This window comes from Melanotaenia boesemani, chromosome 12 (assembly GCF_017639745.1).
Source record: "Melanotaenia boesemani isolate fMelBoe1 chromosome 12, fMelBoe1.pri, whole genome shotgun sequence".
Lineage (NCBI taxonomy): Eukaryota > Metazoa > Chordata > Actinopteri > Atheriniformes > Melanotaeniidae > Melanotaenia > Melanotaenia boesemani.
In genome coordinates, this window is record NC_055693.1 from 29,499,416 (window position 1) to 29,602,976 (window position 103,561).

Here is a 103,561-nt window from a genome sequence, read left to right on the forward strand (position 1 = left end):
ATGGGCTACAGCAGCAGAAAACCACATCAGGTGCCTCCTGTCAGCTAAGAACAGGAAACTGAGGCTACAATTCACACACACTCACCAACACTGGACAATAGAAAATAGAGAAACACTGCTTTGCATTAATGCCTCAGGCTGCTGGTGGTGTAATGATGTGGGGGATATTTTATTAACACCCCTTGAGCCCCTTAATATCCAACATTGGATGGTTTACCCAGCACAGCCTACCTACCTGAGCATTGTTGCAGACCATGTCCATCCCTTTATAACAAAAGTGTAGCATCATCTGATGGCTACTTCCAGCAGGATAATGCACCATGTCACAAAGCTCAAATCTTCTTCAACTGAGTTCACTGGACTCCAACAGCCTCCACAGTCACCAGATCCAACAATCCAACAGAGTAGCTTTGGGATGTGGTGGAACGGGAGATTCTCATCATGGATGCAGCCGACAAACCTGCAGCAACTGTGCTGTCATGTCAATACGAAGCAAAACCTCTAAGGAATGTTTCCAACACCTTCTTGAATCTATCACACCAAGAATTAAGGCAGGTCTGGAAACAAAGGGGAGTTTAATCTGGTACTAGCAAGATGTACCTCCTAAAGTGGCTGGTGAGTGTATAAGCAGCTTATATAAGTAAAAAGTATCAGTTTCACTGGATTGATGTCAGGTTTACAGTACTATTTCTGTTCAGGGTATCCTTATAGGTTGTGTAAGGAGTCCCCATCCCATCCTATTCCTCCCAGTGCAACTTTTAGAACTTTATCCTAATTGTAATTCAGTGGTTTCATCCCAGCTGTTCTTGACACCTCTGGTGCCCAGTGTTTCTTCCTTCTACTCCCTCTTTCAGTAGCAGCATGGCATTCAAAGCTAGATGTGCTGACTGTTGCAACCTCAGCATTAATTAGTCTTTAGTAGCAGCAACTAGCTTTTGTTGTGGTTTGGATGTGAGGAAGACTATTGCTATAAGGTGGGGCATCTGTGTGTGTGTGTTCCCAGTAGTTGCAGAAAACCTAATCTCAGATCAGGGGTGTGAATATATTCATGCTAGAGACAACCGGAGACCAATCCTTTACCTTATCAAAGGAATCCAATAAAACTCAGGTGGGGGTTTGGATGCTTTCCACAGTATGTAGTGATGAAAGAGTTTATCATAGTTTGAAGCCTGGTTTTCTGTAAGGGAATCAATCACTCAGATAAACACATATCTCCACCATGAAGCAAAAGGTTCTGGCATCCATTCCTGGTGAACTCCACATACCGGTTTGATTTATTGTTGCATTACCTTGAATGAAAGATATACAGTGATGGCATCAAAGAGGAAAGATTGGGAGAGGGAGGCCGGGAAGAACACCAGGGCACAGATGAGCTCATTGTTGAAACAAGGATTTCCACGTTTCCATGTGTGTGTGCCCCATGCCATGACACAGGGCTCAAAAACAAGAGCAGGGAGGAGAGGAGGCAAACATAGGGCCATACACTAACATGTGAGTTGAGGGACACATGCACCGTTATCACAGCCTGCAGCATGTCAATATGGAAAAACTTTTAATTGCCCCTTCATTATTTTCTCTCTCTCTCTCTCTCTCACACACACATACACAATAGTGCTGCTACAGATCAACATGGTCTGGAACAATTTGGCACAATACGAACACACACCAGCAAATGCAGTAAACAAAAGTTGCCCTCACATTTATTTAGGAAATGCATCCAGGCATGCTGAAAGTGGAATGGATGGTGGTCACATGGACACACAGCAGGCTGAAACACAAGGAACAACACATACACACCAATCCCACCTCTGAACTGTCAATAGGGCTGGCCTGCATGTTTCCATGACAACCCCGCCCCTCCCTTTGGCTTGCAGGAGATGTGTTTTAAAAGTTCACTGTAGTGATGGGAAGTCCAGCACTTTTCAATGATCCAGCTCTTTTGGCTCCCAAACGGTTCTTTATTTTGTACCACCCAAAGCTTGTATTTGAAACTAATTTAGCAATTATGAATGATTTGTGTGCTGTTTTTTTCCTTTAATAAAAGCCACATTTTAATTGTTTTTTTTCCTTTATTACAGTCCAGTAAACCATGTTTAAACCATTAAATGAACACCTGACCACAAAAAAATTAAAAAATAAATAAATAAATCAAATAAATGACACCTTTGATTATTTAAATTTTTCACTTTTTTCCTGACACACTTGTAATTTAAATCCAGTGTTCTTTTAAAACATCCTACCAAAAACTAAATTTACAGCAATATATCTGCTATCCCATCAGAAAAGAATACTGTACATATTTTAATGCTATAAAAGATAGTAGGTTTGATAGTATAAAGATAATTAATCCACATAGCATGGTCCCAAGAAATGACACCACGGGTGTCCAGCAATAAAACTGTGAATGTATTTATGAAGGTAAGATTCCTCCACAATTTAAATTACCCCAGCAAAGTAGTTTAGCTTATACATTTTTGCAGGTAAGATGCCTTGACAGGGTAAACCATGGAATCTGTCTATTCATTTATTATTTAAAAATAAAAACAAAATATATCTGAAATAATTTAGTCTATAAAATTTCTCTGAAATACCCATGTAAAATTGGTTATTTATCATTGAAATATATAAAAGTTTATCTTTATTTATTCATTTTATGGTAGTTTTTGTGGGTTTACAAAGGGGGTACCTGGCCAGAGGCTAATGTTTTTTGGGGAGGCTTTGAAATAAAAGTTTGGAAAGTCCCGATCTAAACAATCTTGATAGATGTTATATTAATCCCAAATGATTACAAAGAAAAGTCTCACAACATGGAAGTACAGCTAATTTTACGCATAAATTTGAGGGTACCATGGATTTACGGTTGTGTCCTCACACCCACATCGAAATCACAGTGTCATGTTGGGTGCAGAAATAGGTAAAATGTTGTGAGTGGTTGGAAGGAATGGTAGAACACCTGTTCCCCATCTCACACTCCCTTTGCCACCGCATTGTTATCTTCTAAGTGTTTGCCCCTTTACATTGTGGTTTGATCCAAGTCTTTCCTCGCCTGTGATTGGCCGCAAATCAAAATAATGTCCCGTTTCTTTCTGTAGATTCGACTATTCTCCACGAGAGTCGGCTCTTCTTGTTCGCCACAAAGAATCGGCTCGTTCATGAACGACACATCACTAGTTCACAGCGTGTTTGTACGTGTGTGAAAGGAGAGGAGAACAGAGAGGGGGCGTGGAGGCCGAATCAACTCCCACGAAGTTACACACCCTGTCTTCATTTCTCAGCCGGAGGGGGTGACCTCAGCAGCTGAAGGTTTGTCAGGAAGACTGAGACTTCTTTTCAGAAGAAACAAGCAAACAAACCCCATTACAGCAGGATATTTGACCACCTGTTAGCCATGGAAGAAGACGCGACCCACGCCGAGCCCAGCAGCACCTCGGGCAGCACGCACACCATCCCGCAGCAGCAGCCCGAAAACACGGAGCTCCTCATTCCGAGTTTCAGTCCATCTTCCGCCCCTTCCTCCCCGACTCCAACCGGCACACTCTCCCGACTCGGCTTGAAAAGCCCGACCAGCCCGACCGCGGCGGCGGCGCCGGGCAGCCCGGTGGACCGCGGCCAGGTGAGCGCCATCACCGTGGTGGCGCTGCTGGACAAACTGGTCAACATGCTGGAGTCGGTGCAGGACAACCAGCAGCGGATGGAGCAGCGGCAGGCTGACCTGGAGACCGCCGTGCGGGTCGTGCAGGGCGACGTTACACGCCTGTCCAAGACCCACCTGAGCACCTCCAACAGCGTCAACAAGCTGCTGGAGCGCTCGCGCAAAGTCAGCGGGAATCTGAAGGAGGTGAGGGAGCGCTTGGACAAACAGGCTGTCCAGGTGAAGAAGTTGGAGGCGAACCACAACCACCTGCTGAAGAGGAACCACTTCAAAGTGCTCATCTTCCAGGTGAGGAGAGGGAAGGAAATCATTGTTACACGCCATATTCTTTATGGTTAAAGTGACTTTTAAAGGGCCACTCCGACGTTTTATTAAGCTATCAAGTTGAGTTAAATCATCACACTGCCTCAGATTCAGGCAACATATATCTAAACATTTGCTATTAGAAACCGAAGGCAGTCATATAAAGTATAAGTTTATAAAAGTAAGTTTATAAAGTAATGACTCAGACTTTTTATATGTTTAATTCTCCATTTTAAAAGTGAATCAACTCTACTGTGTGTGTCACATTAACATTCACGTTTGCCTGTAATGGAGGGTGTCATTATGACGTGCAGCTGGTTTGACACGTGATATGTTGCAGATGAACTGCTCTTTTATGACATTTTCACTTGAAACTTGTAAAACAGGACTTCAACCAAACAAACAAACCTGTAAAGCAGCAAAAGTGCAGAACATAATCCTTTTAACTTTTAGTTTAGGTCCCTGCGAAGTTCATACACATGCATATGAGTCTCTGCTTGTATGTGTGTGTGGGAAGAAGGGTGTGTCTGGGAATGGAGCTCTCAGGGATAATAGAGGAGGGTTTAGAAGCTGACTTTGCCAGATCTGTTTTCACCCTCCAGTAATATTTCAGACAGACAGATGGATTCCCCCCTTTAACTGCCATATCACACCTGTGAGGTTAAAACTCCACATTGGCACAAATGGAATTTAGAGATGAGCTGTGTCCTAAAACTTCACACGTGCATTGCACACTGTGTAAAAACGAATATTTCATTGCTTGGACATGCATTCGTGATTTGCAGGTGGTTGTCATGCTCCATCAACAGGCGTATTTCCATATGACCATAAAGAAAAAGATAAAGGCCAGTTTGCTGTGTACATGTGGAAGTCTTCTGTCTTTTTTTTTTTCTTTTCTTTTTACATGCTTCTCTGCATGCGTGGACGTGTGTGTCTGTGTGCTCAGGTATTGAAAAGGAGGGGGAGGCCATTGTTGACACAGCCCGAGTCACTGAGAGCTCTTAACCGCTGTTGTTATCTGGTTTCCCAGGTACTGAGGCTCTGTTGTTCACATTAAACAGGTGCCAAGATTTTACCCTGCACAGGTCAGACGAGACTTCACCGATCAGTCTCAATAAATTTCTGCTCAGTTTTGTGTGCACAAGAAGGGAGTGACTCAGTTTGGAGCAAGTGAAAGCGCACAGTCTTGTTTACTTTCAATGCACAGGCTAATTCGGTGTTTGTCCTGCAGGATGAAGTAAGTTTACTATGTCTGTCAGGTTCATGGGCGACATTTTAACGCACATTCCCAAGCATTCGCAGATTGATGCAGTAAGGGTATGACCCCAGGGGCATGTACGGATTGCATGTGCATGCATGCAACTCACCTTTGGAGGTAATTCTGATGCGTTGGGTCAGGTGTATGCAATTACAGAGCTGCTAAATGAGACCTGCTGTGCCTGGGGGAGTGGGGTGAAGAGAGAACAAAGTGCAGCCCTCATTCCTTCCCCTGTGTTGACTCTTTTCTGCGCACATCACTGTTTTTTTTTTGCCCTGTAGCTTTCAATATTGTCTGTTAGTGCTTTGGTTTCCTATTGTTTCTAGCGTCAACATTTTCCTCCACTTTTGTCTCTCTAAATAAGTATAAATGTAGATTCTTGCTTCTGTTTTTGTCCCAAAATCGATACACTTGCCACACTTGCCACACACCCAGCAGCCAGTCTCAACATACCAAGCCCTTTAGCTAAAGGGTTCTCCTCATCTCCCTTCACAACAGAATTGATCCTAAACACTCATCTTCCTGTATGTGGTAGCTGAGGTGGAAACAAAGTGGGCCCCTGGGTGTACGGCCCATGTTGCACGGAGCAGAGGTCCGCAGCAGCACTGGGCTTTTGGCCACGGTCGGTCGGAGAAGACAGCAATGTCTGCCGCTCTGCTGCACCGCTATGCAAAACAAGGACTAATGAGGGCTTAATTACCGCTATTTGGGCCTTGTTTGTTTGTTTTTGTGCACCAGTGCTTTTTCCTGTCTCCACATGGCCGCACAGTGATACACACACACGCAGATTACACACACTATTCCCACCCTGTACAGTGTGGAGAGTGGTTCCTGTCGGGGTTAAAATGTTTGGTTTCAGATTAGTTTTTGTGTGTGGACTATTTGTCACTCTGATTCATTTTAGAGGCTCATTACCTGAGAATTTAAACATCCCCAGAGATCTTCTGTCTTATCTGAATCTGAATCGGCGAAGCGTGTACATAAATTCCACCGTATTGGGAATTTAATTTCCTGCAACAGAAGTCATTTATTTTTGACTAGATGATAATGTTCCTGGTTTATTTCACTGATGAATTTCATCTCAACAAACAAGCAAATTACAAAAATGGCAAATTGAATCCTGAGTAACAGTTTTGCTGCAGTGTAGGTAAAACTGAGAATGGAAAGAAGATTATTGGTGGATTTCTGGAGGGAGTAACAACAGCCTGAAAGTCTCACACCACATCGCTCTCACACACTATCAAAGAACATTCATATCTCTTTCTGTGAGGGAAAGAGAAATATATACTTGACAGCCAAAGTAAACACTGACTGTTTGCTTTTTTTCTGCTGCTGGAAGCTTTGCTGCAGGCCCGAGTCTTCATTCACTCCTGCGTTTAATAACTTAAACTCAGTTCATCTTTTCTGCCTCACCTTGAACCAAGCTGGATGGCGGTGATGTTTGAGTGACTGCTGCAGATCACGTCGTCATTGTGTTTTACTCGTCGTGAAGTTGATACTCGACGAAGGTTGTGACTTAACCTCAGCTTTCAGATGCAGGAAGTAAAGGCTGATCTTTCCACTGTGTTCATGCTCTGACATGAAGGATAAACTGGCCATGCTTTTCCCAGACTTGCACAGGTGGAACAGTTGCTGTGCTCTCGAGTCATATCATAATTATTTTGAAATGCCTGGCCTGCTGTTTGGCCAAGTCCACATCTGTCATTTTTATTTATGTATTTGGGAGGAATTGAAATTATAACTATTAAATGTTAGCTATAATTCATTTCCCCCAAACTGCACTAGACTTCAGGGCTTTTTCTCTCTGTCACTAGAAATGAAGGAAAATAAATAAATGAGGTGCATCAAATTTTCTTTCAATTCCAGCAGAAAATATTTGCTCCAAACCTTTCCCCCATTTCTACTTATCTCAAAATATAAAAGTGTATCAGAGAAGTACTGCTTTTGTATTTCTGAAGATAAAAACTTAACTTTGCGGTAATAAAAACAAGGGAAGGCACCACTCAAGTTTCTCTTCAAAAGCAAAAACAAGCCATTATTATTATTAGTAGTAGTAGTAGTAGTAGTAGTAGTAGTAGTAGTAGTAGTAGTAGTAGTAGTAGTAGTAGTAGTAGTAGTAGTAGTAGGAGGAGGAGGAGGAGGAGAAGTACTACTAATAATAATAACCACATGTTTATTTGAATTAAATGCTCTATTTTCATATTACAGGTACCAGAAGAAGCTAATTAAGGGTTTATTTCAGTGTATAAACCTCCAGACTGTTGTCATGTTGCAGTCTCTGATCAGCCAATCACTGAGCATCATGGATCAAACTAAAAATTGCCCTAAAAATGAAATGAACCAGCTTACAATTCTCTGCATGCTTAGTTCTCACCTTCACTGGATGGTTGTTCCATTTTGGGTCAAAAATCACTATATAGTGATTGGTCCTTAGCACTCTGGTTTCTGAAGTTTTATTTATTTATTTTGGAGGGGGGGCATCTCAAGGGTACAAAACAGAGGTCTAACACTCCACCCACCCTCCACACCTTACCATCCTCTGTAAAGCATGTAGGAGTAACTTGAATGGCAGGTAAAATAAACACATGAAAGGCTTGTTTGCCCCTTCTGGGTTACCATAGTTAGATGGTGGCACTTGGTGGAGCAGTCAGGAGGACACCCCCATTATGTTTTTTAGTATAGATGGCTCATACTAAGTTGTTTGCAAAGACAACTATTTTTTATTTTCATGCAGTTCTTAACTGATGAAGACATATTTATGAATATTATATTAATGTATCTCACTTGACCTTAAATATGACGCTATCAATGTCTGATTACAAGAGAGAAGTTAACCACAGACAGAGCAAGTTTCACTCAACTTCTGTCTTAATAACACACGTTCAGTGGTGAATAGAAATTTGAGAGTAGGTGGAGAACAGGTTGCGTGGAATCAGATCCATCTCCACAGGTTGGAGCAGGCTGCTGGCTGGAGGCTACAGCTGCGATTTCATATCGCAGTATGAGTATCGCTGAAAGCAGCGCTGGTAGTTTCACTTCCTTCGGCTTATGCTTGGCCTCGGTGTTAGAAAGGCTTACCTGCGTTTAGGAATGTAAAATGCTAGTTGACTAGTTAAACTTGCAGCCGCCTTCCCTGTGGATAGGCCTGCAGTTTGGTACAAATCTAGTTTTACAAAAAGAAACTTTATTAAAAGTTTACTATAACATATTTTTATTTAGACATGCTCACACAAGGAGGGATGTCGGATGCAGAGAGAGCGAAACTGGTGAAAACAGAGTGGAATGACTGCAGCATGACAGGCTCGCGTTTTAAATGAACAGTGAAGTTTGTTTATACGGCGTGCAGCATTCTTGATTTATTTTCATCCGTATTTTCCCTTTGGGATTCATTCCTCAGATAATCCTTTGGGTTTCCGCTCAGTATAGCAGAACACAGAGAGGGAAAATAAATATTTTGAGAAAAATGATGAGCAAAGGGTGGAAACAGGATGATGAATATGGTCTGATGGTAACGGCATTAGAGGAAAATTGGATAAAAGATCATAGTAAGATTTGCAAAACGAACTGTAAATGAGTCAGTATCACCTTTTGCTTTTTTTCCTGCCCACATTCAGGTTTGGCAAGTCAACTGTTTCAGTCTCTGAGGCAAGAACACGTTTGTAGCTGCAGATTCATCCGGTAAAAAACCCGCTCAGATTTAGCTATTAAAAAAAAAAAAGTCATGTTAAAGTTGGAGAGCCTGAGTGAGCAGAGAGGTAGGGAACCAGGGCAGATACCTGAACGCTGAAGAATGGGCTTGTGTTGGAAAACCCTCGAACATCCCAGTCAGTGAAGAACATAGATGGTAAAATACACATTTGTTCACAAAACACATTTTAAACCTGTTTGACTGCAGACATACAGAAAAATAACCTTTGAGAAAATGTTATAAATAACTTACAATCTATTATTTTACTTCAACACGTCAGTGAGCAGTTGTGTTTAATCAGTTTATGTCTCCTAAATTAAATCTATTTTTTTTCTGCAACATGTGGGATATTTGTGAACACTGTATTATTATCCACTTTGCATAAATGGGTACATCCATTTCATTTTTTTTTTTATTTGTCCTGTCCAGCATGGTAGCAGAATGATGGTCTGGATGCGGTGTTGTGCCAAACAAATCTGCTTTGCCAGGAGGAGCTTTATGTGTATAAGGCCCCTCTTGATGATCAGATTTTTTTTAAACTAATTCATTTTGAATTATGGAATTTATGTAATTTTGATGGACCTGACTGGAGGGGACAGAAAAAAAGAATAGTGAACAGAAGTAAAAAGGAAAGTAGAAAAAAGAAAGAGGAGAAAACGATACTTTGGAGTGAAGGGTTGTTGCCTAACATCAGACCACCAACTTCTACACCCGTACAGAAACACAACAGAGAATTCCCCACAGCTTTTACAAGTAAACAAAGCTGACAATCATAAGGAGTTCCTAAAAAAAAATAGCCAAAACGACAACCAAAAAATAAATAAAAAACAAACATGTATCACAACAACAACCAAAGTACCAGAAACACACACGAAAAACCTAAACAAAAGTATCTCTTAGTGCATAGACCCACTGGACAACTCAGTGTCAGCATGCAGAGGAATGAGGAGGGATCAGAGATGAGTGTTACCACGCCTCTACGGAGGCTAGAGGTAGACTAGGGCAGCCCAGAGACCCGGCCAATCAGCAGCAATCCCGGAGCACGAACCCAAGCCACCCCATCAGAAGGACCAGTGGGTGGTCTTTTAGCTGTCTTACATCCAGCTGATGGCCCCAGAGAGTGCGCGCAGAGTTCACCTTTAAGTCCTGACATCAGTTTCAATCACATAAATAGTGTCAGTGTAGGAGTTAATGATAATGAACATCCTCAGAAAGAGATGTAAAAAGAGGCAGTGATCTAGACGGAGGTGGTGTGTGTGGTCATAGCAGCTGCTTCTTTTTTGTTTCTTTTGTTGGTTTCACTGCTCAACACTGCCCCCTCGATTTCTGGTGACTGCCCCGTTTGCTATGCCAGGGTACTCACCTGCAAGCTCTCTAGAAATATGAATGTAAAGGATGGAGAAGACAGACGAAAGACTCCGTCTATATGCATATTTGTTGTAAAGCATAAATGAGGCTTAAATATGATCAACTTTACTCTCCATTGTGGCTTTTGAATTGCAGTCTTGAAGGAGCTTCATCAGCTGGATGTAAGACAGCTAAAAGACTAAAAGCAAGAGCTGGAAAGATGTAGATCAGTTGAAAGATAGACTGCGGCAGAAATCATTTCCAAGGAAGGGGCTGCATCCCATTTAACTGAACTTTATAATGAGGAACAACAGCTGAGGAAAAACTGTCATCTACGTTATTAAAAAAAAAGCGATAAGAATCATGGGTCAAAATTCTCTGATGGTGTAAATGGTCCATATCTAAGTAGTAGGAACGGTGCAGTAAAACTGTCTAGCCTCCATTTGCTTGGGATTTGCCGGGAGCACATCATTTAGCATGCCTTTCATTAAGCCTGAGGTATTAATAAGTTAATGAGGCTCATTTTCCTTCTCATTAACCCTCTGACTGATGAGCTTCCTCTCTTGTTTCAAACCAATAACACAACAAGCTGGATGCAGGTATAGAAGGAATAAAGTTATTTTGATAGTTAATTCAACATAATAAGTAATGGACTTTCCCGACCATCCAATGTTTTGGCCAAAGCTATAACAATCTATGGCAGGAAGAAGGAAAACAATTACCATTTAGGTTGTCATAAATGAAACATAAAAATACAACTTGAGCTTGATAGCATGATGGCTTCCTGGTTTTACTGTGGACACTTGTGCCCTTTAACCTCTATATGAGGTGATCATTGTCCCGACTGTAAACAGACTTATCAAAAAATGCTCATGGTATCTAAGCACAGCCTTTATCAAACAATGGCTCAGATATGCACTGAATGGGATTGTATTTTAGCTCTTTGTAAAGGAGCAGATTTGAACTGAGAAAAAAGGGAGCAATACAATAAGAACTCAAGAAACTGGAGCTGTAAAGGCATTGCTGAAAACATTCTTTACCAGCATACAGTACATCATTCATCACAGCGGGAGTTAAACTGTGAAAGTTTAGTGACGCCATCTGGTTGTTGAAGAGGGGTGCAGTGAGTGACAGGCCTCTAACAGGCTCCGTCACCCGTGGGGTTATTATCAAGAATACAATACCACAGGGGAAATTAATTAGTAGAGTTGGAAAGCATATGTCACAGAACATGAAATACATCATCATCATACAAAGTGCACAAGCTGCTGTTCTGTAAATTACGGGTTGCTTTCCTCAGACGTTCCACAACATTATCCCTTATGTCACCAGGATTCGTGGTGGCCTCTCTAGATTACAGCACACTCCAAAATACCAGCACGTCAGCGCGACATCTCATTTGAATCGGTTATTGTGTTGTGTGCTTACACAAGCCCACGAAGCCAGTAAACATGCCATGTTTTCTTTTGCTTTGGTACATATGGGAGGGGTGTGAATGCAAAAGAATGCCCAAACTTGTTGAGCAGAGTTTTATGGGGATTGAGCCAAGATGAATTCTTCAGAAAAGTTGCCGATGAGACATATATGATTATTTATGTTTGTCACAGTTTTGATCATTCAGACAGGGGTAGGCTGTAAATCTCTAGATTCATCCATTCGGTTCTGTGTGCAGTGAATTCATCATGTTTTGTGCTCTGTTACGAAAAAAAAGCTGAATTCCATTTCCTTTCCTTCCTTTCTTCCTTCCTTCCTGTGTCCACAGATGGGTCTCCATGCATACTACATTGTGGGTGGTGTTGCTCAACAAGCCTGACTGGGATAAACTTTAAAAATACCATCTGCATGTAGTGGGGAAGTGGTGCGTGCTGTAATCAAAACACATGCAGATAAATGAAAATTTGGACCATCTCTTGAGCTTCAGGTGGCCATTGTTCCCTAAATGGGTGGAGCAGGAGGTTGTAGCGTAACAGCCAGTGTTTATGGTAGCATTTTCACAAAGCTGGGTTGTATCACAGATAAGCAACTTAAGATAATAGCTTCCCATGCAGTGATCTCGTCAGTTGCAAGTGTGTGTACATGCACTTCTGTGTGTGTGGTGGCGATGTTATACCCTTTTAATGGGGAAGTTCCTGCACCACCCCTCCCTGTAGACGTGTGACTCATTGTACCAACACACCTGTACCAACCTCGCCTTGTGGAATTAAGGAAACATACTGTACATTTAATTTAATCGACTCATGGGTCAGAGAAACACAGCTCATTAAAATATTAACACACACACACATGTATGCACATAATGCATTGTGTAAAATTACAACCTTAAAATGCACAAGGTGAACATTTGTAACTTATTGTCTGTCTTGCATGTTGATTAGAGCATTTATAAGGCATTATATTTTTTATTTATGACTAAAAATGTATCTTTTGAAAATGTAACTGAAGCTGAGATGATGTCAGAGGATATAACATGGATTTTATCATCTTTTATCATTTTTGCAACCATATGCTTTGCATAAGTTTAGTACTTTGATAGAGATTTTCTTACAGCCATGTTAAGCTGAACTGAAGCACACTAATTAGGGATGTCACAATCCAAACTCTAGTCTGAGATTGGGGCCTGCCTCAGCACCGGTGTTGGTTGTTTCATATCAGATGGGGTTGTGGCAGGAGCTTGCCAGTATTTAAATTTTTTAAGTGTAAAACAAAAGCAGGGAGCCACTTGTTACACCTGTAATCTGAGAATTTTGCAAGACAGAGCCTTCATTCAGTGTGCTCAGTTTAATTTTAAATACTTGTTTTCAATACTGCTAGTTCAGCTCAGGGCTCCTGTAAGCCAAACCAGTGTCAAGACCTAGTGGCCCAGGGTGGATCTGTTTGCCTCACCACATCCAACTTCCAGTTAGGACGTGTTATGTACACCAGCAGGATGGGGCATAGCTCTCCGGGGCTAAACATAGTCCAAGTCTATTTATTCAACATGGGAAACCAGAAGACAACATAGTTTGGAAAATGCTCATCTGCACTTTTGTTCACTCTTTATATAAATCTGTCAAGTAAAAAGTTCAAACTTGAGGGAACTTAGTAGTTGCAGGCATGATTTCAACTGGATGAAAAAGTAATAACATGTTAAGACAAAAGGGTTATATACACATATCCTCTTGATCAGAGATGTCGAACTCTGGACCTCGAGGGCTTCCACGAATCTCCTTCTGCTCAAACCTGTTATTTATGATGCATTCATTTGAATCTGGTGTGTTGCATCACTGAAACATTGAAAACTTGCAGGACTCTGGCCTACGAGCACAGGCGTTTCACACCCTTGCTCTAAATGTTCCCAGTGGCGGATTGTCAGCTTGGTGCATAAGGGCTTTGAGGCTTTGGCAAAACTTCAACGTACTTTCTGTGTGTTGGGTCTTTGCAAACTTAAATCTTATTGTGTTAATGTGGTGCCATTTGTGGGCAGTCTCAGAAGTACCAGAGGTTGGGGCTCCTTTTGGTGCTGTTGGTCCTTTAACTTTGCTTTCACAAAAGTCTGCTTTGTTTAGCAGATAACCTATATCTTCTTTTTTATGTTTTTAGTGCTTCATCCTTAGACTGGGCACTAAAAATATCAAAATTAAGATTAAAATTGAATTTTTGTTCTTGGTGGTACTTGATAAAGCAAATGGCTGTCCCTCAGAAAAATCAAATGCTGAATATACACCCATTTATCACAGCTAAACGTTGTTCAAGCTACCAGTTATAAGAAGTAGAAGTTGTAATGAAGTTTACTGCAGGCTCTGGAGTGAGAACAGCAGCATTGGAGTCCTGACAAGGACCTGAATGTGATGATGCAGAAGATACAAGCATATTAAGATACTTATGTAGTAATGTGTGATGTAAATGCCACTGTAAATACATAAGAATATAGCTAAAAATGTACATCAGTGCACACAAACACAAGCATTGATATCAAGTACATCATAGTCAAGATCAACCAATGTAGAAAATATTATCATGGAAAAACCATTGTTCAACCAGGCTGTGCTCTTTGATGTGAAATTGGTTGTTGTTAGTCCCACTCTGATTACTTTCAATCAGCATTCAGTCAGCATTTTGCATAATCTCTAGTGTTCTGTTTTTTTGTTGTTTTTTTTTTTGTTTGTTTTTTTGTTTGCTTGTTTGTTTTTGAGAAACTGCACGTCTGCAGTGTTGGGACCCCGTGATGGTGGCCTCAACTCAGGCTGAGGGTAATTCAAAGCAACACACTGGATAAAACTTAAAAGTATAAGTTTATGCAGGACAGTGAAAAGAAAACTTAATTGTGTGCTGTCGACTTGAAATTAGGAATATCACAATTACTTGATTTCACAAATAATCTCAGTCTTAAACGGCACAATTATTTAATCATTAGGATTCCTCAATATCGTCCCTTTCCATATGAACAAAAAAGCCATTAAATATATCAAACAGGTGGCCATCACAGGCCACAGGATGCTTGGAAACTGTCAGAAACTTAAGATATAAGAAGGATAAAGTGGTTTTATGATGGATTCTGTTTACCACTGTGGAAAGGCACCTACATCCTTAAATCAGCTTTTCTTTGCCAAAATGATGCCACATTTGGAATTTTAATATGACATGAGTTATTACGTTGTTGAGTATGTGTTAGTATGTAAAAAGTAAAAAAAAAAAAAAAAAAGAAATGTTAATTCCACAGATTAATCGCTTTGTATTAATGTGTTCATTTTGACAGCCCAAATTAAAGGAGTATTCATGTGATTTTCAACCCTTTATGGTGTTGGAAACTAATCACGATGATTAATAATTATCATTATTTCATTGACAAAAATCGTAGTAAGAATATCTGTAAATGTTACATCCCTACTTGGAGTAATGTCTGCAAGTTAGCCATGGGTAGAAGTCTTAAATGCATTTCATTGACAGCTATTTGTTTTCTTCCTGCAACAGTTTTATTCATTTCAAATAAACAAAATGAAATGGATGACCATTGGCTGTGGCTGAAAGTGTGGGGTTTTGTCATTTTTTATGGCCCTTCAATTTAAATGCTGCACAACCCAATCTGTAATAAAAGTTTGTCAGCAGTTATGAGGAATTTGATATTTAATAGCTTTTTTTTCTACTTACTGGTGTTTACTTTGCAACTGTTCGCTATTGGAAAATGCTGCTATCAGATTCAGACTTAGCATAAGGTTGCTATAAGTATATTTTTAATTCATAAGCCACTAATTACCCACCGTAATTTAGGTTGAGGAGTCGTCATGCCTATTCATTCAAAATGGATGGGTAGGTGTGTCCAGGTGTTTAAATGGTACTGTATATAAACAAAGATGAGCTCAGAAAAACAAAGGAAACTGCATCGTGTTACGCATGTGGTTACTGAGTAATGTGAGCCCATCGTAGAGCTTTTATTCTGCTGCAGTCCACCGAGCCCCACCCTGATCTCTACTTTAGCTGAGCAAGACTCCAGAGTACTAACTCACATAAGCTCAGGCTTAGTAACATCTTGAAGGACTTGCAATTAGTTGGCAATTCTACCATGCAACTGCTAAATGAGACCTTGAGCTGCATTACATGACGGTACAAAACAACTTTGAAGTATCTGCCCTTTCATACACAGTAAACTCACCAAAAAACTTGTTTTTGTTCTATTGTTTTTTTTTCTTCTTTTTCCTTTTTTGGTGGTCTGCTCCAAATTTAATTTCACTGTCTTTCATCTTTCTCTTTCAAACTCTTTTTTTAACACTGGGCAGTGTCCAACATTGCTGCCCATAAATACACATTGGCACACGAACACTCAAGCACACACTTGCTGTATCGCATTCTCAGCAGTTAATGAGTTCTTGCTTAGAGGCTGCGTTAATTAACAGGGTTCCCAAGAGAAAAGAGCCAGAAAGTGAGGTCCACACATACTCGCACAGTCCTGGGTCAAATGGTATTTAGAAACATTTTGTTTATTGGTTCTTGCATGCCAAAACTGCTAGGGGTTTAAACTGGGGACATGGTCTTTTCACATGGTTTTGGCTATGAAAGCAGCCAAACGCATCTGAACATATGTCCAGTAAAGCCAAATGAAAGATTTAGAAAAAAAGACAAAACAAAGCCATTGAAGTGATATTGTCTTTTTTGAAAAGCAAGTTTAAGATGATTCACACAGAAGAATGATGAATAACCTCTTGCTCTTGTTAGTTTGAGTTATCACCAAGCAACAAACAGTTAAAACACAATATGTGAAACATAACAAGCGAAACTTGGATGTTATTTATCATAAAGTATTAGTAAATAGAAATTTGGTAAACCATTCATACTGTAATTGAGCACAGTTTTCCTTTTGGTCATTTAGTTTTGGTTTGCAGTCTCCTACAACCTTTACTACCCTCTCTGATTTTACCACGTTTGGCCCGGTCAGTAAGCCAATGGCAAGCCCAGACTGGAGCAGAGATATCTAGATTGGATTTTCAAACACCCTCACACCACCGAACAGTCACAGGGGATTAGCTTTTTATAAGGAAATACTTCACTGGGGATCAGGAGAGGCCACATATGCTCTGATTTTACTGATTTAAGTGGCTGTTGAAACTTCATGTTGGTCAGAAGTACTAGACCTTTTCTGAAATTGCAGAAAGTCTGAATTAACAGTCTTAGAGGTAGGCTGTGTTCCATTTGTTCATGATGATGATTCCTTTGATTCATTTTAGGATCCCTTAGACAGAGACTTAATGCCGATAAAGTTACTTTATCATAAGTAATGCTGCCATCACACTGACTGTACAACAAAGTGTTGTCCTACATAATTGACTATGAAACTTTTAGGACAACTTGCAGCACTTGGTGCAGATGGTGGTGGACAGACATGTGGTGTCCTCAATGTAAGTTGCTAACAGAATTAAATAAATTATTGGAGAAATGAGCAAACATGGACCCCTATGTGTCTAAGCGTGAATATACTGAAAACATAAATGGTCACTATAACCAGAGGGATTTTTTTTTTAAACTTTTTTTAATATTGACATTTGCAACACCACACTTGGGCTCTAGGGCTGGGTGGTAGGACTAAAATTCTACATCATGTCATGGTGAGTGTCTTGATCGCAGCACTGAATCCATCGCGCTCTACAGAACTTAGCAGAATCAGGTCTTTGACTGTAAGGATTGTGATGCCGTTGGTTATCTGAAGCCATCTCTTGCTTTTTTGATGGTAGTCAGAAATTTAATCTTGATTTTTCACAGTTGTTTGGTCCACGTTTGACCTAATAAAACCAAAGTATCTCCAGATAACAAATCCAGCATTTTTTCAACTTGTCTGCGACAGCTTCACTTTCTAAACTTTCTCTTTCCATTCGCAGCACTTGGTTTTTCCGAAAACACAGCTGCTCTGCTGTATGTTTAATGCTGCAGCAGTGAAAAAGGTTCCATCTCCATCAGTTTACCACTGAGCCAAGTTTACATCATTGTTTAAGCTATTTCAACCAGTGTTTGCAATGTAAGACAAAATCATATTAAAACATTAAAAACCAGTTTTTGGTATGAAGTGGTATACCTCCCAATGCTCTCAGGCTTTACAGCTAAGCTTACAGCCTTTTTGTGATTTTATCCTGTTTATGAGGGCCGCTCCCACTGCCGTTGCCATTCCTGTGTCAATGGATAATCCTCCCTGTACTGTTCTAAAAAGTTACTGGAATTAATACATCTATGTTTTCTGTCTTGTGCTATTTTGAGTAACAATGTCAATCCAGACAAAGAAGCCTGTGGTCTTTTACTTTGTTATTGCTGCTCCTCCTCTGTGTTTTTATTATTTACAAGACTAGCAAGCAGCACTCTGCTTCCTGTGTTTACCAGCAGGTGCAAACCAGTCAAACACAACTGGTCACCTGATAAATTTTAAGTTTTTTTTTTTTATTATTAATGCCTTTTTTATTTATGCCTTAAAAGCTGCTTGAATTTTAGATGGGGATTGGTTTAGTTTGATTTTCATGTTTAGCTTTCAAACTGTGTTGAGGATACAGCCAGTTTATTACCAACACGGTGACTGGCTTTTTAATCAGAGTCTGCTTGACTAAGTTCAGGTCCGTGCAGTTTATGGGTGTGGCGCAATGATAGAGCAGCAGCAAAATGGGGCATTCAGATACAACAGAAAGGACCCGCTGAGAACACAGCTGAAAGGGGAGATGGCGGTAAAAGCAAATGAGAGATAGCAGAACCTGAGCTTTTCCCCGGGGATGCTACCTTTGCTCACACATAGTGGTTAAAAACTTACAGATCAGGTCTTATTTCTTTAACAAGTGTTTTGGCTATAATACAGCAAAACCTGTTCGGTGTTACTTTCTCAGCCATACTTTACTATGTGTTGCTGTAGACTGTTAGGCTCTGAAAACTTTAGTGTACTTTCTCTTTCTTTGGTAAAAAAAATGTACCTTTTCTTAGGGTGGAGGTTATGGCTTGAAGAATACACTGACAGATTTATTAGCATAAACTTGGAGATACCACACATGCTTGGCGCACACCTGAACTGTGAATCACTGCTGCATGTTTCAGATCAAGGCAAGAGCCATCAGGTGTCTGCAAGGTGGTTTTAGCTTTCTCGACATATGTACAACATTGATCAGGAACAAATACATCAATGGAATCCATTTTTATCCCTTTCAGTGTGTCAAAACTATCTTTGATTGGCTAAAGATGTCATTGTTTGACAGATATAGGACTAATACTACTCTCTCACAAGATCATATATGGATAGATGAGTGATGGGTGATGCGTGATCATGAGGCAAGACTCTTCTGAACCATCTGGTTGGCCCAGTCTGTAAGTATGTTAATAGCACTTCAAGAAGGATGCATTCTTCAGTCCTTCAGCACCTCGTGGCATCTTGTTGCTAGAAGCACTTAAGAGTCTTGAAAGTTGCCATGCATTCTTTGAAATGCAGTCATACTTTGATGCATGCTCATTTTTCTACGTGAGGTGCCAAAAAACAAGTGTGTCACTCCAAAATCCACTGAGGTTGAGTAGAAGCAATGCCGGTGCATAGTTTCAAGTCATACGTTGAGGATAAGCAGCCCCTAGACATTTTTGGCACTTTTACTGCACATTAGAATTGCAGTCTTAACCATTTAGAATATGACTGATCAGAAACTGTGTGGAGGTGTTGCATCTCACTAAAAATCATGCTGTGTTTTATTAAAGTCCTGAAAGCACTGGTGACGCTATGAAGGAGCACGGTTTGTTTTTTAGCACTTCAAATGCTTAGTGGAGTATGTCCACCTCTGGAGCCACAACTTCACCCTCCACTCACTCCTCTGTGTCAAAGGATGGGGGTGTCTCATAAATTCCCAGTGGACGTGAACATTGGTGGTATGGGCATATAGATAAGTGGGCGTTAAGTTAAAGGGAGGAAGAGAGAAGATAGGAAAACGTGCAAAAAGAGAAAGTTAAACATACAGAAATTATGGATATCAAACTCACTGCTCTTCATATCAGCCTGTTTACGGCTGACAGCGTATTTATTTATGGGTGTGGGTTGGAGGCCGAGAGAGAGATAAAAGTCAAATGAACAGAGGTGCTTGACTTTTGCAAAGAAACAAGTGGAATGCCTCAGATGTCTTGAGGAGAAAATCTGGGAGGCATGCAGAGACTGGTTTCTTGAGTCTTCTGCAGGCAGACCTCGCCTAGATGCCAGAGTTTATTAAACACAGTCCTCAACTTACGAGTGCTTATTTGACTGTGTTGAAAAGGATGTGCCTGCACTTGAACATTTCCAAGAGCTATACATTATATGACTCATGGGGTGTAATTGGTTTCAGGATAACTTGACCACCAGAACTCTGGCTCGTGATCACTTAAGAAAGAAAAGGTGAAGGTAATTTTGAATCAGACTAAACCTTAACACACCTCTTTCTATTGTTCTGTTTCCCAATAGGAAGACAATGAGATCCCCTCCAGTGTCATAGTCAAGGACTCCCTCAAGACCCCACAACCAAGCCAGTATGACGCAGAATCCACCCTGCCCAATCCGTCTATTACAGGCTCTGTCGAAGGCATCCGCACCCAAGACGAGGGTCTCCAGACCATAAGCCTGTCCTCAGATGATGATGCCGACCTTGCAGCACATCGAGACGAAGAGGAGATGCTGCAATGTGAGGCTGCTGGGGGCGCTCCCATAAGATATGAGAGAAGAGCCGACAGGTTCAAGCGCAACAGTCTGAAGAAGGTTGACAGCCTCAAGAAGGCCTTTTCACGCCAGAGCATCGAGAAGAAGATGACCCAGATCACCACCAAGATTGTGCCGCCCGAGAAGCGTGAGAAAATCAAGAAGAGCTTCACCCCTAATCACCCCAAGAGCCCAACAGCCAAGACCTCCTCTTTCAAGGTGTCTCCCATGACCTTCAACGTCAAGAAAGTCCGAGACGGGGAGGCCCCCACACAAGAAATGGCCTCGCTCGGGGAAGAAGCTCATGTGGAGATTCCTCCTCTGGGAGGCCTAGATGGTGAGATTCCCCTGGCAGAGGTGCACACCACGGAGAATGTGGTGGAGGATATTCAAGAGACGTTAAGCCCCTCCTCCCCAGAGAGCGTGAATGCAGAGCTGTCTATTAATGGAAAATCACCAGGCATCGAGTTCGAGATGAACGGAGATAGTTTTGCTGGCCTGGCAGTTCCAGAGCAGGATGAAGATGTTGGTGAGGATGAAGAAGAGGAGGAAGAAAATGAGGAGAACCACAAAAGTCCTGTTGAGACAGCAGCAGAAGCCTCGATTCCTACTGCGACGATTGCTGTGGAGCAAGTGTCTTAATATTGTTCCACTTTGAATATCTTTTTTTTTTTTATCTTTTCTTCCTCACATTATTACAAATACTGATCAGCTAACAGGCACAGATAATCCCTCCACTCTAAAAAACTCTTGAGCTCTTTCTACTTGTAGCTTTATAGAAATATATTCTTGACTTTTTAAGCTTGTCTATCTCTGAACCTTATCCTACATTACTGCCTTTGATTGCCACCAGCAGAGTCAGAACCTTGACGTGGCTTGCATTAGCACCTAGACATGACAGCACACCTCCTTAAGAATTTAAACTGCAGGTTGTAGTTGAAGTCCTACTTAAACTTTGTTGTCAGGTTTACAGAAATACACCATAGCTCTCTCTTTAGTTGATGCTTAACCAACCTAAATAGGTGCGCATCTCCCGGGCTCTGGACCAAGTATCTTCCTCCTGCTGTGAATGTCTGCCTCTGGTCCTCTGTTCTACGCTGACAAATAGCCTCTTTTGTTCTTTGAGGGGTTTTGTGAAAAATAGTAAATCTCTGGCAACGATGGGGCAACCCACAGTCTGCTGAAACTACATGTTGCCAGGTTGCTCAAAAGCTGGAATGAGGAGGGTTTTTTATTTTCAAATAGCAGATTGAGGTTGTTTACCAGACTTTTTGGGTCTGTGTGAAGAAAAACAAATCTATGATTTTAACTAACAAATTCACAAAAGGCTTCAGCAGCCTGATGTGAATCTAGAGGTTGGTCCCACATCAAGATCCAGTTTTCTCTTTTTTTATTTTATAGGTTACCCATCTATAACAACATATAATTATAGTTTAATGGCTGTTCTAACACTGACAAGTGAAATTCAATCATCTTGTTTCAAAGTAAAATAGAGTAGAAATTAAAATGTTGAAAACAAAAAAATCAATTTGAACGGGAGACTTTTTTTGTGAATATAAGGGATAAAGTTGCCATTCATTTCCTGATATGAATGACATTATTCTACATGTATCTTAGGCTTGGATTTTAAGATTGTTATTTTTTTCAGCCCTATACCTTTTATGGAAAAGCTACTTTCTATGTTTATGTGGTACAATCTTTTTGCTTGTGAGGCTCACTACTTTCTAAGCATTTACATCTTGAACACTTCGAAATAGCAAAGTAATTTTATAATAACTGCATTGAGTGTGATTACTTATCCAGGACGAGGTTTTATATGTCATAGTTTGTTCTTTTTGCATTACTCTTCGACACTAAAGCCTTTTTTAAAATACTTTTTTTCCAAGTATCTTTAAGTTGCAAATTAGTTAGTGTCATATTTTTTCTAACATTATTGTTATCTTTGAAATTTGCCAGGGTGAAGCCCCTCAGCCTGGATACATGCTCAGACAGGTGAACTTCTAGCCTGCACATGCTGGTTTGAGTAATTGCGCTCCTCAAGGGATTGATTCTCATGTATCTGTAGATAAGAGTGAATGCAAAACATGCCTGAAATTTTTTCCCCTTTGTTTTGTGGAATTCTGTGCATCCATCCGTGCAGTTTTATTAAGACATACAAGAACACAAGAAAGTCTAAAACTGAAAGAACAACAAAGTACAATGGTCACGTTCAACTTCACGCCTCCTTCATGCTTCTGTAAAACAATTTTCTTGTCAATAATTTGGTGAGCGATGCCAGGTGCTAAGTATCCAGACATAGGAGAGATTATAAGTACATAGTATAGTAGTAGTAGATAAAACCCAGAGAGCAGCATTCCTAGTTTTGATGGATGACTCCTGTTGAGCCCATTTTTCTTGCTTTTGGCCTCCTTGTTGAAAGAAGTTGAGAATTTGTGGAGCCACAGGTGCTGTGCCTCCTGTAGGGGCGGCTAGACATGAGCTTGTTGGTGAAGAGGGATGAGAGGGTAATAAAAGGATGATAAAAGTTGCCTTTGGTTCAAACATGCCTGTATTTGACCGTGGAATTGGAAAGTCTTTATGTCAGCCCCTTATGTGTTTCATTCTTATTCTGAATTAAATAGATCATAGAAACTCACTGGATAGACATTTTTTTCTATTTGAACATTTGAAATGTGATTTTTCAAAGTTCGCTGACAGTGTGCTGCAAAAATGTAACTTGGAACTTATTCAGACCAGACAAATACATGAAGTGCCACTTAAGCATCACAGAAACTATCATGTGACCATCGTCCTATCGCCTCTGCCCTGAAATTGATTTTATATGCAAATTCTTTAAGTTTATTTAGCATTATATTATTTCACAACAACATGAGAACTTTTGAAAGGTAGTTGTAATTGTGTGAAACAAATTGGGAAAATTAACAACAATCTAATGCATATATAGCTATGAATCTATAAATCATGTGGAAAATTTAGCTCTGTATACACAAAAAGGGAAATTGCAGTGATGACAAATATAAGCAATGCCACATTTTTTTCCTGTTATTTGTTTACTGCTTTCTAACTTTGTGAAAAATTAGAAAACGCTGTTTACAATGTTTTTAAACACACAAATATCACCTTATTCTTAGATGTCTGCCTTTGTTGTATTACTTTTATTGATTAGAATTAATCAGAAAGTTCCGAGTTAGAAAAACTTTGAATATTTTTATCTTTAAATCTGAATACAGGAACTGAAAAAGATGAGAGAAGTGTCACAGTTCCTGACCTTTTTTTGTGTGTGTGTTACAAAAACTAATATATGGGATTTATAAGATGAAAATATAAATAAACATTCGCTTTCTTTGTTTAATAAAGATTTGTAATAATGTTTTATTCATTTTAAATTCTATATAAAACACCCTGCCGAGAATGGATTCAACATTAGACTTCTGCATATATTAGTTATTTTCTGTTTACTCATTTAAATCTGTTCACCTTGTAATTTCTTTGTCTTCCAATGTTTAAAAAAAAAAGAAAAAAAAGAAAGAATATATGTTCACATGCTTTTGTGTAAACGTTTTCTTTTATTTGTTGTGAACTCACACTGTTAAATCTGGATCACAAGCAGACAGAAAATCAAGCCTGTATTTAACAAAGGTTTTAGCCAGTTAATGTAGTTAACCACCTAAAACCAAAGACGTTTCTCTCAGAACAGAAAAGTCCCTGCCGCTTCTTGAGTGTTGCTTTTTCTAAACATTCAGGCATTTCTTTTTAAACTTTAGTCACTGCATTCATCAATAAAGAGTTTAAAACACTAAAAATGTTTTTGTTTTGGTTCTTTATTCTTTGTAAGGTATGAAGAGATGTCTCACGTTTCACAATTATGATTATAATAGTGAATCTATGTTGTTCATGTGATGTCTTGGTTTCCACAGCAGAGTACATTCACCAGCGACTTTATTAGGTACACCTGCTCAGTAGCTTAACCCAAATGACTAATCAGACAATCACATATCAGCAACACAATACATTTAAGCAAGAACGTGGCATAGTTGTTGATCTGAGTATTTCAGGAACAGCTGATCAGGGATTTCACACACAACCATCTCCAGGGTTTACAGAGAATGATCTGAAGAAGAGAAAATATCCAGTGAGCAGCGGTAGGCTGGACCAACATGTCTTGTTGATGTCAGAGGTCCGAGGAGAATGGACAGACTGATTGAAGAGGATGTAACTCACCAACACTGTCTACCATCTTCTGATGACTACTTCCAGAAGGTAATGCACTATGTTACAAAGCTTAAATCACCCTTTTTTTTATGACAATGACTTTACTGTACTCAAATGGCCTCCACAGTCACCGGATCTATGTAATAGATCTACAAATGTGCAGCAACTACAATGCTAATATGGAGAAATTGGCTGGAAATTCTCACAGTTTGAGGGTCACAATCACCAATATTATCACTAAGAACCACTTTGAATGTTAACATTTCCTGTGTTTAAGTTTATTCCTCAATCTCCAGCATGTCTAGATTTCCTCGTACTTTAGATGGTAGACAGTACGAACACAGTAAGATCTTCTAGATCTAGATCTATGCCATTCTATCATTATGGCTGGTTGGTCACCATCTGTTTGTCTGTCTGGGTTAACCTTAACCCAGACAGACAAACAGGACTCATGGGATCTTAACTATGATGTCAGCCATTCCTTGTGCTGTCTCCCACAGGATAAGGGATTAGAGACTTCAAACCGTTTATTGACATAGATTATGCTATATAATTGCAGTCATTATACTATATTCTATAATGCTAACAACTAGATGCTAACAACAAGTCCCATTGATTTGATAATGCCGCCTTCTTTATTCTCATCAACCTATGTTCTTATAAGTTATACCTTAATTAATACTTAATTTGAGTGTTTCTAAAGGGAATGCACAAAGCTCTTTTTCGTTTTGGGCAAGACAATATGGTTTGGTGGTGTTTGTCTCCCTCCCATGTTTGAAACACAGACTGCACATCATGATATGTTTCGTTTGAGTTTACTTCGGTGGTATACTACCTGTATTTAACAGCACAGCAGCGTTAAGACAAAACGCTTAAAGTAAATGCTACATTCAGACAACAACCTGTCTACTAACTCATACTTATCCTATAAAGGTATCTCCTGTGACGTAATAGGGTGAGCTGTCACGGTGGCCGAGAGGTTAAGGCGTTGGACTCGAAATCCAATGGGGTTTCCCCGCACAGGTTCGAATCCTGTTCGTGACGTCAAACTGTTTTGCTTTCAAATTTCATATATCAACTGAAACTTCTGAAGAAATTGCAATTATTTACGTTTCGTGTAGTTCCGTGAAGCGTGTTACGACTGAGCGTGAAACTCTTACAGCTTAGACAGCTTAGACTACAAATATGGTCAGTGTGCTTGCATTCGTTTAAAGTAACAAACAACAGAAATGACTGAATCTCATAAATGACATAACTTCTCTTAAAGCATTTTATCATCTTTAGATTGATCCTTGACACTGAAGCTTCGCAAATGTCATTTCTTCTCGCGTTTTTTTTTTTTTTTTTTTTTTTTTTTTAAGTATGACATCCTTTTTGGTACAAACCACTGTCTCTCTTCCCTAACTGTAAACTGAATGTAAACATTGTTTACTCTGATCTGTATGCTTTTACGAATACATTAAACTAAAAATAACAAAAACATGATACTTTTTTTTATCCCTTTCGCTTCGTGTTAGAGCACACCAGAGAAAATGTCCCCCCTTCCCCCTTTAAATAATGGAACTGGCCGAGTCACATAAAGCTGACCGGCAGCACACGCTGACGTAGTTTTGGGGATATTGTGGAAACAGAGGAAAACGTGTAGTGAGCTGAATGCTCAGCATTTAAATTTAGTTTGAGGTCTTTCGCTTTCTTTAGATATTAATATCCAAGAAATTGGAAATAAGGTTTTCGAACAATTACAACGTTATAGGGGACTCAGTGGGTTAGAAATAGACACATTAGTCGTATAACAAAGCATTTGGCCAGACTGCGCGCTAACAAAGCTAACAGATCCTTATACTTAGAAGAGCCACACAAAGGAAATGCGGTCGTTTGGAGTGAAAACATAAACGTCAAGAAGAGTTATGTAAATGGTCGAGGAATATTGTTATCTCCAAATTATTAACAAAATGGACAACATTAGTTGTTTAACATTGGTTTTGAAGTGGAGAATGTTTTAAGAGAATCACTCAAGGTTTGATAAGCTATTCTGGATCCGTCAGCCTTACTGGTGCTATTTTGCCGATTTTTATCATTCAAAAGCACTGATAGGACTTAAAAAAAAAATAACAACGACATTAACACGGTTTTCATGTGCACTAGTGTTATGTTAGGAATAAAGCTGCCCTTGTGGCGTCTTTTCGTAGAAGTGTCCAAAGACTCAAATTCGTGTAGTGAACTGCGAGCTAACAGACGTTCAGTGAAGCGGTAACAGGCTAAAGTATTTAGAAAGCAGATTGCGGCCCCTTTCTGCGACTGTTCCTTTTGTCATAAAGGTATTTATATAAATACAGATAAGTAGATGGCCATTGTGCCAGCGTCTTTTTAACTAGACACTTGTGAGCTAAGGAGAGTTTAGTTGGCATTTGGCGAGGAGGCTAATTAGTTAGCAAAACTAAAGCTAACGTCATAGCTATACATTATTAGCGCTACAAGGTAATAGTGACAGGACCGGAAGCTGTCCTGGTAAAATTGATTACAATCTAATTATGGCAGCCCCTACAAACGAGGCCTTGTTTTTGATAAAGGATGTGAAGCCTGGGTCGAAAAACTTGAATATTGTATTCATCGTTCTGGAGATAGGTGAGTAGTTCTGGCAGGCTAAAGCAGCCTCTTCCTTACATCAACTCGTGTTCTTTATCTTAAAGGGACCGGCGGCAGCATTAACGTACTAAGTGAAATTCATTTAAGAGTGGGTCATCTGAACTTTGTGTAGCACTACCTGTGATATTTACATGTATTTATTCCACATCACCCCTGTTAGCCATTTGAACATGGTTAATCTTAACTACACCCTTTTTTGTGTGTTATCAGGACGAGTTACTAAAACGAAAGATGGCCACGAGGTGCGCTCTTGCAAAGTGGCAGACAAGAGCGGGAGCATAGCAATCTCTGTTTGGGATGAACTCGGTAGTCTCATTCAGCCAGGAGACATCATCAAGCTCACCAGAGGGTAAGACGTTCTCCTTGTGCTTGCAACCTAATGTCAAGACCAGTACTTGCTCAGTTGATTTTGATATAACAGCAATGATTGCATCTGTATTTGCACAAGATTTTATCTATTTTTTTTTCTAGCTATGCCTCTATATGGAAAGGCTGCCTGACCCTATACACTGGAAGAGGGGGAGATCTCCAGAAGATTGGAGAGTAAGTGAGCAGTCACAAATGTATTTCTCTGCATGAGCATCATATTCACATATCACTGCACATTGTGAAGTGAAAAAATGTCTGAAGACCCATTGCAGTGTATTCCTATGATTCTCTTTAAATGTGTTGCAATGAAAGAAAAAAAACTATCTGAAAACCTTATGTGAAATTCTTACTGTTAAGATATCTCTTACAATTACTTGTATACTAATCAGGAGCCTCTTGTATGTAATGAAATGTCTTTTTGGGATGTAGTTAAATCTGACTGTTAACCAAAAATATCAAACCAGAATCAGAATACTTTATTACTTGGGTGCATGATGACCACTGAGATAGTGTCTAAAACGATAGAATAAAAACATAAAATCTATACAAAAATAAATATGAAGTCTGTACAAAATAAAATCCATACAGAATATAATCCAGATGTTTAAATGAGAACGTAAAATCTGTTTTGTTGCCCCCAGGTTTTGCATGGTGTACTCGGAAGTGCCCAACTTCAGCGAGCCAAACCCAGAGCTGCAAGCCCAAGCAAACCAACAGAACAAGTCTGTGAGTAGCCATCAACCTATTTGCTGGGCACAGATGTTGTCTCCCACACAGCTGGAAATCACGCCAAGACAAAATTGTAGTAAATTACAAGAATTTGCTTGTTTTTTATAGAGGTTATTTGGTGTTTAACATAAGCAGTGCAGCTGTTATAAAATATTACTCATTCAAGTTTTGCCATTCTGCAGCCATCTTTAAAATGTTGTAGGGTTATTCTAACAAGACCAGGCTATTTTAATACTGTAGGTTTTAAATGGAAAAAAAAAATCAGTTAATGTTAATAACTGCATAACTGCTGGTGGTTCTGTTCAGGATTGTTTAAGCAGTAGATCACTGTTTTACTTTTCTTTATGGTGTGTCTGAAATATTCTCTAAACAGGGTAAACCTGACCAGAACCAGAGAGGAAACTCGCCACCTAACCAGAATTCAGGTACTCCTGCCCCACCAGGTCAGTGTCTTCTTCTAAGTTCAAACATTGCCAGTAATGGTTAATTTTTTTTCCCCTGTGTGGATTTTCTTAACTCTTAAGAGATGGTGATCTAACAGAAAAAATTATTTATTTATATCCCAAACTTTGACATTACAGTAAGAAAAATTTAGAGTTCTTGGTATAATTTTAGATCCGTTGCTAAAAAGTTAAAGGACATATTTTTTTTAAACTGATTTAGTTGTGTAAAGTGCATCTCTGTAACGAACTGTAAGCCTTTGCAGTGGGACAGTGAGTCTGTAACAGCACAGAAGACCCGGAAGCAGCTGGACTGATTTCAACCAGCTGTGCTCAACAAACCTCTTGTGGGGAAAAAAATGTCTCATGAACAATGGAACGCCTCACGTTGTCCAGTTTTTCTGTGAGGACTTATTTGTGTTTCTCAAATCCACAGGTAACGGTGCCATGCCGCCCTTTGCCAACAACCCACCACCCGGCACACCCCGGGACTCAACATTTGGGAACGTCGGGCGACCAAATGGCCGGTCTCCTGGCAATGGTGCCCCTCCGGTTAATGCTGCCGGACCCCCTGCAGCCACAAAGACCTCAGTTACCATTAGCAATGGCAGGGACCCACGACGTGCCAAAAGATGAAACTAGGTTGGTGGGGAGAAAGTGACAACAATAATGGGAGCTCCTCTCGTTTTTCCTGCTCCTGATTTGTACCTTCTGCCCCCTTCTCCACCACAGCCTCTATCGGCTCTCACAGTAATGAAGTTTTATTAAGGACAACCTGAATAACTTTTATACAGGCTAATATAGTTGGGTGTTTTCATTGCTTGCATAGTGCAAGTCGTGCGCTCTGTTAGAGTTCTGTAGTCATGATCTACCACTTCTCCTATCAGAACCTCTACAGTTGAGGCTGGTGGTTGAGTGGTTAGCTTCTCAGTCTACACTCTTGTCCTCTAAATCTCTTTGCAAACTGTCTGTTCTCTGCCAGTGTTATCTCCCCTCCACACCAGCCCAGCTCCCTCCCCTCCTTTCAATCTACACACCCTACTTGAACACTTGATGCACTTTCTATTAAATTATGTTGAAGCTTGGTCGTCATTTATATCAGAAACGTTTTTTTCTTTTTTTTTTTTTTTTTGTTAAATAAGCCTTAAGTGAAAATGCGATCTTGGACTGTGACATGATCAAGTAAAATTCTTCAAAGGGTCTTCCCTGTCTTAACCAAACTGTATCCGAAGTGACTTTGTTAAAGCAGAAGGTGTTAGTTGTGGATTTTTAATGATGGGTATGTAGACTGATCATTCATAGGTTTTTTTTTTTTTTTGTTTTTGTTTTTTCTTTTGTTCTGTTTTTTCTCCCCTTTTGACAAAACATGTTTATCTTGTTTCCATCATCTGTAATTTTTTTTTCCATCAAGGTGGGACCACTTTAAAACGGTTCACCAAATAAATTTTAGAATAATCCTGCCATTTTTGGTTTTCTGCAGTCTGTTTGGGAACGTTGGCCATGTTGACTACACTAGCATATGTAATAATAAAAGAAGATCTTTATGTTCCACTGCCCACAATTTGTAAAATCTGTCAATCCGTCACGTTGACCTGGCTTCCATCTTTAAGCTCCATGTTGTTGGAAGCTGCATTCAGCTTCAGTGTGGCTCACCATCATGTTAGCTTAGCCCCATCTAGTGCCAGGAAGCTTGAACTACCTGCTGTGTTTGCTGTATTTCCCCCTTATGAAGCATGATGTGGTACAGCTGAAGAAGAAGTGGAAGAACTACTATTTCACGGTTTGGCTTCTCACTCAGGATGAAAACTGCTGTTTTTGTCCAGGACTGAAAGTGTTAAGTGAAGCAGGCTGTTGCATACAGCGAAACCACAGGTTTCCTCACATCCTTTGTTGCACCAAGCACCAGAACATCAGAGCCTGTTGCTGTTTATTTTTGTTTTTTGCTAATTTCCCAAATGTCAGAGGGGGAAGTAAATGAAGTTCCTTTTATTCCTTTAGTATTAAGAACTTCAACAGCTTTTATCACGGCAGCTACGTAGATACTTGCAGGTCGTCTCATGTGGCTGGACCCCATAAAACCTAATGCTTTTTAAGATGGAGAAAAAAACGGAACCCTTTAAGTCTTCATGTATTATAGAAATGGTTACAGATGCCTCTTTCAAACCTCCCTGATGTTACAACACACCCAGCACTGATAACTTACAAGTGTGAACCCTCAGTTTAAAATGAATACTGTCCATTTAGGCCCAAAGTTTTAGAAAAAAAAAGCTGCTAGGCAAGTCATCGACAGCATAAATAATGAGCTCTGATATTTCTAATGATGGCTGTAGGGTGGGCTTGAGAGCAGTTCCTTAAGAAGAAGAAGGCACCGTCTGTCACCTGTTGACCATAGACCACATAGTTTTAATTGAAAATCTTAAACTTAGCTTGTCAGATACACATAGAGGTAAGATAAGAAATAATCATTGGCTGTGGCTAAATTTAAATAATCCACCTTGACCGATCTGTTCCTGACTTAACCAACACAACACAATGTAAGCTACAACTCTGCCTTCTAGTTAATAAAACTGTTCAGTACACCATAGATAACTCAAAAGCTGGTGTTTATAGGTGCAGACACTTGATGAAAATGTACATGCCACAAGTTACAGCTTCTCTTATTCAACATAAAAATCACTTCATACAATATTATATTGATAAAGTTAAGTAAGTTTATTTTGAGCACATACAAAACCAAATGTACAGCCATGAAAATTCCAAATACAAAAAAGAAAAATGAAACAAAGATCATGCTCGAAAAGGGCGGGAAGAAGTAAAACTTAGTAAATCCCACCCCTTCTCCAAAGTTAAAATAATATTTTCCACTTCCTGTTAATTTTCCATCTGAGCTTTACAGTCTTACGTCATAGTACACATTTAAATTATTTCATATTGTTCAACCATTGCAAGTGTTTCATTTAGATATTTCATTTTAAACCAACACAAAAATACATATTTCAAAAAGAAGCTTCTTCATTCATATATTGTGTGAAAGTAATATCTTTAAACATTTTTTTAAATTGCTTTAAATCTGGAAATTGCTTGAGCTCCACATTCAACTTATTCCACCATTTTGCTCCACAAAGAGAAATACAAAAACCTCTCCTCCTTGTTTTCACCCTTTTGACCTTATAATTAAATTTCCCTCTCAAAAGATAACCCCCTTCCCTTTCTGTAAACAGTCCTTGAATATTTGCAGGTAGTAATTTGTCTTTAGCCTTAAATAAAATTTGTATAGTAGATTTTATAGTAGATATATACAGTATAGTAGATTAATAATGTCTTTAAATTTTAAAAATTTTGACTGCAAAAATAATGAATTGGTATGGTCCCTGTAACCTACCCCATGGATAATCCTTATGGCTTTCTTTTGGAGAACAAATAGTGGATGTATTATTGTTTTGTAATTATTACCCCAAACTTCTGCACGGTAATTAAAATATGGAAGAACTAATGAGCAATAAAGAGTATGTAGTGATTTATGATCTAGATTCTGTTTTGCTTTATTTAATACTGCTAAACTTCTTGAAACTTTACTGTGGATATGTCTAATGTGTTGTTTCCAACTAATTTGTTCATCTATTATCAACCCTAAAAATGTTATTTTCTTCACTCTTTCAATCTCTACCCCATCCATCATAATTTCATTCTGCAAATTTGTTTGATCATTTCCAAACACCATTATTTTGTTTTTCATCAAATGTAATCATTTATTTCTATCAAACCATAATTTCATTATGTTAATCTCCTTTATTAACAACTGGAGATCACTGCTCGAACAAAAAGCATTGGTATCATCTGCAAATAAGATGAACTTTAACACATTTGTTACCTTACACAAATCATTTATATAAAGAATAAACAATTTGGGGCCCAAGACTGACCCCTGTAGGACACCACAGGAAATGTGGTGTCCTTACTTTGGAGATTTTAATTTTATTAGGAAATATACCACACTGAAATGATAAATTACAGATATATGTGAGTGGTTTTGAGATTCCATTGATAACTTTCTTAACAACAGTAATATCAACATCATCACAATCTACAGAAGTTTTATTCTTACATTTTAGAACTGTTTCAATTACTTCTTTTTCATCCACTGCAGTGAGATACATAGAACTTAGTTTTCTATCAACCAGACAGGGATTACCCTGTCCAATTCTGGCCCAATACTTATAAAGAATTTTTAAAACTACCAGCCACATCATTCGTATTGTAGTTTTCTGTGTCATTTACAATAAAATATTTAGGGTAGCTTATCTGACTAGAAGATTTTTTTTTATCACTGTGTTCAGTTATTGTAATATTGATCATTTTTCTTTCTTTTCTTCAACAGTCTCATATTATATATTAAAACTGACTCTAAAAACATGTTTACGTAGTTCTACTAATGGAAATTAAAGCACAGCAAACTTCCTCACAACACATGAGAAGTGTGGCAGGAAATGTGATGCACTTGTGTGTCAACAAAAACACATGTCATGAGCTGGGAACTTCCTCTCAGCTGCAGTGGTCAAACTGTTGTCCCATCATATGCTGCCAAGTACAAAATAACAGAGATGTTAGAAAAATAGAGAATTAGATTATATGAACTACAGTACTTCTTACATATGCAGCATTTCCTTAAATTGTTTATATATATATATATCCATGTGTTGACATTGTAAACAAGTGGTTTCTCTTTCACTTTTTTGTTTACTGTGTGACACTAAATCTCATGACAGCAATGATTCAGATAATTGCCTGGATTTCTTAACAAGAAAGCACCGTTTAGGATTAATCAAATAATAACCAAATCAAATACTCTCACCGATGGATAAACACACATCAACCAATACTTAGTTAATAAACAAGAAAGAAAAAGAAGTGAGTAACATTTATCATTTTGGCACACGCGCACACTCACACACACACACATATATATATATATATAAATATGCTGCTTTGTTACACACAGAGTAGGCTATAATACACATCTGGACTTATCTGATAACACCTTGGTGTAGTTAAATGTGTCTAATTAGATCTGTTGATATATATATATATATATATATATATATTAAAATTATGATGGCAACACCACCCTCTTAATTTTTAAGCAAATCAAAACCTCAGTGTGTGATGCGACAGGAAAATTAGCTTGATGGGAGGAGTGTGGAGACATAGATTGTTAGTTCCTTGTCTCCTTGTGACATAAGACGTACCATCCGCTAAGAAGACAACACAATGACTGGTGAGTTTCTTTTTTTCTTTTCCTAGAATAAAAACTTGTGTTGACTGATTTATTTAATAAACACAGCAAAAAAAGCTGTGAAATATTTAGAAAGAAACACTACCCGGAATAATTTTTATTCAAATTATTAACTAAATAATTATTAATAATTATTATTGTCTCAAACTAAATTTACTTCTTTTTTTTTGCCCCTCAGATCCAAACTCATCTTCATTCATGCTTGACTTTGGCTCTGTTTACGAAGAACTCAACATTACTTATGGCCTTTATAATGACTCGGATTTCATACCAAATCGGGCCACGCAGCCCTGCAACAGCTTAATCCTACCAAAGGTTGTGATGCTGGCGGTCTGCTCATTCTACATCCTCATCTTCCTGCTGGCAATTCCCGGGAATCTGGTGGTGGGACTAGTGATAAGCTTGAGCAAGAAGTCGCTGCCTCCCTCTGACCTTTACCTTTTCAATCTGGCAGTTGCCGACATCCTGCTGGCTGTTACCCTCCCGTTCTGGGCCACCTCCGTTACACGAGGCTGGGTGTTTGGAGATGCTATATGCAAAATTGTCACTGTCCTCCAAGAGCTGAGCTTCTACTCAAGTATTCTGTTCTTGACTTGCATCAGTGTGGACCGTTACACTGTGATTGTGAGGGCAATGGAGACCCGCAAGGCTAATCGACAGCTGTTCAGCTGGGGAGTCTGCATTGCTGTTTGGGCTGTTGGAGCATTTCTGTCTCTGCCAGGGTTCTTTAGCTCTTCTTTTACTTCTCAAAACTCCAGTCAACTCGTGTGTGCTGAAAAATACAATCCAGACAGCGCTGATGATTGGCGGCTGGCCACCAGAATTCTTCGTCATGCTATGGGTTTTGTCATCCCCTTGGCCATCATGCTGCCATGTTACGGCATAACCATCCGGCGCCTCCTTCACATTCGTGGAGGGTTTCAGAAGCAACGAGCAATGAGAGTGATCATTTTTGTGGTTGTTGCCTTTCTTCTTTGCTGGACACCATATCACATCGCAGTGATGGCAGACACATTTTTCAGGGCAAAGATTGTACACTACGAGTGCCATGGCCGGATGGTAGTAGATCAGGCCATGCTCGCTACCCAGAGTTTGGGCCTGCTTCACAGCTGTGTAAACCCAATCGTGTACGCGTTTGTGGGAGAAAAATTCAGGAGGAGGCTGTTGCAGATAATGACAAAGATTGGCATTCTGGAGAGACCATCAGTTACAAGAAGCAGCAGGTCTTCACTGTCATCAGAAATAACATCTACATTTATGTAAAGTGACATTTGTTCAGTTAAACTGCTGTAGTTACTGCTTGATGTCAAGTGTTGGACTAATAGAGTAAGTCTTAATGCTTCTTAACATGGGTTGACTTCAGCCAATTACTTGTGTTTATTATTTGTAAATACTTTTCCACTTTTTTCCATAGTTTTTATCTTTCTTGACTTTAATCTGTATGCATATAAAAAAAAGGCTTTTTAAAAGTTAAGCTATACATATTTTGTTTATCCCCTTTTTTTTGTCATGAGTAGCTGTTAAAGTCCTCTGTCTTTTGGAAACTGAAAATCACAAATATCAAAATTCAGTGTCAACTGTGAAAATACTTCATAACAAAAACTGCTACAACTCTGCTAATAAAAACCATTAGATGTAGATGAAAATTATGGGTGAAACAGTGACTTACAATTCAGTGTTAGATGGTGCAATATATGGGCTGTGAGCTTTTTTTTTTTGTAGTATAAAATATCAAATGACTGTGTAGGATTCAAATATAATTTTTTTTTTAGTTTTGTATTTTTGTAAAATTTTAAGCCTTGTGTTTATGTTTTCCTGCCTAAACATTTGCATTGACTGTGTAATAGAAATCATGATTAAAATTTAGAAAAATCAATTCTCTTCTCATTTTATGGTCACACAACAACCACTGTCACTTGATAGTCCCGCTGATAAAAAGTCATGCTTTGTTGAGAAAATGGTCACAACCTCGCAGTCACTTTTGCACAAAAACACAAAAAACAGAAGTTGTGACCATAGAAGTAATCTTACAGCACAGGTCAAAAGGCAACTTTTTTCTCCATCTTGATTACAAAATGATCTATGCAGTAGAAGAAACATATTTAGTCTATAACCACTTAATATAAATCTATTTAATAGAATTTCTAAAAGCATTACAATTTTGACTGAATTAATAGAGTTCCTGTGTAACATGGAGATTGAATAATTTGTCATTTAATAATCAATGAATATTCCAAAACATGAAAGTAATTCCTCTTTATTTTTGTGGATGTCCACTGTGTTGTATATATATTTTTTAAATAAAATGTTTTTTTTTTATTGTGCTTCATTTATTTATTTATTTTGTCTCATGGAGGTTTCTGTTTGACAGGACAAATTTCCTTTCCTACTGAATCACAACCTTAATCTAGGTGGCAACCCTCTGACAACATTATGCAACCCGGTTTCCTGGTTTCAGACCAGTTAATAGAAAAATGACTCACATGGGTTTGTTTCTCTCTTTTTTGTGGCTTTTCTAAACAGATCATTTTCAGATTTGCTTAATTACTGAAGGCGAGCAGATCTACAGTAAGATGACTTATGGTCTGTTTGCTCCAATATGGCTTTCAAGACTTTATGTAACTAGTTTAAAAAAAAAAAGGACTTTTCTGGCAAATGGGCTAAGCAAGTACATGTCCAGCATAGACATTACAATTATAAACTGGTTCCTTGTTACAATTAGAGAAATTTTTAAAGGCCATCACAGTTATCATTTACAGTTTGTGACATCACACCAGGTTTCCCTGTAAATCATAAAATATACTGATAATATTTTCTTTCTTGTGATATTTGCACACAAGTAGAAGGCCAACATCCGCCTCTGCGTATGACTTGCAAATTAAATGTCTATCCTGTACCAGCCACCCCCGAAGTGCCAAGTGTTGCACCATGTTCTACTGACCTCAGGTTGGCTAAAAAAATGACGAGGGGGCGGGAGCCTCACAGTGAGTGGGCAGACGGACCATGCAGCTGTCATTGTGCGGCTTGCTAGGCTCTGACTGTCATTTTCCCCTCCAGACTGACTGGGAGAGATAGGGGGAGATCATGAGTGGGGTGCTTTAACTCATGGGACAAGGAAGGGGTGGGGGTCACTGTGTAACTTGCTGGGTAGGACTTGATTCTTGCATTTAACCGGAAGCCAACCTAGAAGAAATCTTAAGGAGACAGAGAGAAAAAAAAGGAAAATCACTGATAACGTGCACAGTTTATCAGTTTTTTTTTTTTTTTGTTTGTTTTTTTTTTCCTTTTGCTTTTGGGAAGAAGTTCCACACTCCTGGGAAAAGGTTACAAAAGAACTAGGAGTCAAAGGACATCAGGAAAATAAGTTGGAGAAGTAAGGCCATCACTTCCAAGAGACAAGTCAACGGAGCTGCTGTTAATGGAACATGATCTGATGGGTCTTGCCCTAAAAATACCGCTGTGCGGGAGAGTGGAAGCTATCTCTAACTGCTTGATTACCAGGTGATCAACAATTTCTTTTTCTTCTTCAGACAAGTAAGGTCAGATAGCAGAAATTTAGGGAGACTGAAAAGCTGCTGATATGCTTTAAAGAATTGTATTTCTCTCTGGTAAAATAAAAAGTTATAATTATAACTGATTTATTTGTAAGGCCTGCTCATAGACTCTAATGCCCTGACCACCATTTGGTTTAACAAACTCAAGAGGGCTCCTTTAGTGTTCCAGTCCTACAGTCCAGGTAGACAGATACAGAATCCTTTGGAGGGCCTACCAAGTCAGTTCAACCATGAGGAAAGCTGATGTGCAAATGACCCTAAAAAAGGGGGCAGATGAAGCAGCAGCACCCCCGAGTCCCATCATCCCTCCAAAACGGTCCAAAGCAAGTCCGGAGCAAGTTATGCCTGGTCATCCCACGCCTGCTCCACCGGTTTTCATTCGCAAAATGAGGAATGCTGCTGTGGGAACAGGCTGTGATATCCGCCTCAAGGTGACTGTGACTGGAGACCCTCAGCCATCCCTGTACTGGTACCACAATGATGATCTCCTCAACATGGAGAACCAAGAGTATGGTGGTCTTTGGATAAGAGACTGCAAACCCAGTGATGCTGGTCTCTACACCTGCATTGCCAATAATCACCTGGGAGAGGCTCGGACTAGCGCTGTACTGGCTGTCTTGGATCTGGGTGAAGGTAATGTCAGAAAACACATTAAAAGTTTACTGATGGAAAGATTTGATCTTTTCTGGAATGAGTTTTATCATTTTTTATTAGGTTATATAGATGTCTGTGACTACTTTCACCATCCATCAATCTATTTATTCTATTCTATTCTAAAACTGTTTTCTGAACCAAAATAACTGCTGGAAGAAGTTTAAGGGGCAAAACCTCCAGTTTCCCCATCAGTCTCTTTGAGGATAAATATTTATCCATCAGTCTATTCAGTCTTTATATGCTGATTAAAATGCCACAACATACAAACAATGATAATCATTACAAACACTTTTGAATGAAATTCTACCCAGTCATCGATAGGCCAATTTCCTTAGAGGCAACAACTATAATGAAAAGCTGGCTTTCATCAAATCTCCCATATCCAAATAAAATAATAATCTTGGTTAATAACTGGGCAAGGACGGGATCTGCTAAATTTGTTGTACCATCTCACCAATTGTCATATTATTTCTTTATGTGATCAAGGTGTCTTTTGTAATTTTATGACAATCATGACTTGTACCTACATTTTTGGAGAAAAAAATTATCACAATAATCAAGTTTTTTATGTGTTTGTCCTAAATTTCCCTATATTTTAAAGGAAAATAGAAAAAAAAAAAAAACATAAAGCGCATTGAATCATCTTTATTATCCCCAAGCAGTTATTCAAGCTCATGCTTATAAACAACTAATATGTGCAAATACAGTTTATCTTCAAACCTCAGTTCAAATACCATCATTTGCTTTATTAAATAAAGTGAAGAAGTATTAAAATTATCAAGTAAGATTTAATATTTTTGAAATGTACCACTCCTGGAAATTAGCCTATAGTGGAAAGGTCTGACTTTCACCATGAACACTAGAAATAAATCATCCTTTAAACATTGCATTTAGCCACAGTGAATCCCTGAGAGCGTGTTTCCTCTGATTCCTCAATGTCTAACCAAGGATGCTCAGAAGGCCAATGTGGCACTTATTCAGATCAACAAAATCTCTTTTTATGCCTCACATCATCTACAGTACAGTACACAACAAGAAACCACAGTGTATTAAATTTCTTCTCCTACGTATATATCCACCACGATCCACCACATTTACACAATAAAATGAATAAGTTCAATGAACTATGCTTATTTATCTAATTTGCATAAGTTTTTTTTTTAAATAAGAATGATCTTTTCTTATAAAATCATGTTAGTTTAGGCCTAAAAAACTCTAATAGATCCTTAACCTTCGCCATCGTACATTATATTACATTAGTAATGCTGCTTCTGGTTTGTAGAGTTTTGCCATTATGTCAACACCTCATTAATGTGTTGCATGTATCACGTCAGAGAAGCCTTCATATGTAGAAATACACAACAATGAAGAAGTGCATTTAAAGGGCTGTTTCACCACAGCCGTGTGATACAATACAGCTGCTTCCACACTACAAAAACACTGGTTTCTTGTGAGCCTCATTACTGAGTAAGGATTATCCTAGTCCTGTACTGGTGGAGGTTTTAATGTTGGGAAGTTTTCTTTTGCTCCAGTTTAATCTTTGATTGGATTGAGTTCCCTGCTGCTTTTCCATGCACACAGTCTCCAGCTGTCCCATCACTCAATGATGCCGCCTGAACCCTTTCTCTCTCCTCGTCTTTGAAAATGTCTCCCTGTCCCGCCCCCCTTGTCCACAAACTCTCCCTAGTTATTTATACAGTGGAATGTGCCTGGCCTTAGATTTTTCTGATGTTAGCAGGCCAGTGTCTCTCCTGTTACACAGCAAGACATCACTGCTAATTTTAGCCAAGCCCTGAATGACTTACCGTCCCTCTCTCTCTCACTGCTTATCAGGAAAAGGGCCAAGTTTGAATCGGTTAAATACACAAATGTATAATTGTCATCGCAATTTGTTGCACAATGCCAAGCATCTTCATCGGAGGCAAAGACTTTCACTCAGTACAGTCTCTTTCTGCTTTTCAATTCTGCATTTAATTGTATAGGCTGAAAAAATAGGTTAATTGGAGCTTTCTCACAGGTAGAAACATTTGGGCCAATAAAAAATGCAAAAATGGAAAGAGTCTAACGTTCCAGAGTTCATTGGCCTTTCCTATCCCTTCGGGCCTACATTGGTATTATTTTATCTATAAATCCATTCTTGGTCTACTTCCCTCTTACCTTTGTGATTATATTTAATTTAAATTGAGCAACCACTGTCTGCGCTCTAATGATTTTCTTTTACTGACAGTCCCCAAAGCTGGCACTGAACTTGGCAAAAAGGCTTTTAAATTCTCTGCCCCTGCAGTCTGGAACAGCTTGCAAACTGACTTAAAACTGCAGGAGCTGATCTCAGAGCTTTTAAAATGTCTTAAAGTGCTGGGAAGCTGACTCCTCCTGCAGCTGATTGTCCAGCTAACTTTGCTTTTTTGTGTTCTATAGCATTTCTTAGTTTTATATTTTATTTGTTTTAAACTGTATGTTTTATGTTGTTGTTTTTTTTATTGGTTGTTTTAATTATTATCGTCTATAATGGAATTTAGACTGCTGCTGTCTTAGCAAAGGCTCCCTTGTAAAAAGAGATTTATAATCTCAATGGGACTTCCCTGGTAAATAAAGGTTAAATTAAATAAAAGTAACACTCTTGGGAGTTAAGTAATAACATTTTCTTTAATTAAATTATGCCAATAAATGACACTGATGCATATTGTTGTTTGACTCAATCAGCTTGTAGCCAATAACAATTATTTTCATGCTAAGTGTACACACAAGTTTGGCTTAGCATCATCTTTTGACTCCATGTGGTAAACCTGTAAATGCAAAATGAACATGAAGATGCTAAAATGGGCAGAAACAGAGGGGAACAGCAGAATGACTAACTGTGATTGGATGTAGAAAGTTGCATGTCTAATCATCCTGTTTGACATGGCCTATATTTGGAGCGTTCTATGTAACCACCAATGGCCCCAGTCCAGTGTGTTTGGATAGGTCCCTCACCACGTTGTCCTCCTCCTGGAGCATGACAGTGAGTGAACAGGTGGAACCAGAGTGGAAATCCCCTACACCGCCATCATGCTTTAATAACAAGACCAACAAAGAGTTCATGATGTTTGAAAGAATTTTTAGATTCTTTAGGATTACCCAGAGTTGCAGTAGATGTTTAATACTTATATTACACCAAGAATTATAGCTCTCTAATAAAAGAGAAAAGGGCAAGTACACCTGCTTAGAAATTTATTCCAGGTTTTAAACTGTTAAGGTCACTCAGAGCCCTGCAGTGCAGAAGGTTCTACTTTTACTCAGTAAAAGTAACTGTCTTGTTAGAGACAGGCAAACTGAAATAAGGCACTGAGGAGCAAGCCTCTGGCTCTTCATTAAAAGAAAAAAAATTCTCTGCATTAGGACTTGATTATTTCAGGCCTACCTTGTAAAGCTGATTGCACACACTGTTTTTACAGGAACTTCCAAATCTGAGATAAAAACTTTTTAAAATGACAGAGCTTGTGGAATTGGATGATAATTTTTAGCAGACTTAGCATCTACTTTCATTTTACGCAGTGACACTGATCAGCTAATGACCAGTTTTAACAAGTTTCCATCAACATGCTCACCATTTTAGCATAAAAAAACTATTCAATTTTCATACAACACCTGGAAAGACAAGTAAATATACAAGTGTGCATTGATTAGGTCTCACAAAAGCCATTTTTACACCTGTTTAAATGTGTGGAAGTGTTAAATTAGTGTTCATTCCTATGTCAAATGATATCGACATTACTTTTACTGTTTTCCGCAATACTAGACCCAAATATAGCTCTGTAGAGGAACATGGTGAAACAAGAACTAATCAAAGTGTCACAAATTGAGGAATGTGTCACATTTCAAAAGTGAAAAAGCTCGGAATTGTTGCCAAAGGAGGTGGAAGATGACATGGCACATGACTCTTCTGAACGAGCCAAGGTTTCTTAATTTGGCTCTGATGTCATTTTTTTTTTGCTTTCAGTTGCTGTTTTCTATCACCTTTACATACTATTTAGTCTCTGTTTCAAACATCATAAAATATTTGGTTAAGCTTTGGTATTAAAAATGAGCTGGTTTAGGTAAAGCATTTAAAATGAGGTGGTTAAAACAGACTGTATGTGCTCCTGATGGTGCTCTGCTTTGTCACAGGATGTTTTCTGTTAAGTTTCTTTACAGGTGAGGCAGCTGGTTTTCTGTGCTGGTTTTGGTTGTACTGTTGTTGCCTTTCTTTTCTATGTTTTGTATCTTTGTCTTTTTTTTCTTCTCTTTGCTCTCTCCATTTGTCTTCTGTTCACTCTCCCCCTCCTTTTGCTGTGAGACTGGGATAGTGCAACATGTGACTCAAGTTTCAGTTTTCAGTAATTCAGAGGACTTGTTTTTCTGACATGGGAAGATTTCAGTTTGTTGTGATACACAAAAACATAATTTCAAGTTGAAGTTAAGGTTCAAGTTCATATATATATATATACATAAAAGCATGCACATGAAATGTTGTTGCCAGGGAGACAATAATGCTCTCTCAGTGATCTGTAATTACAAAATCAACAAACCATTTAAATAAGATCAGTTAGTGTTTTGAAAATATGGCAATTTCTGTTGATATTTGGCTATTTCAGAAGCTCAAAGTGGTATTTATTAATTTATTTAGAAGTGAGATTGTATGAAGTACTCATTTGTATTCAGTGTCTAACCTGCACTAGTGCTCTCAATTAGAAGATTTAAAAGGACTGAGCTAATAGCAACTCATATACACTGTGGCACTTTTGTGTTAAAGAGTATTTGTTAGTTCTTTTTACACTTTTTCTACAGAATAACATCCAGTTGCAACATGATCTGCAGTCTGATTTGTAACACTGTGTGGCAATATGGATTGTGTTATGTGGACTCAGTCTGAGGCAAAAATGATGTAAATGTAAAGGTAAATATCCACAATTTGCATGTTCCTCACACCATGTTAAAATTTGTTAGCTCTGGGTTGTTTTAGATGGTGAAAAATTAGTATCTTATAGGTAGCTTTTATGTTTTCATCTGAGTGCAGCGATGACTACAACAGGAAACCACAACATTATGCATGTGTACTGTTTTCCTCTATGTGCCTTGAATGGTGTTACTTATCCTAAACGGGGCTCTAGTAGCTATCAAACAAAGCCGGTACTGCAGATTTGAAGCTCAGAAGTTTCTCACTTCACACACAGGGTTGTTTTCCATTCAGAGACACTTTAGTAAAAAAGGCAAATATGGCAGCTGCCATGTATGTGGACCCACAGCAAGTGGATAAATGTCTTATTTGAACAGAATAAAAACACAACAGTAATTTTTGTAATTAGATAATAATTGAAATAGACAGTTTTTAATGATACATACATTTTTTCTGACACAGACCTTAGATTGCACCTTAAAATATAACCATTTTCTATGGACTGATTTATACTGAGCTAAGACATGAAATGTCACTGCAAGATTGTTCATTTTAGATATCAGTTCATTCAAAGTGTAACATTTACAGAATATTAGTATTACAGCAAAAAGATCAATCATTAGCCACTGGAATCGTTATGTTAAATAATACAATACATATTAAAATGCTTTTACAACAGTAGCGAACACAGCTTGTCAGTCTAAGCAACCACCAACACATTTGCTGTGAGAGCTAACAGTGTTCTACCAATGCAGAGGAGTGAGGAGGTCCCCTTTGCAGCGATTCTCCCCCTCACTGCCACGTCGGCTCATTACACCAGTTAAAGAATAAGACAGACACATGGGGAGGAAGGGAAAATGAAAAATGTCAACCAAAGCTGTAGAACACTGATCTCAAGAGGGCTGGATTACTCCCACTGGTTTTTCTGCCTATCGGTGTGCACTGCCTGTGGGGTGGATCACAGCGGGGGAAGATGCTTACACAGTCGCTGGCCATTGTGTGGACAGGGGGGCTCCCTCAGAGTGGATGATATGCATTCAACAGACATTTCCACCTGCGGATGGAGGTCTATAGTCCGTGCTTTTCAGAAATGGATTCTCTCAGAGGAACTGCTGAGACTCTGACTTGTTATATAATGGAAAAAAGTGCCTTCTTTCCGTTTTTCTTTGCTTTCATTTGAGGAGATTTTTGCACGTGTGTTGCCAGAGTTACAGCATATAAAAGACTGATTCTTATGCATATAAATTGCTGATGTCTTCAAAGGAAATTTCCTCATGTAAGCATGTAGTAATGGTTCAGAACCCCCTGGCTATCTCAGGGAATACCCTGCTGCTGAACGTAAGCCAAGACAAAAAATACCTGTCGAGGACGTACCAGCAGTGACCATGATAAACAATCTGAGCAAAGGCAGAATCAGGCAAGTGCTGTTTCAATTTTTCTTGGACTCTTCATTTTCATTCTGCAACACTTTTTATATGGAGCATTAAACACTAAAATGCCGACAGAAACACGTGATGTTTTGTCAGCTTACAATGACAGATGCAGTCGCAGTGCTTAAGTAGCTGCCAAAGCTGCTCTCCACACCTTAACTGAAAAAGAGACTTAGTTTGGAATATATAGAAGTTTTGCTGTTTCTTGGGACACTTATGGGCTTCTTAATTGGTATTAAAACCTTTAAAAAAGCATTCACTTGTCTTGCTGTCTTTCCTATTTTGTTGCACTGCAACTTGGAGTTTTGGGATTTTATGTAATGGACACACATTAGTCTTTACTAGTGAAATTAAAAGAAAAAAACTGAAAATTATGGCAAGCATAACCTAAGTGTTGGTCCATATTTCTTCCAAACCCTGTATTATAATGTGATTATTTCAGTTAACTTCAGAAGTAATATGATTAGTTAGGCTAAGTCCACTTGTTCCACTAAGTATCACTTCATATCCCCTTATTTAAATCCAATTATTGTAAATGAAATGGGAGGAAAAAATGCAACCACATGGTTTCACAAAAACCTGTCAAGTAAGTGTTCCAGAGTCCATGTTTATAAGTGAGGTTAGAGGCAAGAAGTAACCCTTGAGTTACAGAGCTCCAAAACAGAGACTGAGATTTTGTCCATTATACCACAAAGTTGGGCTTTATGCAAGGATGGCCATTGCACAAACAGAGAAAGAAAATAAAACCCAAAAGGATGGTAGGAGCTCATCAAAATGCATTAGGAAACCTATCAAACAAATGAAAGAAAAAACTTTGATCAGCTTAGACGAGTAAATGCCAAAAGTAAAGCATGGAGGTGGAATCATCATGCTGTGAAGTATTATATATGGAAAGAATAAATAATGAAAATTTGTTTGGTACTTAGAGTAGCACCTCCGCTATCTTGTGTTGAACAAATGATACAAATCATAAATTCGCTATGATTCCAGGACATAAAGCAATAAAACAGTAAAATTGCTAAAGAGGTTAATGTTTTGTTGTTTTTTTTTTGTTTGTTTGTTTGTTTTGTTTTGTTTTTAGCATACAGTTCCACCCAGAGTTAAACTGATTTCTGATTGATTTCCATAAAGAAATAACAATTAAAGGTCCACACATATGTATATTAAGTATTAAAAACTTCAATTTAAAAATGATCAGTCAAATTTTAAAAAAATGTTCAATCATAAAATAAAATAACGGTGTCTTTGTTCAGTAATTACAGAGTAGTCTGACTTGGTAATTTAAAGAGTCATTTGTATAAACTTTGCAGAGATGTGCAGCTCACCTTGTGTAGAGTTTGGGTTTTGCTTTTTTTTTATAGAGTCATGAGCTTGATACACATGCTCCGGATACAGTCAACCACATAGAAGAAAAAATAAGTAGAAAATTAAATAATTATGTTTTCTGTAATACATGGTTGGTGGTTTTTTTACACTTATATCACAGCTCTGTTTATCATACTGAAAATGACCACCATTTTTCTAGTGTAGTATCTTACTGCAAGAGAACAACATTTTTTGAGAGTGATCCACCTACTGTGAAGTAACCACCTCATGAGAGCTGCTTGGATGCCAGTGACTCAGTAACGCTTGCTATTTTAAGTCTTGCCAGTGACTGAATTTTCTCTCAGTCTGACAACAAAAGCCATTTCTTTGAGACCGTACAGCTGGAACAACTTTAAGACAGATTTCTCCTAAAAAAAAAAAAAAAAAAAAAAAAAAGACATACTTACAGTATTTATTTTCCTTTTATTTTGCATCCTTTATCTTAAGTTGCAGATAATAAAACAGATAGGATCAAAGACAAATTACATTAATTCAAAATTAGTCGACGGTAGTATTTTTTCCAGTTATTACAATTACAGTAAAACACGAAGAGGTAAAAATCCAATTTAATTATTTTTTTGTGATCACTGACTCGTTGGACTTTATAATCCTGCAAGGAACAATCAACATACTGTATAAAATCACCTGTTGGTAGATGGCAAGTATAATGTTTACGAGTTTCTACACTTACAATAAACGATGGAAATATGACTTTTCCCTGCTAATGTGTCCTTAAACAAAGCCTGATTTTTCATTTGTGTTTTGCCAAACGCCATGAAAACGTTCACTGACAAGGATAAGGTAGTCCTTTGGTTCCTATAGTAACAGTGTGTACTCCTTGCATCTTCTGATACTTTTATGCAAACATGACTTTTCAGTGACAAAATATCAAAAATTGATTTTTAAAATCTTTTTTATTCTTTATTTCTAGATTCTGAAACAACAGAGGATGAAGGTGATCAATTTGAGACCAAAGAAGAAAGTGGTGATGCTGAGGATCAGGCTGTTGATAAAGGTAACTGCCATCTCTTCAGTTTATTTATTTATGTATTTATAAGATTTATACAGTTTAATTAGAAAAATAATGTTATTCCCGATGTAATGTAGTCTAATGTACCTCAAGCATTCAGGTCATCGTCTCATGAAGTTGTTTTAAAGAAGAATCAGACCTGAAGTTGTGGCAGCTCTTATATAGCCCAGCATGTCTCTGACTAAATATAGACCACATGTAGACCAAGCAGTTTGACCCCCATTACGTATTTCATGTTAGTGCAAATATGTAATCGATACAACTGATATCCATGTACCACCCTAAAATACAACATTCATAAAACCCCTTTTTAGATAGAAACATCATATTAAGTGACATTTATATAATTTTGGCACCACTTACATAAAACTGTTAAGCAGAATCCTTTTAATAGTACAAAAGTTTGGTGTGAGAGGATTTAAAGAAAGATTTATACTTAAAAGTACATAAGCTTTTTATGTTTTAATCCAAGCAGTGAACATAGCGCTCAGAGTTCTCTTCTGAATTAAAAGTAAATTTCAGAAAATACCAAGCATGGTAATGGTTCTCTGCCACCATGCCAAGGCAAGATAATATCATAGATCTGTTTCATATTTACACCTGGCCTCTCCTAAAATTTTTTTCTAATTTTCTTTAAATGTATTTCTTCTATTACATGAGAAACAGTAATGGACAAAGGTGCAGAGGATAGCAATAGAACACATGGACCTGAACATCACTCTAACAGGCAAGTAAACATGTCTTGGTCCTTCTTTAAAAAAAACAAACAAACAAACAAACAAACAAAAAAAAAAACATCTTGATGAGTTTGAATTTTTTAGCAGATATTTTAAGAATAAGTGCCCTATTATTTCAGCAGATAATCTAAATAATCTGTTTCAGGAACCAGTCTGAGGATTTTTCAAGAGAATCTCCACCACAAGTCCTCCCACCACCATCCCCAAGACTGGTGAAACGTACCTCCACCTCTCCAATGCCGAGTCGCTCTGGTTCAACTACTCCTATCAGCTTGCGTAAGAAAACTGTTGTGCCAACTGAATACCAAGACACAGTACCTGGTGAGTTTGAGGAAAAGGTTAAACAATCAAAAGGTGTGTCTCAAAGTAACACCCAGGAGTCCCGACCGCAGACTCCACTGAGTGAATGCTCTCGAAAGGAATTTACTCTCAGACCTTCACCAAAGCTTACAAGAGCAAGCTCAAAGGTTTTTGAGAAAGTCAGAGGCTTAGAAGAGCGGAGACGAAGTCTAGATATTCCAGAAGGTTCTATCTCAGGAAGATCCTGGGCAGGGTTCAATCGTGCTGGATCTGTGGATTCAGATGATGGTGGAAGCCGGTTAGGCATCTCTAGAGAAAGTTCAAGGGAAGATCTTAGGGAGGCTCTGAAAGAAGATGCTGCTGAACGGAGATCTGTGTTTAGACAAAGAGCTGCTTCATTGGAAGAGAAACCTCGCTACTCCCAAAAGGTTCAAGACATTGAGAACAAGTTCACAGAAGAACTACAACGAATCAAGAAGCTTGTTGGGAAGCCCCATCTGAAAAAATCGTTTTCAACTGAACAACTCACACTTAGGGCAAAGCAGCGCCAGCCTTTCAGGAAAATCGAACCTATTCCACCACAAGTTTTACAAAAGCTCCAAGAAAGGGAACGTGCGCAGTGGGCAAAGGAACAAAGAGAAAGGGAACTAGAGGTTGCATCTCCCCCACAGTCAATGCAGTTATCTGACCTGCCAGGACAACGGTCAGTGAGAGAATTAAACAGAGTCAGTCCCGTTGTAGAAATCCTTCAGAGATCATCATCGCCAGCGTTACATCAACATCAAAGGGAAGAGTCACCAAGCAGAAACATTACAGAGATGACATTACGCAAGATTGAACGAAGACCGCAAAGTCCGCTTGTTCAAAGGGTATCTCGAATGCAAGAACCCACACACATCCAAGAACCTCTTGTACAAACCGCACAAAAGGATGAAACGTCAGGGAGAAAGACACCAGTAGAAGTAGTAATAAGAAAAATTGAAAATAGACCAGAAAGTCCTCTGGTCCACAAAAGGTCTGTCATCATGCAAGACCATCCACCTCAAGCTCCTCCAAGATCCCCAAGAGGAATATCAGTTACCTCAACAGAGGAAGTGGAGGTATCCAAACCAACCTCTAAGATGAAAGTCCCCACAATTATTGTTGAAGATGATAAAATGGAAGAAGATCATTCTGTGAAGCCCAATGAACCCCTGAAGATGAGTACTGGTGCAATAGAGGGACAACAGCTGAAGACAAAAGGAAAGAAACGTCGCACTCGACCCATGTCTCCAGAGTTAGGTCTGTAGTGATTTGGCCTTCACCAGATTTAGTTTTTCATATTTATTATTTTTTTAGGGGTGCACTTAAGACTTGTGCTTTGTTGAAATGTGCAGATTCATCAGATGATTCTTATGTATCTGCTGGAGAAGACCCAATGGAGGCTCCTGTGTTCGAGTTCTCCCTCCAGGACACTGTAGCAACTGCTGGTGCAGATGTGCTATTAAAAACTATAATTGCTGGAACACCTGCTCCTGAGGGTAACTTGTTTTATTTTGTATTGTAAACCAGATGTAATTTTTCACTATGCATTTAAGCAGTTGATAGTCAAGTATGTTTAATCTTTTTTTTCTCTATCTTCTTCTTTGAAGTTACCTGGACTAGAGACAACAACAAAGTCACAAGCTTTGCAAATTTTACGGTTAAAGTAGAGGGTGAGCGACATAGCTTGCTCATCAAATCGGCAAAAGTTAGTGATAGTGGAAAATACTGTGTGACAGCAGTTAATCAGGTGGGCAAAGCCTCCAGCAGTGCCACGGTTGTAGTTAAAGCAGGTAAGTTTAATTTCTAATCTATTTGATTTAGTTACTTGAGTGCAGTATTGTTTATAAATTTTAACCCCCTAAATTTAATCAGAATTATTTTAAAAAGGTCCTTAAAATGTATTTCTTGGCTTTTCTTAGAAAGATACTTGCATTTAATTACACGTATGCATGTTTATAATAACTATTTCACATATTTTGGATTTGTTCAGTGCATTTTGTTGCTGATTGCATTCCCAAAAATTAATGCAACATGATTGCAAGAAGCTGACTGGAAGAGTCTGAGTTGTAGGAAATGTGAATGTGTATCTGACTTTCTCTGTTCTGTGACCTCAAATACTATCTAGAATGCCACAGTTCTTGCTCATTTCTGCCATTATCGCACATATACCAAATACTAACATCCTTTATTGTTTTCATACTGTACAGTTGCTAGTGTGCCTCCTTATGGGCTCAGTATTAAGCCATAAATGTTTCGCAGCTCTAAACAAATGTTTGCAAATTATTTCAGAGTTTGTATTTGTTAATCAAGTTTTGTCACCATGTAAAAAAATAAAACAAAAAAGCCTGAGAAATTAAATTTGTGAATGCATAGAAAAGAATTTGGATAGTTGTAAAAAATATTTTTATTTTAAAAGAAAAATAGAAGTGCTTTTGCAAACACCTGCGTGCAAGTCCCTGAAATTCCAGTTGCAGAATTTGGGATCTGTCTTTACACTTCTATCTGATTGGATAAGGACAAATTATACTGTCCAATCACAGAATAGATGGCTTCCTGTTCTTCCACACTGCTGCATGATCTTGAAGGGGAGTAGATAAATTTTAAAGACAATGATGGTACAACTACCTCTGTGTCAAAATGAATGAGACAAACTGCATCCTGCAGGATAGTATCCCTCAAAGACCGCAGTTGGTGGCTGTCTATGTCAGGATAAGATTTAAAAGCAAGTATATTCTGGACCTGAAAAGGACTTCATAATGCAGGTTTTCATATGATGTTTGACTACAAAGAATCTGGGAATAAAAATTAAATAAACAAACCTAAAACCTCTACAGATTTTACCATGTGCATCCCAGAATGGAGCAGGACCCTTTAAGTCCCTGTTGGCTTATTTAAAAATAATCTACATGTTGAAATTTATCTCATCCCACACTGACACTGTTTCTCTCCTTCTCACTTATCGTTATTTTCCTGAGCAAAAAGTGTGTGCCATATATTCCAGCTGAATAACCTCACTTGTAGTTTCCATAGTAACTATGAGGTGAAACTGAACCTATAAATTGCCCACTGAGTCTCACAGGCTTCACTCATTGTGAATCAACTATTGTTTGGATTTCACATTTTGCATTTCAGATGCTAATTACAAGGGGAGGCATTGTGTGTGTGTGTGTGTGTGTGTGTGTGTGTGTGTGTGTGTGTGTGTGTGTGTGTGTGTGTGTGTGTGTGTGTGTGTGTGTGTGCGTGTGTGTGTGTGCGTGTGCATGTGTGTGTGTGTGTTTGTGTTTGTGTTTGTGTTATATGAACTCTTTGAGCCCCTGTGATTTCACTGTGTGATGCAAAAACAAAAATGAACGGTACTAATTATGAAGATTAGAAACAACATCAGAAACATAATTGAACCTTTTGCATTTACAGAGTCTGTGCAAGAGCCAAAGGGAACCCTAGGTGTTCCAATGGATATCAGCAGCCCTATTACATCTGATGAGGAGTATCTCAGTCCTCTGGAGGAAGCTATGGATTTTGGAGTCCCAGAACCAAAGCGAACTGTGGATGCACGATTCAGAAAACCCCCTTCATTTCTGGTGAGATCACATTTAAGTTAGAGTATGACATTAGTTTAGAATTTACATTTAACTGCATTTTTGACCAATGTTGCAAAATGCTGCATGGAAATGTGTAATTTTCATTTTTATTTCAATTTTAATTTCCCTGTATCAAAGTATTTATCTGCTGTATGGTCATTTCATCTACACATTTGTCAAAGAAAACTTACAGGTAAACTCCATCGCTCAGCTTCTAAATTGCATTAAATTTCTAACAGGCCACAATGAGTGATCAAGAAGTCATTGAAGGACAAGAAGTCACTATGTCTGTTCGAATAAGTGGACAACCCAAACCTATGCTTTACTGGTAGGTCAGCTCAAGTCATTAAGTTACCTAAACTTCATGATTACATCAGAAATGGAGATGCTTTCCCATCATCTCAAACCATAGGCAAATTCAGTTGACTGCATAGTTTGATAATGAGCATGCTGCATTACTCATCTCTAGAAAGGAGCTTAATGTTTATTAAGTTTGACAGATTTCAGTATGACAGGATGTCTTATCAGGGAGAGCAAAGAATAACATGCCTTAGAATTCAGATGCATTGCTGAGACCATGTACAAAAAGAGCTGAAGAAGCACTAGCTGCTCCTTTCTGCGGGAGTCTGCTGGCACTGCAGCGTTTGTGCTGCACTTCCATATATGTTCTACATGCCTGTGGTTATTCATTACTGTTGTTAACTGCAGCAGCAGCAGCTACAAACGATAAGGCTGGATTTCTTATTGTCAACAAATCCCATAAAAGGGCCAAACGCTGATCTAATTTATACCTGTGTCAGCCGCTGTTGAGAAACTACCAGAACATTATCAGTCAGGCATGCTGTTAACTGTTTCTTTAAGAGCATGGCCATTGCAGATGGCTTTGAGTTGTTTTAACCAGTTTCATCAAAATTAACTTTACATTGAGCACTAATACAATCTAAGAGCATTACTATTTGATAGCTGGTTTCAATTAGTAATGACTACAGACCACAGAGCATTAGTCTTGCTGGTTGTTTTGTTGGATTTATTTAATGACTAACCTGATAATAAGTACAAAAATAGCACAGTGGCAGCTTTATCTCTAAATACAGTAGACAATAATAGTAACAGGATGAGTCATTCAGGCAGGTTCTGTCAGAGTTAATCGTGACTTTTAGGAGACAATAGCAGAAAATAAAGTACAGAGCAATGCAGGCTACTCATTATCCTCATCATACCAGCCAGCAGAGAACTTGCTTTAGAAAGTGTTTGCTTGTAACCCTTCAATGTATAAAATTTAATATAAAGAAAAGCATTATAAGTGAGTGACTTCCATTCATAATTCTCTTTTCCAGGCTGAGAGACAGAGTCACAGTGAAAACAGGCCCCCGCCATGTTGTACATGAGATGACAGATGGGAACTATGAAATGACAATCAAGTCTGCGGTGAGGTCGGACTCTGGCGTTTACATTTGCAGGATAATTAATGAGTATGGGACGAAACAGTGTGAAGGAAGGGTGGAGGTCAAAGGTAAGCTTGATTTTACTAAATGTTATTCTTTACAATGCACTATTTAAATGATCAAGAATGTCTTTTTAGACAATTTTGCATTGGTTCTCATTGGAAAAATAGGTTAATTCCATAGGTTAACATTCATAGATTATACACCTCAACTCAGTCATGGCAAGAAAGAAAAAAAGAAGAGAAAAAGGAGCCATATTACACTTTAGCGTGATCTATTTATAAGACAAGACTGGGATGAATATCTTAATGCAAGCATTTATGCATGTACAAGATTTTTCACAGCAGTTTACACCTGATAAAGTGGAGATGAAATAAGACATAAGGCATAATTTAATAGAAGTCTGCCACTTTGGCAGTAACTATCAGAATTTTTTTTTCTGTGCACACTAACTATAACTGTACTTACCAAGTTCAACATTTCACTGGCCTTAAAATAAATGAGTGCGTACTTGATTTTATCAGGCACGAAAGACTTTTTTAGTTGTTTAATGTGGATGGTTTTTATCACTGCAGCCATTCATAAGGTTGTATGATCAGAGAGGATGTCTATTACTATTTTCCATTCATCAGATTTTGGTTGAAGCAGTTTCACTATAATTAAAATTTATAAAAGACATTCATGCAAATGTTCTTAATCTAGCATGCAAAACCGCCAAGTCTTGGAGAAGTTGGTGGCCATTTCAACTCTTTACCACCTGTAGATGATTTTCTTTACAAAGAAGTGGTGTGTTTTAGATCAATTTTAGATAACTTACAAGGCTCATAGACATCTAATAGATTTTTAAAGGCATCCGAGAGTTTTTTTCAGTCTTGGCTTCACACTGCATGCTTCAACAGAAACAAAACACCAGGTTGTAGATGCTAGAGGGTTGAATGAGGTACTTGATGAGGTTTGTGTGTCTCACTTTTCTTTATAAGCACTATTTCAGAAGACTGTGTTTTTACATATGATGAAAACAAGAATACAACTCCAAAAAGCATTCAATATGCTTGAAACTATTTCACATAAGAAGTTTAAAGGCATCACTTAACATTACTCTATAGCAGAGTGGTTCCCAACCTATTTTCCTTTGGGACCCCCTTCATGCAAATACTAAAAAGCCATGGACACCCTTCCCCACCCTGTGCTGGAACCATTTTTAGTTTTATGCTTTTAAAAGTGAGAATTTCACCATAAATAATATATTTTGGCTGAGTCCTGTCCTTCCATAAAGCCTAAGTTAAAATAACATATAACCCTCTTAGGGTGGTCTCGGACCCCAGGTTGGGAACTACTGATCTAAAGAAAATATCTTTTATTTTAAACCCAGCCCCACCAGTTGAGCCAAGTCTAGCCGTCATCCGCCCAGTGAGGGACATCACAGCCAAGGCTGGAGAGACAATTTTGTTTGAGTGTCACATCGTTGGACCAAAGGATACCGACGTGGATTGGCTCGCAGATGGGAAACTGGTTCAGCCCGCACTGCTTAATTGTAAGATGCACTTTGATGGGAGGAAGTGCCGACTGCTGCTCAATTCTGTCCACGAGGACGACAGCGGAACATACATGTGCAAGCTCAGCACAGCTAAAGGTAGGCCTCAGTAATGGGTGTATCTCAATTCGTAGAATGAAAAATAATACATTTATTGGTCTTCTGATCCATTGTTCTGCTTTTCTTGGACATCATTTTTACTTTCAGAGGAAGTAACATCATGTGGTAAACTCAGAGTCATTCCCTCCTTTGAGCCTCTCTTCACGCGAATGTTGGATGTTTTGGAAGTGATTGAAGGTCGTAATGCTCGATTTGACTGCAAAGTCAGTGGGACACCACCTCCTAAGGTCATCTGGAGTCACTTTGGTAGGGCCATACTTCAAACCACCGTTCACATGCACATCCTAACTGGTTATAACTCGATTTAACTCTGTTGATCCTAGGATTTTATACACTTTTTATTTGCCTCCTTTTCTCTTCAGACCAGCCACTTATAGAGAGTGAAGACATTCGTATTCTTCAAGAGGGCGGCCGCCATTCTCTCATCATTTCTCATGTGACTGCTGAGGATGAGGGTTTGTACATGATCACAGCACGCAACAGTCATGGCGAAGCAGAGAGCGCCGCTGAGCTTTACATACAAGAACCACGGCCAGCCATCTCCTCTCAGATGTAAGAGGGTTTCTGTTACGTTGATTAACATATTAAGATTTACAAATCTTCTGAAACTGTTCTGACTCTCTATTCCTTTAGGGCTAAACTGGAGAAGATGCCATCCATCCCAGAAGAACCAGAGATCCCAGAGAATGAGGTGGAGCGCTTCACCATGCCCGACTTCATCAAACCCCTCTATGATCTGGATGTGATCGAGGGAAAAGAGGCTGTGCTGAAATGCAAAGTGGCTGGTTTGCCATACCCAACAATTGCCTGGTTTCACAATGGCAAAAGGATTGAAAGCACAGAGGACAGAAAGATGACACAGTGTAAGGACCTGATGTACAAGCCATCAAAATCAAATGTAAACCACCATTTGAAAAAGAAAGTAAATCCTCTCTTAAATTTAAATGTGAGATGTGACATTTTTCGCTGTCATCATTGATTTAGAAAAATTAAGCTAAACTGCTGAAAACTGCATGAAAACTAACTCTAATGGCTTCCATTACAAAAAGAGACGAAAGAGCAGCCAGGTGCTGCTAATTACTTAGACTTTGTTAACTTTATTCATTGTGAGCACCTCTGTAAAAGTTTTCAGCTATAAAGCATTCAGTAACACAATGCCAAGGAGAAAAAACATCAGCAATGACCTTAGAGAGGCAACTGTTCTGGCCCATCAATCTAGGAAGGGTAATTTCCAAAGTGGACAAAGGCCCAGAAAGTTTACACTAATGTCCAATTGTGCAATGTTTGGAACAAAAAAAAAAAAAAAAGGCGTACAATTCAGACTCTACAGGCCTCAGCTAGCATGTTAAATAGCTCAAGTTCATAACATTGCAATTAGAAAAAGACAGAAAACACCAAAGTATTCTAAATTCAAATATGAGGCTATCAACTAAAGCTTAGCAAAACTGGGTCATACAACAAGACAATGATCCATAACACCCATAAATCTGCACCAGAATTACAAACGGTCAAAGTGTAGCACTGTCCCACTCAAAGTCCAGACTTAAACCTGAATAAAATGTAGTGGCAGTACCTTTAAGAAAAAATGTTCAAGTAATAATGTAAGTAAAAGACGGCCAAAGTTAGCAAGCCTGAAATTTACTTGTGGTTTGCTAGTCTACTTTATTTTTCATATACTAATATTTACACATCTTAACAAATCTCACGGGTGTTCCCTTACTACGATTCCAAAAGTATTCAAGCAGACCTTGTAATTGCAGGGATATACTCATTTCATTATGAGTATGCAAGTTTTGTGCAGAGGACTAAACAACAGACGCAGGGTTTAAACGGTTAAATGAAACTCCGTAAGCAGAGTTGTGTAAAATGCTGCCACTTCACATGTCCATTACATTCCATGTTCATCCCTTCTTTTCTTCCTCCTGCAGTTCGTGACATCCACAGCCTGGTCATCCGCTCTGTGTGCCACGCCCATGGTGGTGTTTACAAAAGTGTTATCTCTAACAAAGTAGGGAAAGCCACCTGCTATGCCCATCTCTATGTTACAGGTGATTTTCCCTCCCGTTATAGGCATGTTCATGAAGAACTAGTTGGTTCAATTACATAACATTTTATTAAGAACCCACATTATTGCAGATCCATGCATTCTGTGACACTGCCTTCAGCAATACCATGTCAGAGACATTTTTGGGCTTCTAAATCCGCTGCTGTCATTTTCAGACATCCTGCCTGACCCTCCAGATGGTATTCCAGTGATAGAGTCCATCACTGGCAAAACAATCACTGTAAGCTGGAAGAAACCAAGAAGGTTGGACCCTTCCATTGGTAAGTAACGAGCTGTATTCCCTGGAAAGACTTTTTGAAGGTCTCATGGCTTCTTTTTCACATTTACTTTGTTTTAAAAGTTGGACTAATCATCTGAAACTGCAGTAATTATGCCAGGGAAAATGAAGCTCTATTTTTGTGGACAGAAGAAATGACCCAAGCAGTATGTTTAATGCACTGAGGGTCAAATCCCCTTTTCTTTTAGATCCCAGCTCTCTGATGTACGCCATCCAACAGCAAGCCCTAGGTTCCATCCAGTGGATCATCATAGCCTCAGGCCTGAAAGAGACAACCTACACCATTACAACCCTCTCCAAAAATGTGCGCTATGCCTTCAGGGTCTTGACCATCACCTCCAAGGCCTTCAGCAAGCCTTCACCTGCCACTGATCCCGTGCAGCTCCTGGACCGAGGTAAACACCAGCTATTAAAGCATCCATACTTCCATCAGTTCAGGTCATAGGTTTATTAAATATTTGTTCTTTTTTTTTCTCTTAAGGTCCCTACCTGCAAGAGGCTCCAGTTATTATTGATAAGCCAGAAATTGTGTATGTGATTGAAAACCAGTCAGTTTCTATCCCTGTCACTCTCAATCATGTCAACGCTTCGGTCACCTGGAAGAGGTATCGCTGTCTTAATTGTTGAGTTTCTCTACATCTGACTTATCTTTATTTTCATATTGTCACCCCCTTCAGACCAAAAAAACAGAAAAATAAGTCAATGTTTTTTAACACAAACATATTTAAAAAGCTCCTGGCAATGCTTTTTTATTCGTAGCTTTAGCCTTACATCTATTCTATTTTCACAAGATCAGTTAATTAGTTTAGAAATTAGCTGCTTTTCAGACCCAGTGCATGTCAGCATCGTCAAACTGTATGACTACAGGCCATAAATATAGTATGATGATGCATGTTGGCAGCTGTTTTATTCCAAGAGATTATCAAAGATTAAAGAGCAAAGAAAATGTCTATATTTATGTTCTGAGTCACACTGCACAAGTAACAAATATGACCAGTGACTTTTTTGTGCTTCCCACCCTCAAACATGTTGATGTTAGTTTAAAATACACTTGTCCTCAGGAAAGGAGCGACCCTGGCCAACAAGCCTGGCCTGTATGAGACGACCATGCCAGATGACGACCAGCACACGCTGAAGCTGCTGAAAGTGAAGAGTACTGATGTTGGAGAGATGACATTTGCAGCCTCCAATGAGCATGGAAGTGACAGCTGCACCTTCAATGTGGAGATAGCAGGTGGGAAGAAGATCTGTCAGTGTAGCGACTGAGCTATCATCCAGCTGATGGTCATGTGACGTTGTGTTATTTCTTCTCAATTCTGCTATAGCTCCACCAACATTTGAGACTATTATGGAAGACTTGGACGTTTGTAAAGGAGAGACCCCTCGCTTTGCTGTGGTTGTGGAAGGCAAACCCATTCCTGACATCCTCTGGTTCAAGGTTTTAATCCATTTTAAAGATATATATATATATATATATATATATATATATATGTATATTTGGCTGCATCTCAGGAAGAATTTATTCTTTTGACTGTAAAACAATGAAAACAATCCTGAAACATACCAACAAATTGTGAAGAAAAATGTCAGGCCAATGGCCATCATACACACCATAACTTTAAAAATGGATAAAGTGAATGGTTTAAAAAATGCTAAGTTGAAATCTTAATCTTAATCCACATTAAACTCCAGCTAATCTTTGAAGTTTCAATACTTTTGCCTCTCTCAGACATCTAACACTGGATCATCCTCTTCAATAGATGAATGACCAGTTATAACATTTTATGTACTTTTAATGTTTGAGTAAAGTAAAATGTTTGTTCTAAACTTATTTAATAGCAGAGAACTCCTCAGCCAAACATGAACGATTCAGCCAGTCACCAACTAAATAAAATTAGTTATCAAGATCAGAATAACAGGAGCTGTGCTCTCACACAACACACTGATTAACAGATCTCAGCTCAGATCAAATCAAATTCAATAACAGAACAAACAAATCTTTGAAGCGAAGCGAATGACTTAGAAGTCACACAGTGCAGATATTAAACATTTGGATCAACTTCAAGTTTTAGACTATTTTGTTAAATTATGAAACTTACATTGCCATTGCAGATAGATCCCATTGAGCATTTAGTCAAAATATTGGTGCTGTGTAAATATACACCTAGTGGATTGTAACCACTGCAGCACTGTATCGAGGTATCTCCAGGAAGGTTCGCACAAGATCCAGGTAAAAAACTGAAGTGGTTACGGTGGTGATTCTAAACTCTCTTACCATGTCTCTGCACAAAATACATCCACTGACTAGTTATTCCTGACATTTTGGTTTGCTAAGCAGCTATGCTGCCTTCAGATCCCCACAATGGGCTGTTGGCGCTTCATAAATTGATCCATTGGGTGAATAACTCAAGTTAGTTTCAAATAAAGTCGCACATCAGTGCGTTGCGTGATTGTTAAATTGGCCTTTGAATCCATAAGTCATAAATGTAATTCTCTGAACTGTTAAGTTACAACATCTAGAATTCATGGAAGATGCCTTCCATAGTGAAGCCAGATTAGTTGTAGTCGGAGGCTAATGCATTGTCAGTAGCCTGTTTATAACTTTCCTGTGTAAAGAGAATGTGCTCAACTCAAATCCTCAATGGAATTATGATATTAAGCCCACCCTAAAAATCCTGAACACATCACTGATACAACTCAACAGCCCACCAGCAGTTTAATAAGACACATTTTTGTTCCATGAAAATGTTGCCATGCAAATCTCTAAATTACCTTTACTCAGACGTTAAATAGAATTTTAGGTACAATTCATGCCTAATTCATTCAAAATTCTCATAAACTTCTATACTATTCATTTTAATGCACCCTCGGTACATTATGCAGAGAGATGAAGTAGTAAAATGTGATTTTATGTTTTAACCCGTGCTGAAACCTACAGCATTTTTTTTTCAGGGGGATATTCTGCTGTCAGAGAGCAGTCATTACACATTTGTGTATGACGATAATGAATGTTCCTTGGTGGTCCTAAATGCTCACCCAGAGGACTCTGGGGTGTACACCTGTACTGCTCGAAACCTGGCAGGATCTGTCTCCTGTAAAGCTGAGCTCACCGTTCACCAAGGTAAGAATGAAGTCATAACAATCTTTTGACTGTCTCAGCCTACACACAAAATGAATAAGCTTTAAGAATCCTAGTGCCAGTTGTAGTTATTTGGATTTAATACATTATCTGATCTTACTAACACTTGCTCAATACTGTAGCTAAAATCAAAGAGGAAGCAATGGATGATGAGGGGTCTATTCTAAGAAAAATGCGTAGGCTGACAGACTATTACGACATCCACAAGGAAATCGGGAGGTACAGTAAACTATTTATGAGCCCACAATAAAATATAATGCAATATAACCAACATCTGCACTCGAGCCTGTTTTTATGCCTTGATTTGTGCCAGAAATTATTCCAAAAACATTGAACTAAACTGGAAATTTATTTTCTTCAGGGGTGCATTTTCCTATGTAAAACGTGTCACCCAGAAGTCGGACAAGATGGAGTACGCAGCAAAGTTTATCTCTACTCGGGCCAAGAAAAAGGCATCTGCTCTGAGAGAGATGAACCTGCTGTCCAGGCTGGACCATGACAGAGTCCTTTACTTTCACGATGCCTTTGAGAAGAAGAATGCAGTCATCATCATCACAGAAATGTATCCTTCATTTAGTGTTAAACCACAGCGATGGATACAGATGACAAAGGTGGCCTATGTGAAAAAAATGACAATTGAACATCAAAATCAAACACCCATCGTTAATTAAAGCTGAATAATGAATTTGTGTTTTATTTGCACAATGTCTGGAAAAAGCCAGCACAGCCTTAACTAATCTTTAAAGATGCCACGAGGAGCTGCTTGACCGACTCACACGGAAGTCTACAGTAATGGAGTCTGATGTAAGTTCTGCTCTGTTTTTTACGACTTAACAGGAAATTTTTAAAAACATACTCTCATCGACCACTTTATTAGATCCACCTTGGTGGTAGGGTGGACCCTCTTTTTCCTTCGGAACTGCTTTAATTGTCAGTGTCATGTTGGAAACATTCCTTAGATATTTTGCTTCCATATTGACATGATAGCTTCACACAGCTGCTGCAGATTTGCCGGCAGTATCATCCACTGATGAGAATCTCCCATTTCACCATGTCCCTGAAAGATGCTCTATTGCAGTGTTTTTCTATCCTGGCTCCTAACCTGCATGTTTTAAATGTTTCCAATGCCAGCACACCTGATTTAGATTAATTGAACTGCTCATCAAGATCTTTGCAAGACTGGTAATGAGTCCTTGCTTTCAGTCAGGTGTGTTAAAGTACAGAAACATCTAAAGCATGCAGGGCAGGCGGACCAGGATTGAGAAACACTGCACTGTTGGGTGGAGCTCTGGTGCTGTGGAAGTCTTAGGAGTACAGTAATCTCATTGTCATGTTCAAGAAACCAGTTGGAGATGGTCTGAGCTTTGTGACAGAGTGCATTATCCTTTTGGAAGTAGCCATCAGAAGATGCTGCACTGTGGTCATAAAGTACGGTGGCCAGGAAGTGCAAAACAAGATTACATCCAGTGAAACACTTTTGTAAGTTTACCGTAACACAACTACAAAGATAAGTGTTACACCAAAATCTATGATTCATCAGAATCTGTGACCACAGGGGGGCTATAGTGTACATTGCATGTACGTCTTAGAACACGAGCAAAGTCTTGAACACTTTTATTGAAAACACATTTCTGATAGTTATCAGAATGTGTTACTTTACCTGCATTATAATGAACTCAGACTTCAATAAAAGTGTTTTCAAGACTTTGCTCGTCTTCTAAGACGTGCGTGCTGAGGGCTCCCACAGTCACTGATTCTGATGGGTCACAGATTTTAGTGAAATACCTATCTTTGTTATTGTGTTACGGTAAAATTGTAAAAGTGTTTCACTGGATGTAATATTGTTTTGCACTTTTTGGCCATCGTAATGAAGGGATGGACATGGTCAGCAACGAAAGTCAGGTAGGCTGTGGTGGTTAAAGCAGGATGGATCCATGTTTTCAAGATGTGTCCGTCTAATTCTGAGCCTACCATTTGAATGTAGAACTGAAAGGGAGACACGTGTTTCCATCTTCTATTGTCCAGTTTTGGTGAATCTGTGTGAATTGTAGCCTCTGTTTCCTGTTCTTAGCCAACAAAAGTGACACCCAGTGTGGTCTTCTGCTGCTTGACAGTTGGACGTGTTGTGAGTTCACAGATGCTATTCTGCCAACCTTGGTCAGAACCAGTGCTTATTCGACTGCCTGTTGCCTTTCTATCATCTCCAAACTAGTCTGCCCATTCTCCTCTGACCTCTGACATCAAATTTGGTCCAGACAACTGTTTTCTCTTCTGCAGACCATTCTCAGTAAACACTAGGGATGGTTGTGTGTTAAAATCCTCAGCAACTTCTGAGACCAACAACGATGCCACATTTAGAGTAACTTAAATCCCCTTTCTTCCTCATTCTGATGCTTAGTTTGAACTTCATCCTGACCATCTCTACTTACTACTATAACTAAATGCACTGAGTTGCTGCTATATGATTGGCTTAGTAGATTTGTGTTAACAAGCAGTTGAACAGGTGTACCTGATAAAGTGATCGATGAGTATAGATTCTAGCATCAGTTTAAAGGGAACAAATGAGTGCAATTTATGTTGGTTAATTATCTAATCAAATTTTTTGTGTTTAACAGGTACGTTCATGTATAAGACAACTGCTTGAGGGGTTGGACTACCTTCATCATCTAAACATCATACATCTGGACATCAAGGTAAAATGCTGATGGACGATGCAAAGGTCATAAATGATCATGAAAATTTCATTCTATCAGGAAAACAATCAAATCTTATTTTCTGTTTTTTTTTATCAGCCTGATAACATCCTCATGGTAGACCCCAACAGCGATCAGATTAGAATCTGTGATTTTGGCAATGCAGTGGGGATCACACCCGATGAGGCTCAATACTGCAAATATGGCACACCGGAATTTATTGCACCAGAAATCGTTAATCAGACCCCTGTTTCAAAAGCAACAGACATTTGGTAGAGTACAATATACAATTTTTTTTCTTTTTTTTTTGTTTATGGGAATTGCTTATATGATGATTAGATTTTTTTCATTCTTTCTCTTCTTAGGCCTGTAGGAGTTATAGCATACTTGTGGTGAGTAAACATTTTCCATTCTCTCCTATTTTGGCTTGTCATAGCCACCTTGCAACTGCATTTGTCATGAAATCTAACTATTAGTTTCTGTTATCAGTCTGACAGGGATTTCTCCATTTGCTGGGGAGAATGATCGCAGCTCTGTACTTAACATCAGGAACTACAATGTGGCATTCGAGGAGAGCATGTTTGCCGATCTTTGCAGAGAGGCTAAAGGGTTCATCATAAAGCTGCTAGTAGCAGACAGGCTGTGAGTAAAACTGCTTGAAGACCATTTGTCAACAATGTTTTTTGAGTAAAATTATTTAAAACATCATAAATACCTAACCTGAGTGTTCAAACTTAATTGGGTTAAACAGTGTATCACAATGTCCATTCAGATGAGGAATCAGGCTTTTCTAAAGATGGTTGTATTAATAACTCTACATTTCTGTGTGAATCAGTCCTTATCGGCTAAGTTGTAGACTTACAGTAAGAAGTTTTGAATAATTTGGTCCTGCTTTTTTTCATTAAACTGATGAGTGACAGATATATTTGTAGGGCTGTAAAGTTTTTAGTTTGCACATCCTGCCTTAACTTTTTGGTTGTGCTAGTAATGGGTATCTGGAGGTGTTTGGGCCCAGATCTTTGGATCTGTCCACCTTATATGATGAGATAAAAACTCTTTTTGACCATTACAGATTATATTTTCAATACAAATGTCTACTTTGTTATTGATATTGCACCACTAACGTGAGGAAGTAGAATTCATCCAGAGAGAGGACAATGTCTGATGCTAGATATGTGTTGTAGTTTGAAGAACACTCGGTTGCTAAGTAACGTTGGAGGGAGATGTTGGGTTGACTATTTAGGGTGTCCTAACTTGATAGAAGATAAGCTGAAATAAGACAAGATGGTAGTATTAAATCAAGTTTAGAGCTTTTATACACCAAGGCTGACAACTGGCCATCACGTGTGTCTATAGTTTCAATGAATGTCTAAGCAAAGCTGGACTTTTAAAATGCATTTAAACATGTGTGTTAATCTGCAAATCAAGAAACCCAGATAATGCAGTTGGGGTTAAATTACCCCTGTATGCTCAACTAGATTAAAATGAGGACTTTGCTCATTTTCAAAGGTTTCAAAGGTTTGTCTTTTGAAAAAATAGTAAAGCATAAATGTATATTAGCTAGGGGTGGGACTTTATTGCAATAATTATGATTAATAATTTTTAAAAAATTAACGCATAAAAAAAGGAGAAAAAAAAAGAGAAAAACACATTTAATTGCAGTTTACGTTCCAAACAATGCAGAATATTTGTCAGTGTACGGTTTCCTGATTGAACTGATTGACACCTCAGAGCTTGGCTAAATCAGTGTTGCCAGTCTTCACAGTTAATGAGTTTTTAGACCCATTTTTTTACAATTTCAAAGAAGCGAAAACCGAGGGTCAGTCTGATGGCCTGGTCAAATTAACCATAGCTACACTAAATTATACATTAAACCATTCTGACTGTAGCAAAGGAATCCATGATGACTGAAAACAAACAACTGACTTAACATGCCACAGAGCACATTAAGTTGAGTCAGACTAAGGAAATGTCTGTGAAAAATGAAAAAGTTAACCTAAATTTTCTTTTAGGCGACCTGACACACAGGAATGTCTGAGACACCCCTGGTTCAAGGTAAGAAAAAGCCAGAGGCATGTAATATTATGTCATTAATCACTGTGAGCTCCACTTAATGATGTTATGTATGGTTTTTATACTTTATCGCTTTGATTAAATTCAGTGTATATTTATTGCACAGATACTAAGCAAAGGGAAGGCCATAAGTACAGAAGCCCTAAAGAAGCTTGTGTCTCGCAGAAAATGGCAGGTGAGGGATGTTTTTACATCTTTCCTATGTTGTACCAGACATGCTGAATGGGTTTAAGATGGTAACATTATGGTATTTTCTGTTTTTTCCTTTTCAGCGGTCTATAATCAGTTATAAATCAAAAATGCTCATGAGATCCATCCCTGAGTTGTTAAATGACTCCTCCAGCCATATTTCCATTGCAGTTCCAAGGCACCTTAAAGAAGGTTCACCTTTGGCATCATCATCCTCTGATTCTGATGAAGACATTGATGAACTGCCTTTTATTCCTATGCCGCTTAACATGGAATTCTCTGAATCAAGGATGTCACTGAATGATATTCAGACCAATGAGGAAGAAGCAGGAAAGCAGAAAGGGGCAGGAAAATGGTCTGGGTCACCTGTTCAAGCCCCAGAGGCAATGGAGTGTGACACTAAAGAATTAGATAAAGGAAGTGTTGAAGTAGTAGGTAAAGCCCGCCTTCGGAAAAGGTCATCACAAGACAATGACAAGGGTTCATCAGATGAAGAAACACCTACTGAATTGCCCCAAAAGTCAGAGCTATCTAGAAAACCACTGAAAAGAGGGTCAAGCATGGAGTCTGATAAAGCAGAAGGAGGACGACGAAGGGGAGAGCTAAGACGTGGTGGTTCAGCTGACAGTGCATTAATGCTCCGAATCACACCAGAGGAAGGAGCTGGGGAAGAAAACCAAGAAGATGGCCGAAGGGTTCTGAAGAAAGCTGTCTCTATGGAGTTACCAAGGAGAAGCACCAGCCCAGGAACTGCCAAGTTGAGTCAAGAAGACTATGCTCTTAAACTGGAGTTGATGAGACAACGACTGCTTCGTGGTGGGTCTGTAGACAACAAGATGAGTGGATTAAGAGGACCCCTGTTGGAAACGTTAGGAATGGGAGATGAAAAGCGTGCAATAGGCTCAGATCGCTACTCTCGCACTCGTCTTGGCCCACCTCCACTCACTAGAGCTGCTTCTAGTGAATTTCCTCGGGATGAAGTTCCCAAACCTAAAGTTTTACGTAAAAGTACTTCTTTCAGTCAGGGTGATTCTGAACCTGTACCTTTACACCGGCGATCAGGAGCTCCTCTAGAGATTCCCCTGGCACAGGTTGAGGAGCGAAGGCTCAAGGAGGCTATATCAATGTCAGCTCTAACAGAGCAAATTAAACTAGACTCACGTCCAGTAACTCCCAGAGAACCTTCACCAAAACCACCAACTCCAGAGTCTGTCATGCAGGAGAGTCCAACCATAACAGAAAGTGAGGAATTGCTAATGGAGAAAGACATAAAGTCTGATCAAACTACAAATGAAAAGATGGATGGACTGACTACAGATAGTAATTTTGATGAGAGATCAAGCACAAGTGGGTTTTCAGAGAAGGACATGAGTATATCAGAGGAACCAATAGGTGAATCAGAGTATATGGGCCAGAGAATTCCTACACCTCTATCAGTCCAAAGCTCTAAACCTGAAGATAAAATGGAAGAGGAGGAAGAGGAAGAAAAGATGCAAGAAGAAAGAGAAGAATTTGTAAAAGAAGAAGTGGAAAGAGTTGTTGAATCAAGTGCTAACGAAAATGTAGAAGCTGCCGTTGAGCATATAGGAGAGAAAGCAAGCATCCCTGTAAAATCTTCTGAGATAATTATAAGCACAAGCTCAGTTAACGTAAAACCAACACAGGAACTTTTCCAGACAACAGGAAGTGTTTCCTCAACATTTATAACACCTTCCCTTCCTGCACGAGTTGTTCTTCCAGATGGAAGGATGTCAGCTTATGCCAGTATAATGCAGACTATCATGGTCCCTGCCCTTCAGCCTCTTAATGAATCATCCCTAGGCCCCACTACACCTGTCGTTCCACCTTCTGCATCATCTTCACAAGTAGGTGTATCACCTGATTTACCTGGTCCATCAAAGCAAGTCATTATGCCAACAACTGAGCACCCTGCAGTGTACTCCAGGGTAGCATCACCAGAAACGATCACAAAGGAACCCAGTCCACCAAAGACTTTGACTCAATCCTCATACCAGCTAGAGCCATCAGCAGGAGCTGAATTAGAGGATATTACCTCTGAAGAGGTTTTTGAGGCCCGCTTCAAAAAACGCGAATCTTCCCTCTCAAGAAGTCTAAAATTTCTGTCACGGTCAAAGAATGAAGACAAACCACAAACTGCTCCATCAGATTCTACAGATACATTTGAAGAAATATACAGACCTGGGCCAATTGGTGCACCATTGGAATTAGCCTCAAGGAGACTCGAGGAGAAGTCTAAGTCAGTCCAAGACCTTCGTGAAGCTCAAAAGGACCAAGGCTTCATGAAAAGGCTCTCTATGCGGTTGAAGAGAACTCCATCAACAGAGCGTAAGGATGAAACTCCAAAAGAAGATGATTCTTTTGCTTCAAGACGTAGGCTTTCTTGGACTCTTGGCAGAAGAGGGTCTCAGGAAAAGAAAGATGTGGAGATGATGCGAGTAGATGGAGGAGGAGATAGATCAGGGGAAAATGATGAAAATGAATTGAAGAAACCAAATGAATCACCTGTGTTGGCAATGCGCAGGAAGATCGAATCAACAGTGGCTGGGATTTCCACAAGAATTCGCAGCTACTCAGAGGAAAGGAGAGCATCAGAGGAAAGGGAACCAAAGAGGACACCCATTCTTTCCATGCTTCGTCGTGCAACATCAGAGAGCCGAGCTATGAAAACCCCCAATATTTCTCAAAACCAGCTGGCATCTCAAGCCAGCAATGGTGCCTCATCAGAATCTCTAGACTCTATGTCCAGCCTAAGGTCAGACACAAAGGGTATGGGCCAATAACATTTCTTCTTTACCATCAGTCACGCTTCTTACCCTTCTTTAAAAGCAAAATATCTAATGGAGCTTTCTTTTCCTTTGAAGGTGTGGAAGCTGAGCGCAGATCCCGCTGGGATCGATGGGGGTTGACTAGAGGGAGGCGAGATAAGACAGTTTCACAGCCTGACATACCAACAGCAATCTCCAGAGACAATAGCTCTTTACGTTCACGCCAATACTCCAAACTGGCTTCTGGTAAATGTGGTGATGTGCACAAGAATGACTGCTTTGAAAAAATGTGGCTTTCTTAGGACTGAGGAAGGAAGACCTGTTTTATATATTGTCATTAAGTATAGGATTAGTTCTACTTAGTAGAAAATCTGAAATCATTAGCAAATAGTTTTTACTATGAAAGTTTTTTTCTTTGCAGTAGCAGGCAGTGAGTGCTAAAGACCTACAAACAAGTCAAAAAAGGTGTTTTCACACCACACAGGAACCTTTTTATAGTCCTTAGATCTACTAGATGCAGTTCCCCTTTCTTTTTTGTGGTTGTCCTGGAGGAATTGTGGCTGATGACAATTTGACAGGATTGCCATCTTCGAGTGGCCTAAAGCTGGATTTATACTTGCACAGAGTCTGCATAAGGCGTAACTGCTGTATGCTCTGCAAAGGTTTGCAGAGGCTCGACATGCACCTCTTCCAGACCTGACGTGCACCCCTGCTTGCAGTGCATTTATGGGGAAATACTCATTTGAGAGTGCGAGAGAACATTTTTACCAGCATCAGCTGCGCCGTCCCTACTGTCCACAAACGCTGCGCGAATATAGATCTAGCTTTTTTCCTATGTGCAATGTGAATGCATGGAGAGACTTAATTGGCTCAAATGTACCATTTGAAAACCATGCATAATTAATGTTTTTTGGGGGGGTTTCTTTATTCTTTTTCTATAACATGAACTGAACAGGCCACCTGTTGCCGAACAAGGACCTCATTTTAAGCTAGACGCAAGTTTTTACCTCATACTTGATTTTATTTTATTTACTGATTTTAGTTCCAGAATGTTGAGTTATTTTGTAGATCCATTGTGATATGCAAGTTGTAATGCACATGTAAATGAGTAAATATATAAATTAAAATAAATTTAAAAACTGTAACTAAAAAATGTAAATAAAAAAAGGTCAAAACATAAAATAGAAATAAAAAACATGTATATAATAATACAAAATATGGTAATATATATTAAGTTAATAACATTTTATTTGCATATATTTTATAGAAGTAATTATTAGATACAATTTTCATAGAATATATACAATAAAATTATCAAAAATAAAGCAAAAAGGAAAATATTTAAAATGAAATGAATAACTGAGTCAAAATATTACTATGTACTTGTACTTTTCTGCACTAAAACAAAGGGAAAATGTTGAGTTTTTATCATTTATAGGTTATTATGCTGTTGTTTTACTGGTCTGACCCACTTGAGATCAAATTGTGCTGAATCTGGTCCCTGAACTAAAATGAGTTTGACACCCCTGGTATAGGGTCTATTCGGCTGAAAATTTATTATTTGAGGGGGTACAATGTTTGAGAACCACTGCTTTAAGTAACCCGTCTTGCCATTAAAAGAAAGAGTAACTTAAATTTTAAATCTGCATACTTCTGTTGAGCATTTTGGTTCTAACGTTAAGAACGTTAAATCCAATGGAAAGGTTTCCTAAAACTTATGACAGGCAGTTTAATGTAACAAAAAAAAGAAAAAAAAATATGCCAATCCTATAATCATGTTTTTGGAACTTCTCTGAGCTGGTGACTGGGAGCAGCTTCAATCTGACATTAGCAACACATTAACAGCTCAGAGCTTTTTAATGTGTAATGTTCATGAACAGTTTTTTTATGATAATTTTGACTTAAGCTAAGATCCATTAATACATTACCAATGAAATGCTTCAAAGATTTGAATTAACTTCTGTGATGTTTTTGACAACCAGATTTTCCTCCAGTCTTCCACATCAAATTAAGAGATCATGTCTTATTGGAGGGCGATCCTGTGACACTCAGCTGCCTGCCAGCAGGAAGCCCCCACCCACACATCTCCTGGTTGAAAGGTAAAGCAGTAGTGCCTAACTGGGTGTCACAGATGGATAATCAGAATCTTTTGATTTGCCATTTACAGTATTTAAATGTCTCATTCTTCATTCCATGTATGCAGAAATATAAAGTATATTGCATCTGGATGTGTACAGTCTTATAGTGCCATTGTTCCAGAGGATTACAAATAAATACTGCATGAGATAAAAACAAAACAAAGAAAACAGAACTTTAAATAATTACAGAAAATGTTTACATGAGTAGATACATCTAAGATTATCTTCTGATGGATATTATGTGTTTGCACAGATCTTGATCTTTACATTTCATATTGAAATACCATTTTTATCTGCATGTACTTTATCAGATAAGAAGCCCCTGGAGATTGATGCCAGGATGAATATGATTTCCTGCCCTGATGGTCGGCAGCTGCTGATGATCATGCAGACTACCAAAAAGGATGCAGGGGTGTATGAATGTGTTGCTACAAACCCCCTGGCCTCTGTGTCCAGCTCTTGCACAATATCTCTTGCACGTAAGAACAAGGACATTTTTCATCTTGGAATGAATGCAAACCACGTTACTTTGAACACCTGATAGAGTTTGAACTGTACTGAGTAGATTCAGCAGTTTTCTTAATTGCTCATAGTAATATGTTCGTTTTACAGGCTTGCCCAATCGCCCTGGGACCCCTGAGATTCCTCAGAAGTATAACAACACAGCACTGGTGCTGTGGAGGCCCTCCGACACCATGGCCCCGTGCACATACTCCCTTGAGAGGAGAGCAGAGGGTTTGTGTTTCCACTAATGTAATGTTTCATGTTTTTTTTATGCTGCTGTCACTTCATTTTGACTTAAATAAATTATTTAAATTCTTTATCCACCACTGTCCCTAGGAGAGCTCAACTGGCTGATTGTTGCCACTGGAGTGGCAGACTGTTATTTCAATGTTACTGACTTGCCAGCAGGGGGCTCCTTCAGGTTTAGGGTGGCCTGTGTCAACAAAGCTGGACAGGGCCCCTACAGCAACCTGTCCGAGGTCATCACTTTGAATTCCTCAGGTATGTACTATGTCAAAATAAAGGAAAACATGAATGGACTGATTTTACTTTAGTTGCTTTTTAAATAGAATGTTTTAGATTACATACATTATAAAATAATTCTACTTAAATTCACTATTTCATGGTATGTATTATATTTATACAGTCTCTTAGATGCTTCTCCCTCTCATTGTCTTCTTTTAGAACCAGCTAAATCCAGCGCTGCTGTAGTGGTCAAGACTGTTCCTGCAACTACTTCTGCTACCCCCGTGGTAATGATGTCATCGATGAAAGTGCCTCCCATGAAACCAGCTCCAAGTAAACCCACAACAGGGGCAAATGCTCAACCTGCCCCTCCCTCGTCTTCGGTTCCTGCCCCGTCTGTAGCTAAATCTGCCTCACCAGTAACCGTCACACCTGCTGTGCAGGCCAGTGCTGGCCATTCTGCTATTTCATTACCTGTTAGCCCAACCCCTGCTGAACAAGCTCCTGTTCAGACCACCACTGTTACCCAAACCATGCCAACTAAAGCCAAGACCTCCATTAGCATCAGTGTGAGCAAACCGCAAGCAAAGCTGGCACCTCCACCTGTTGTTCCACCCAAGCCTCAGAGTCCTGTGCTTGCATTCCCATCCATGACCAACAAACCTCCTTCTCCAACACAACCACCAGCTCCTGTCATTGGGAAACCTATTTCATCTGTACCAATGTATGTTCCATCTGCGACTGCTCGTGTCACCCCCCCTTCCCAAGCTACTCCATCCCCAACTGCTACAGCACCATCAGTGACTCCTGGGATTGTGACCATTTCCCCACCTGTTGTAGTGGTGCAAAGCTTGACACCAGTTCTACAGGGAGGGGACAGCCACAGTACTCCATCTGGACGGGTCACACCTTCGGGACGCAGGACGCCCCTGGGCAAGCCTGGGGAGGGATCTTTGCGCCAAGGAGTTCCACAGAAACCGTATACATTTATGGATGAGAAAGCAAGGTAAGGATATGCAAATGAAACAGAGTGGTGTTGAAAGACTAATTTTTACAACTATCCTTTGAGACAGCATAAATATAACATAAAGCATTAGAAACGAGAACTATTGGCCAATCTCACTATTACCATTTTCTATCTAAAACAGTTTTCAAATATCTCAGACTTTTTCTTGCAAAGCAATCTCCTCGATCTAAACAACTCCCGCTTTAAGAGTCAACACTAAACTGAAACAGTTCTACTGTCTCTTGGTTCAAATCAAACTTCACTGGGCATACATACAACATCCACACATGACTGTCTCTCTATCAGGGTACCCCAAGTCATGGTACTGGGACTCCTTCTCTTTACAGTATGCACCACCTCATTGGGCTATGTCACTGCTGCTCGAATGAAGGTACACATACCCCTTTGGGTACGTGGAGACACTTTAGGTTGTATGTGAAAAATAATTTAAGAAAAAAATAACAAAAATAGTTGACATGTAAAATTTGTAAAAAAGAAAAAATCATGTAATATCAATTAAAGATATATGTAAATTTATAAACTAAATTGTACATTTAATATTCAGTTTAATTTATTGTAATAAAACCCAGGTCACCTCCATACCAGGATGTTTTGCATCACTCTGGCTAACGCCAAATGATGGCACCTGTCAATCACTGTGAAAACTTTAAACAAATATTAATAAGTAAAGTTTATTAATAGTGCTGTATATAAAATGGGTGCAACTAAACAACACAATAATTTTATTAAATTAATAATAACAAACAGCTTCTCTGAATAAAATTATTTTCAACTGCTTTTTAAAAGAGTCCACGGAGTCGACTACATAGAAACGCTGGGGTAGGTCATTCCAGAGTCTGGGGGCTACAGCCTGAAAAGCCACCGGATGAGCAAACAATTTTAGTAGAAACCTTGAATTCTCTCTTTAATATATACACATGAATAAAGACCACCCAGCTATTGGGTTGCATCAAATTCTCCAACAAAATATTACAAGATATATCTTGTTCAATGATGCTTCTTTGTCTTGATCCCGTTTTACACCCCACAGCATAAAATAATCAGGCCGTATCTGACTCAGTATGACACCAAACCTTTCAAAGAGGCCATGTATTCTTACCACTGTCACCAAACACAGTATAGCATTTTCTGTTCTTTCCCGTCACGCAGGGGTCGGTTCGGTGTGATCCGGGAGTGTCGGGAGAACGCCACAGGCAACCTCTTCATGGCTAAGATAGTTCCATACGAGGCTGACAGCAAGCAAGGGGTGCTTCAAGAATATGACATCCTCAAGTCCCTTCATCACGACAGGATCATGGCTCTACATGAAGCGTATGTCACGCCTCGCTACCTGGTGCTCATATCGGAGTACTGCAGTGGGAAGGAGCTGCTCTACAGCCTCATCGACAGGTGAGTCTATGCTTTAACTAAAACTGGTTCCTGCTCTGAGTTGGCTCTAACGTAACAAAATCTCTAAAATGATCTTGAAAGATACAAAGATTTCTACCTGGGATGGTCCAACAAACTGTTTTCTGGTCTCTCAGGTTCCGTTACTCAGAGGATGATGTGGTGACCTATATTGTGCAGATCCTTCAGGGTCTGGACTACCTGCACACTCGCCGCATCCTGCACCTGGATATTAAACCAGAAAATGTCATCGTCACCCACATGAACGTCATCAAGATCATTGATTTTGGAAGTGCTCAAATGTACAATCCTCTGTTCCTCAAACAATTCAGCCCTCCAATCGGAACACTGGAGTTCATGTGTAAGCCTTCTGTTAATATAGTCAGTGTACACTCCCATACAAATATCAACAGGTGCTCACATTTATAATCAGTACTTAGCTTGTAGAACTTATACAAAAGTTTTATATGACACAGTTTATTGTAGTCAAAGTTATTATAAATTAATAGATTACTTATCCTTACTTTTCATGTGGTACACAGATTACTAGCAAATACAAAATTAAGATAATGTATTTTTTTTTCTTTTCCTTGTAGCTCCAGAGATGTTGAAAGGGGATGTTGTGGGCCCTCCAGCTGACATCTGGAGCGTGGGTGTACTGACTTTCATCATGTGAGTAGTGCTTTCACAGCTTCCTCATGGCAAGTGCTCTTTGAACAGATCTGTATTTAGAAAGATGTTTGTGTAATATGAGGGTCATGTTTAAAAATGGTTTGCTGTATTTAAAATATTTGAGTTCAAGTCTTTGTAAAGAAGTGTGACGCAAAAGCCACCACTTATTTCTTTATGTGCTGCTTCCAAGCAGGCAGATGTTTCTGTAATATTTCAGTGTAAAGATGGTTTTCCAGGTTTACTAAAAATTTTTCCTTCGACTGTTTTTCCAAACATTTTCAGTCCTTGCACTTGACCATCTCAGAGGAATGTGCTATTTGTTTGTTCAGCTACTTCCCTCTGACCTTTGAATCATTCAAGGATAAAAATAGGGACCTAATTCAAATGATGAGTCACTGTTGTGTCAACACAACAGAACTTAGCAACAATCTCATTTTAAATAGTATTTTTATTCACTTTGTTACTAGCAGCCTGTCACAAAGACACAATATTTGCTCCCATTTCTTTTTCACTTATCTGTCAAACTGAATATAACAGTTTGACAGATATAAAATGTTTTTTTGTTTGTTTGTTTGTTTGTTTGTTTGTTTGTTTGTTTGTTTGTTTTGTTTTGTTTTGTTTTGTTTTGTTTTGTTTTGTTTTGTTTTGTTTTGTTTTGGTTTTTGTGAAAAGGGGATTCCCAAAAAGCTGTTGGCTGAAACCTGGCATATCTCATCATGGTGTGCAGTAAATAAATAAAAAAAAAAATTAAAAACCTGGATAAATGGAGGACAAAGGTATCAGGCCTAAAATCATCTATTTACAGCAGATAAACTGTCTGAAAGTGATGTTCATAAGAAAAAAAGGAAGGGGGATCCAGCAGAGATCTGAAACTGAATCTGAGATTCATCCATTGAGCTGAAACCTCATTAGAAATGGTCTCCCTGGAGGGATAGTTTTAAAAAAGCTGTTCTTAAGTAAAGCAAACAGGCTGAAGTATGCTGAATGACATAAGAACTGGACTCAAAATCAGTAGCAACAGGTCTGATGGAGTGAAGAATCCCCACCAGAGTCCAGACCTCAATGTTATTAAAGCAGTGTGGGATCATCTGGAAAGAAAACTAAAGAAGAGCTTTGGAAAGTCCTTCAAGAATCCTGGAGAACTATTTCTATTGACTACTTAAATAAATAAGAGAGCTTGTATTAAAGGGTTCAGGTTGTGTTGAAGAATAGAAATAGTCATACAAATGATTGACTTTCAAGCTTGTTGGAATTCTTCAAACTCTGTTCACGTATTTTTATAAATATTTAAACCAGTTTCCTGTTTTCCTGAAAATGTATAAAGAAAAAAAAGGTGTCTCAAGTACTGTATCCTCACATTTTATATCATGATATCTTTCTGGTGCAGTAATGTTGTATCCCAATTAAGCCAGTGAACAAAGTACTTGCATTGTTTGTATGTTTTAAAGTATCTCCCTTTTTTTTTTTTTTGGTCTATCTTATTTCCAGGTTAAGTGGCAGGTCTCCTTTCCTGGAAAATGATCCTCAGGAGACTGAAGCCAGGATCCAGGCAGCGAAGTCTGACCTCTCTAAACTCTACCAGAATGTGTCCCAAAGTGCCTCTCTGTTCCTGAAAAAGATCCTCTGTAGCTACCCTTGGTAAGCAAACACTGCAGTTTTTCTGTGTAGACCAGTCTTTAAAGATAACATATCAAGCTGAGTTTTTAAAACAATCTTCGATCATTTTCTTTAACAGGGCTCGTCCATCCATTAAGGACTGCTTTAATAACTCCTGGCTTCAAGATGCATACCTGATGCGCCTTCGTCGGCAAACTCTCACCTTTACAACGACCCGACTCAAGGAATTCTTGGCCGACCAGCAGCGCAGGCGACAGGAAGCGGCCACCAAGCACAAAGTCCTACTTCGATCCTACCAGAGCTCGCCACAAACTCCCACCAGCCCTGCCACACCAGCCGTGCCAACGTCCCCCTCCACACCTGTCACTCAGTGAAAGCAGACTTCCGAGCATCAGCTGGCAGGACTTCACAGAGGGCAAACATCCTCAACGTGAGACAGGACTTTGGACCAGGTGGTGGAGGAGGCCCCAGCAGGTCTCAGTTGTTGAACTTGGGTCAGAAGTATTTTACTCATTAAACTAGCAGTGGCTGTGATCACCAGAGACATTATTTCTTGTCTTTTCTGGTTTCTTATGAGAATCTAACTAAGGGAGCTTTTAGAAAGCAGCCCTCTCCATACAGGGTAAGATGTTGTCTTCAGGTTAGCACCTCAAAGTTTGTAACTTTGCATACGTTTTGGATTAATAACTTCTTTTACTAGTACCTCTACTCTGACAAGAGAAGATATTTTACTATGGTGTTTTAACACGTCATGTGAGGCTAAAATAAAAAAGAACACTGTTATAAACTATCAGTGCAAAGAATATTGCCCTGTCAATATTACTCCACACAACCTAAAGCAAATTTTAAAACAACTGATGCCTTTGAAGTTGGAGGACCATCTGGTAAAATGTTTCCCACAAGCCAAACAACCTGTATTTTGTTGTATGAAGTCAGTTCTGTTTCCCAGATGAACAGCATCCCTGCTTTCATTAGCTAAATGTAACCTGTGCTAGCAGAGTTCTTATACTCTGTTAGCATCTCAGTGATGGTCAAGACTGTAGCAGTTCCAGAAGGGACTTTGTTGCTTTTGATTTCTCTAAAAAACATATATGGAGCTCAGAAGATGCATCAGTGGATTCTATACAAGGGCTATTAGGACAAAACAATGTCGATTTCGGCAATTCCCCAACATGCTATGTTAGCATGAAGCATCCAGTGCTTCATGCTAACAGTTTAGCTTTGATTGTTTCATTCACAAGTGCGGAGTTGAAATTATTTTTTAGATTTTTGTGATTAGATCTTCATCTTGGAGCTTCCATTGACATCTTTTTTCTTCCAACAGTAAAGTGGCAAGTACTAGTATGCCACTGTAGGGCTCCTTGATGCTGGTTCATCCATTATAAATAGTTAGCAACCAGCTTATTAGCATTTGTTTTAGCTAAACTCTTCCACTCAAACCAGTGTGAGATACTGAAGCCATGTGGAGGTATTCATGGTGATCTCTGACTTTTAAACACATTGCTTTAAAGCTTTCAGACATGCATATAAAAAACGTTTATTAAATGTTTTTACTGTGATTGTGCAGGATGATGATGATGAACTCACATTACAAACCCACTGGTGACACTGGGGGTGCATCTAAGTGCCCTTAAGGAGCAGTCAGCAGAAAATGGCAAAGAATGAAAACATTGCTGACCGTGTTAGTTCGTATTTTAGCTGTCATTTTCATTTTCTACAGCTAGCTACTGCTTCGGAAAAGGAGTAGCCTTTTTTTTTTTTTTGGTTTTACATAAAAGTGAAGTAGACTTCTATTTTTGATGATATACATAATCCCTCAATTAAGTAGAAAGTTATTCTTTGGTTTCCATGTTTAAGGCCAGACAAAGCCCAAAGAAAGAACAAATGTCTGGTGGATATGTGGCTGCATTTGAAAAGCCCCACTCATCCTGGATTAAGGTCAGTCAAGACCAAATGTGAAGCATGTTTGGGCCAAAATTTGACAGCTATCTGAAAGATCCTTCAAAAATGTATATTGCAAATCTTACTGGCATATTGAATACTGGAGCATCGCCACTAAGGTTACCGTGATCATACGTTTATAATTAAATCTGGGCTCATCTCTTTATGGTAGATAATTGGTTAAGTCAGTTTCTTTTGTCTATAAATATGCTGCTTTCACTTTTGAAGATAAACTCAATTTTTAAGACAGTGTGTAAAACATTTGATTTTTGATGCTGCCCTCACATATGTCACTATAAAGCACAGATTTTTGCACATTTTTGAACAGCTTAAAAGAAGAATTGAACCTTTTTAAGGAAAGACAGTTTTGAGTCGTTTTTCGGTGATGTAAAGCTGCATCCTACATCAAATTGTGAGTTGTTTTAATATGTCACTAGTTCTATATACTCAAGTGCTTTTGCCAGATAAATACTGCCCTTTATCCGCAGCTTTTTTAATAGTCTTTTTGGCTCAGTCATTTTTCTATGCAGAATCCCACAAACAGTTACATTAAACCTGAATGAAAACCAGCATGAGTGCAATGCTGCATTAAATTCTAAATGTTTTTTTTTTTCCTTCAATCAAACCGCTTTTTGTTAGCAGACAACAATGTTTCTCCACATTTTGTATAAAAATCTGGTGATATTTAGTGGAATGTGTTGCAGTGCCTCGTGATGGTATCAGATCCAGAGAGGAAAAGATAGGAGTTGTTCCTTATTTTGATTCAATGACTGTGACTGCTTCGTGTGTGTGTTTTGCTAAAGTTGTTTATTTATTGGGTGATTGTATTTGCTGCATCTTCAGCTTTTTATTTGTGAAATTCTGGCATGGAAACGGCATGACAGGTGTTAAAGGTTATGAACAATAAAGGAAATATGACAAACATGTGGATTCATTGTTTCACTTTTATTAGAATCTAGGACTTAAATGCTGTGGCAAGCCAATTCCTAACCCCAAATAACCCCAATTCCCAAAAAATCTTGGGACACTGTGAAATGTAAACAATAACTAAATGTAATGATGTGCAAATTTGCAAAATGCTGATCCTCATCTGAAAGAAAAGCACTGTTGTTGTCTTTTAGGGCTTTTATTTATTTTAGAAAAATGCTTGATGCTGGAAAGTATGACATGTTTGTGGAGAATAATCTGGGTGCAGATCAGTCCTTCACAAATGTGGACATCCTATGAGATAGTTTTAGGATACAGGGTGACACAAAGAACAACAGAAAGAAGGATAATACATCTGCCTGTCCAAACTACTTACAATTAATGAAGAAGACATTAAATTCATATCTTTTTTATTTATATATATATATATTTGTTTTGATTTGTTTTTAAGGTATCATAAACATGTGCCACCCTTTCATGATTTGTGCCACTGCATTGTGCCCTTGTCAAAAATTTTCTACACCCTCCCCTGGCAGAATTTCTTCAGTCTAGTAAGTCAGTCTGAAACACATGTAGGCCCAAAGTACTTTGCAAGTAGAAAGAAGGCTATAAAACATGTCTATAAACACAATTGACACTATAAATTTGTTTTCATGGTCGTTCAGGTGTGGAAGCATGGTTAATTAAAAAAGAAAGAAAAAAAAAGACGTGGATAATTATCTATTAGAGCCAGTAAAAATAGCAAACATTTTAATGTCAATGTTTTAAAGGAGATTAGGGTACTTTACAGACGGTCCCTAACTTCCCCCTCTATGTTGGCCGGTTTCAAGGCTGCCCCAACCACAAACTTTCTGAACAAGTTTGCAAAACTACGGAGTTTATATTGATTCACCAGAGAGTGAACACATCCTCTGAAACTGCCAGGAAATTAAGAAAAACTATTTTTCAAGCCTTTCTTTGTCCTTTATAGTTACCAAAATAGCATTGATATTGGGTAAAATACACAAATGGTGCATAAATTATCTAAACAATTCCCACAAACACAACTAAACTTTTGTCAAGCACAACGTTACTCTGAAAAATAAAATAAAATAAATTAAAAAAAATATTTCACATCCCGCATTGTGGCTTTAAAAAACAGGGCTTCCTTAAAACCGTCAAGCTCCATGTTAACATAGACAAATTGATGAACTTCTAAGACTAAGGCAACTTTTAGAGATAACTTTTTTAACCTTTGTATACTACAGGGATGTGCGCCGACATGGTTCGTATAGTTAGTTTCTGTGTAGTTTAGAGCGTCGCTTCGTTTTGTCCTCAAATGAGCGCTTTTACTAACAGGGGAGTGGCAAAATATAAATGTGTAAATATATAACTATATGTTGCATTAACTCATAAAAGTAATTCTACAAGGAAGTAACGGAGTTGCGTTTGGATCTAATGGATCATCCGTCGTCAATAATCACGCAAGTAAGAAGAGATGAGGAGGAAAATGCGACTTTTCATGAGGAAGGTGAGTTTGGGAGAAGTTTTCGGAGCTGCGCATGACAACACAGGGGGGCTCGCGGGCTGCCACGCAACAGTGAAGATGTTTTCCTGAAACGCATATGCACACTTTTCCCTTCATTTTTAATATCTTTGTTGACGGTGAAGAAGTAAATCTGTAGCCGCGTGACCCGGACTGGAGCCGCGGTGCAGGCTGAATCCTGGAAAATCAAAGAGCAGATACAGCTGTTGGAGGAATGTGGACTTTAACGCGATTAGCTCAGCTGAGTTAGTTTTTTTAGGGGAAAATGAGCGCGTGCCATCGGACGTGATGTGTCTCCTAGAAGGGGGCGGGGTCACAACAAGCAGCTCCATCAGGCTGTTTTTGACTCTTCCAACATGAACTTAGTTGATCGGATTTTTGTTGTTGTCTTGCTACAGGTGGGGTATCAGAGAAACACGTGAGATGCAGTTAGTTTTGGCACGTGCAGCCTTTGCGTCGGCAGCACATCAAAGAGTTTGATGTTATCAAGCAACAGTATTTTCTCGTGATTCGCCACCTAGAAGGAGAATCGGGGTCACTTGAGCAGAAAGACAAAAAAGAATTAATTAACAAGACACCCCCACTCATCCACCAAAATAAATACATAAAAATGTTTTTCTAAAATGACAAACTTTTACCAAGAAAAGTAAAAATAATGAATAAAATCATTCTGTTTGGCTTTTCTGAACCTCAGAGAAAGTGAAAACAAAATCTCTTCTTCTGAATTGAGAAGAGAGTTTTACAAATAAAAATAAAATATTCTGTTCAGATTTTCTGGATTTCTGAGCTCCTAAATGATTGAAAATGTTTTTAATGGATTAAGGAGAATAGTCAGGATCCACCTTTTTGACAGCAGCTCCTTTGCTGAATGAAGTGATATAGAAAGACAGCGTCCTGAGAGGGGCTGTGGTCTTCAGCTGCAGCCTCAGGTTTGCAGAAACACGGCTGGTGGGTTTTTCATATAGGAAAGTTATTTTCTATAAGTCCACAGTAAAAAGATAAATAGCCTATAACACTGAAAGATAATCATTTATCTTTATTTTGCTTTTTTAAAAGTAAATATAATGTACATGTGTGTGTACATGTGTACATGTGACTGCTTTGTGTATTGATGACAGTTTATACAGGACTAGTCTTACACAGATAGACACAAACATCACCATCACATACTGACTCATCTGCTGTAGTGTCACCTGTTGTTATTTTAAGAGTTCATCTCGGCTCCTCATTCAGCTGAGTTTATTATTGTGTACGGTTTTTAAAGTTAACATCAATTAATAACAATGAATATGAAGAATATGAAGAATAACAATGAAAACACAATGTTGTGGGCAAATAAAAGTGGAGTTAAAGTACAGATAAAAGCAGATCTAATTTGTTAAAAACGAAATAAATGTGAGGTAAAACATTATGATTGTGGCATCTTTAGTACGAAATGGACAATACTTTTAATAATTTGATAGATGCTATGAGCTATCAGTACCGTAAAATGGTACCTTTAACGGTACCATATTATGCAAAATTCACTTTCCAAAGGTTTTCTAACGGTCACACCTCATAGCCTGAGTATGAGGCCCCAAAATGAGAAATTCTGTCTCCTCTCTCACTTATTTGCGCCACTTTTTAGCGAATGTTCGTTCAAATCGGTGAGTCTGAGAAATATCCGCTAACCCCCGGGTGCTGTCCCCTCGCTAGAGCCACTTTTGGAGTGGCTGAAATGAAGGACCAATTTGGGGTAAAAACCTTTAAAAACAATGTTGTTGGACCTCTGACACCCATATGAAGTTGTTGAAAAATGTATATTATAGGACCTTTAAAATATGTTGCATTCACTTAAATAAAAAGCTGCTTTTCTGAAATAACAAGATAACTTTTCTGTAGAAAAAAATACCATCTACTTTTTTTTAAAAAAAAATGTTTTCTTAAAGAATAACTTTGGTCTTTCTGAATGAATGAAATACTTCAGAGTTCTAAAAGAAGCTCTTTTCCATCCTCGCAGCTGCAGGAAATAGGTCCTAAATACCGGAAGTGATGTGGCGATGACCTCATCCTGTAGTTCAAACAAAGAATTTGTAGTTCTGAGGACGAGAACTACATGGAATGAGTTTCACAGAGTTTTTGAAGACTGATCAGCCAATTTTTACCTTTTTGCTCTCCGTGCGGGCTGTCTCTGTCCTTGTCCTCGCCGCTGTAGCTGGATTACAAATAGTTTGTTTCTACTACAAGACGAGGTCACCGCCACATTAATAAATGATAGAAAACACACTAAAACTTTGGTCAGAGCAGTTTGAAACCTCTGAAAACCCTCCAAAGCCCAACCACATCTCAGAGAATAATAATCAGAATTTTATGATCCAAGTATTTAGCAGCGTCTGCTGCCGTCTTAATGAAGCTAGAAACCTGAAGTTTTATGCTGAGTCCATTCTGCAAGAAACCCTAATTGCCTAAAATTTGGTGTCTCCAAAACAAGTTCAAATTTTCTCCAAAATATTTGACAGAAAAGAAAACTTTGATATTGGCTTATAATTATGAATAACTGCTTATGTTTTTAGAAAATAACCCGTTATCTTGTTGTTTTGAGATAACATAAATTATTCCATTATGTCAAGTTAACAGCTTGTTATCTCCTGATAATAATGTTAAAATAACACGGCAAGCATGGGCGTTCTTGTCTTACATAATAACATAACATTAAGCCTGTGCACTGGTTTAATTTCTTACTGAATATAATATCTAAAGTTCTAACAGAGTTCTCAGAGTGTGAGAGGAGAACAGCAAGTTCTCATGCTGCTTGATGTTGACAGCTCCTCTAGTCTTTTTGTTTGTTTGTCTTGTGAAGAATGAAGAATAAATATTTACACATTTAGATTTTTATAAAGACGACTCCAGTCACAAGGTGGCAGCACGGTCCAGGCAGCAATTAATGGCCATCCTGGTCTCAGCTTCACCGCCAAGAGGTCATGAGCCCAAAACATGGCTACCGTCCAGAGAGAGGGAGCTGCAGATATTAAGGACTTTAAAAGTCCAGTAGACTAAAATGTCTTTCACATTCTTTCATGATGTTTTATTTGATGATTTTCTGCACAATAATTCAGCATCTTAGACTGTGAGAACTATGGGAACTTCGTTTTTTTTTACTGAGAACTGAATTATTTCAGATGAAAAAATGTTTAAATCCTGATCTGAGTCCAGCTTTGCCACCATGAACCTGTGATACAGTTTTTTCCTGGAGCGGGTGCAAAGAAAGTTGTCAGATTGTAACAAATATCAAGTGTCAGAGTGACGGAAAGCTGGTTGCAGTGGATGGAGGGGGGGTCATCGTCGCCTTCTGTGTGTCTGGATAGGAATAGACACAGCTCAGCACAGCCGTGCTGCTTGCCTGAAAGAGCGCCACATACGACCGCTGTGGGCTAAGTAGGGTAAAATATATTGGTGTGACTCGATCTCGTTCCTGCGTCCAGCAAATGCTGTAACCTCATTATCAGCGAACGATCCTCTTGGAAAGGAAAGTGTGAGGATTGTAGCTGTTGAGTTTCATCTTATTTTCCGCTGCCTTGTTACCGGACACATGCAGCCGATTTATGTAAAAGAAGAGGAGGAACTGGGGTGCAAGTCAGGAAACAAGCTGCTCTGCAAATGTGCAGTTTATGAAGCATAAATAAAACAGCTTAAATCTGTGTGAAAACATCTCATGGCTTTTTAAAAGCTGCATGAGATGTGATCCACGTGAAGTGCTTACTAGTCAACTGTCAGTGTCAGAAGGTTGTCTCCTGTCCAGCATGCCTTGCAGATGGCCTGTCTGCAGATTGGGATACACTTCACACATGAGACACGGGGCTGATCGGGGAAAAACTGGAATGTACAGCAACGTTTCTCAGTGCAACTTGTGTGTTGCAGCGTTTCTGCTTCTCAGCAGGCTTTTAATGTGAGGGCTGTTGTCCTTTTTTTCTTCACATCACTGCTACATTCAGACATGCATGCATGTCATTTCTTATCTTGTAAAGCCACATTTCACAATCTAATGTATCGAGGAAGCACAGAGACCTGGGTCATGTTCTCACTTTATTTTTAGCCATGTTAGTGACAAGCTGTTGGAATGGCAGCATTGGTTTCTTCATATTTCCACCACTTCAGCCTAGAATAAGGCCGGGCTCACACGCAGGCCTTAATGCTTAAATCCGACTTTTCACCAAAATCTTATGTTTTTGTGTGTGTGGTTGTTCACGTTTCAACGTGACCTTCCTCACATTTAAGTGTGAATGGTACGTCTCAAGCTGCACGCCACATTTACGGAGGTAAAGATGGAGGCTACACTCTGTAGCATGTGTGCATCAGTTTGAGTTATTTTGCAGTCAGAGCCAAAGGAAAAAAATCTAACTTTGTTCTGTCCATTGTTTACTTTTATGATGTCTGTCTCAGTTCAGCGATGTAAAAGTCAGATGAAATGCGACATGAACGTTCAGACTGAGTTTGCTGCGACACAGATCGGATATGAATCTGATTTAAGATCAAATAAGTTATAAATGGGAAAAAAAACTGCAATTAAGCGACAGTAGCTGAAGAGACTTCAGCCATCACTGGATTGATGAGACTTTCATGCCTCCCCCTGGAAGAATTGTAATTTCAAGCAGTCTAGTGGGTGCAATTTGGGTTGTGATCAAACCAAATTGCACATATGTAACTAGATACTGGGTAAAACTCAGGACTGCAGTTTCAGGTTGACTTTAGAGCATAACTTGGCCTCTAGACAATTTACATTTTTTTTTACTAATTTTCTACACAACTTTGTCCAGTTTAGCTGAAGTCTGTCCCAGCATTTAGCAGCCGATAGGCAGGGACACCCTGGACAGGCTGTCAGTCCATCACAGGGCAACACAGAGACACAAACAGCCACTCACCCGGAGTGAACCCACGCATGCACGGGGAGAACATGCAAACTCCACACAGAAAGGCCGCTGTTTGAGCGTACCTCCAGCCGAGGCTCGAACCAGCGGCCTTGTGAAGCCGCGGTGCTAACCACCACACCACCGTGCTGTCGTGGTGTAGTGGGTTCAGTAGTTTAGATGCTATGAAGTGATAACTGTCATCTAATGTTTTTATTCATTTATTGCCATAGAACTGTGTTTACGTGTGTGTGAGGTTAGTTGGTTACTCTAAATTCTCCCTGGAAGTGAGTGTGAGTGGTTGATTGTTTCTCTGTGTTGGTCCTGTGATGGACTGGTGACCCGTCCAGGGTGTACCCGCCTATCAGCTGCTGAATGCTGGGATAGGCTCCAGCTTACCCGCGACCCTGAACTGGACCAAGTGGTACAGAAAATGAATGAATGAACAGTTTTATGTTAATTTCAATGTAAACACCTTTTTTTTTTTGGTGAAATATATATAATTTTTTCTTTAACTAAAGTAAACAACTGTTGTGTGTTGGATATTTATAAAACAGTATTTCAAAGTTTCAGGGGGAAACCTGTTTTTGAGCTGGATTTGTGATTTAGAAATGGAGAACGCGACTTCAACCAGGGACTGTAGACGACTTATTTTTGCAAATCAAAATCAGGTCAAAATAAGACGATTTAAGTGGCGTATGATTTGAGGGCGGTGTAACGTTTTAAGATGTGTTTTTAATTTGTTGGGCTTGATGCTGTCTGCTGACAGAGTTTCAGACCTGAAAATGTCATTTATTGTAAAACAAAGAACAAGAAATCCACCTTCTTTCATCACAGTGACGTTTCTCCGTCTCTCTCTCTCTCTCTCTTTGCATCTTCTGTCTCTCTCTCTGTGAAAGTCGAGCGATGCCTTAATGTGCGTTCCAGTTGTCTTCATCAAGTGAACTTGTTTTTCCAAACATAGAACTCGTAACTTGTAAGTTGGAGCAAACCCAGAGAGAAACAAGCATTTCCTAACATTGAACTCTAGAGGCCATATTTGACACGGAATAAGAGACCAAACACGAGTATCTGGAAGAGGTGAAAAGGAAAATTTCCAAACATGGAATGCTAAGCATCATTATCCTTATATCAGACAGCCACACCCACACATGAGACGTAATAGTTTTTGAGTAATTTCACTTCTAACCTTGCACATTGAATGGTCTGAGTGTCTTTACTTAAAGATGGTTCCCTCAAGTCATTTTCATTCTCAGAAAAAGAAAAAAAAAAAAAAAAGAACTTTTTTACTATTCTATCCAGCTGATTAAATAAATCTCTCCTTTAACACGACAGTGGGTTATCATTGTCACTAAATAATATCTACTATAAAATGACCTTTTACCTGTTTTATTATTTTTTTATATATATCTTGTAGTTTGGACCGTGACTCATTCAGCGTGGAGCCAGTGCCGTCTGTGCAGCCTGGGATTGCGTTTATCTTGACATTTGCAATGCAGGCATGATGGTTAGGAAGCTTTGGGAATGACCTGATGTTGCAGAGTATACAGTGTCGGTTTAATTTAGTTCATTTTTCTGTGTATGCTGAGACATTACTGCCAACTGTAAACATCAAGCTGAACTGTTTGTTACTGTTTATGGCCAGGTGGCGATACGCTATGCTACGTACACATACATTTATATTAATATAATATAGAATCTCGTCATTGGTCAGTGTCAGGAGCTGCTCTCACAGGCTATTTTAAGCACACTGATGTGTTATATGAGCAGATATATTGCACCAGGCATCGTGATGTTTTTTAACAAGCTCCGAGCTGCATGCTTCACCTGCCCAGTTCCTTCACACGTGTTTTGCCCATAAACCTCTTTCATCTCTGGACCAACGGAGTTATGTCCCAACAAGCTTTCCCTGGTCATAAAAACTGGTCTTCAGTGTCACGGGCCACTTTCAGCCTTCAGCTGAATGAAGCAGTCAACAAGCCGACCCACGGGGAATATCACATAAAAGTAGGTCAGACTGAAAGTGGGCCGAACAGTAAGGTTAATTAGGTCTATTTTAAGGCTGGATATTTGTGACCTGAGAAGTTATCAATAAATATATCAGGGAATTTAGCTGGTCATTGATTAACTTGATCATTTTATCTATAAATCAGTTTTGTGTTAAGTGATGGTATCACCAAAAATATGTTGTTCACACAAAAATCTGCATTGACTGCTTGTTTCACCCATTGCTGTTACTTTCACAATCTCTGTACATTTACACTTTGGCAGGACTGTGATGCAACGTACAGCTCGTACCAGGAATCAGATTTAGTGGAGTGTGATCGCCTCTCTAATGCCTTGGCTGACAGCTCTGACTGCCCGTCCAGGCTCAGCTAATTTGTCAGAGAGTTTTCTTTCTTTGTAAACACCGGCTCTCGTCACTCAGACGCCGGCTGATTGGATGTTTTCTCGTGTATGCCAGTAGCTGTTCTTGTGTTGGAGATGTTGGTGAACACTGTACAAAATGTGTTGTAGGCAGCAGTGAATTGCACTTGGGACATTAACCTTACCTCATATCTGTATATAAGTTTTCTGTAATTTGGGTTCAAAATGTATTAACTTAACCTGACATGTAGTATTTATCTATAACCTCAGTTGTGGAAATTGTTCATTTAAACAGAATACAATGATTTGCTAATCTCATAAACCAATATTTTATTTTCAGTAGGACATAAACTCTATTTAAGTTTCTTCACAATTTTACATAGATTTTTCTCAAATTATATCACAATTTTTAGCTGCAGTTAGTCTCAAACTGGTGAACCTCCATCTTTACATCTGAGCTGCTCTACCTCTCTGAAATGCTCCTTTTTATACCCAGATGTATTACTGACCTGTTGCTAATAAATCTAATTAGTTGTCAAATGCCCCTCCTCTTGTTTTTGTTTTATCTTTGTTTCAACTTCTGAAATATCGTTTATGTTCTGTTGGGAATAAAATATGGGTTTATGAAATTTGCAAACCATTGCATTTTGTGTTCATTTACATTTTACGCAGCATAACTACAGTCTCAATTTCATAATTTTTAAATGCTTCAACTTTTCCCGGCCTCTTATGAAAAGGATAACTGATTACAGTCCATCCAATTTTTCTTTTCTTAATGTAACATTGTAATTAAGATTAATCTTAATAAAAAAGTGTTAATACTGCTCCCATTTAATTTACTTTTGTAAGAAGTGTATTACAAAGGATGTGTTCAGAATTAGCTTCAGATTTATTCCAAAGAAAACTACTCAACTTATTCAAAACCAAATAAAGAAATGTGATTGCTTGAGCAAATTCTCGGAATTTCGAACAACTAATTGCGTACACGTGCAGTGCAACCGATCCAATCATGCCTTCAGCTGACTATTTTAGAGTGAAATGTAAAGCTACATTTAGTTATGCAATATCTTTCAAACTTTTTCAGCACAGCTATAATAAACATCAGGGATGCACTGCAGCCATGTTGACAAAAACAGCTGGACTGATGTGTGTACTGCTGACATTCAAGAGATCGAGTCCTGATCCCAACATGCCTTGAATGACTTGAATCTACTCTCTGTCCCTTTCTTTTATCCAGGTTCAAGTGAGGTTTCTGCCTCAAATAAGCCTCAAAGCAGAGGCCTTCTCCACGGTATTTTCTGCTGCCTCTGTCACCCTGACACTGAGCCACCTCCGGCTAAAAACGACGCCCCCCTCTCAGTGGAAGAAAACGGGTCTCTATCAAAAGTAAGTTCATCTTTCACTTTTCCCTTGCATATCAGCTTTCTTCCGCCCCCCTCTCTCCACGCTGTTCTTTTTGCTCAGCATGTGGTCAGCATGATTGTCAGTCGTCTGATGCGTGAAACACATGTTTTCATGGCTCAGAGCTTTTCATGTTTCCTAAAGCATCTCTCCTGGGCCATAATGGATGGCCGTGGTGAAAAGTACTCCACGTTCAGACATCAATCAGGGAGTTACCAGAAGGACGGAAATGGCGTAAATGTTACAAGAGTCTATGTCTGACTCGGAGACCACCGAGTGGCTGATTTCTAAGAACAGCTACAGCGCCGGTACCGTCGAGCAAGAAACATAACAGTAGAGACTTTGAAGGTTGAGGCCCTTTGGCTGGCAAAGGAAAACCGGAATACAGTTACTGGTATCAGCAGGGATTAAAAATATGTGCTGTTAGGAAACCTTTCCTCTTCTCGTAAGGTGCTAATGTACAACATGAAAATGAAAGATTAAAGCTATTTATACATTAAAAATACTGTGAGACTGTGAATGTTTGTTGGGTGATTTAGATGTTTAGTGTAAAATCTTGCCCGAGTGTGAAAGCTTGTTAACCCAGTGATAGATCGCTGGGCCTTTTTGTATGACTGGAAGGACTCTCTCTGATTAATTTGAATGTTCTCTGAGAAAACAACATGTCTGCTTTCCGTTATGGTCTGAAGATCAAGTGCTCAAGATGCTCTCAGGTGTCAGTTTCAGGTTTATGCCTTACTTCAGCCTTTTATAGAGATTTGATATTCCAGAAGTTATTTGTCACGTCTTTCCAAGCCCCCAAAATAAATTGCTCGGAGTCTGGCGATGGGAGGGTCCAGGCAAGTGCTAGTGTCAGTTTTGGTTGTGACAACCTGTCATGTCAACGTGTACGCTGCTCCTGTTGCTTTTACTCTGTCGGGCGGGCCATGATCTCAGTGACTCCCCCACCCCTTACCACCAGCTCTGTGAATATCTTCTCTTAATGAATCTTACCTGCCAGTTGGACTCTGCACGAACCGATGCATGGAGTAAAAAACTTTGAACAACCGCTGTCCTGACTGAGAAAGCATTTTGCGATGTATTTGGAGAATTCTGAGCAAAGCAAAGTGTCTGGAGAGGGGGACCTGTCTGCTGATGTTATTCTGGCTGAACAATGCTCTGTTCCCAAAGTAACAGAAGTGGAAGGTTTAAAGGGAAATGCTGATCTAAAGGTTCTTGTGGGATACACTGAGCAGATCGTCAGCAGAGAAATGGACCCTCCTCTCCTTTTTGTGGAACATGGAAGCTTGAACACAGAGGAGAGTGAAAGCTGCACATGTTATGATGGACTTGCCGGGAGCTTTGAGCAACGATCTGCAAGCGATGGACTTTCTGAATCTGACCAGACCCTCCAAGACCGCGAGGCTGAGGGGTTAAGCCGACCATTTGACAAATGTGCTCAACACTGTGAGTGTTTTAAACCTTGCGAGTCCTCTGAGCACTGCGCTAATCATAGCTTAGGCTCGGAAAGTAGTCCTTGCTGTGGACACTGTCCAGAACACTTCCAATTATTTCAGCAATGCGAGCCCTCTGATCAACAGTCAGAGTCCTCTGACTTTGAGCCAGATGAATTGGAAGTGAACTCTGACAGTTTAGGGCAGCATGGAATGTCAGATTTCATACCTGATTGCACAGATCACCTCCAGCTAATACAACAATATGAGCCCTTGGATCAACAGCTTGACTCCTTTGACTCCGATCAAGATGCAGCAACAGAAGAGTCGGAGCAGAGTTTCACTCGTAAGATCTCTGACTCTGTGGATTCACTGGATGGTGCTGCTGAACTTTGTGAGTATGAAGAAGCTCAGGCTCAAACAGATGATGATGTTGATGAAGATGATGAGAGCTATGAACCTGAGCAAAATGAAATGGAACTCAGCGATGAAGAGGATATGCCTGCACAGGTTGATTTTGATGATGATGTTTCATTTCCAAGCGATATCAATGAGACAGACCTATACATGGAGGAAAACTCTCAAACTTCCATCTCAGATGTGCCCACAGAGAGCAGTGAGCTGTGTAGGAATGACAACTCTGAGTATGAAGCAGTTGAACAGTGCATCTCCGATAACAGCGGTGAGTTCTGCGCTGAAGAAGATGGTTGCTCCGAATGTTCCTCTGTGGAAACCAAATCCTTTAAAACTTGCATGGATGACAGTTTTCCTTCAGATCCCTGCTCGGATTCATCAGAGGAATTCGACAAAGGAACTCAGGAGGATTCAAGCGATGAGCAGATGCAGTGGGAATCCTTTGAAGAGGATGAAGAAACACAGCAAAGCAACGAGAACAGAAGTAACAAGGAGAAAAAGAAAACACCCACTGTCGATGTCGTCATTGAAGATTACTTTGATTTATTTGACAGAGCAGACACCTGTGGACACGCATTTGCACAAAAGCAGCGTTACATCTCCTGCTTCGATGGCGGGGATATTCATGACCACCTGTATCTTGAAGAGGAGGCACAGTGGCAAAACGACAAGACCATATACGAACTAGGAGACAGAAACGAGGAAGAGAATGTTGAAGAAACTAACAAGTATACTGAAGATGCTCCTGAAGATTCAGATGAGGAAGACTTGAGCCACAGAAATGAATCTTGTGTCTCAGAGAATCAATCTGAGGACTGGACCATAAAATCAGAATCAGGTTCAACAGAAGGTGAAGTTGAAGAAAACGAATCAGAGGCCTTTGCAGATTACAATGAGAACAGTGAAGAGGCAGAGGTTGATGCTGCCTCTGATGATGATGATGCTTGTTCATATGATGACCAAGTTTCTGATGGTTGGGATGAAGAACCTGATGTCTGCCCGTATTCTGCAGATGAGGATGGTAATTTGGCGCCATATGCACACCAAATACTCTATGAAGATGAGGTCTCTTACAGTGATGAATCTCTTGGTGATGCTGATGAGATTGAGGAAAGCGAAGAGGATGTCAGTTTTCTTGGATGTTCAGAAATGGAGCCATATTGGGCTCTGGTACATAGTGAAGAAAGTGGAGAGTTTTATGAACCAGGTGTTGAGGAATACTACGCATATCAGATTAAAACCATTCAATCATCTGGTACAGAGGCATTGACTGAATTCATGTTGGAGGGAAGATCAGTCTACCACCAAATCAACAGGAAAGCTTCAAGGAAGGAGAGTAAGGATGCTCTTTCTCATGATGCTGAGGTATTCCCAGAAGAGAAGGAATCAGCCCAGTTTGGACCCACTGATGGCTTTGCTGTAGAAAAAACACCCCATGGACAAAGTGTAGAATCAGATGATGAGTGTGAATTAAACGAAAAAAAAACCCCTGTGGATATTATTCACAGTGTTGTCCTAAAGCCCGAGGCTACACAAAGCAAGGATTCTGAGGAGGAGCAGAGTGATGATGAATCCTGTGAATGTTGTGACTGCGAGTACTGCATTCCTCCAACAGAGCAGGTATTATACTAGACACCTCTTCCCAAGCCTTTCAGGCAACTGCCTTATAAATGACTGTTGCATCAAGCTCTGCCATCATATTTACCAGGCAGCTTGTTCTAACAGGGACAAACACAAGCATCGGGGTCACAGACAGCATGTTCGGTCATACCAGCTTGTTTTTAGAAGCAGAATTACATTAACGAGCTACGATTACTGACCACTTGTTGAATGATGAGGCACAGCATGGTGATACTTACATGCTCCATCAACATGGAAGCAGCTGTAGCATCCAGGGTTTCCTGTAACCACTCACAGAAACACCACGGCACAATTCAGCCTCTTAAGTGATGGAAACACATCCACTCACACCCACATATACACATACACAATGATGTCTACAGCACATTGAGATGGTATCTTTTTACATGTAGATTTATCCTACTTACTACTTTGATGAGGAGCGATCCTCGCTGCAGTCGAGCTTCGGGTCTCAACTATCGTTTTGTCCTCAGGTTCCAGCAGAACCGCTGCTCCCACAATTGAAATCGAATGATGAAGGGAAGATCTGTGTGGTCATTGATTTGGATGAAACCCTAGTGCATAGTTCATTTAAGGTAAGTTGGCCTCTGTGTCCTACCTTTTCATAGCTGTAACAGATGTGCTACTTGCAGAAATCCTTCAGAAATAAAGATAATAAAAAATTGCTTGCTAGATTTCTTAAATTTGTACAGCTTTAAAATGTTGTCAGTGGAAAAATCATATCAGTGAAGCTCAGGAACAAGCTTTTGGTGCTAAAATATAATCGAAGAGCACTAGTTCACTTTTTATTTTTACCCAAACCCTTCAAATAAGGTTCAGTCTGTATATTGAAAGTAGAATAAAAATAATGAGATTAAATTAAACAAAAGCTCATTCAACTTAGCAGAAGTTTGTGAATGTTATAATAATAAATGTTTCCTGGTGTGACCTCTGCTTCCAGAAGCAGCAACAGCTGTGAAAGGTTTTAGTAAGTGTTTAACATTCCTGCACATCTACTTGAAGGATTTTCCTCATTTTAGTCTAAAGAAAGGCTGCAGCTGGTGCACACAAAACAAAGGACTTTATGAACTCCTATGAACTGCTCACTTTAGGTTCTGTCAGTCAGGATTTTGACTGTTTCCAAACATTAAGATTGTTCCTTATTTAGCCCACCCACTTGTAAGATTCAGAAAGCAGAGAGACTTTAAAAATTGAGACTGGCAAACAGTCCTGTTGAATCTGAAACAAAACACATCCACACCATGATACTTCCACCACCGTGTTTCATAGATTGGTTCTAATTCAGGAATGTTGACCATTTTCCTTTCTCCAAACCTTTCATTTATCACATCAAGTCATATCAACCGTTATAAGAGCTGAAAACATTACAGACATAATCACTTAACTATAAAAAATAATGAAACTGTTTCTCCTAACTTAGATGCTAATGTTCACAAAGCAAGACAGAAAGTGTATTTTAGTACAAATATTAATCTTTGGAAATGATCTTCTTGGTGAAGGTGATCAACAGCATCTGTGTGCATGAAATTATTGTTAGCATGGTGTTATCCTCTGTTAAATAGTGGAAAAAAGAAAATGGCAAAGACAGAAATTTACAATTTTTCCTCTGTTTTATTGCAGTTTCCTCAGGCACAGCAACAGATACAACATTTATGCCCCTGTGAATACATTCTCTGAGCTTGTCCATGTGTTTTTAGCAAACTGCAGACTAGCAGCAAAGTTATTTTAAGAGAGCAGAGCCCTGAGTACAACACAGTTAAATTAAATTGAATTAAATGAATTTCAATGAAATTGAATTACCTTGCTTTAAATTAAGTTAAAGTCATATTTATTGAGAATCACAGATGGGTTTTTCAGGTTTCACAAGGTGTCATACATCACTCTTAATAATGACTTTAAAAGTATTTTATTGAAGCTCATTTTTAAAAGTAAGTACTTCACTCTAAAAAGAAAACAACTCATTATTTGCATGACCTTTAACATAGACCGCTGTATGTAGCAGTACCGCAGGCATGTTCCTAGTATCACAAAGGTTTCTTTTAATTAGTTTAATTCCTTTTATGGTCGCATTCAGTGAAGAAAGTTATCAATAGCGAAAGTCAAGGCCTCTGAAGAATGAAAAATTATGTAATGAATGCCATGCGGTGTTTAGTTCTTCTCAGGTCACAGACCGTCCTCATTGGATGTCACTGGATATTAGCAGAAGCTGTGAGTAAACAGCATCCAACCTGGATAACGCCATGTTTAATGTAGCCTGGTTAATAATATTGCTTTATTATAAATCATTATTGCATCAACTAAAAATGGACTTACTGGATGTGATGCAGAGATGGATTCATATGAAAGGCACAGTAAAACCAATGTGGGTGCTTTTTTGACAAATATTTTAAGCTGTTTAGAATAAACTGGGTGTGTGAGAGGCACATTTTAGTTGATCTTTAATGGCTTTAAACTGCCACATGGGAAGAGTTAAGGAATGACAGGCCATCTTCATCCCTACAATATGCGAAGATACACAATCTGTAGTAATTATAGTACAGTAATCTATAAATAAAGGCACAAAAATATACAAACCAACCAACAAATGTTTTCATTTCAAAATTTAAATAAGTTGTTTAGAATAAAAAAAAAAAATTTGATTAAATTATAAAGATGACTTAATGGCAGAATTTACATTAAAACTACAAACTATATGCTATTTGGGGGCCCTCAGGTCACAATGTCCATAAGGGTGTCATATTGCTTTTCGCAATGTGTAAACAAGGTCACACTCAGTAGGCTCCACATTCAACACAAGGTACATAATAAAAGTCATTATTGCTTTGACACATAAACTATGAATAGCATTTGGTAGCACAGCTTACGAGGTTGTTGTTGGAGAAATGCAGCCGGAAGCCGATGGGCTGTGTGGCAGATTTTTTAAGCCATCAAAAAATGTAACACTTTCCATGTATGCAACGTCTGTAATAAACACATTAATGTAGATGTTTTTAATTACGCCGAGCAAAAAGGTTTACAGAAATGAAATAGCATTGTTACCTTCCTATAGAGACAGTATTATGAATGCTGAATCACATTTTGGGCGTTTACATTTGATCTACATTAAGTCATGAAGCAAGTAAAATAAGAAAGTCTGGTGTTAGCGTTAATCCATTTAAGGGATAGTGTGCGAGTACATCAGGTAAAGGAGTGCAGCGTAAATGTGGGTTTGATGTGTTAGCGTGTTAGAAGTGTCAGGAGAGAAGGTGTTCTTTGAATAGAGGATCCTGTGAGTCATGGAGTGCCATGTGCTCTTTCTGGTTCAATAAAAACCAGACACGCCATGCCGGTCTGAACCGCTTTTTCACTCTGATGAAGATTTGTTCACATTTAACTTAATTTTCCATATCATTTTTAATGATATCCTAAATCACTCATCTCATTTATTTTGATATACAGTTTGGTTTTGGAAATTTGTGAACTATACGTCATCATAGCTGTCCAATCAGAGTCTGATCTATCCATGAATATTTTAATTTGAATCTATTTGTTTATTATAAAATTGCAATTGTGAATAACAAAGTGAATCAAGACTAATTTCTGTTTTAGTCAGACAAAAAAAAAAATGTACGACAGGCCATTTTTACATCATGAATTTACAGCTCTTTTCAGAACACCCAATTTAAGAACATTCTACATGGTCTGCCTCTCTTAAGATCAGTTTACTCAATAACCCTGAAGCACATTTTTACCGTATACAGTAACAGAGCATACAGTAAGCTAATAGCCTGGAAGCTCACACTAGCACACTAATGGAAAAATACTTGCCTGCCATTTTTATTCTGACATCCTGACATTTCCTTCCTCTGCAGTTTGGCTTTGGTCAGTTAGTACTGAATCTTCTTTTGAGTTTCATGGTGAATTGTTAGTGGAGCTGGCTGGGTTGCGAAAGCATCATACAGAAGAGCATAATGATGCTGCTGGGTGGTTCGAACAGCAGTCAAAATAGCATCAATCTAGTGTTGGTACATTTCTGTGCTCTCTTTGAGTTAAGAACTAATGCTTATGGTCCTTTTCACATAACTTAATGAGTTTCTTTTAATAAAGACAGGGCTGTTGATGGTGCATTCAGTGACACATCAAAAATGAGTATTTCCACCTGATTGGGATAAAATAAAAGGTCAATTTAAAACCAGATACCTTTGTATTGAAATAAAATATTAAGCAACACACTGAGTGAGCATCATTAGCTAAGTTTCGCCTTCTCATTTCCTAGATACACCAAATGCAGCACAAATTGAGCTTTTACTTGAATCAATCTTTCAGATAACGAAAAATCGAAAAAAACACTTGAAATTTTAATAGAAATTTTACACATTATTGATTTGAACATGTAAATTATGATTTTGTGTGATGTAATTATCCCACTAACTGATAACAGTAATTAGCGCACAATGTAGAGGGGAACTTCGTTTTTTTATGGTGCTTTTTTTAATATCATCCATTTTAGGAAAAGACTAAAGCATCACAGATTTTTAGATCTTTGAATGGTGGGTTAGTATTTGATGATGATTTCTTAGCACCATTTGTTCACATGGCCTGCTCATGGTAAAAGTTTAAAGTGTGAATGTCTAATATTCTCATCTCATATGTTGGATTTATATTTAATCTACCAAATGTGGAAAATGTGCTTTTAGCCCCTTCTGTTTAGCATGAAAACAGCACTTTTTACCCAGTTTTATCAGTACTTAAAACAAATGGTTAAGTCCTTTGCAGTAGCCAGTGCAAAACTGGACAGAATCCAGAATGTGACATGAAAAATGCATTAAGAATGCACATTTAGACTTTGTTTGTCACTGCTGGTGAACTCGTTCTTGCATTACCTCATGGCATCACAATTTAGGCCATATGCCTTTTATAGAACACACCTTCAAAGATACTAACATTTGAGAAGCCCAAAAGTTTAGAGCCCCTCAGTAAATTAGATTTTTGAGCCTTGTCACTTTCTGTACTGTCTGTCTTTTATTGATTGCTTGAGTCAAATTATTTTCACAGTTATGTTTTGAAAACAGGAGACAAAGGGACATCTCTGTGTCTTTACATGGAGCACTGATTCCTCTTGGAAATATTATTTAAGACATTGTATGTTTCTGTTTTTGTTTTCAACAGCCTGTGAACAATGCAGATTATATCATTCCAGTGGAAATCGAGGGAACGCTACACCAGGTATGCAATTTGTATTCTTAACTGATCCTTTGCTCTCAAATTTGATGCAAATTTAGAAAGAAGAGCAGCTAAATTGAAATTGCACAGACCTTTTTCATGTATGCAAAACTTAAAAGACATAAAAAGAAGCATTAGCAGAGTTTATACAGAGTCCCTTTTTATATGCACTCCCCAGTTCTCTACAGTACTTTTTCAACAACAGCAGTCAAAATCTGTGATATTTACCAGCAGGCTTTAACAAGTTAAAACATGTTTTAAGAGCTCTATAAACTCCCCCAAACATAAAAGATACGGGAGTATAAATTCTAGTTCTCACAGCCTGACAGAGCTGTAGCCCTCTCTGTTGATGGCTCCAAGCAGCAGGTGACTATTTCAGTGGCCTGACGAAACGAGGATAGCCTGGCAGGCTTCTTAGAAATCACTGGCCATCAATCTCAGTCTGTATTGCATATTATACCCTGCTCATTGGGAATGGCAGAGACTCATCCCTGCAGGCTTTAAAAGGCTAAACTGCAGTCTGTTGTGCTGGTTCTTCCAGAAGACAGAGGAGCTTTGTTGTTCCTAAGGGCCTGGGTCTGTTTCAAGTAATCCAGGATAGGCTTGTTAAAGTGGGGAACGCCTATTCGGGATGACTTGGTTCAGAAACAAGGCTGCCAGCGTCTTTGGTGGAAGTGCAAAGACGAAAGAAACAGCTGCTGCTTTAATTTTCTCCAAATTAGATTTTCTATCGAAGTGTCACATTTAGACACTGTTGTACATGCACACAGATTCTTACACACAGAGATCTCATTGTAGCGTTTCACTCAAACATACATTTCTTCCTAATGGATTTTATAGTGCTGTGCTTTCTGTCTACACCCAGGTTTACGTATTAAAGAGGCCTCATGTTGACGAATTCCTCAAGAGGATGGGAGAGTTGTTTGAGTGTGTTTTGTTCACCGCAAGCTTATCCAAGGTGTGTTTCAACTCACGTCTGATCTCACACCATTCAACATATCGAAGGTTGTTCCAAACAAGTCTTTCCATGGAAGTACAAAGTGACCCTTGTTCTTGTTGTTTCCAATTCCTGGAGGCTTTTTATGTGCACTTTATGGCTGGCCTTCTACCTAAATATATATTTATGATACCTGTCAGAAGGTTGCACTGACATTTCAACCTCTAACATTTACCTCAAAGTGTGTAAACCTTCACCTATCATCGTCATTAATCATTGGCACATACAAACAAACACACTCTTTAATTAGGTTTTTGTTCCTAAAGCACCTCAGGTGCAAATTTTTGCATGTTTGTTTTTATCTTGCACCTGCCTAGTTGCATAGAAGCTTATCAGCTGTACAATTTGGCAACTTATGTCCAATCCTTTCCCAACTTGTAGTATGCAGACCCCGTGTCGGACCTGTTGGATAAATGGGGGGCCTTCCGTAGCCGCCTCTTCAGAGAAGCATGTGTCTTCCACCGGGGGAACTACGTAAAAGACCTGAGCCGTTTAGGAAGGGACCTCAACAAGGTCATCATCATAGACAACTCTCCAGCCTCCTACATCTTCCACCCCGAGAATGCAGTATGTCATATATATTTATTTCTCTGCACTCCAAACTACAGCACTGTCCAAGGGTCTTGAGCCAGTCATCATTCCTTTATATATTGCCAAGAAAACAAGAAATATATGCACAGCATCCATCCATCCATCCATCCATCCATCCATCCATCCATCCATCCATTTTTTTATACCACTTACTCCAGTTCAGGGTCATGGGGAAGCTGGAGCCTATCCCAGCAATTAGCAGGCAAGAGGCAGGGTACACTCTGGACAGGTCGCCAGTCCATCACTATAAGCACAGCAACTCATTAAACATGTGCAAATATAAATAAAAACAGCTAAAGATGAAAACAAATCGAACCTGAACCCTCTTTGTTAAGTTTTCTTGTATTTGGCGGACTTTGAGAACAGGTGATGCCAAAACACCCAAAATGGCCATTTTGGAGACCGTGTCAGAACTCTTCATACTAAAACTTTTCAGTTTTTGTTCTGCTTTACTTTATGAGTTGGTCCTCACATATTATACTATAATTTGATAGAGGTTAAGAGCTACAGCTGCATCATTCCAGGGATATTCATATTCATCCTGGAAGTATTTGCAGTTTTTTTGTTTGTTTGTTTGTTTTTGTTTTTGTTTTTTTTTTCATTTGTGCTGTGTGCCATCTTAATTTATTCTTCACCAGTAAGAAGTATACTGATATTTGCACATCTTAACAAACCTCACAAGTTTAGTCTTCATTATGATTCTGGAAGTATTCAAATAGACCTTGTGAGAGGTTGTAGAGATATACTTATTTTTTTTTGGGAATTTTAGCATATATAGATGGATTAGATCTATATAGCACTTTTACGCTGACAGCACTCGCTGTGCTATAATATTGAGGTCTGTTCTATAGGGAGTATTAATCCCTCTCTAAACTGGATTTTCAGTCCAGCTCCTCTGTCATTTGGCATACCTCAGCCTTTTCTCCCTGTTTCCCTTCCTCCGTGGCTTTTTGACAACCACCCTTCATGGAGACCATTTCTGATAAGGCTTCAGTGAGCAGTAGATGGATCAACAGAAGGTCCTGCTGCATCTTTCAGGCCCTTTGTCAGTTCTTTGCTAGATTGAAAAGATTATAACACACTCTGGCTCCTTGCTATAAAAAATAGCAAGAAATGAGGGGTTGCTGAAGGCTTTTCAGTGTAATGTTTATGATTTACCGTAGTCAGTTTATCAGTTATCTCATCACAATATGCTGCTGTTTCCTACTTGCAGGTTCCAGTAGCGTCCTGGTTTGACGACATGTCTGACACAGAGCTTCTCGATCTCATCCCCTTCTTTGAGAGACTTAGCAAAGTGGACGACATCTATGATATTCTCAAGGAGCAGAGGACTTCAAGTTAACAAAAGGCAGGGGACTCAAATGGTGAAAGTCACCTGCGACTGCCATTACGGGGCCACGGAGGCTGGTGAGCCGCAGGCTCCAGAGCGCTTCCCACTACAAGGACCACAAGTTACCAAAAGCAAAAGAAAACAAAGAAAAAAAAAATAGAAAAGAAAAAAGTCGCTTGTCTTTTAATCTGATTTTCTCAGCGTGCAGGAAAACTCCATCTATCATTTTTGAAATAAGGACTTAACACGAGACGGCGCGGCCTGTGTAGATAGGTTTTGCAGTGCAACGAGTGTGTTGTTGTTATGTGACAGCAGTGACCTTTGTAAGGGTGCTGCAAAGCTAGAGTGTGTGAACAGTTGCTCAGCCCCCTACAAATAGCCGTCTACAAATCAGCCACCATTAATGTCAGTATAATGTAACATTTGTACATTAGTTCTGTTTGATGCCTTCATGGAGAATTAACACATGAAGGAAGAAAATCTCTTAAATTACAAATACATTATGACATTATCCAAACACTGTGCACTTACTGTGTATATTTGGGCATCTTTGAGCAAAATATACTGTAATGTGAATGTTAGAAATGAATATATTGTAATTGCTTAGTATTGATTTTTATTTGTGTTGGAAAGGAGAAACTTTTATCAAGTTGATTCTGATATGCTAAATGCTAAAGCTAAGTCTGGATCTGTCACATAAAGTCCCATTAGTGTGACAAAAGCTCCTTTAATGCAGAGAAGTGTCAAAGCAGAGAAGGATGAGATCGTCTTTTACTTTTATTGTAAATACAAAATTTTAAAGATTTAATTTGAATGTTTTAATGATGGTTATTTTATGCTTTGACGTATTAGTTGTATTGGCTCACCCAGTGTGCGGCCTGTTTCATGAGCACAGCAGGAAAAGGAGGCTGCAACCAGGTTCGGTGGATGAGTTTTAGTTTTTTAGCACACTTGGTAGCCTCCTGTGGGTAAACTTGAATCTGAGCTGTTTCATGTGAGACGTTTATGGAGTCCGCTACGTTGCCTTACCGGGCAGCTACACCGAGCAGACTTTTCTACCAGTGACGCTCCAGGACTGATTTACTGTGCCTCAGTCCGGAGCGAACGTGTGTGTGTGTGTGTGTGTGTCTGTACGTGTGGATTTGAGTGTGTTTGTGTCACCGTGAGTATTTGTATTGCTTTTAGCTACAACAAAGGTATATGAAAAACCATCACTTGTGATTTCTTTCATTTTTTACTGTATGTAACTGTATTAATATTGAGACTCATGAAAAAAATAAGGCTCAAACACATGAAACGAAGACAACTGGAGGTATTTTTCCTGCATTAATAAAGCATGTTTTATTCAAACAGTTGATTTTTCACCACAGTATATGATTTCGCAACATTGAGAGCTTGAAACGAGACAAATGGAAAAATGGAATACGGAACAGATTTTTATAAGATATCCTCCTCCACTCTGCAAACCTAACACACACTCAGCAAAGCAGTTAAGTTAGATTAATAATCAGATGATTAACTAGTTTTTTTGGTGTTTTTTTTTTTTTTTTTTTTGTCACTGTCCTAAATTACCTAATTTTTGGCCCAGTGTATTTACATTACAAGCCCCTTGTCATTAAAACATAAAAACGACCGTTTCTATACAATAAATAAATGATGAAGCCGGACATTAACTTTTGCATGAATGAGCAACATGTTATTTGTTCTGGATATAAAGAAGTCACAACAGCCACACAAAACCATGCTCTGATTAATGGGAAAGCTATGCCAGGGGCAAGTTTGTTCTGGCTCTGGTTCTGGGATTCTGCAAAGGACCTAAATGAAATCTGGAGCAAAAGAAATCCATGTTTTAACTGGAAAAGACTTAATATGTATAAGACCTGCATGCACATTCAGCGTGTAGGCAGCCTTAATGCGATCACATGTGCATATATATAAATTTAAGAGATTTGTCTACTGCTCCTGGCCTCAGAATCGGCCTTATTCACGGAGACTGCATTCAGACTTTATAGCATCCTAACATGGATTACTTGAACTTTATTAAAAATTTAAATATTTTTATCTGATATTTATTAGTGGAAATATACATCCAGCTTTAGCTTTCACAACCCGGTTCAGTCACTTTTACAAAGATCATTATCTACACTGCAGGTTGGATAATGATGGTTATTTTTAATATCTCCAGCTTTCATATGAAACACGTAGTGAGGGAGCGGCATACGTTACTGTGCAGAAGTCTTGAGCCACCTCATTTATTTATAATTTGCCAGGAAAATGATAAATATGTGCAGATGTTTATTTAAATGTGCAAACATGAATTGAAATAAAGCATAAAAATGTGAGTTTATTCAGTTCTACTATGATAAGTCAGTATTTGCCAGGACCATATACTTGACAGTCTGAACCTTCTTAGACAAGCTGTCTTGTCATTTCTTGAAGTCTTCAAGAATAATTCTCTAGTTTTAATAATGTTGGGGTCCAGGCTCTGGGGAGGATTCATCCCTCCATCAGACCTGATTTTCAGTCCAGTTCTTGTGGCATCCCTCAGCCTTTTCTCCCCATTTCCCTTCCTTATAAATGGCTTCCTGACAGCCACCCTTCTGAGAGACGATTTCTAATGAGCCCACAGCAGATGGATCAGCTGAAGGTCCAGCTGCATCTCTCAGTTCATGTATCAAGTCTTTCCTGGATATGTTTTTCATTTTCTTAAGATCTTTCTCTGCATTGTTTGTCTGCTACAGATAGATTTTATTTCTCCTCTTTTGTCCTCCACATGTACAGTTTTCCTAAATCTTTAAAGACAGACACCACACAATGTTAAGATATTTCCAGTGTTTGTCTAACAACTCTTTGGGAATCACCTTCTAGGTGCAAATATCTGTCAAAACTGTGGCAGTTTTTGTAGATGTTACTGAAATGGAAACAAGGGAAGTGTCTTTGTGAGAGGCTGCTAGTAACAAAGAGCCTTACGATTCAATTTAAAATAGGTTATTTACTAAGCTTTCGTTATGTCTTCACAGTATTGGCTCATTTCTCAAGTTTGGTGTTGTTTCTATACTTGAATGATTCTTCAGACCAGTGGCCTGTCCAGGGCATACCCTGCTTCTG

General features: G+C 38.9%; 5 protein-coding genes and 1 non-coding gene across 8 annotated transcripts; all 6 read left to right on the forward strand.

Annotated features, from left to right (window-relative positions):
• Nucleotides 1-3,281: 3,281 nt before the first annotated feature.
• On the forward strand, nucleotides 3,282-23,871 carry cavin2a (caveolae associated protein 2a). The gene is made up of 2 exons (XM_042001359.1): nucleotides 3,282-3,940; nucleotides 20,162-23,871. The coding sequence occupies exons 1-2, from the start codon at nucleotides 3,389-3,391 to the stop codon at nucleotides 21,032-21,034; spliced, it is 1,425 nt and encodes a 474-aa protein (XP_041857293.1). The 5' UTR covers nucleotides 3,282-3,388; the 3' UTR covers nucleotides 21,035-23,871.
• A 1,695-nt stretch (nucleotides 23,872-25,566) lies between these two features.
• trnas-cga lies at nucleotides 25,567-25,648 on the forward strand. The gene has a single exon. It is a non-coding gene; the product is annotated as a tRNA-Ser (tRNA).
• Nucleotides 25,649-26,222: 574 nt separating this feature from the next.
• On the forward strand, nucleotides 26,223-39,457 carry nabp1a (nucleic acid binding protein 1a). 3 transcript variants are annotated; one of them, XR_006012204.1, is made up of 7 exons: nucleotides 26,223-27,229; nucleotides 27,461-27,599; nucleotides 27,722-27,793; nucleotides 28,261-28,345; nucleotides 28,722-28,791; nucleotides 29,225-29,920; nucleotides 39,442-39,457. XR_006012204.1 is itself a non-coding variant. In XM_042001366.1 (6 exons), the coding sequence occupies exons 1-6, from the start codon at nucleotides 27,136-27,138 to the stop codon at nucleotides 29,422-29,424; spliced, it is 660 nt and encodes a 219-aa protein (XP_041857300.1). In that variant the 5' UTR covers nucleotides 26,223-27,135; the 3' UTR covers nucleotides 29,425-30,245. The 3 variants fall into 3 exon arrangements, 2 of the variants coding, with proteins under 2 accessions (XP_041857300.1, XP_041857301.1); XM_042001366.1 differs by lacking the exon at nucleotides 39,442-39,457 and having other exon boundaries at nucleotides 29,225-30,245; XM_042001367.1 differs by lacking the exon at nucleotides 39,442-39,457 and having other exon boundaries at nucleotides 28,722-28,773; nucleotides 29,225-30,245.
• Nucleotides 34,036-36,349, forward strand: LOC121650071 (C-X-C chemokine receptor type 1-like). Its single transcript, XM_042001361.1, has 2 exons — nucleotides 34,036-34,063; nucleotides 34,260-36,349. Exons 1-2 carry the CDS (start codon nucleotides 34,057-34,059, stop codon nucleotides 35,342-35,344), a joined length of 1,092 nt encoding a protein of 363 aa, XP_041857295.1. The 5' UTR covers nucleotides 34,036-34,056; the 3' UTR covers nucleotides 35,345-36,349.
• On the forward strand, nucleotides 37,866-78,475 carry spegb (striated muscle enriched protein kinase b). The gene is made up of 41 exons (XM_042001357.1): nucleotides 37,866-38,268; nucleotides 46,931-47,014; nucleotides 47,690-47,756; nucleotides 47,912-49,347; nucleotides 49,443-49,586; nucleotides 49,698-49,880; nucleotides 51,505-51,671; nucleotides 51,911-51,999; nucleotides 53,009-53,184; nucleotides 54,489-54,749; nucleotides 54,858-55,016; nucleotides 55,133-55,322; nucleotides 55,404-55,633; nucleotides 56,699-56,818; nucleotides 56,991-57,095; nucleotides 57,301-57,507; nucleotides 57,594-57,717; nucleotides 58,174-58,346; nucleotides 58,438-58,550; nucleotides 60,065-60,233; nucleotides 60,374-60,470; nucleotides 60,613-60,813; nucleotides 60,998-61,055; nucleotides 62,867-62,944; nucleotides 63,044-63,216; nucleotides 63,310-63,336; nucleotides 63,434-63,586; nucleotides 64,957-64,999; nucleotides 65,124-65,192; nucleotides 65,290-67,993; nucleotides 68,089-68,238; nucleotides 69,975-70,091; nucleotides 70,442-70,609; nucleotides 70,743-70,865; nucleotides 70,971-71,135; nucleotides 71,319-72,105; nucleotides 73,276-73,515; nucleotides 73,650-73,873; nucleotides 74,109-74,184; nucleotides 75,673-75,822; nucleotides 75,920-78,475. The coding sequence occupies exons 1-41, from the start codon at nucleotides 37,866-37,868 to the stop codon at nucleotides 76,173-76,175; spliced, it is 10,659 nt and encodes a 3,552-aa protein (XP_041857291.1). The 3' UTR covers nucleotides 76,176-78,475.
• A 1,362-nt stretch (nucleotides 78,476-79,837) lies between these two features.
• Nucleotides 79,838-101,805, forward strand: LOC121650072 (carboxy-terminal domain RNA polymerase II polypeptide A small phosphatase 1-like). Its single transcript, XM_042001363.1, has 7 exons — nucleotides 79,838-80,179; nucleotides 88,682-88,830; nucleotides 92,807-92,908; nucleotides 97,482-97,538; nucleotides 98,401-98,493; nucleotides 98,914-99,099; nucleotides 100,337-101,805. Exons 1-7 carry the CDS (start codon nucleotides 80,107-80,109, stop codon nucleotides 100,463-100,465), a joined length of 789 nt encoding a protein of 262 aa, XP_041857297.1. The 5' UTR covers nucleotides 79,838-80,106; the 3' UTR covers nucleotides 100,466-101,805.
• The last annotated feature ends 1,756 nt before the right edge of the window (nucleotides 101,806-103,561 follow it).

What these genes read in the sequence shown, in the direction of transcription:
- cavin2a (XM_042001359.1), top strand. Translation starts at nt 3,389, where the DNA reads ATGGAAGAAGACGCGACCCACGCCGAGCCCAGCAGCACCTCGGGCAGC. An exon ending in TCAAAGTGCTCATCTTCCAG is followed by an intron (nt 3,941 to 20,161) that starts GTGAGGAGAGGG and finishes GTTTCCCAATAG; the next exon opens with GAAGACAATGAGATCCCCTC.
- nabp1a (XM_042001366.1), top strand. Translation starts at nt 27,136, where the DNA reads ATGGCAGCCCCTACAAACGAGGCCTTGTTTTTGATAAAGGATGTGAAG. An exon ending in GATCTCCAGAAGATTGGAGA is followed by an intron (nt 27,794 to 28,260) that starts GTAAGTGAGCAG and finishes TGTTGCCCCCAG; the next exon opens with GTTTTGCATGGTGTACTCGG. An exon ending in AGGTACTCCTGCCCCACCAG is followed by an intron (nt 28,792 to 29,224) that starts GTCAGTGTCTTC and finishes TCAAATCCACAG; the next exon opens with GTAACGGTGCCATGCCGCCC.
- spegb (XM_042001357.1), top strand. Translation starts at nt 37,866, where the DNA reads ATGAGGAAAGCTGATGTGCAAATGACCCTAAAAAAGGGGGCAGATGAA. An exon ending in CTACAGTAATGGAGTCTGAT is followed by an intron (nt 61,056 to 62,866) that starts GTAAGTTCTGCT and finishes TGTGTTTAACAG; the next exon opens with GTACGTTCATGTATAAGACA. An exon ending in TTTATGGATGAGAAAGCAAG is followed by an intron (nt 72,106 to 73,275) that starts GTAAGGATATGC and finishes CCCGTCACGCAG; the next exon opens with GGGTCGGTTCGGTGTGATCC.
- LOC121650072 (XM_042001363.1), top strand. Translation starts at nt 80,107, where the DNA reads ATGGATCATCCGTCGTCAATAATCACGCAAGTAAGAAGAGATGAGGAG. An exon ending in TGCGACTTTTCATGAGGAAG is followed by an intron (nt 80,180 to 88,681) that starts GTGAGTTTGGGA and finishes TCTTTTATCCAG; the next exon opens with GTTCAAGTGAGGTTTCTGCC. An exon ending in AAAACGGGTCTCTATCAAAA is followed by an intron (nt 88,831 to 92,806) that starts GTAAGTTCATCT and finishes TTTTGTCCTCAG; the next exon opens with GTTCCAGCAGAACCGCTGCT.